At 40.7% G+C, this 132,375-nt stretch overlaps 2 protein-coding genes across 8 annotated transcripts; both read left to right on the forward strand.

Annotated features, from left to right (window-relative positions):
• Nucleotides 1–18,770: 18,770 nt before the first annotated feature.
• On the forward strand, nt 18,771–84,386 carry Cpeb4 (cytoplasmic polyadenylation element binding protein 4). Of its 6 annotated transcripts, none has more exons than XM_046421380.2 (10): nt 18,771–21,338; nt 39,481–39,562; nt 58,810–58,860; nt 68,179–68,202; nt 69,927–70,100; nt 74,294–74,383; nt 74,738–74,856; nt 76,239–76,353; nt 77,445–77,626; nt 79,985–84,386. In XM_046421380.2, exons 1-10 carry the CDS (start codon nt 20,214–20,216, stop codon nt 80,210–80,212), a joined length of 2,190 nt encoding a protein of 729 aa, XP_046277336.1. In that variant the 5' UTR covers nt 18,771–20,213; the 3' UTR covers nt 80,213–84,386. The 6 variants fall into 6 exon arrangements, with proteins under 6 accessions (XP_046277336.1, XP_046277337.1, XP_058427822.1 ...); XM_046421383.2 differs by lacking the exon at nt 18,771–21,338 and adding an exon at nt 21,353–22,407; XM_046421381.2 differs by lacking the exon at nt 68,179–68,202.
• Nucleotides 84,387–98,611: 14,225 nt separating this feature from the next.
• CUNH5orf47 (chromosome unknown C5orf47 homolog) lies at nt 98,612–115,234 on the forward strand. 2 transcript variants are annotated; one of them, XM_058571841.1, is made up of 5 exons: nt 98,612–98,920; nt 103,393–103,478; nt 104,798–104,897; nt 106,291–106,329; nt 111,881–115,234. In XM_058571841.1, the coding sequence occupies exons 1-4, from the start codon at nt 98,629–98,631 to the stop codon at nt 106,308–106,310; spliced, it is 498 nt and encodes a 165-aa protein (XP_058427824.1). In that variant the 5' UTR covers nt 98,612–98,628; the 3' UTR covers nt 106,311–106,329; nt 111,881–115,234. The 2 variants fall into 2 exon arrangements, with proteins under 2 accessions (XP_058427824.1, XP_046277340.1); XM_046421384.2 differs by lacking the exon at nt 111,881–115,234 and adding an exon at nt 108,111–108,464.
• Nucleotides 115,235–132,375: the final 17,141 nt, after the last annotated feature.

Raw genomic sequence — 132,375 nt, forward strand, 5'->3', positions numbered from 1 at the left:
TGACTCGACCCTGCAGGCCCAGGCTGCCACCGTGGTGGGGGCCACCCCTCCAGCTCTGGGGAGCTTGGGGACCACTCTGCATAGGCCTAGCACCGCCTCCAGCCTGCGGGCTCCACTCTGTGGGCAGTCCCCTGGCAACGATGATTGGGCCAGGGGAAGGGTCAGCTGACCCAGATAGGCCAATCAGAATGCCACTGGAAGGGCCTCCCACAAGGGCGGGGCTTTTCCTCTCCCCTTTTGTGCTTCAAGTGCCCAATGTAAAGGGTCTCTGCATTTGGCCGCCTTTTTCTCTAAACGCTGAGTCCGACTCAGCCAGTTGGTCTCCTGGGAGCAGGAACAACCAAGGTCCCTTCCAGGTGGAGCTGGGACAGTCCTGTTCTGCAGACTGGATTGAGGAATGCTTAAGAAGGCGGAGACGGAGGATGAGTAAGGGTAGGACAGAGGCAGACCGAGCAGAACAGGCTTCCAGAACAAACACACCCCGGCTGGCTTTCGGTGTTGAAAACCAAGTCATTCTAATCCGAACAGCAGTCTCCCTGAAATCCTGCCCCTAAGGTGGAGGTCCCCGTGAACTCTTGAGGTGTTTTTAGCTGAGTGCACTTGGAAGCACAAGGGACAGACTACTTTAGTCCTTCCCCAGACACCTCTTCTGATCTTCCTGCTGAGACAGGAAAGAGGAAGGGGCTGCTCCAGGCCTGGAGCTGACAGCCTGGTTCCCAGTTCTGGCTTCAGGTGGCCCTGCAGCCCGGGTCAGGTGACCTCACCTTGCTGAACTTCAGATTCCTCCTTTGCAAAGTGGTTATTAGGATTGCACCCACCTTCAGGGGTCATTTAAAAAAAAATTGAAGCACAAGATACTTTGCACAGGGTTAGAGCTGGATAAATAGTAACAATGTGTCTGATACATTGCACAAGCAGGACTCTTAGAAGCAACTTTATTTTTGTCTACCATTTCCCTTCAAGAATATTGTGTCATCTGACCCTTGCTCCTGAATGAGAGGATGGACAGATCCATAGGTTTTCTAATCTCTGTTGGCTCATAAAAGGTCCTGTGGTCACTTTAAGATAGAGACAACGACGGGATTCATCCCTTGTGTCTCCTCCTGCTGCTCGGGCCTGCTGCCAGCAGGAGCCGGTGGGTCTGGCTTTTCTGCTCTTTCTCTAGCTTGCTAACCTAGTTTCTGGTCCCTCCAAGAATCGTGTCAGGATAAGAAAGGCAGGTAAGGAGGATAGGAAGGCTCTTCATTGGTTGGGCCTCTCCAAGGCTGGCTGTGCCCTTGCCCCCTCTGGCAGGTGCTTCCAGTTCACAGTGCCCCTCCTGGTGCCCTGTAGATTTTCTGGAGACAGCCTTGCTGTGCCACCTGTGATTCCAGGTACCTGTGTAAACAGAATTTTCATTTGGATCTTCTTTCCCCATCACCCCTTTGGCCTCCCCTTCCAGGGCCTTCCTTCTGGACAGGGTCCCTTTCACGATGACCCAAGGCTGACATTCTTACTATTGTTGTAAAGGTGGCCCCTGCCCTCTGTCTGACCTGACATTGAAGGTCATGTGCCCACTTTGTCTCAGTTCTCACTGGCTGTTACAGTATTTGTGAGCATGAGCTAAACCCAGGCCCACCACATTGCCCAGTTGCAGGGCACATGAAGCTCCCTCTGAGCGTCTTACTGAACCAGGACTGAGAGGGACAGCACCAGCACCTTTCCAGAAGAAGTCTCCAGGAACTCTTCCCTGAATGTGAGTGACCTGGTCCTTTCCTACCTCCAGAGGTGAAGGGCTTTGAGGAGCTCATGCCACGTATGCACTTCATCTTTCGGTTCACAGAAAGTGACCATGTGCATTGTCTCACTTATTCCTCACAGCCACTCTGTTTAGGTAGTAGTTCTGCTGTCTCCATCATTCAGATGAGGAAACTGAGACACAAGCTAGTCTAAGATCCCACTCTGGGAACTGAAGAGTCAGATTTGCACACACATCTGACTCCTTTCCACTACCACAGACAGCTAAGCTCCCCAAGGGGACATGTCGGAGCTCTGCGACCTTGATCTCTGTGGCCTGGCACTTGACCATGGATCCAGGGCACTCTGGATCCAGGGGATGTCCCCAAGACCTGCGTGGAGAGGCAGCAGATGCCTCAATACAGAGCCAGCACACAGCAGGGAGGCTTCCTTGATGTGGGTAGAGGCGGCCAGTCCTGTGACTGGCAGCTGGGTACAGAGAACTGGCCAAAAAAAAGCCTCGCTTCCTTTGCACATAAAGCCTCCATTCTCAGCCACATACACTGGCACAGGCACTCAGATCAGAGCTGCAGAGGTCAGACAATGACACAGATGCAGGCGAGAGCCAGTTTGCTTTCTCAGTGCAAAACCCAGACTACGCTTGACACAAACACACACACACACACACACACACACACACACGTTTCATACAAACTGGCATTTTTTATAGGGAAAGCTGAGATTTCTTGTGCCATAATTTGGGGGTCAGATGGCAAGGATAAGTCTCTGTGAAGACAGCTCTATAACCTGTGTCCCAACTGAAAATACAGCCCACTCCCCGCCACAATTTGCATCTGTCTAGTGTCTGTTCCTTCTCCACCTCTCCAATGTTGACACCTTCTAGTGGCCATCCTGGGCCAGCTACTGATGAGAGATAGTCAGCACCCCTCTCCAAGGACTCAGAGTCAGGTAGAGAAGCAAGGAGAGAAAGCCAACAAGAAAATACAGGACCACAGAGGTAAAGTGGAAATGCAGTGCTGGGCCATCTGATGATGCTTCAGTCAACCACAGGTTATGCATATGACAGTGGTCCCAGAAGATGATACTAACACGGAAAAACTCCCAGCTCCCAGAGACACCGATGTTGTAATGTCTCAGTGCAGCGCATCCCCGGTCATTTAAAGGCATAGCATGTGTGATCATATGCAGTGCCTGGCTCTTGACAATGGTGATAAATGACTGTGGTTCTAATTTATGTACTCACTATACTATACTTTTTATCACTATTTGAGAGTGTACACCTTCTGCTTACAAAAAGAAAGTTTACTACAAAGCAGCGTGTCGTGCTCACTGGCCGCAGCTTAGATTCACTGCCTCTCTTGGTTGCGTGGAGAGGCTGCGTGGAGGACTGATGAGACCGTCTAGGTTTACGTGAGTGCATCTGATGTTCCAATAACAAAATCTCCTGGAGCTGCGCTTCTCAAAACCGTGAGGCCACGCATAAGGCCACAAAGCGGGATGAGATGGATGGGACTTGTGGTGACTTTCCAGATATTAATGACACTGGAGGGGGAAAGCAAATTGCTGGAACATGGGCCACACCTCTCATCATAATCCTCATGGGCCATGGAGTCCACGTGGGACCGAATCTGACTCCATGGTGGTGCCCTCAGTGCTCTCTGTTCCTGTGGGCCTCTTGTGGCCAAAGTGTCCAGGTGTAAATGTGATTTCCATCAGGCAAGATTCCTAAATGCAAACCTAATACTTCATTTGTGGCTCAGTCAAAGCAATAGTGATCTAACTAGTCCAACAATGGAAACTGAGCAATCTTACTACACCACGCCCGGTGATAGACAAGGTAAGACTATTGCCAAGGAAATTTGACAATGCAGTCTAAGTCATCTTCAGAATGTAATGACCCCAGACAGGAGCCATTGGGCTGAGCACAGTTTCCCATGTTAGGAAAGATCGTTGGTGTGCAGATTAGAGGCCTTGGCTAAGTAGCCATCTTTGGGCCCTTTGTCCTTGGAGTACCTGGGGTCTCCTGATTCTTAGTGACCAAAGCACCCCGATTCTATCCAAAACCCAATATTGGGTTTCCCAGCTATGAAAACAGTAACAGTGGAGTAGTCCCCACTCTGTTTGTGGATGTACCTGCAGGTTCTCCCCCATGCTGTTTCTTTAATTAACCTTCCTACCCCAGAAATAAATATTCCATATCAGAGCTGGGAAGTTCTCTCCAAGACAAGGAGCATCTGAGCTGAGACCTTTCCCTTGACAATCTGAACATCAAAACTCAATCGAGCATTCATAGTCATTGCTTAGATCCCTATTTCCAAAGTGATCTAGCCCAAAAAGCCACTAAAGTAACATCCAAATATTATCTTGCAAAGCAAGCAAGAAAGAAATATGAAAATCAGACTACTTCATCATTTGTCTCTCATGAACACATTTTATGAATATTTTCTTTAAAAGATTAGTCTGCTGAGGACTTGGGAAAAAAAACGTATTTGTGTGCATTCATTAAGCCTTCAACTTTGAAGCACATTCTGGGACTAATTATTTTTTAACAAACTAATCAGCATGTTTCATTCATAAATTGGGATTTATCAGTATAGCACATGAAAGGAGAGAACATATTATTATTTTAATTTGGTTAATATACAAAAATGCGCTGTGTTCCTAATGACCTGCTTTCGCTAAATAGAGGCAGGCTGCAAATAGTAGCAGCTTTTGTTAATGAGGGTGCTGGCTCCCAGCCCCAGCTGCTGCACTAGACACTGGGTTTGCACCCTGACCTATTAGAACATGTGCTCCTCCCTCAAAAACTAAAGGCCTCCTGTTTGTTTTGCTGATAGAGCCAGTGACGCCTGCTTTGTTAGTGTGAGGAGGAGGCCTCCAGGCTGGGTTGGGGGCGCTGTGGTCAGGGCTATTCACTTTTGCTGGTTATAATCCACTCACACACTCCCTGAAGCTGTGAGAGTAAGGTCTAGGCTGGGCGTGTAGCTCAGTGGTATGGAGTGTGCTTGGCAGGAAGAAGACCCTGGATCTCGTCCCCAACACCAAAAGGAAAAAAAAAAAAAAAAGAGTAAGGCCCAGCTTCACAACTGTGAGATGCCACTCTAACCTAGTGACCCGGTCTTCTCCCGCCCTGGGGTGCCTGCTGTCCAGTGTGCAGCTTGTCTGTCTTGCCCAGAAGTTTCCGGTTCTGAAGTCCTCTGATAAAGGGATTTCTTTATCAGCCCAACCCGATTATCCCATTTGCTCCTGCGTCTCCTCCTTGCTTCTGGGCTGCTCCTATACACTTGGATTTAGAGCCACTGAACCAGGAACCCAGGGTCACACAGTCTATCAAGGAGCCTGGATTATTTCCTCAGCCCCTCCAAACATGGAGCCCAGTTTGGAACTGGAATCTTCCGGCCCCCTCTGCCTACAGAACTGCTCTGGCCTCACCTAAAGTGCAGCTGAGGAGGGGTGGGGGCAGGAGTCACCGCTGGCCTTTCTGTGACATACTGGAGCAGGGTCCAGTTACATTCTTTCTGTCCAGCCCTGGAGCCAGCCTGCCGAGGTCTCCACCCAGGACATCCTGATGTGGCACATTCTACAGCCAGGCGGTGCTGTGTGTGTGTGTGTGTGTGTGTGTGCTTTTGTGTGTGTTTTAAAAGAGAACATTTCCTCTTCTGGTTTCTTTTTTTTTTTTAATTTTCTCTGGAGAAGCTATTTTTAAATTATGAAAGAAATACACATGCTCAATGGAGAAAATTTAGAAAGAGCAGAAAACTGTCCATTAAAAGTTGACCTGCAAGAGACAGCCAGCAGGCAGGACATTTGGAGTGCTGCCCCCCGGCCTCTGCGCCTGTGGTGGAACAGGTGGGCTCAGGCAGGGGGAGCAGCCGGGGCTTCCCCCTAAAGCTCTGGGTGGATCTGAACCAATTCTAAAGAAAGAGGAAAAAATGGTGCTATATTTTAAATGTGTAATACAACAATCAGTCACATGATAAATGGCAAGAGTGCATCTATGATTGTGCATAACTGAATTTAAAATATCTCTCTGCTCTTTGCATTACTGCATTTGGAGATCGTGTCAAAAATGTAAATCAATGGACACAAGGCCAGGTCAAATGGCTTTCCCGAATCCCTTCTCTCCCCAGGGTCTTTCATATACACATCACGTTTTTATCATATATTTGAGATTATATCACCTTTGCATTTTTATACTCCTCCTTAATATTATTTTCCTAGCCTTTTCCAAATCTGTAAAAATTCTTCTACAAGATTCAATGGGACTCCAGCATTTCTCTTGGTAGACTTACCATGTAGTCTTCACCCATTAGTAAACTGTTTATATTGTTCTTGCTTTTTTTTCTTGCCATTATGAATAATACCACATCCAACATATTTCTATGAAAATCATGGTGACTATCTGGGGTTGTTTCCTCTGGATGGATTCCTAAAAGGAAAATTACTAGGTCAAGGGTAGGAACATTTTCATGTTGCTCAATTTATTCCCAAACAGGTGGCACTGATTTACCCTGAAAGTTAGACACTTTCTTTATTTTAATTAATCTTTAATTGCACAAGAGATTCAAGAGTACATTCTTCTTGAGAAGGAAGGAAGGCCCATGTCTCTTTTCTGTCATTTCTTCCAGTCTCTGAATCCCTTGGAGGTAGCTACAGTTTTCAGTCTGATGGAAGACGCTGGCAAGGCTTTACCTAGTTACCTGAGTTCTTACTTGAAATTATGCAGCTATGAACTAATAAAAACCTACATCTCTCTTAATGATAGAAAACCTGTATTTTTCACACAGGTGGTATCATTGCATGTGTACTCTATAACTTTGTTCTTTTAATACGTTTGTCTTAGAGATTGTGCCCTAAATTTCCACAGAATAGACACAGACCACTCTACCTAGCCATTTCTTCGTGCATACAGATTGGGGTTCATGCCAAATCTTTTCATTTTTACAAAGAGTGCTGCCAAGTCTACCCTTTTACATGAACAAATTATTTGGACAAGTTAAAAAAACAAACAAACAAACACTTGTCTCCTTTTCTACTTAAGCTTGTTTTGTTTCACTTCTTCTTCCTTACTTAAAACTAAATAGTTGACTTTCTGGGTCTTGGGCTGTGCACATTAATCTTCATCAATATTGCCAAATTGTGCAGAATGCTTTCCGTTACTTTTGTAGGGATGGTTTAGAGTGCTTTGGATTTAGGCTTAATTATCAAGGATGTAATCTTGAAGGGTTTTGTCATGTCGGATGTCCCCCAAAGGTCTCTGCATACTTTCATCCATTACTCCACCCATCTCCAACACTGTGGGCCCCCGTGTGGCCTCTGACCTGTGGCACACAGCCAGCTGGGTGGATGTGACACTCTTCCCATCCTCTTGAGCCCCGATCAGACACCTGATTCCCTTCGGCACCTGCCAAGCCCCTGCTCGTCTTTCCAGATAGCACTCGAGTGTCCCTCCTTGGAAGCCCTCCCTGGAGACCAGGCAGAGCAAGGCAGCCTCATGCCAATGTCCCCACGGCACCTGTGTTTATTGGCTTTGATACTTGTTGCAGTAGCATGTAGCCATCCCTCTCCTGTTCGAATGGGTGATCTGGGGCTCTCCATAGGGCACAGCATTTGGCCATGTTGTGGACCTTGGCAATGACAAGCACATTCTTATGGCTGTCTGTCAGCCTTCGAGGGAAAGGGACCCAGCTTATGCAGGTCTCTCCATAGACGGCTTAACACAGAAAGGCTGTAAGCAAGCAAAAAACAAGAAACATTAGGTGACTAATTATTGGATCTCCATGGTGAGGAGCTTGATAAAAACTAATGAATAATTGGTAACAGACTCCTATGCACAAAAATAAGAACCATTTTCACGTCTCTGGGAAGTATCTATAACATTCCTCACTTCAATATTTCTTCATGAAGTCTACAGGCTTTTTATGCAACTTATCTTTTTTAATGCATCACAGGAAACGATAAACTGAAAAACCTCCTCAAACAGTTGGAATGTGGTATCTTTATTGTCATAAATCTCTGAGTAGGATCTCAACTATGAAAAGAAATGTATGAAAAAAGACTGGAAATAAGTCTATCAAAACTAGAGAAGTCAGGGCTAGGAGTGAATTTCTCTTCTTCTTTCTACATTTTTAACATTTTCAGACTCTTTTGCCGTGTGTATGAATTTATTTTTAGTCACAGAAACAGAAAAAATGTTTTTCAGTAATTTAATCAGGTTTCTAAGGAGAAAATTGTAAGTGCTCTGTGATGTGCATGCATACGTGACAAGAGAAAATAATTCCAAGAGAACTAACCAAATTTTTCAACCTTCATATTAGATAGTCACTCATTCAGTACCAACCAGGTTCCTAGGATGAGCTGGGGATTATACTGGGGCAGAGTGTATGGTGGTAAATAAGTCAGATACAATCCTTGCCTGCACAAAGCTTCCAGTCTAGAAAGAGCCAAGAGGGGCTAAGGTTGTGGTTCAGCCATAGAGCGCTTGCCTCGTACGTGCGAGACCCTGGGTTCCATCTCAGCACCATATAAAAAAATAAATAAATGAATAAGATAAGATATTGTGTCCAACTACAACTAAAAAGTAAATATTAAAAAAAAAAAAGAAAGAGAGAAAGAAAGAGCCAAGAAATACAATACCAAGGTGGCCAGGCATGAAGGAGAAAGGAGTCCAATCCACTAGCAGGCCAAGCCACCTCACGATTCCCAGAACACCCAAAGGCACAGGGAAAGACTACAAATGGGTGCCCACTCTGGTATGTCCAAACACACAGGAAATGGTTCCAAAAAGGGGTTGGATGCTGAAATCCAAGGATGCTCAGAAGTCCCTTTAGTAAATTAGCATACTAATTGCGTATAACCTATCTCCCTCCTCTCCCTACTTTAAATCAGCTCTAAATGACTTATGATACATAATACAGTGCAGGTACCATGTGAATAGTTGGCATTGTTTACAGATCATGACAAGAAAAAGTCTGTACGTGTTCACTCCAGACACAATTTGTTTTCCAAATATTTTTGATCCATGGTGGGTTAAACCCAGGGATACAGAGGGCCAAGAAATACAATATGTTTCTGTGCTCTATCTATGGTTGTGCGACCTTTGGGGAAGAAAATAATATTAGTCGTCTATTTACGTGTTGTTTGATCACTGGTTTTGAAAATGATATTCTCTAGTTCTTCAATGTCACTTGATCCCATAAATAAATGATGATAGGGCTCCATGGCTGCATGTATGTTTGAGTTTCATGAGTCCTCTGCTTTCCAGCAGAAATCCGGTTTACGTGGCATCTTCTAGGACTGGGCATGTCCCCATGAGCAGGCCTCTCTACCCTGGCCGCCATCTACCTGAGGCAGGTTCTCTCTGCTGTCCCCAGCTCTGGATGAGCTGCCACTTCCAGAATCTTCTCCATGTCCACAGGGCCTACCAGAGTCCATTGTACGCAGACACCTAGTACACTTTGTTTGTTCTGAACTGAGTTCACTGGCGTTTGGCTCTCTCTGCTCACCTATGTCTCCCTAGTCAAAAATTAATAATGGTAGCTGACATTTCTTGGGCTTAGCCTTCGCACTATGGCTGAGAGCTCTCTGGATCTGACCTCACCTAATCCCCCAACAAGCCGCTCAACCACTTTCATTCTCATTTTCCAGGTGGAGAAACTGAGGCTCAGAGAGTAAAAAGTCCTTGTCATAAGTTACCAGGCTGGCAAGTGGCAGAGGTGGGACTGAATCCATCTTGCGCGAATCGAAAGGTCTCTGAGTACTTTCCTGAATGTCCTCGAGCCAAGAATACACAGGGACATCTCTTATTGTGATTACTGGACATCTGTCGGAGCCACTCTGCTTTTATTTCAGAGTGTATTTGGAAAAAAGTAATGATAGCATTAACTTTCTGGCATGTCACATTGATTTTTCTATTTATATCAGAGCAACAAAATATTCCTTTTAACTTATTTACTGAAATTCTAAAACACTGAGTCCATTTATAAATAGCGTTCAGTGGATACCAACCAAGATAATACAATAACACAACACAAATTATTTATTTGAATATATAAAAATGACTAGATTCTGAAAAACACTGACTCAGAATGGCATATGGATTTGAAAGAAATATGTGAGCACACAGGCACACAATGAAACTAACTTTTAAATTCTCGCCATGGGCTTTTTTTTTTTTAAGAGAGAGAGAGAGAGAGAATTTTAATATTTATTTTTTAGTTTTTGGCGGACACAACATCTTTGTTTGTATGTGGTGCTGAGGATCGAATCCAGGCCACATGCATGCCAGGCGAGTGCGCTACCGCTTGAGCCACATCCCCAGCCCCACGCCTTGGGCTTATGAACGTGCAGAATGTTGATTTAAAAATCGCATGCCAGGCTGGGCACAGCAAATCCCAGCTGCTCGGGAGGCTGAGGCAGGAGGATCTCAAATTTGAGGCCAGTCTGGGCAACTGTCTCACAATCAAAAAATAAAAAGGGGGTGGGGATTTAGCTCCGCCTTCATTCCCCAGTACCAAATAAATAAATAAAATAAAATGACATCTCAGACCCCACCTAATGAAGACTCTCAGCAGGCTCTACACTTCTAAATTTGAAGCATGTTTATTTCTTTTTCCCCCTCTCTATTTTTGGAACTTAAATAGCTGAATGGATTTTAAAAAAATTGCCTCTAAATAAAAAATGAGCTAGGGGCCTGGAGCTTCCTCTGCCTCATTTCAACTCGGAGCAAATGGTGAATTACAGCACCCCTGGACATAGTGGTTTCTAACTACCAAGCTGCCAGGCTTTTAAATAACAGCAGCACAGAGAAGGGTGGCCATAATGCTACCTATTTCCCTTGCTAAATTATTTATGCATTTATTATATTTTACATGGGCCATTGAACGTGAAGGTACTTCTGTGGGGACTAGGTCATTTCAAGAAGCCCATTACTGAGAATCAACTCAACTATATTAGAAACCGGCACATCCACTTATACGTGGTAATGCTCATTAATATTAGATAATTACTGCCTCTGCAGTAGTTTTGGGGTGGTGGTAACTTTATGTATATGTATGTGCACGCAGGCACTATCCGATGACTCCAAGGCAATCCATTTCATTAAGGAGCTGTTTAACTTGGAGGGTACATCAATAAGGACGAGCTTAATGCAATCCTCAAAGTACCTAGGACAGCTCGGCCAAATGAAGCTATTACCCTGCATAATGTGTTTTATGCAAGATTGAAATGGTTTACTGTTTATAAAAATCACTCCAGGATTTACAGTGACTAGCCTCCCGTAAGAGTCTCCATGTGTAAAAGTTTTATGTCAACGGGAACTTCACACCTGCTATCGAGAAGTTGCTGTATTCTCCCTCAACACACCGAACAACAATCAAATTGAGAGTCCTATTTGTAAAATGGCCCAAAATGTGCTTGTTTCTAAATTCAACCTGATAGGTATTACTATGGACTTACTTGTGACTTGTCTAGAAGAAAGAAAACAAATAATTCAACTTGAAGTCAGTGAACGCTCAGTGCAGGCCTACTGTGTACGGGCCACAATGCCAGGGACAGGGCACTGAAGGGAGAAAAGAAGAGTCCCTGAGCGGCAGGAGCCTCTTCCGAGGGTGGCATCTAAGAGCCTGAAACGCAGCAGTCCGTCCATCATGAAGCTGGGGGTCAACACCAGCTTCAGGGAAGGCATCGCCTCTGCATGGTGGTCACAGCCCATCTGGGGAAGGACACTTGAAAAGCAAAAAGGCCCACCGTCCTTGAGGGGCCAGTAGGGGAGGCTCTGCTGACCCCTCAAGTGCTCTCCCCTCTCCTTGCTAGAATATGTGATTCTGTCCATGTTTCAGGTAGGGATCTTTAGGAAGGTGGGCCCGGGTCTGGTCTAGATCAAGGCTCATGGCCCAGTCCTGAGCAAGAAGTGTGTGCTGGTGGGCCTTGGGAAAGGACCTGCTCTCCCTGATCAGGACAAAGCTCATGACTAGAAACTCTAGGCTCTTTGTAGTCCTCTGTCCCTCACTTCTGATGGCCACTGTACAGTGACTTGGATTGGGGCAGCCTGTAAGACCAAGAGCCCCAGAGATTCCCATCAGCTGCCTCTTGCCTTCTTTTCAGGGGCTCTTATCAATGAGATAGATCCCCAGCCCTTTTTATTTTTTTTATTTTGAGACTTTCTAAGTTGTTTAGGGCCTTGCTAAGCTGCTGAGACTATCCTTGAACTTGCCATCCTCTGCTGGGGATTACAGGAGTGTGCCCTTTCGAGTGCTTTCAATGTGTAAGAGAAACAACCTCAGACAGCGCCTGGTACTGGGGCTCATGCCCTCTGTTATCTGCAGCTAAAGCACCTAGGACTGGCTGGGGGTAGGGGGTTGTAGAAATAAGTTTTCCAGGGTGCTTGGAGCAACGCTCTGGAGATGGCAGAGATGGTGTTGAAATGTCAGGCAGGTGCCAGGTTGACCAGGGCCCAAGGCCATGGCAGAAGAGTCTGGCAATGATTTCCAAACAACAGGTGCTCTCCCAGTGGGGGACACGACCGAGATAACTTCTGGGGCACAGACCAAGCAGTGCACGAGGCTGAAGCACACGGTGAGAAATGCAGTTCCTCCTCATTCTTAGTCCTTCTCGTCACTTGCAGGAGACTTTTCAGATTGGGGCTAGAACATCTTTAATGCTCCTTTCTAAACTCATTAATCTTTCCTTTCAAAAAAAGAGGAAGAAGGTCCCAGATTCGGGGACTTGGTGTAGGTGGAGGGCCACAGCAGTGTTTTGTTTTCATGTTTATGTCTATGTTTGGTTATGAAAAGTGATACTGGATTTTGATTTGGGGTGGGGAATCAAGTTTCTTTGAATGTATGCCTATTCTGAAATGTCTTAAAGAGCAAGCCGGCTTTCAGAAAAAAATGTCAAGTGGCAGGGTAGAAGCTACACCCATGTGACAACACCTGTAATGCTGAAGTGAAAATCACTGAAGTCTGAAGAGCATAATTGAGTCCATCAGGGAGCTACCGGAAGCACTGTTTTCAATGGAGTCATGTAATTAACCTCCCTGTTAAAAAGACTCAGCAAGCGAGCCAGGCCTCCAACTCAAAGGTGGTGTTTGCAAAAAAAAAAACAAAAAAAAAAAAACAGGTGAGAAACAATTAAACTGAAATCAAGGCAGGAGATGGGGAGGAAAAGGAGAGACTTGGGGACCAACTGTAAGAGGATGGAAAGAGAGAAGGTGGAGTTTGGGAGAACTCCTAAATTTGGCTTGGGTGATCAAGAGGATGAATCATGGCACCTTTAAATGAGCCGCAGCAGACAGGAGGACTATGGCTGGGAGGGAGGGAGGGACAGGGGTGCAGCTGGCCAGGTAGAGCTGATGCACTTTGTTGACCATGGCTCTCGGAGTGCGTTCACCAAATCAGTTGCACCTGGAAACTTGCTCCCAATGCATATTCTTGGTTTGTCCATAGCCTTTTGTTACAGTTTGGATCTTAGTGTCTCCCAAAGGCCCAGGTGCCAAAGGCTTGGTCATCAATTTGTCACACTATTGGGAGTTGTGGGACCTTTAAGAGGTGGAGCCTAGTGGGAGGAGGTTAGGTGACCTGGGGAGTTATTAAGGTCTTGGCCCCCTTCCTTTGCTTTTTACTTCCCAGCTACCATGAGGTGAGCAGCTCCTCTGCCATATTCTCTCACCCCACATACTGTGTCACCATAGGCCCAAAGCAACAGGACTAAGCAACCGTGGACTGAATCTTTTGAAACCATGAGTCAAAATAAACCTTTCCATCTTATAAGTTAATTTTCTCAGGTATCTTGTCACAATGATGGAAAGCTGACAACAGTTTAGTGAATCAGAAATTCTAGTCTAGTTTAACTAGTTCTCCAAGTGACTCAGACACATGCTAAGATTCAAGGGTCACTGGTCAGGACAAAGAGTTCTGAGGCAAGATATCCAGCCAAACCAGCTACATTATTTCACACAAGGTCTTTCTCTGGGCCTCAGTTTCCTCAACTGCAAAATGAGGGTGTTGACTTGGCTCTGAGACTTCCAGTCATTCTGCATGATGCACCTGTAAGTCACTAAATCTTTCTGGGTTTCAGTGCCCCACCCCCAAGCATCCATCTCCTCCTCCTTTGTTAGTATTAGAATCCCAACTTTTTACTTAGCAGTTGTGAGCCCAGAGTAAAGACCAATATCTCATGCCACTGGTGTAATGGACGTGTGGCCTTTCATGCAAGGAACATTTTTGTTCTAACCATTCCTATTTCAGTTTTTCTGTGCTACATTTTCATGAGAAACCCTTTTGAGCCTATGGTTTCATAATTTTATGAAACCATACTATGAGAAAAATGCAAAATATCCTCTATCTTGGGGGACAGGGCCTAGGAATCTGAATTTGATGAGTTTCCCTGGGTATAAGGCTCCCTAAAGATTGAAGTTGAGCAGTTAGAAATCACTTCTTACCATCGTTTCCTAGTAACATACATATTCCAAGAACACGGAGCAAGAGATTTGGACATAAAAGGGAAGAATCATTTTTAGTGGGCTTCTTTTCTTTTTAAAAACATCGAGATGACTTTTTTTTTTTTTTTTTTTTTTGCTTAATGATTCAAGATGGAAACTTTTTTAGCAGAAACTCTGGCCGTAAGGAAGTCATCACACAAACTCTATCAGCGCCTGTGAGTTTCTAGCTTTGTTGGGGCTACAGTTTTGATCTCCAACTCCCAGCTCTCTGGCCTCTGGACCTGACACTTTCCCTCCATTCTTGGGAAAGCTATTCTTTTCCCATCATTGCAGGTGAAAATCCTCCAGCACAGCTTCAGGGTGTGAGACGGCAGCTGCTTGGTGGCATGGCTGTGGCTTTGATAGAGGAAGTGAAGTGCATCCAGTCAAAACAGCAAAAGGGGTAACCCAGGTCAGCAGCCTGCTCACTTAGGGGGCCGGGAGCCAGCCGCGGAATGCTCCAAGTCATTCTGCGTGATGCACGTCACAGTTTGGAAGGTCAACCCCCTGGGCCAGCTCACCTAAATCTTTGCCAGGACACAGCCATTTCAAGTGAAGCATGTCCGTGTCCTGGACCTTTCCAAACCAGTTATTCAGTAACGATGCCTTGGAGGACTGGCTTCGCCACTCCCCAGCGAAAGAGCTTGTTAACTGCGGAGTCTATGCAAATGGTAATACCTCAAGTGGGAGGGCAGGAGGAAAACAGTGGTTAAAAGGCAGAGGGCTTGCACAGGTTGCAAAACAACAAAAGCAGAAAACACAACCTACAATTAGTTGTTTTAAAAGGGGGTGCTTCCTAAACCCACATGCACACTTTCCAATATTGGAATGGGGTGAAGATGGGAGGTGCAATTTCATAAAACCTGCTTTTAGAACTTGGTTTTGTTTCTGTCCAGCTTGCAGTAATTATGGCAGTAATATTCCAGCTACTCTTGGAAAAGAGTATCTTCCAAAAGTAATTCCATCCTTCTCTCTTCCCCTGCCTTCATAGATCTGCCTTTGAATCTGATGTTTTAGAGTCTACCACTACACCAGAATGCTCATTAATGCTGTCAGGCAAAGTAACTGCTGGGTATTAATCTCTTGGAGACTGGACCATTTACCTGTCTGGACCTGTCTTCTCCTTACAGCTCACTAGCTGAAACCAATACCAAGGACACTGTGTCCTTCAATTCAATTACAGAAAGCTCTGGGCCATAATGCTGAAAGGATCCACTGCTTGAAACATTTCTGCATGCAATGCACATGGGCCCACGCTATTGTGGTGTCTCTTTGTGTCAGGATGCAATGTTTCCTTGTGTCCCTGGGTCATGGAAATGAACTGCAGCAGGGTTGATGCATCGCCTAGCTCCCATGGGCCACATTCGCAGACCAGTCCTTGTGCCTTAGGGAGCTTCACAGTGCATGGCATGGGCAGCCCAGGGTGGTGGCTCTGATTGCCATAGTCATCAGCTAGGCCCTCGTAGCTGGGTGTGGGCCCTTGGGAGAAGGCTGATAGTGTGTGTTCAAGGGCAGTGGAGAGGACATTAGAGCAGGGGTGGAGCAGAGTTCATCCTGTGTGATTACAGGGTGAGGTTTATGTCCTCCACCAGACTTTAAAAGGTCTGGTAGAGAAGGCACCGAGGCTCTGCTTCCGGGTAGGCTCCAGGTTTGAGGCATGGTTGACCTCAAATCCCAGAGGGGCTGGGAGGCAGCCTACAGGTACAGGCATTAGCCAGCCTACAACTTCTCTGAAGGTGTATTTGTGCACTGGACAGGGAGGGCTTTGTTTTGTTATCTGGTAGCACCCTTAATGTTTGGGAAGAGCTTGCTTTCCCCGTAACCTGAAAGCTTTCTGTTGAGCATGCTCTATGGGAAGGGCTCTCTTCTCCCTGCAGAGTATTCCAGCCAGCACTCATCTGCAACTGGAGATCCCTTTGGAGATCCTAAATGGAGCACTGAATTGTTGTCATGGTTACCATGGGACAGTTTCTGAGGCCAGATATTTTTTCCAAGGAGGGCAGTCCTGGGCTGTGTATCCTGGGTTTCTGAGTGGGCGACAAATCTAAGAGAATTGAATCCCTCTTCCTTCTCTCCTGCCTCCAGTACCAAACAAGGAAACTGACTAATGTCTACAGTGATCTTCCTAGCTGCAGCCTTGCCCTGCCCGAAACTACTGCCTGCTGGATTTAGTCCTAGAAGATCAGGCTGACCTGGAAGCACCTGACTGTGGCTCAGGGTGTGGTTCCTCCTCCTACAGATCAAGACAGGCTCCCAGATTCTGTAGTGCATGTGACTGCTTCTGTGTGAAAATGCTTGTGAAATAATTCTCTGCACTTAATATGCTGATAGGGAATTGACTTTTTTGAACACCTCCGATCAGCCCAGTACTTCTGTGCCTCTCATATCATTTACAAACCTAGTGAGAGTGGTGGTGGTGGACACGCTTTATGAGGAAGGAAGGTTTGTAAAAGTGATGCCCAGGGCTGCACAATGAGGAAGTAGCAAACCTGAGGTTCAAATTCATGGCTGTTTGGTTCTAAGATAGTCCCTTTTTCTCTTAAGTCATAGCTGCCACTGTAGCTACTGAGAAGAATTGGTACCTTCAAGAGACCCTCTGCCATCTACTGGGAATCCATCCATTCATTCAATAAACATGTCCAGAGTCTCTCTGTGCCTGATCCACTCCTGGTCACTGGGGCATAAGGACAAATCAGACATAACCTATACCCTCAAGAAACTAATCTACTGACAACCATCAGTAATATAATTAAAAAAAAAAAAAGAATGTACAAGATGCTAGAGGGAGGGAAGGAGGGGAAATCATTCTGGAGGAAACACCACCTGGCTGAACCAAGTAGGTCTCAAGGCATGTCCGGTGGTGGGAAATAAAAACCAAACCAAAACAAACAAACAAAAACCAAAAAACACCAGAGTAATATCCAATCTCTGTGCTCTAGTAACTCATAGAATTACAAAGACAAGACTCATACTTATGGTACAATGACAGAGAATCCCTGATTAAGGGCCCACACAGGTGAGCTGCATATAGGTGTTGGAGAAATGAAAGACTGAGGCACATAAATTGGGGCCATTGCAGGAAGGATACAGAAATGACATTGAAGGCACTTTTGCTTACAGGATTCTTTTGAAACCGCTATGTCTTTTCCTCATTAATTTTTCCATAGTCATTTCTACACTGATACCCCTCCCCCCTTTGTTTCTTTTTCATTTCCTGCTAAAGGAAAACAATTCTTCAACATTAAGGCTTGTGCCAAGAGCAGAACTATCTCAGGCCCTGATGGTGACCATAATGCTGGGAATGTGCAAGATGAAAATGACACTCAGGACTGAGCAGCAAGCAAACAACCTACATGATAGAAATTTGAGATGTGAGCCCCAAGTCAAATGGTATAAGGAATGAAATTAATTCAGATTCGAAAATAGAAGCTGTCACTTAGGAAAGACTCCATTGTCACTGTCTGTCCATTCATGTCTTCAGGATTCATTCACTAATGCCTCCTATCTATAATGCCTACTCCTCCAAGATCTCATAGTCCAGCACAAGTCTGGGAGACAGACTATTACCATATAGTGTGATAAGCAAGACTGAGATGTGCATAGGCCCGTGGACACGCACGAGAGAGAATTTAGAAAGCAGAGTTGGTGGCTTTCGAACTGACCTCTAAAACCAGGAGTTTGGCAGAGATAAGAGTAAAGGACACATAGAAAGGCACTTAAGAGTATACTCAGAGGGAGATGAGGCATTAAAGATATGCCGCCCACAAGGTGAAAAGGAACCAGACCTAGTCTGGCCTTTATCCTCGAGTTAATGTGCAGACATAGAAGAGATATGAGCAGAGGACCATGATTAAATTTTCCTTTAGGAAATGCCCCTCTGCAATGCGTTAGGCTAGAGCAGCACCAGCGAGAAGACGGCAGCCACGCTGCTTACCGCAGCTACACCTCTAAGACAGCATGGGACAGTTGGGGGTGGGGGATGGTGGTGAGGGGAGAATCCATCACAAGGTCCACATTCTGGGCAAAGACCTACGCAGAGCCGGGCACCGCACAGCTGCTGGGAAGACTCGCTTCCTTATCCCGATCCCTCTGGGGCGGAGCTCGGGCCAGAGCACGTGACGCTTGGGGCACCACCTTTACTAAGGGCAGTCCTCTCGTTCATCGGCCGTTTCATAGATCTCCACTTCGATCCCCAACACCTTGACTTTATGCCACAGAATGCTAGAAGCCCATTCTCTCCCAAGTGTCCCTGGATAATCCTCCTTAGGAGCCTGTTTCGGGAAGATAAACATCGAAGGGGCCCTTTGCCCACATAAAAGATGGCGGCTTACTGCGCCGTCTCTGGGTTGGGGGACAGGTTCTAGGCGCCCGGCCTCACTGGGCGAGGCGCAGACGGAAGGGGCGTCTCTCCAGGCAACTTCTTGACCTTCCTAGGAGGGGCTCCGCGCCCAGGAGGCGGGGCTGGGTCTGCTCGCTAGCAGCGCATTGGTCTTCCGGAATGTGGGCGGGGCTCAAGCGGCGCCCCACCCCTCCCTCCTCGAACCGGAAGTGTCTCTTGGTCTTTCCAGCTGGTTGTCATTTCACTCGGCTCGGTCCTGAGGAGAAGGACTCAGCCGCGGCTGCTGGACCCGGGCACCGGGAGGCGGCGGCGGCGACAGCAGGGAGGAAGAGGAGGAAGAAGGAAAGAAAAAGAAGAGCCAGGCGGAGTCCGCAACGACGACAGCTGGGACTGCGGGACCGGGGTAGAGCGGCGGCGGCGGCGGCGGTGACGACAACGACGGCCCAGCAACCGTGAGGAGAAACAAAAGCCTTCTAAATTATAGTTTAAAAAAACCCGGGGGAGCCGAGAGAGCGCCGGGGGGGGGGGGAGAGGCCTTTCTCTGTAGTCTACCTGCCGTAGTGGGGTTTTCCTTCCTCCCCGCCCCCCACCCCCACCCCTGCGGAGAATCGAACTGGGAGAACTGAACAAACCGCCCCTGGGTCCCATGAGGGAGAAAAACCCCGGAGCCGCAGAGAGGGGAAGAGGCAGCAACCGCAGGACCTGCCCGCTCGCCCCCGTGGTCCGCGCACCCCCGGCCCGCCCGCTCGCCCTGTCCCGCTAACCCCTCCCGATCGCAACCCGAGAGGGGCAGACGCGGGTTTCCAGCCCCTTTCATGGGGGAGAGGAGGCCGGGGGGAGCCCGAGAACAGCGACCGCAGCAAGATCTGCACCCGGAGCCTCGGGAACAGCCCCGGAGGCCAGAACTGCGCCCAGCGAAGGAGCAGAGACAGGACCAGGAACAGCAGAAACCTCCCTGCAATCGTCTTTCCTTTAGTCAATGCTGATTTCCTCTCCCGCAACCAAGAATTCACCTCCCGCCCCAGATAACCTAATATAATCTATATATATATAAATATATAATATATAATGTTCTTAAATTATTCCTGATTTTTTTAACCAAGCTGCCAAGAAGAGAAGAACGTATTCTCCCCCTTAGCACTATTCTAATTTTTATGTGAGTGAATCTAAACTGCTGAGGAAGACCATATGTGATTGTTAAATTATATATATATATATATATATATATACACATATATATATTTTTACTCCGAGCAATGCTTATTCTTCTACATCCATAGATGCTTGAGAAGCTGTGTTTTTGTCATTCATGTGTATTTTCCTTTGGAAAAAGAAAGCGCCTATTTTACTAACCAAAGACTTGATTTTTACCCTCTTCGTTTTTATTCCCTCCTAGAAATCAGCCCAATTGGATTCATGTCAATATTTTAAGAGATTTTTTTTAGTTGCTTTTTTTCTTCTTTCAGAGAGAGACCAGAATTCCAAATCAGAGCTACTTATGGTGATAAGCTAGGATCTTTGAGCTAGCTATAAATAAGATATTTCAAGAAAACAAACAAGCAACTTAAATTGGAGTAGAGGAACAAAAACGGTGTGAGACATCAGGTTGTGTGTGTGTTTTTTTTTTTTTTTGTGAGATTCTGATCCTAAAAATAATAAATGGGGGATTACGGGTTTGGAGTGCTAGTGCAAAGCAATACTGGGAACAAATCTGCTTTTCCAGTCCGATTCCATCCACATCTGCAACCTCCACACCATCACCAGAATGCCACCCCCAACCCTGCTGCTTTTATAAATAATAACACAGCTGCCAATGGCAGCAGTGCTGGGTCAGCTTGGCTCTTTCCTGCTCCAGCTACCCATAACATTCAGGATGAGATCTTGGGGTCAGAAAAAGCCAAAAGTCAGCAACAGGAACAGCAAGACCCTTTAGAGAAGCAGCAGCTCTCCCCGAGTCCAGGTCAGGAAGCTGGAATACTGCCTGAAACGGAGAAGGCAAAGTCTGAAGAAAACCAAGGGGACAGTTCTTCAGAAAACAGCAATGGGAAGGAGAAAATACGAATTGAATCACCAGTTTTGACAGGGTTTGATTATCAAGAAGCCACAGGGCTAGGTACTTCGACCCAACCCTTGACATCTAGTGCATCCTCTCTTACTGGTTTCAGTAACTGGTCAGCAGCCATAGCGCCTTCTTCATCTACAATAATCAATGAGGATGCAAGTTTCTTTCACCAGGGAGGGGTCCCTGCTGCTTCAGCTAATAACGGTGCTCTGTTGTTTCAAAATTTCCCCCATCATGTCAGCCCTGGCTTTGGAGGCAGCTTCTCCCCTCAGATCGGGCCCCTCTCACAGCACCACCCTCACCACCCTCATTTCCAGCATCATCACAGCCAGCATCAACAGCAGAGGAGGTCTCCTGCCAGCCCCCACCCGCCTCCCTTCACACACAGGAGTGCTGCTTTTAACCAGCTGCCTCATTTGGCGAATAATCTTAACAAACCCCCCTCTCCGTGGAGCAGCTACCAGAGTCCCTCTCCAACCCCTTCATCTTCCTGGAGCCCAGGAGGTGGTGGATACGGAGGCTGGGGAGGCTCCCAGGGCCGAGATCACCGCAGAGGGCTGAATGGTGGAATAACACCCCTGAACTCCATCTCACCTTTGAAGAAAAATTTTGCAAGCAATCACATTCAGCTCCAAAAGTATGCTCGTCCCACCTCTGCCTTTGCTCCAAAATCCTGGATGGAAGATAGCTTGAACAGGGCTGACAATATTTTTCCTTTTCCGGTAAGATTATGTTCCATTAATAGATTAAGATGAATAAGGAAATAGTATGGTGTAATATCTCTGGAACTAAAGAGTTCGAATTGTCCATATTCACCTCAGAGCTCTTCTTAGAAAATGAAGCCATTTCCAGACTTTATCAGAAGAGTGTAATTTGGAACAAAATGTTCAGCTGATTCTTTGGCAATTTTCTAATTATAGCCTTAATTTTTCCATAGATAATTATGCATACCAGGTAGCTAGTGATGTCATGATTATTAACTATAGTATCTTTCTTGCCTGACAAGAGAAATCAGGGTCAGTTTTCCCTGCTTAGTTAGGTGAGAACAAACAATATATAAATGTAAATGTATTTCATTGTAGAAGCCAGTGAATATTTTCTTTCCATATGAAGTAACTGTGTAACTTTAAAAAAAAATTTCTTTTGACACTGTTAAGATAGTGATTCACTGAAAATTGACTATTGAATTCCAGTTTTTTCACTAGGTTGTATTTTAAACCTGGATAGTCTTATTCGTCAATCCCTAATTCCTCTCAGACCTGTGCAAATTCTGGCCCGCCTTGTGTCAGTAAGGACTACTCCTGAGAGAGGTGATCTAAAGTGTAATTTGATCACCGTTTTTGTTTTATTTTTTGTGGTGCTGGGGATTGAACCCGGGCCCTTCTCCTCCAGCAGGCTAATAATTTCTTTTGAATACTATGAAACTGTTAATCTCATGGTGACTTTTTTTTTTTTTTTTGGTGACGCCTTTCACCCATTTGTTTACTTTCCAGTGTTAACACTAGGGGTGTAGATAATTAAACCATTCCTAAAAATAGATGCAGGCAAAGATCACTTGTCTTTCTTGCTACCAGTATATCCTCTCTCTGGCAAGAGTCACATTGTTGGACATTTTGAACTAATGAGCAGCCAGTTTAGTTGATAGAAACAAGATAAAGGGAATTTCATCATTAGCTGAGTATCACATGCCTCATTAAATTTTTATACTTTGGGAGTATGATCATTTATGTATGTTTAGAAAAGTTAGGTGGTAAGATAACATTGAGTCAGTCATCACAACAGCCCTACAAGGTAAGTTCTATTATTATCCCCATTTTACAGATAAGGAAATTATAGCTGCTATGGGTATGAATTCTAGGTTAAAAAACAAGGATTAAAAATATGTGACTGTGTGTGTAATACAGACACGCATATTGCAACTGGAGGGCTATTTAGAGCTCTTTCTGTAAGGGACAAAACAGTACAAAATAGTTGTAGTGTTTCCAAATTCCATGTTAGCATAAGCCTAAATATGTTTTTATTAGTAACTATTTAGTGGGACAGGAAGTTTGCCAAGAGAATCCTGTTATTCTGTGGAATTAAATATCTGTTTCTACCCTAAGAATTCAGGTGCAATGTAGCTTAAAATATTTAGTTAAATTTAGTTTTAGATTTTAAAAAATGCTTGTGTTGCCTGTTGAGCAGCTGTTGACATTTGGTTTTAGACACCATTTTTACTCAAAATAAAGAGGAATTATCATGTTTTAGTGGTCAGATAAATGGCTAAGACATTGACAGTCCTATAAGGACTATTTATAAAAAGTTGCTCTTGATATTCCTTTGAACGTAAATTTAAAGGAAATGTAATGGAAAGGTAACATCTATGAATTATTTATGTATTGCTAATTTTAAAAATCCAAGGTGGCATTCTATAGCTTTTAACTGAATTAAAGTTTGGCTCAGAATTAAACATAATTTTCATTCTTAATTTGCTATTATATGATGACAGAATGAAATTTATGCAAACTCATGATTGTTTTCTCTCATTCTCAGCTTTTTGACTTATGATAAAAATTTGCTTTGGGAAAAATAAAAAGTTCAGAGAATGAATTAAATATGCACATGTGTACATTAATATTTTTCTGTGCGGGGTTAATGGAATGTATTTAATGTGAAATCTTTTTGATCAGTTTCTTTGGAGATTAAGCTGATTTATAAAATAATAGGCTAATACTAAAAGATATTCTTAGAAACTAACCCTTCCCTTGTCTATTTTGTTGAGAATGGAAAAAGGTCAAAGTACATGGCTCAAATATGGTAGGATAGATTTAGAAAGTAAACTGCTCATTTCTGCTCTCTTTCATCACCAGTTTTAGGAGTGTGTGTGTGTGGGGGGGGGCTGGGAGAGAAAACAAACCGTGGGGTGATTCGAAAGTCACAAGAGAAATAAGTAATATGAGAAAAAATCTCTATAACAAACAACTCCTAGTTGAAATTTGAAAAAAGTTCATAAGACGTAAATAAACTTAGGACTGTGGTGCTTGCTTAAATGAATGCAGTTCGTGTGTGTTTGTGTGTGTGTGTTTTAAACAATAATTCTTTTGAACTACTTTTTGGCAAAAAGTGCTCTGGGTTGATATAAATTGCGTGGTTAAATTTGATATGAAAAGACTGGAAGGAACATTTCTTTGACTGGGACCCAGGAGACCTAGGTTGAAGTCGTGGCTCTATCAGAAGCAGCATTGTGAGGCCTCAGTTTCTTCATAAAGTGTGGAGGTGACCCAGGTGATCCCTAAAGTTCCTTATGATCCTAAAGCAGCCTACTGTGAAACCTCAACTGGGTGACTGTAATTCATACTCTTTTTTTCTAAACATTCCTGGCTTATTTAAATTTATAATTTGAGCACTAATAATTTTAGGAAAGAAAGTTTATAGACATTAGTCATTAAATTTCAATTGCTGCTGAAAAGAATTCCTAAGATGTTATGGAGAGATCTTGAAATATATTACAGAAATTATAGGCTAGAGTTTAACATGGTTACATTATAATATTGATATTCAACCAGAGGTTAGCATGGAATTGTTATATTAAAGGGAATTATGTCCCTGAAATGTAACTGTTACTGGGCAATGTTTATTTTAATTTGAAAAGAACCAGAATTATTTCTATCTTTGTTTACTGCAGGCTTGGGTACACAGAATTAAAATTAATGATGACATTTTTAATTAGTTTTTTGTCTAATCTCAACATTTCCTTTTACCCATGGTTATAAAGCATGAGAAGATTCCAAATATATGAATAATGCTCCCTCCAATAACTTGTATGGAAAGGCATTGCATTTTAGAATTTTTTTGTATTAAAATGTATTTATAGGGTATTTTTGCTTAGCCTAAAACTTCATTGTATGAATTCAGATGCCATGCCTCAAATCCTATTTTCCAGCATATTAAAGTAGTATGCATCTAATGAGAGCTAAGATGCCTGCTCGGTTCTAAGTGTTTGACACATATTAACACACTTAATTCATTCAACAGTCCTGAGGTAGAAATTATTATTACTCACACATAAGAATCAACCCTTAACCACTGTGCTATAGCATTGTGTACCCTCAAGTCATTATAACATAGGCAAGTTTGGGGATGAGGAGAGAAGGTCTCCAAGAAGTGTGGAAGATGGAAGAAAAACTTTTACAACCTTTACAAGTGTTGAACAAAGCTGATTGTAGGGCTGTAGGTCCTCTGGAGGCCTGAGGCGGAGGGCCACTTGAGCCTAGAGTTTCAGATCAGCCTGTGCAATATCAACAGACCCTGTCTCTTAAAACAAACAAACAAACAAACATAAAAGCTGATTGCAGGGTTTTGAGAGTGAAAAATAATAGGTTATATTTGTTTATCAACTTTAAATGTTAAACTAAGATAATGTTCAAGTCAGTACTTTTGTTTTTAATTTTGAGCGGTTGCTATATACCAGGTACTGGGCTAGGTGCTTTCATATGTGTTATTTTACTTCATGTGTAGAATGTATCAACACTGTGACTTTTGGTTTTATTGTCCTGATTTCAAAAGGAAAAAAAAAAAAAAAAACAGGGTCCATATTCTTGTGAGTACAGGAATGATTTGATCCTTACATTAAGCGGGGGTGGGGGGGGGAATCCTGTCTTGCCAAACTGATTCTGGAATTCTGGTGACCAAATCAAATAGTGAATTAGGACAACTGCCAACAATGATGTGTGAATATAGCACCACTTTAGTGGGATGCTTAGGTCCCTTGTCTTTGCAGGAAAGTAGAGGAGAGTTGCCTAGTTTGTATGCTAACACTGTTATCTACTGCTTAATTGTGCTCTTGCTTCTATTAGCTAAGAACTGGGAAGTCACACATGTCTCTGTTAAAAAGATTAACCTAAAACTGAATGGTAGGAAATACTTTAGGACTTAGAACCAGCCCCATTTGCCCTTACTTTAGACCCAGGTACCACAGATTTGTCAAGTTGTCTTAACTAGGCAAGTAATTCTCATTACTTTAATTTAAACTCTCCTCATGTTGTCAGTTTATTGATGCTTAAATTCTGTACCACATCTTCTATTTGCAAACAAAGTCACAGCAGTGTTTCAGTTCTGACACTCATGGTGAATTGTTGGAACCATCTCAACATGCCATCTCATTCCATTTTATTTTTTTAAATATAATCCCAAAAGGAATTTTTGCATAGGAAACATTTTCTTTGACTTAGAAAGGGGAGAAACTAACTTTCTGACTTGCAAATATGGGTTGGATGGTTCTAGCTTTAATAGAATTGAGATTTTGAAGAAACTTTGGGAAAAGCCTCCACATAAGATTTCCTCCCTCTTTGTAGATTTATTTGTTTTTCTGATGGAGTGGGAATGATCTTAGGATAGATTTTTTTTGTATTCTATTTTGTCTTTGGAGAAACTGTAGAATATGGTCAACACATTGTTCCAACACCTTTCAGGAAAAACCTGTTTATTGCCATCTTGGTGAAGGTGATGATTGCTAGTTGCAAGTAGAAAGATGCTTCCTAGTCATGAGGTTAAGATTTGGGAGTAATCCTTATTGGTGTTTGTGAAAAGAAATGGGAAAGGTGCCCTTAACTTGTGCCTAGATTTGAATTTTCCTGTCTAAATTCATTTCCTGTGTGATTTTTCTCTTCAGATAGTAGGAAAATAATCTTGCAAGCTCTATTACCACATTATTTTTAGCAATGTGTTATACTTGGGTTTTTTGGTCTCATCACAGATAAGATAATGTGAATAAAAAATGCATGGCAAATGCATTATTTCATTTTAATTGAGTAAAGGTGTCTATCAGAAATTAAAAGTATGTTTTTGCCATGATAAATTTTCAAATATGTATACACACACACACACACACACACACACATATATAGATAAATTCAAATTTAGTGTAGATTCTCATCAAAATTTTTCTGTCACATATTATTGAAACAGAGTGAATTACATTTTTCAAGTTCTCAGGAAATGCTTAAGATTATAAAATGATAAAATGTATGTCTTATTTTATTAAATCAGTTTCTCCATGTGTAACATGAATAATTATTGAGAAGCTGTTTTGTGAGGCCGAATACATGGCATGGGCTGTGGATCCAAGCAAACTGAAGTTTGACCCTGAATTCTAATTTGCATCATGGCCTTGAGTAAATCCCTTAAATTTGGAAGACAGTTCCTCATCAAGATAATAGTACCTAACAATGAAGGGTGAGGTACTTTAAGTATGTAGCCTTATTAGGCAGCTTAAATTTTTTTAAATTTAAAATATGGCTCCCAAATATTGAATAAAATCATAAAATAATTACAAGTTTAGCTTGGGTTCCTTTAAAAGATTTTGAACAATTCTTGCTTTATTTCTCAAAGTACTCCTTTTGAATCAATTATAGATGTGACCCAGGACAGGTAAATTGTTAGAATTATCAGTTTTCTTGAAGGGAAGTATTATAAATAAACAAACAAATAAATAAATACACGCACACGCACACACTTATTTATTGATTTGCAGCCTGTATTTTTTAGTATTTTGAAAGAGTTTGTCTATAGTTGTTTTATTAAGAACTTTAGAACATGTATTGCTTTTATATACACTAAAGAAGACAACATTTTAATGGAAAAATTGTGACTTTTTGGTAAGAAGTAGGAGATGATACTATAGATTTGAATTGGGTATAATTTTATTTTTATCCTGGAATTAGGTTTTGTTTTCTTATATCTTAATTTTTAGCATACATTTATTGAACACCTGCTATGTTATGGACTAGGCATAGGACTCTCAAAATTGATTTTATAATGTAATAATGTATTCTGACCTGTGATAATCTTAAATTATACTGAACATGAATTTTTCGTCTTAAACATGATGAATAAATTATCAGCTAGCCTAATGATGTCATTTTAATCTATGATTAAACTTTTAAGATAAACTAACAGGCTCAACTTTAGGTAGGATAAAAACTATGTATAAATGTAACTATTAATGAAATGTGTGGAAACTTCCGAAAATATCTGGGCATTTGCAAATATATACTTGTGTAAGTTACCTTGAATACTTATAACATGTGCTGATTTACATTCTGTGATAAAATAGTACTGCAAAAGGCAGACTGTAACCTATGAATAACAGAATTCAATCCCATTTACATGTCAAGGAACAACTCTATCAGCTGTTTATAGGTCCTGTCTCATGTTTTCAGACTTGATTATTAAAGTTTAGAGCCATAAGCTCTGCATGTCATTTCCATATTGTAGGATATTTATTAGGTTGGACAGTTTCTTTTTGCCAAATATTTATCAAATATATCCCAGTCATTTTTATAGTCCAAAATTATTATAATTAATCCCTAGGTTTTATACATTTTAAGACCATATTTATACTTAAAACATCATGTAACCTTTTTAATAATAGTTCTTTCAAGTATTCTTGAGGATTGCATCTAGTCTGTAGGTTCATGGTGCTAGTCAGTAAAATAGCTCTTGTCATTTTATTGTCTGTGAGACTTAAAAAGGACAGACACCTCAATATAAGAGCATTACTACTCCGAAAAATATCCTAATTATAGTAACGAGAGTTGAATCTGGATTTCATATATGGCTCTGACACTTCCTAGCTATGTGACCCAGGGCAAGCTACTCCAACCTTCCCGATCCTTCATTTTCTCATTTATTTAGTCTGTTTTTTTTTTTTTTCTTTTTTTGCTTGTGTGATTTTTTGAGATTAAAAAGTATGTCTGATATTTGGCTTTCAGAAGATTCTGTTGTTAAACAAAAACAAGTCTTCCAATAGAAATATTAATTCAATCTTACGACTAGCAGTTTCTTTAGTTTTAAAAATAAAATGACTATACTTAGGTAATGGTGGATTGGGCTAGATAATGTTTGTTTTCTTGAACCCACTGATTCCTACCTCTACCCCCACTTTTTATAAGTTTCTTCCACAGTGTTTTTAACTTTTTTTTTTTTTTTAAGTTTTAGATGGACACAACATCTTTGTTTTATTTATTTATTTTTTGATGTGGTGCTGCAGATTGAATGCAGTGCCTCATGCATGTGAGGCAAATGCTCAACCACTGTGCTACCCCAGCCCCGCTCTTTTAAATATTTTATCATGGAAAAATGTAAACATATTCAATAGTAGGCAGAAGAGTCTAGCGAACTGCCATGTACTTGTCACCTGGCTTCACGAGCTGAGCTGTCTGCTCCTGGAGGACGCTCCTGGCCGGCCTTTCTTCTATAGTGCTAACACCCTCTCTCCTTTTATGTTATCTTAAAGCACTTCCCAGATAGGTATCATTTCATCTGAAAATGGCTCAGGTATCTCTAAAAGATAAAGGAATCTTTAAAAAACAAAACACAACAAAAGTTTTTTTTGTTTTTAAAGAAAAAGAGTGAGAAACTGAGGCAAAGCTGCATTTCTGACACCGCCCAGCCTGTTCCACTGCTCAGCCTCCTCTTAATCACTACAGATGACCCTAATGGCCTCATCTCCTTCTCAGCCACCAAAACAAATAAAGAGAAAAGAAAAGGTCCAGCCAAAATATCAGAACATCAGCTGGTGACCAGAAATTTGGGAGTCTTTTTTCCATCTTAGTCTTTCTCTGGGTCCTGGTTTCTGGACACTAGTGGCTGGACCTCTGGAAGGAAGAATAATGAGACAGAGAACAGGACAGGACTGAGTCTTTTGGGTTATATTTTTGTCTTTTAAGAGGAATGTAGAAGTAGCAGGCGTGGAGGCCCATGCCTATAGCCTCAGCTACTCTGGAGTCTGAGGCAGGATCAAAAGTTCGAGGCCAGCCTTAGCAACTAAATGAGACCCTGTCTCAAGATAAAATATTAAAGGATTGGGGGTGTAGGTCAGGGGTGGAGTGCCTCTGGGTTCCATTCCCAGGAACTAACATCCATGTGCGCTGCCCTTGGAAGGAATGTGGAGGCTTGGGTCTTCTGTAGGCCTTGGCTCCACCAGCCCTTCTCATTCCATCCTCTTTTAGTGCACAAATGTTTGATGCTTCTGATGGGCTGGGAATAATTAACCCAGGCTAAGGGCATCCTTCTTATGAAGAGTACAGTGTGGTGGCCTGTTTCAGGGTGGAGGAGGAGCTTTTGCCCAGGAGACTCTGGAGATCTAAGAATGTGGCAAAAGACTGGTGAGGACCCAAAAGGTAGAGGCTGGGCAGACGCTGCCTGAGGATTGTTCTCCAAGCTCACAAAGAGAAGAGATGTCGGTAGTTCTGGGGCAGAAGCATCAGTTTAGGAGTAAGAATTGCGTGTTTTGGGGCACATTCCCCTGCTGACTCTAGGCTCTGCTCAGGCCTCAGACATGAGGAAGAGGAACCCCGATGGCCACTCAGGGTCTTCGTGGATCTTTGTGACTTCACCTCTCTGGGCTGAGTTTTAGTAGTATTTGCTTTCCTTAAACCAATGGTCCTTTGTTCTGAATGGCTTATTAGGTAACAGAAACCTTCTGGGATACTTGTGGGTTCAGAGATTTAGGTATGTGATTATCTCTATGAAAACAGGCTATAGGAAATAACAGAACAGCTGAATTGTCCTGCTGTAGTCAGTACCTAATTTAACATGTGAGTTTCAGGCTCTTTCCCACTGTCCCACAGAGAGAAGGGGCAGAGGAAGTGTTTATTCTGCTAGGCCGTGGGCACCTGCTGTCGCATATCTCATCTCGTTTACTCTTTACCGTAGTTTCATAAGGGGAGCATTATTATCTTCATTTTGAAGAAGAAATCAGTGTTCAATCTGCTGCTGTATCAGCATTACTTGCCTACTAAGTGATGATTTTTTTTAAAACATTTTTTTAAGTTATACATGGGAACAATATCTTTATTTTGTTTATTTATTTTTATGTGGTGCTGAGGATTGAACCCAGTGTTCACAAGCCCTCTGTCACTAAGCTACAACCCCAGCCCATAAGTGATGATTTGAATGCAGGTCTTATGATAGATTCCAATGATTTCTTCTGCCAGGCAAGGTAAGAATGAGGAAGAAGGGTCTGATGGTCCAAGAACTGACTAATGGAGCCTCGAATGCCAGTTTGATTTTTTTTTAGTACAAATAAGTGGTGATACGAAGTGTTTACCACATTAAAGATTTCTGATGCTTTCAAAATGACTGTAGTTAGTTTAGTGAAGGAGGAATTAAAGAAAATGTTCTCAAAGGCTTTCTGGAGGGATCTTCTGATTCATTGGTTTAGGTGGGAAGCAGATGCAGCTGTTGATCTAGTCAGAGTGAAACACTGAAAACATTTCATCCCTTTATATGTAGTTTGTAATTCTGTTAGGGAACATTTGGTAACATAAGAGCTCTTTGCCTCCTTTTAGAGGTCATGATGAGAAAGTACTGATGGAAAGGGGAACTTGCTAAGAAATATGAGATGCTTCCTCCTAGGTCACACAACTACCTCTTTGACTTCAACCTTCGACACTTGTCTGCATTCAGATCATGTAAATAGAACGAAGGATTTCAAGCCTTGCAGATGTCAGTAGTGAAAATTCTAGTTCATGACAAGATTCATTTAAATGAACTGCCACTCACTGTGTGACTACAAGGGCAATTAGTTAAACTCTCATAGCTTCATTTGCCTAAGATGGGACTAATAACAGTAGTGACTTCATAAGGTGAGAAATTAATGAAGGCAAATGATAAATCACACAAGATGCATAACAGAGGCAGGAGGAACATATCAGCCCCTTCTCTGTTGGTGGGGATGAATTTACAGCATGCTCTACATGTGCTGTATAACATGTGAGTGTGAAAGTGAGAGAAGCTCATGATTCAGCAGGGAAGTAGTCCTGAGCCTCTTGACATCCTGTACAATGCCCAAGTGCAGAGGTGAACTTCTGCCTGCACTGGGATGTGAGTGAGGTTCATTTGGAAGTGGGACTCTAAACGTGGAATGTATCATCAACTCTTGATGATCTGTGGAGTTAAATATCGTTTGATCCAAAAAGAATATTTACATTTTGAAAAATCTTGGATTAAACTCCTATATTACCTCTGATTAATTATGGGCCCTACTGGCATCTCAAACTTCCTATTTATTTTGGCAGCTGACATACTGGCATAGACTTTCTTTTTAAACCAAAATATTTTCTTTCCCTTCTTCACCAGGGAATGTTTAAGCCAAAAAGAGAAGCTTCCATAGCCTGATAGAGATTCATAGCAGGTCTGAAAAGCAATCACAGTAACAGATATTTTACAGAAAGAGAATGAGTAAAGAGGATAGCTGATTTGGCTTTGGCTTTTAATAATTTGGTTATATTCAACTAATTACATTTTGTTTTAGACCTGGTCCAGGAATGCCAAAACATACTAACTCAAGTTTATAAACAATTGAGTGGTGTTGGGGACAGTGGTGGGTAGATGGGGTATATTTAGATGAGAAAATTGAGGCTGAGGACAGCTACTACGTCTGAGCAAAAAACTTAGCTATCAATATCCCAACATCCTGCCCCAAAAATGGAATTTGAAGGGTTACATACCTCTCATTCTCCAACGGAAGTAAACTTTCTTTTACATAAGAGTGAAACCTTTCAGAAAAATTTGCCTTGTGGGTTTCAAACCACGGCGTATTGGCAGACATAATGACTTTTTCCCTTGATAACATCCATAAATATTTAGTAAATGATAGATACTACTGTTTTCTACTTATTAAAATCTGAGATAATACTGTTAAGCCACAGTTCTATCAAGGCAAGCCAAGGGGGACTGGCATATCCTAGGCAATTGTCTGGTGACGTGACTTGATTAAAAAACAAACAAACAAAAACTCAATAAATCAGCAATGAACCTATCCTTTGTTGAGACTCTGTTTTGAATATGGATAGCAGAGAACATTTGACTAATATTTTTGATAGAGAAGAGACACAAAATTAGTAAGCCAGACGGCAGATATTCTGTCATTGGGTGAAAATAGAACCCTATACCTAAGGTACCAGATATATAAATGCCAGAGATAATATTTTAGAGTGAAAATGTAAGTTCCAGATTTGTATTTTGTTTGTTCTTAATGATGAGCCACTTACCTCGCCAGGCTTTTTCTCAAGGAGCAACTCCCTATTTGTTGAAATTGGACTTGATTGTAATCTTTTCCCGAGGTTTGTATCTTAGAGGTGGAGAAGAGAGCTTTGTTTCAGGTTTTGAAAACAAAGGCCTTCTCTTCCTATGAAAACCTTAAAATGATTCTTGTGGAATATTTTAGGCTGGACTATACACAGCTGACCAGTCAGAGTATAAGCTACAAATCTATTGAAGCTAACCTGTCGAATGGAATTGCTTACCGCAGTGGTTCTCAAAGTGTGTTTCCTGGCGTCACTTGAAAACTCAAAGAAATGTGGCTTCTTGGGCTCTACCCAGACCTACTGATGAGAGACTCTGGAGGTTGACTCGGTAATCCTCGTTTTTAACAAGACCTCCAGGTGATTCTGATGTTTTTTCAAGTATAAGACACATTGGCTTAGATCATCATCTGGATGTTAAAAGAAGTTGCCGAGGCTAGGTATGGTGGCACACACCTGGAATCCCAGCCACAGGGAGACTGAGCTGGGAAGTTCTCAGGTTTGAGGCAGCCAGGGCAATTTAGTGAGACCTGGTCTCAAAATAAGTTGTCACAGATGATGATGATTTTGGCTTGTGGTGTGATCACAGTTAAGTTGTTCTTCCTGACAGTGATGGACCGACAGGTTCCTGTGCTTCTTGTGGCTACTTGTGGAATGTTATGAGAAGCCCTGTGGGTAGCTGTGTGCTGACATAGGTCTTCCTATTTTGCCACAGCCAGCAGCATTTTTCAGGGGCATATATGAAAGGTGGGGTCTTGCCCTTTGAAATGCTCACTTTGTTTTTTAAGAAGGTCATTTTTATTAACTTTGATTTTCATAGTGGTATTGTATAGTTTTTTTCTATAGAAATAGTCCTGTGAAATAGAGATGACAGAAACTTAACCAGCCAGTTTCTGACATGCAGCTCAGCATATTAAATATAAGAATTAAGATTACAAAACAAAATGAGGGCTAAATACTGTAATAAAGTGTACTTTGCTGAGCCTTGAAGATAATTGTTGCTCTTTTATTTTTGGGCATGATTATTAAGCTCACGTGTTCTAAGATCAGAAGGCCTGGGTTCAAGTTCTGCCTCCTCTACTTACATGGCGATGATAAACTTGTTTAGTCACTGTAAGCTTCAGTTTCTTCATCTGTGAAATGGGGTAATAACTGAACATCCCCAATTGCCTAGGGTTTGTGAGGAATAAATGAAGCTGTATGTAAGGCGTAATGCTAGCTGCTGCTGACATTAGTACTGCTGTCTCTTCTCCTGTGGTAACTTAGAGATCATTTGTGTGCTGCACCTGTCTGTCATCCCATGGGGAGAAGGAAGGTAAGACTTCTCTTTTCATATGGTTTTCAGAATTCTGATATCATCTTCTGTCATCCTTCTGGGTTTTGGTCATTCTTTCCTTTGTTATGTAATTCGTGGTTGCCTGTTTGCCAGGCACTGGCCATCATGTTCCTGCCCTCAAAGCAGAGGGCCACCTTTATTCAAATGTGTGTCTGAAGTCCCCAGTCATGACTGCCATGACCTTTCCCTTACCTGAGGACATGTCAGCCACTTTGGCAGGAGACCTGGGCTGGAGTCCTGACTGCTGAACTCTGCAGCACAGTCTGGGCAGTAAACTGTATTTTCCCACCCCAGTGTTTATTATTAAATGGAATAAGATGGCCTAACTTAGAAGTCTTGAGGATTAAATAAGACAGTATTAAGAAGGTGCTGAGAAGAGGCACCTAATAGGTGCTGAATAAAGGCGGGTTCTGCTGATTCACCTCTTCCCCCTTTAAGCTGCCAAGAGAAACTGGCAAAAGTGAGTCGAAGCAAATAAAGTTGTTGGTGTTTTTTTGTTTGTAAGAGATTCTTTAATCTTTTATCTGAAATCAGGACGCTTTACTTCCTTTTCTCCCAACAAATTGTTTCAGTAATTTCTGTTTAAAGAAACTTGTTATTTTGCATTGTGTATAGTGTAATGAAAGTGAATTGACTGTTAAGACTCTAAGGGGGTCTGGGAGTATACCTCAGTGGTTAGAACATGTACTGAACACCTGCGAATTCCTGGGTTTGATCCCCAAAACTAAGGAAACAAAACTCTAGAGGTTCATTTTCTTACTGACCTACCTTTGGCCCTTTGCTTTTTCATGGACAAAATGTGGTGAACTTGAATTCATCGTTTTATCCAGATTTCTGGTTCCTGCCATATTTTCATTACAATTTATAAAATGTACATTTTGGAAGAGTCCATTTTGGAAAACTAAAATACAAAGACGGGCAGGGGTGTGGCTCCACGGTGGAGCACTTGTGCAGCCTCCATAGAGCCCTGGGTTCCACCCCAGCACTGCCCAAACTGAAACAAAACCAAAAACCAAAACCAAAAAGACGTTGGAGCTGGGAAGGAGAAATTAGAGAGCTAATCAAACCATTTCCTTTCATGGGCCAGGAGGGAGCTCTGGAGAATGGATATGCCCCCACAGAGCTGAGGTTTCCTGTGTCCGATACTCATTACATGGATTTATGCTGATCTTCATATTTTGGTCATCAGCTCAAGTTCAGTGAAGAAGAGCTGTCACTTAAGGAATTTTTTTTTTTTTGACAGTTTACTTTCTGGGAAATGGATCCTAGAAAATAGGTCAGTAATTATGTTTGGTTCAGTTAGTAATCAGAAGGGGCAAAATTGAGGATGGAGTTAGGAACTGAAAGCACTCTTACTCCCTCGATTGAACCTGGCTGTTGGGCAGGAAAGCTGGTATTGTTTTGTGTGCTTATATGTTGGGTTTCTGTGTGTTTCTCTTCCTCTGCCAGCTTCCTAATGGCACAGACACTTCCAGTTTAAGTTTTTAAAATTATTGTATTTAAAAATTGAAGAAAATCAGCTGAGTAGCATAAGAATGATAAACTTTGGACCCTCTCTGAGAGCAAAATATTTACTTGAAATAGTGTGTGGTTTTTGAACTTTAAATTACCAAAGCATCATATGAAGTAAAATTTCGTTGGGTATGGTGGTACTGGCCTGTAATCTGGGCTACTTGGGAGGCTGAGGCAGGAGGATTTCAAGTTGGATCCCAAGTTGAAGTTGTAGCAACTTAGTGAGACCCTGTCTCAAAATAAACATTTTTTAAAAAGGGGCTTGGGAGGTAGCTCAGTGTCAGTGGTAGAATGCTTGCTTAACATGGGAGGCCTTAGGTTTTATTCCTGGTATTGCCAAAAAAAAAAAAAAAGTAATGTTATTACTATTCAAATGTAGTTTATAATAAGTATAATTCCTAATATGGTTGGGTTGTGGAGAAGAATACATATTAGACTAGGATTGGCAAGAATGTGGTGCTTGTTCCACTGGGCTTTATACTTTGAGTTTAATATAATCACCAGCAATCTGTTGAGGCGCAGTGTCCTTCCAAGTTCACATAGAGTCTGAGAATCCTTGATGCATTGCAATTGATCAGAGTTTGTATAATATTATTTACTTGTCACCCCTCAACTAAATCATAAAATTTAAAGGAAAAGGGGTAAAGGATTTGTTTTTTTCAATCACACAAAATACTACTGAAATTTAAACTTTTCATTAGAATTTTAGCTCTAATGTACTGTACCATTTAGAAATGATCAGTTATTAAGTTTAGCAAAAATTTATGTTCCAGGCAGTGTACTTGGGGCAGAGGATGCTGTAAAATTATTTGCTAAGTTCTAGTACTCCATGTAGAAACTCACAGGGCTTCTTGACTTAATGAGAAGAGCTCTTATGAAAGAAACTAAGCAAAAACCTCTCTGTGTTCTATTCTTTTTCAACTGTTTCTCTTTGGCGTTCTTCATCAGTGATTGTCAGAATGCAAGTTCCGGAAATTCACAAGGTCGCTTACTGCTTTATTTGCCTGAAAAAGAATAATAGGCCGAGTTCTTCCTCCTACTCCATTATTTATTTTGGCAAAAGAAAACATACAGCTCTATAGTGGGAAAGGGGAAATCTACAAACAAACCTTAAGATAAGGAAGTAGGAAAGAAGAAATATTTAAACATTAAAAATGACTTGAAGGAATTCATCCATTCCTTGATGTTGCAACATTTGTGCACTAATAGAATGTGCTTGGGACATGGTGGTACAGAATGTGGGACAGTGCTTCTTCACCTGTTTTGTGCCATGGCACACATAGACAAAAGTTGTTCTCCAGGGAGCTCCTCACCTCAGACCCCTGCCAGTACCAGGGACTGACGGGATGACTGTCTTGGCATATAGGCGCCCATTTGAGGCGGACTCCCTGGGAACATTTCAAGTAGGATGCAGCTGCTGCCTTTGGGAACCTCGCAGTCAGAGGACAGTCAGGTGAACAGTAACCCAGAAGTCTGGCCTTCAGTATGGGCGTGTGGGGAAGATGGGTTGTAGGGAAGGCCCAGTTATGACCTGGTTCTAGACTGCCGAGAGGAGGGCCAGTCCAGCTACAGCCGGACGGCTGGTGGAGCTTCATGACCTTCTTATGCACTTCTCTGCTCAGAGAAAATACAGTGATTAAGTGCTTGACATGCAGTACGAATACTCTTAGGAATACTGACCTTCAGAAGTTCTGATTCTGGCCTCCTGCTGCTCTGTGAATCTTGCTGAGGAGAAGCTGGTGAGAAAAGACTCGGGAGGAGAAGTGGGGAGGAGGTTCTGGGCTGTGGCCACCACTCTCAGAGCAGAGCCTTGTGTTAAGTCCCCGGTCTCTCCCCCACAGAGGAACCTGCATCATTCTCCTCTAATATTGTTTATATCTGAATAGAATTGTGTTCAGATGCCTCAAATCACAGGGATGAACAGTTTGCATTACAGAGCAGTCCATCTGGTAAACACTGCTGAGTGTCTGTCTACACGGTGGGGCAGGGTGAGGAGTGGCCCTGCTTCAGGGAAGCATGATAATCCTACAGGGCGTGGTATTAGAGCAGCACAAGGGAGAAATGTCAGCTTGATCAAAAATGCTCTCTTGTGAAGGATAGTTGCTATCAGTTAGAGGTTCTAGAAGTTAGCTCAGAAAATAGAAAAGGGAGATCCCAACAATTAAGCAAACAAACAATAAAATTATGAGGTGAATTTTGTTTTTTAATATTTTTTTAGTTGTAGATGGACACACAGTATCTTTATTTTTATGAGGTGCTGAGGATCGAACCCAGGGCCTCACCTATGCTAGGAAAGTGCTTTATCACTGAGCTACAGCCACAGCCCTGGAGGTGAATTTTTTAAGAAGCTAAAGTTTTGAGTTATAAAGTAATATTGGGCTGGGAGGCTGTGGCAGGAGGATTGCAAGTTTGAGGCCAGACTTGGTCTCAGAATAAAAAAATTAAAAGGGCTGATGATAGCTCAGTGGTAAAGTGACCTTGAGTTCAATCTCCAGTAACAAAAAAAAAAAAAAAAGAAAGAAAGAAAGAAAAAGAAAAAATAATATTGGGACTGTAGCTCAGTACTAGAGTGTGTGCTTAGAATACCCAAATCCCTGAGTTCACTCCCTAGCGCCAAAAATAAAGAAAGAAAAGAAATAAGCAAGAAAAGTAATGGAAGAGAAAGCAGAAGTGAAGAGAGAGTTTTATGGAACCTGCCTGTCTGTCTGCTTTGGAAGCCCATTAATATTCTGTGTGTAGGGGGTGGATCAGAAGCATGGATCGCTGCTTCCTCTCAGAGTTTAATATGAAAAGGTTTCCTCTCCTGCATTTAACTTAGCAAGCCAGGCTTTAATTTGAGTTATCTGTAGTTGTTTTCATCCTGAGGACTCCCAGAGCAGTAGGATATTTGCTATATATTTAGGAGTCCCCACCCATTCTTAAAATGCGCCAGGTTGAGCCAGGGTTTCAGAGAACAACTTACCCTACACCTTTCTTCCAAGTTGACATGGTAAATAAGATTGGGATGGCCTTTGGTTTTCTCATCCAGATGCTGACTCTTATCTGTGTCTTTTATTCTTTACTTATCAGGGTAAGGGCTGGGTTTTTTGGGGACCTCCTACCTTGTGCCTAGGGGGCAGGGAGAGATGGAACCTGCTTCCACAGCTCCTCATAGTTTCCTCTTTGGAGGAAGCTTTGTGAAAGTAATGAGAGCTGTCCCTGTAACCCATCATTCCAGATTGAGTTTTATGTTGGGGGAGGGGTGATTATATCTTTTTAAAAAATGTATTGTGTGTGTGTGTGTGTGTGTGTGTATTTGGGGATATTGTCTATATTCTGAATGAGTCGTTAGTTTTAAAAAAATCTTTAGAGAATGTAAATCATTAGAATTCAAGGACAGCCTTGGTAATATAGAAAGAGATAAATCAAGTATTTTTCTTTTCTTTCATTGAGGGTATAATGTCTTTTTCATGATTAACCAGTAATATTGTTTTGGAATATCATCTAACAGATATTTGATGACTATTAGCAAACCTTGGCTTATAAGAAAATATATCTATTCTGAGAGCACACAGAGATGCCAGTTTAGAAGTAAGTCTTGAAACAAGTTAGAAAGCTTTGCCGCATTTTAGAGTCTCAAGTGGTAGAAAAGATAGACTTATTTATATTTTATTTAATGTTCTTAACTGATATGGAGATTAGTTTTAATGGTTTATGCTTTATTAATAAAAATGGTGCTTTGTTGGAATACGTTGTTAAAAACAAAAATTACTTTCTACTTAGCTCTATGTACTTTGTGGTTTTTGATGTTTTGAAAGGATAAGTAATAACATGAAGTAATAACTACCTGATATGGAAAGGGAGTACTTTTGCTGTTTTTTGATCTCTGTCCCATGAAGTGCAACTTGTTTTCCTCTTTTACATGTAAATGCTGTTTTAAAAAGTGGTTTTTGGTGTTTGGACTTACAGGACCGCCCTAGGACATTCGATATGCACTCCCTGGAGAGTTCACTCATTGACATAATGAGAGCTGAGAATGATTCCATTAAAGGTAAGTTGAGAAATATACTATTCTATTTTAGCAGATAGTCAGAACGTATATTATCTATTTAATCTGATGAGCATATAGCCAATATTATAAAGTCATACTTTGTATCAAGTAAGTGCTCTCAATTTTGTACATGAACTTTTTGTTAAAAAATCAAACATATTTGATGAGCATCTATAATAGACCCATTATGATACCAAATTAAGTCCTGCAAGAGGACAAATTGGTAGATGTGGGCAGTTAGCTCAAAGCATGAACTGTACTCTTATTTATTTTTAATGTATCAGGCAAAAATCTTCTCAGGACCCTAACTGTATATGTCTACCCACTTATGCTAGTGACTGTAAACCAGTAAGAGTCAAGTCTTGATAGGTTTTTTTTTTTTAAAAAAATTCTGCCTAGTTGTAAATTTTTAAAAGATGGCCAACAGTTTTTACAATTAAAATAAGTTTCATAATTAATTTTTTTTTAACATATTATGTTTAAAAAGTAGTAGTATTCCTGCTTGGCCTCTGGTCTCAATTCTGGTACTGACCAGCCGTAGTATCTTGAAAAAACATTCAGCTTGACCAGACCTATTTCTTCACCTTTATGCTATAGGACCTTATATCACCTGGGAGTTTCAGCAATAAAAAGCAGATGCCAGCCCCACCCCAAATGTGGGATAGGACGTGGTGGGTTCTTTTTATTGTCAGGTGCAGCATGTACCTTTGTTGGGATTTACCAGACTACATGTTCTATAAAGGCCCTTCTTCTGATTCTGTGAAAACTACTCCACAAAATAAAATAAAACATTTTTCACAAAAATCGCAGTTTGCTAAAAAGTGACAACCAAGATTTTTTGTATGTTTTTGGTAGTACTGGGGTTGGAGCTCTGGGGCACTCTACCACCAAACTATCCCTCCAGCCCTTTTATTATTTTGAGACAGGTCTGGCTAGGTTGCCCAGGCTGGCCTTGAACTTGCAATTCCCCTGTCTCAGCCTCCCAGGTCACTAGGATTACAGGCATGTGCCACTGCACCCCCAGCTGCAAGTTATTTTTTTTTCCTCCCAAAGAAATTTGGAGTGTTTAGTATATTGGTAACCCCACTTATTTGTTAGTTAGTTCGTTCATTCATTCTTTCATTCACGTGGCCTTTAAGAGCCTGCTTTGTGCCAAATGTAGAGCTTTGTACTAAGGACAAAGGTGGCAAAGGTGGCAAGTGGTGACAAGCCAGTTAGTTTCCCTTTGAGTTTGGTTTATCATATTACTGCTGCAGTAATATGTTTAAATATTTTTAAAAGACCAGTAGGGGTCCTTTTTTTAAAAAAAAAAATAAGGAATGCTTTGGGGCTTCTGGAGAGATGAAAAATAATGTGTACAAAAATATGCATCCATTTCACGAGATAACTTTGAAATATTAGAACTGTTTCAAGGGTCTTTAATAATATTTTGAAGGTTCTTACTGAATGCCTCGTGGGATTCTGGAAAATGATTCTGATCCAGATGCATGCTCTATCTCTTAAGAAAGATGCCTTCTCAAACTTGGTTTTGTTCGCTGCTTTCCAGCACTCTGACTTAGGCAGTCTTTCCTCCTCTCCACTCTCGTATTCTCATCATGAAAAGTGAAGAGGATCTGAGGACATTTCTAGCACCAGGAAAACTGCACTTAGAAGAGTAACTCTAGGAGGAATTTGGGTGAGGTCTGGGGTTATATGATGTCAGTGTCCTGGTTTTGTACCATGGTGATGTGAGATGTTACCATTTGGGGACACCAGATAAAGGGCACGTGAGAATCTCTCTGTAGTACTTTTTTGTAATTTGGTGAGAATCTATAATTACTTCAGAATTAAAAGTTAAGTACAAAAAAAGTAGCTGAAGGACATTCATTTATTTATTTGGTACTAGGGATTGAACCCAGGGTTCCACTACCCTTGATCTACATCTCTAGTCTTTTTAATCTTTTTTATTTTGAGACAGGGTCTCTCTACGTTGCTAAGGCTGGCCTTGCACTTACCATCCTTCTGCCTCAGCCTCTGAGTTGCTGAGATTACAGGCACACACTGCTGTGCTAGGCTCTTTTATTCCTAATGTATTTAATTTTTTTTGGCCATTTTTTTTTAAAAGCCTCCTACATACTGGATCCTAGGAATGATAGGTAGTCAAATCATTTTTCATGGTAAGTGCCTATGGTTTTTATCAGAGAAAATACAGGCTACAAACAACAGTAGATATAATTTGTTATATGACTTTTCTAAGAAGCAAACCTCTAACTGATACTGAAATAAATACGAAGAATTTGCACACATTATTATAGGATTAACTGTAGAATTTCCTTGGTCTATCAGTTTTAGCCAGGATATCTCAGTTTTATGTCCATCTTCTAGTTTGCTAAATGGATTATTATATAAAGTTCACTTTTATTCTGTATTCTTTTTCTGAACATATTCTCAATCAATTTTCCCTTAATTCTCTTTAGCTGATTCTGTAGGGAGGAAGAATCAAAAGTTAAATGATAGAAAAAATTATGTATGATTTATCTAGTCTGGGAACCTTAAGATTTTGTGAAATTGTGATTTATAAGAAGCAGCATGGCAGGTGGAAAAACCAGGGGTTTTGGCATGAGGTCTGGATTTAAACCACCACTCTGCCACTACATTCTGTGGTGCTCATGAGGTTAAATGATGTGATGTATCTGTAAAATCCAGCACATGCCTAGTTATAGAAGACACTCAAGAAATAATATGGCATGGCGTGTTACTAAATATCTATTAAGTCTTTTTTCATGTACATCAAATGAGAAAACCAGCTTCAGTTTAAGTTTAGGTATTAAGTGTGTTTTTTTCCTTCAAAGAGCAGTAAAGAATTCATAAGTAAGGGCAGTCTTAAAAAGCTAGTTTATAATTTTTAAAACCAAGATCATGAACTTGATATCATTATAGTCTGTTACTACCAAAATGTAGTGTTGTTCAGGGAAATAGTTTATTCTTATCAAACTCTGTTCCAGGTTAGATAGTTTAAGAAATATCATGCTTGATTTTAACGGTGATTCTCTTGTGTGATTTGGTTTAAAGATAATAAGAAAATTTGAATACCTTAACAAAATAACACTGTCTTTTTAGAATAGGTATCTAAAATCTGCCAATCCATTTTGAAAGTAAATAAATAAAATACCTCTCCCAGTGCTCTGCTTCCACTGGAACAGAAATAGAAATTGGCATTCATTCTATGAGACTAGTAGACAGCAATATATCTCTCAGAATAAAAAATGTAGAAATTGAATTAGAAGGATCATTGAGGAATTTTTTAAAACATGAAGGCAGATTTTATATTTGAGTTTATTTTATATTAATAATTTTACAAAGCATATCATGAATAATCCCATTTATTTTTAGCTTTTATGGCAGTGCTCATAGATATGTGGTTTGTGTTTGTATTTAAATAATGAAACCTAAAATGGCTACAAAACTAAAAGTTGAATTTATTGTTTCAGCTTAATTAATTTACATGAACAAAAAGCCAGAAAATTGAATTTATGTTTTCCATTTTGGGGGAAAAAATCTCTCTTGATATGGTGTTTAATTTTTTTATTTTTGTCATCCACAAATAAGATACTTGATATGCCTAGAGAACTTCCGATATTGTTTTTGATTTTGTTTTTGAATGTGTTGTTGATTCCAGCTGGCTTCCTGGAAAACTTTTATCTTTTTTTTCCCCAACATATGTTCAGGAGGACTTTGTCTTCATTTCATAATTTATATCCATTTCTTTTAAAAAATAACTTATTCTTTAACGAATTTTCTAAGAATTTTAAAGCCACTGTCATCTTCTCACAGGGGCTTCGCTCCCTAGGGAGGAACAGGGTCCGCCTTCTCTCTTATCGCTGAGTCCTTTCTCTGGTCAGCTGGCAGGTCTCTGTGTTATTTTTATTCTGGAAATTGTGCCTTGCCTTCTCCATAACCAGCGCCAGCGACAGTCCACAGAAGCTTGTCCCCAGAGACTGATGTCGTTTTCTTTGCTGCACACCCAGTCTCATAAGCCCAGAGCCTGAGCTACAGGCTGATTCTGAATTCTGATCACCTGCACGGCGGCTTTCGCGTTGCCGCAGTATTACTGAGCTTATCAAGAATTTTTTCCCTGGATAGAAAAATATTTTACTATCATAAATGCCCAGATGCTTATTTTGGGCTTATTTTATCTTACTGTATTTGTGGGTTTTTCTCACCTGTGAAATGGTAGTTATTATTTAGAAATAGAGCAGCATGGAATAGATTAAAACCACATGTGAGTACATCTGTTTTTGGCCATCTGAAGCATAGGTTGGGCACGGTGAAATACAGATTCATGAAGCAGTTATATTCAGCTTATCCTGTAAGACAGACCCACCCGCCATGTGAAGGGAATAAAAGGACTTAGGAATAAACCAAGAAGCAGTAGCTATGGAATGGAGGCAGAAGGAGACATACTGGATAAAGAGACAAAAAACAGTACTTGAAAATTATGTTAGCAGAATGTTCAATTCACAATTTCATAGAGTGGCTGAGTGTTTAAAATTTGATATATGAAAACAATTCAACATCCAGTTTGCTTCATTTTAGTAGAATGTCAGAATGAGACAGCAAGAACAAAGGCAATTGTCAAAACATTATAGTTGTATTTCAGATATTAACTGAATTATGAATCAGAATATCATCCCAATTTTCCTTTGAATATGGTAAAAATGGAGTATTTTTTCCTCGTATTGCTTGAGAATGTATCTTGCTTTCAATTTTTGGAAGAGGGGGACTTGGCATACCCACCATATTTCCTGTGAGTTTTAGGCATTTCAGATATTTAGTTTGAATGCAGGCAATAAGGGATCGCATTCAGCAATGCAGGGCGATTAGAGACCTGTCTTGTCCAGATGCCTGTGTGCTCAGAAAACCGATGGCGTATGCAGAGTAGAAGTGGTGCTTATTACATAGCTCAACACGCCACTGCCTCACTTGCTTCATGCATTCATTTAATACACATTTATTTTAAACGTTGTCCATCTACTCCTGATTGCCGAAGATGTTGTGACCTTTCGTTTTAACACAATCTTGATGTTTTTTTCTTTCTTTGCACATTATATTTAGGGACCCTCTCCCACTACTTTTCATTGCTGTAAAATTTGTTTGAAACAAATGCTTAAATGAGTGGGCAAAGATTCCATCTGTGCCTCTTTTCTTTGTTGCTAAGCAAAAGAATTTATAATATTCTTCTTTTGAAGGAAATCATGAAACTCAGTTGCAAGTTTAGTACAAAAGCTTGTTTCATTAATTTCATATAAGATTTTTTTATGTCACTATAAAAGAGTGACTGTTGGGATAATTATTTAAATTTTATATCTTTATTGTGGGGAGAGAATGAATTTAGTGCTGCTGTCTAAGAAGCAATATCTGAGAAACCTTAACTTTTTTTTGATACTCACTTCTCTTAATATTCCTGTATTCCAAATTCCCATCACTCAGTTCTCTGTGTTGGAGAAGAGACATTATATACTGATAAACAGATGTCTTAGAACAGATTTTATATGGATATGCACTTTATGTAGACTGAGAGCTCTAGAAACTTACTGAGAGTTATAATGTATAGGATTAAATTCTTTCATTTATTTAAATTATATGTTATAAACTTGATATAATCTGGGCATAAATAAAAATGTTAAAAATTAGAGGATCTCCTACGGAAATAGGTTCTGTTGCTTTAATATTAGAAGGATTTATTTCAAGAAGGAATGGTGTAGGGGAGCAGTATCATTCTTACAGTGTTTAACCTTTCTCTGTTTAAATGGATTTGCTGTGGCAATTTGAGAACAGATAACTCAGTACCCCAGCCACCCCCAATCTTTTTACAGGGTTAGATGGCCATTTTCCTTTAGAGACATCTAGTGGGGCGTGATGCAAGGTACCATATGGAAGAAATGGACAGTGCAAACCAGCCAATTTTCTTGGGATTCATAATCAGATTTCTCCTTCCAGATAAATTGCTGTTATATGGTATCAAATATCTTCTGGCAAATCCAGGGATCTTTACATGTTAGGAGTGTTCAGGATCCAGGCTTAGCCGTCTAGCTGCCCTGCATGCCTGCCCAGATCCTTCCTGAACTGCTGGCTCTTTCTTGCTCTCTTTGGGTGATACCAAGTAATTCAAAGCAGCAGAGTAGGGGAGTGGCTGAGATCTCCAGAGAGTGGAAAATTACCTTCCTTCTAAAAGCCTCCTGGGTCATGGGGAGAGGTACATACCTAAGCGTACAATTTAAACTGGGCTATAGTTAACATGATGTGTGGCTGTTTAGACATGAAGTAGATTTCCTCTCCTTCTGAACCTCCCTTTCCTGACCAGGGACATGGAACATCCTACACAGTCTCCTTTGCCTTTACTTGTGCAAGTAGGGTGGGACCTGGGCTTTCTCCTGTTGAGGTAACTGTCCTGAGGAAGAAGAGGGCAGGGTTGTGGGGCAAGATGCTTTGTGTCGCTGCTGGTACAGGGCCTTTTCCTAACTTGAACAGCTGCCTGCTTTCTCGTTGACTTTTGATCAGGATTTATTGGATTCCTCTGGGCCCTGTGTGGGCAGAGTTTACGAGGTGTGGACTTTGAACAGTGTGTTGTGCTTTTCCAGATTTGGGGTTGCTATTGTTTCCCTCCCCCCCACCCCCCTTTAAGGGGAGGAGGGAAAGGGAATGCCTGGGAGAGAAAAAAATGTGATGTGTGAACGTTGATTTGCTCATAATAAATCAACGTGCTCATAACCACGAATTGGACTGGGATCTTCCTTGCTGTGCCTCTGAACTGAAACCAACTCAGTTTGTGCTGAGCACATCTTGTACTCTGGCCAAACCCTCATGGGCCCTGGTCCTTGCGTAACATGCCCTGAAAGTCGAAAGTAGTGATCTTCTGCTATCTGCCCTCCTCACATTTGTGATATTTGAACCTTGTTTTTATTTGTTCTGAAAATTATACAGGCAATTGTCATATTCATGATGTGAGTCCACAATTACTTAGGCAGTCCCTTACTTTCATCTTGAATATTGAGCAGAGGAATCCTATTTTGAGTTGGTGACACAACTCTGATTTTTACCTGGGTGAGGAGGTGAGGATGGAGAGGAGCTGTGGGAAACAGTGTGCTATGATTGAATTTAGTTTGATACACATTCAGGGTAGGGACTGGTAAAGTAATAAAGTAGATGTGGTAACTAAACACTTCAAAGATAACAAATCAGAAAGCAAGTAATAATCAGGTAGCAAATTAATAGATACGTTTCTTTAATGACTTACATTGTTGCATACGTATTGTGTATGTATGGGTGGATTTTACCAGATGGACAGACAAAAATAGTAATAGTCTCCATTTAGAAGTGAAATCTGAATAAAATTTAAGGAATAAGGCTTTTAGACTTCCAGCAGTTTATCTAAGAGAAAATGGGTCCACATTTCTAGATATCCATGTTGCTTGTGCTACACACCTGATTAATTTGAGCATAGTGTAACTTTTGATAGTGTCACTTATCTTTTTTTCTTAATGTGTTTCCGTTAAATTTTTATAAAACCACGTAGAGAGGTAATTCTTGCTCTCTCACTTGCTGGTAGCTATTGAAACAGCCCCATATACTAATATCTGCTTAATAAGCCCTTTGTCATCGTGAAGGTCTTGAGGCCTTCCTTGATCCTGTTATGTAATCCTGGACTGTGGCGTTGGGTGACTTTGGGGGAGGGAAAGCTGTCATAAAAGTATCCAAGGTTCTCATCACATGCAGTTTAGCAACAGGAAGAGGGAATAGTTCACACTTGAGCCTCAAAAATTATTGCTTCCTGATGGTATGCATGGAATTTTTACCTGAATGCTGTATGCACTTGATTAATTTATCAGCTATCTGTGCCTGGCTTGTGAATTTCTTTTTTTCCTCATGTTGCCTCTGTCCTCCCTCTAACAGTTTAAAAGGAGAGGAAGTGGGGAGGGGAGCCAAAACCTCAGAAGAAACCCACATTGAACTTGTTGCTGCTCAGCAGTAAAGTTTGTGTAAATCAGACTTTTTAGCTAATTTTAAACTAGTTACTACTCTTTGAAAAAGCTGTTGTAGTGCCCATCCTCTGCTGCCTCTGGCTTCATTGTTTTGTCTAATTGGCTGGTTCTGAATTCATTCCCACACCAGTGCACTCAGATCCAAAAGCAAGGCTTTGTTTTATCCCTGGTTTTACCTGGTAACCAGTCAATTAAGAACATTAGTGGAACTCTGAAGGAAAAGCAGTTCCATAATCTCTTTGGAATCCAGTTGGGCAGATGCCAGTTGCTATACATTGGGAAAGAGAAGGAGGAGTTAGCCAATTAGAGGGCCCTTTTTAGTGCTTGGGAAACCAACAGTATAGCACAAGTCTTAGTTTGAAGATCAGACATGATTAATTGAAGTATAAAGAACTTAAATCTAACTTCTACGGGCTGTAATATTCCAAATAATAAATATCTACCATAGTTGCCTAAATAGAGATATTTAAATCAGCTAGCTTGGTCTCTTTATTGTAATGATCAGAAGTTGTTAACATATAATATACTTCTTGAAGTATTAATAAACAAAAAGAGAAACATTTGGGATTGTGTTCAAATCTGGCTATGCCATCACCAGCTGTGTGGCCTGAGGTTGGTCACTTTTCTTTTCTCACCTGTAATCAGAGGGGTTGATCTCAATGAATTTTAAATTACCGTAGGCAGTCCTATATAGTCTTACATTACAAAATTCAATGTTTTTACAGTTTCATGACAGAGTAGCACATGTTATCATGCGAGTCTGCGTGTGGCAGTATTTGATATTGAGTAGCTTGTGGAAAGCATGTGTATAAACACAAACCAGTCAACTGAATCAGTTGAATGAAGGCTTTGCTTCTAGACTACATCTTTTCTTTTTGAGATAGGCCTAAAAACTGTTTAGGAAACAGTTATTTTCTACTTGGCCTCTTGAAACATTTCTATTCTCCATTTGTGGACCATGAGTCTCTTCAGCTATAGAAATTGTTTGATGGAGCCTGTGAACCCATTAGTGACCGAGCATTCTAGTTAGATAATTGGTATGTCACTTACGTATGTGTGATTATCTTCTAAGAGCACGAGGATGCTGATGTAATGCAGTCAGAATACATTTAAATGCGTTGTGAATTCATATTGTTCCTATGGTTATTTTGTTAACGTTTGAGTTGTTTTGTGTTTATTTGCTGGATTGGGGATGAGGGTAGAGGTCTTCCATTGTTATCCTGGAGGGAGCCTCTATGAAATAATGTTGTTCAAAGTAGTAGGTCTTAATAGTTACAAAGGTTACAAAATACTGTTCTAGAGATCTTCTTCAACCATTCTACTTTATACTCCTGTCATTAGAACCGTCCCCAATATCAAAAAGAACATAGCATAAAAAAGGAATTTAATGGAGGAATGTTGAGGAAGTCACTCACCCTATCCTACATTGTCATCTTCACCAAAGAACATGTTGGAGTATCATTTTTGATATCTGAGCCATCTTTTTGCCCTTTAAGGCAGAGCTATGTGTGTAGGGATATCCTGGAATTATGTAACAAGGCTGTTCCTAGGGGGGAAGACGGGGATCACTAAAACCTTCTTTAAGCCATTTGACTTGAAAATATCTTACCTTATAGCCTCTTCTTATAATCCAGCTCCACAAACATTGGAGCATATTCTGTGTACCAGGTAGGTTGAAGGACACTTTCGCATTTTCGATTTTGAGGTAAACCTCCCATATGGACGGCGGTGTTAACAACCAGTGCAAGTTTCAGGGCACCGTAGGTACCATTTTGCTGACTTTTACTGAGTATCCTTTGAGAATGATCCCTAACCTGAATCTGTACAGTAACTTTTTATTTAAAATTTATCATCTCTATTTTATAGTTGAAAACCATCAAAGCTCAATGAGATGCAACAGGATCTATAAAGTCCTTCCCCTTTCCAGTACCTAGAGGTTGGGACAGGTACACAGGGCCTCTTGTTCCTGATTCAGTGGCTCAGGCATTGATTATTGTAGCCTTTAAGGGGGAAACAAACTTTAGAAAACTTAAACACTTCAGGCTTGTTTACTTTGACAGGGAAGACATTAACACTTCCTAATTTCAATTTAGGAGTCTAAGGACTGAATTTATGTATTTTATCATGATGATCTGTAATAAAAGATTTGGATCTCATATTTGATAGCTTCATATATTGAAGAGAGGAGGTCAGTATAGACTCACTGAGGGGACTTTTCCAAACTGGCTTACTATCTGCCCTGATTCTGATTCACTGGGTCTGTCATGGGACTTAAGCATGTGTCTTCCCTGAGTGATTCAGATACACCGCTCTCCCTCCCAACCCCCACAACCTCATTCCACTTTGGAAATATCTACAAAGTTCAAGGCTGGCCGAGGCCATTCATACAACAAATATACATCAAGCATCTGCTCTGTTCCAGGGAGTATGTTGGGCTGTTGATGTCAAGCAGGCACTAAAAACAGGTTCCCGGCCTCGTGCAGCTTATTCTCCAAATAATTAGCAGAGATATTTGAATAGCTTGTTATTTATTTTGAAGGCTAAGAATGAAGACTCAGACCCTGAGTGTGTATAAGAAAAATAGAGACTGAGCCTTCAGAGAGAGAGCAAAGAGAATTCTTGGATTAGGTATGAAATTCAAGTACAATCTTCATTAAGTTTCAAAAAGCCTTTAGACCTTATAATGAAATACATGATTAGATTGATGACAGGTCTGTGTGCAGAGCCAGCTAATGACTTGGTCAATTATTTTCAGGGATTTGGATTTCATTGACCAGTTTTTTTTTAATATTTGTTTTTTAGTCATAGTTGGACACAATACTTTTATTTTATTTATTTATATCTGGTGCTGAGGATCGAGCCCAGGGCCTCGCACATACTAGGCAAGCACTTTACCGCTGAGCCACAACCCCAGCCCCTCATTGACCAGTTTTATGGGTATCTGCTTGTCAATGCAGGGGTAGTGGTCTATTTTATAAAATAATGATTATAAATAAGAAAAGCACTCTTACTTTTTTTCTTTAGTATCTGTGGTCAGTCAGAACAATGTTAATTAGATTTCTTTTAGTCTGTTCTCTCTCATCTCCAAAGGTTTCAATCACAGCCACCTAGCCAGGGTTCCAAGGGCTATCATAAGTTTGTCGTTTTTAAGTGTTCATGTCAGTAGGGAGAGCCGTTTTTGGAAAATCTTTTTTACCTTGGAGCCAGTTCTACAATTCTTTATTCAGTGGATCTTTTAAAATGTGCTTCTGAAAACACATGTGTTTAGTGTTTTTGCAACCTAACTTAGAAGAACTTTAACTTATTGCATTGACTTTTTTTCCCCTGGATTATTTACAAATTTTGTGCTATCCATTGGTTGGTTTTCTACTTTTCTTTTTCACTATATTATCCTTTTTTTTTTTTTTTTTTTTAAAGCTGGCTTTGGCTGGTTTTGTTTGAACCAAAATTATGCCTAGTTTTGTAGAGCTTTAAAAATTGCCATTAATCACTGGTATCATAACATCCTCTTAAGGCAAGTTATCTTGTAGCTCTGTCCTCTAAATGTGGCAGCCGAGTCAGAAGGCTCTGGCAAGGATAAAAATAGCCTCCTGCCTGCTTCTCCGCTGTTGGCTTTCCTGGCAGTAGGAAATCTTTTGAATTCCTTAATTGGGTCAGTTCCTTGCTGGCTTCTCTAGAGACATTCCCTTCTGCCTGAAATTCTGAGATGCTTTTAGATCTTACAACTTTGCACCTGTCGTGAGTTGTAGTCAATCTTTCCTTTACATGAAACCTTCCTTACTCTATAGAAATTTATTCCATCCACTTTTAATTGTAGATCACTATATATTTTTTGCCACTATTACAGTCTGTTTTTCACTGTCCTATTACAATTTAAAAATTAAATTTGAGTTCTTAGTGCAAAAAGGAGACCCTCCTTGATTTAATTAATAGGAAAAAATTTAAGTTGAATTTTCAAAATTCTCCTTTCCTAAAAATTCTTCTGGCTACTTGCTAGTTTGGCTATGATAAAAGTAAGGAGTTAGGTTTTTCTTCCTTTTTTTTTTTTTTTAATTTCCTGGAGAAGAATTGTATCCCTGTTTGTAACCAAGGACACTAGCAAACTTTTCATTTCTCTGGAACTGAAAGATTCCCCATATTTTCCTTTCCTTCACCAAGGTTCCAGTTTGGGACTGACTAGCCAAGAGGAACCCTCCATCTCCTTTCTCTCACAAATGGAAAGTTATTGATTTTCTCTGGATCATAGTTGGGAGGGGAAAGAAATTAATATTATTTAGGCACCTATTGTATCCTGGAAACTTTTCTTGCTATTCTGCAAAAAATTATCTCAGGATTGTCTCACAACAGCTATGTGAAGTAAATAGAAATATGAACCTCTGTTTTCCTGAGATTCAATAAAGCTAAGTATTTGACACAGGTCACGAGATGAGATAGGTTTGATTCTGCCTTTCCCACTGTGTCTTTCAAGGCAGAGAGAACCACCAGTTGCTGACTTTGTTTCATTCACTCATATATTCATTAATTCATTTGACAATATTTTATTGAGTCTTTTCTCTTTTCTTGCTCAGGATGCAAAACTCAAAATCCATCCTCAAAGATTTTGTTGCCCTAGAGCAAGAGGTAGCTTAAAATGGATAACTTAGGGTACAGTACGAAAGTGTCAGGATTCTGTATGGAGCACTGGGGGTTAATCTGAGCCAGAGCATGGGGTGGCTTGGGGCAGGGAGGACTTCCCATAGGATGTGAACCTAAGGAATTATCTGGACAAGAGGGTGGAGGCTTGAGTTGACACATTGGAGGCAGGTGCCGAAGAGAGAGAGTAACTTACAAGTAGAAGTTATGAACCAGGAGTTCTGAATGGCTGGATGCCTGATGTGAGAGGGGAAATGGCAGTGTGCAGAGACAGGAAAGGGCATGAATTCAAGGATTTTTATAAGCTCTGGCTTTGAAACTGAAAGCCAGATTCATGTCAGAGAGGGCTTTTGTTTGGCCTAAACTCTGTGTGTTTAATGAATTTTAAATGGCTCTTTGGGAAGAAACAAGACTCTCTAGTTGGTGTCAGTCCCAACCAGTTCTGCCTTTGTAATTTTGCATAGAAATGCCTTTATGGGAAGTTGGTTGGAGCACAGGCAGATCAGGGATACAATAAGCTTGCGATTTTGATTTGGGAAATTATTTTTACATTGATAGAGTAAATTACTAAAAATTATCTTCATAGCATGAAGTTACAGAACGTATTGAATAAGTTTTGTTAGTTCCTATTAATATTGGTTCTGCATTTATGTAAAGTTGGTGTTTGCATCCAGTGAACTGCCATGTGTTGTCCAGATCCCCACAGCGCCATCTTGCTGCGAGTGTCAGGCAGTGTGGGTAAAAACAGCAGATGTAGAAGAGGTAGGTGGAGTGTTTTCTTTAAAAAAACACGTGTGTCTGGGTGTGATGGTACACACCTGTAATCCCAGCGACTCAGGAGGTTGAGGCATGAGGATTGCCAAGTTTGAGAGCAGCCTCAGCAAATTGGTGAAACCCTAAGCAACTTAGTGAGACCCTGACCTAAAATTTAAAATAAGGGGCTGGGGTTGTGGCTCAGTGGTAGAGTGCTTGCCCAGCATACGTAAGGCACTGGGTTCGATTATCAGCACCACATAATTATAAGTAAATAAAATAAAGATATCGTGTCCAGCTACAACTAAAAATATTTTTTAAAAATGAGATAAAATGGGCTGGAGATGTGGCTTAGTGGTACAGTGCCTCTGGGTTCAATCCCAGCACCTGCCCCCCGCAAAAACAAACAAACATTTGTGGCAGCATAACTTTGATTTACTTAGATGTGAACTAAATAAAATTAGCAAGAACAGAGGCAGGAGTGAGACCTCTAGTTAAACAATTGCTACAGATGTTTGTGTGTGAATGTATATGTGTGTAGTTAAAAGTTCTTAATGGTGTTCTCTGAAAACTCCTCCCCTCTTTTTTCTTTGAACTAAATTTTTATAGCTTGAGCCAATCCAAAAAAATAACTTAGGATTCCATGCTCCTTGTAGTCTATGAGACTAAGGGTATGTTTGGACAGCCTTGCAGAGTCATTCCTTATTATGGTTCTTTGGTTGGTGCCATGTCACCAACGATGCTGGCATGCCTCTGACTAAGAGAAGATCATAGCATGACACCTGGTAGCACTGAGGAACACTTAGTGTTTTTCAGCTCTTGTTTGAAATGGAAGTATTTATTTTGTCTTTCCCTCATGAATCCTTACTAGCAATAATATGTGTTCCTCTTTAGGAAATAGGTTTTACCTAATTAGAAAGTAATGCATACATACATTGCTCACATAATCAAGTAATTGCTTCCAGTCTGTCCTTCTTTCATCTCTTTGATGAGGTTGTTGGGAGTCTTAAAAGAATATGATAGTACATACTGTTCTTGTGAGCACTCCTCACCCCACCTGTTCTCTGTCAGTCTGTTTGGTAAATATTGGTTCTTTCCAACTCACAGACGCTCATGGACACCTACTGTAGAATTGTCTAGTTGGTGTATGGGTCTTTACTGTAGAATACTGTAGAATTTGGTGGTGTGGTTCCTCAGAGTCACACGATCAGTTGCCTGTATTGGGCTGGGTTGAGTCATGTCACCAAATATAGCCTACGCCTTCTGCATGATGTATGCAAGGCATCTGGCTCCAAATGCCACAGCTGGCCTCCAGAGACTACTACTTTTCTTGTCATAATAGCCCTTAAGAGAAGTAGTGCTGATCAGGCAGTGTTTTTTTATATTTATAACACTATCAATACCAAGAGCCTTTGAAGGTTGAGTTTTACTCATCAAATAGAGTTAAGAGTCACTTGCAAATCCTAGTGCCTTCTTTCTCCCTTCAAAATTAAATTACAAATGTACTCAAACCTGGGTTCTGTTTGTAGATAGTTGAGTTATCACAAACCAACCAAATGAAACCACAGGCACTAGGTTCTGTTCACATTCAGGTATCTCAGTTATTTTTGTTTTCCTTGTGCGTCGGGTTCAGTGGAATGAGCTAGCCTGGGGCTTGTGCAGAAGGCTCAAGTTGCTGAATTTGAAGAGCTCTAGTTCCTAAGGGCTGGGGGAGGGATGGTGATTATGTAAAAGAGATGAGAGGCAGCCAGATGCTGAAATGATTGCCTACAATTTGGCAAGTTAATTTAAAAAGAGGCTTCCTTTTGGGAAGGGTTTTCTAAAGAAGGTAAATCTGAAGCAAAAATCGAAAAAACTCTTCAGAAAACTATCTCAGAACCCGCACCTGGATGTTTATGGCAGCTTATTCATAATTGCTAAAACTTGGAAGCAACTGAGAATCCTTCAGTAGGTGAATGGATAAATAAACTGTGGTCCATACAGACAACCGAACACTTGTTACTCAGTGCTAAAAAGAAATGAGTTATCAAGCCCCCAAAAGACAGAGAGGAAATTTAAATGCTTGCTACTCAGTGAAAGACTTTTATTCTGTGATTTCAACTCCGTGACATTCTGGAAAGGTCAAAACTGGATCCAGCCAAAAGATCTAGGGAAGAAAGATTAGGTGGCTGGCGTCCTGAGAACTTCTAGGTGAAGCTGCTCCTTGGGGTGACGGATGCTGGACACGTGGCACTGTACGGCAATCAGACCTGCGGACTGCACAGTGCCAAGATGGACCTTGAGTCAACTGTGACCTCCGGGATAGCCAAGTGGAGGTTCATGGTGTGACAATGTGCCACTCTGGTGTGCGATGTCTATCATTGGGAGGCTCTGCACGCGGGAGGCAGCGGGTGTAGGAAATCTGTGTACCTTCCTCGTAGTTCTGCTGTGAATCTAAAACTACTCTAAAAAAATCAGGTCTTTAGATAGATGGACTAAAAGAAATATGCCTCAACCAGAGCCACCCCTTGGTGGGAAGGTGGTATGTGGAGCCCTGGGTGCTGTCAGTGCGATGGCACCGGGAGGGCGGATATTAGAGCGGAAGTGAAACAGGCTGTGCGAGGATTCCCTGGGGCACTCACCAAGGACGCCTTGGGGACTCCCAGGAGGGACGGGAGGAGCTCTATTCTTAACTGTGAGTGACTCTGGATAGTTTAGTTGTGGAAAGAATTTACAGAAGAGTAGGGCAGACAGGTTGGGGAAGCATTGTGAAAGTTCCCTAGAAAATCTTCTAAATGTTGTAAGGGTCCCGCGAAACGTCGGAGAAAGAGACCACCAAGTGACCACTCATGCAATTGGCAGAAGGGGATTTATTGAACCAGCATGCTGGGGCTCCGTGCCCACTCAAGAAGGGAAAGCAGCCCAGAGCCCTGAGCAGGGGCTGAGCACTGCTTAAGTACACTTTTTGGGGAGGGTGGAGGGCTTTGTATACATCAGAACAAATCATCATGAGGCGCGGGAAAATTGAACAACAACTCCTAAACATGATTAGTTCATTCATTGGCGGGAACAGGTCAGGCTGGAGTGATAGGTCATTCCTAAGGAGGGGGTTACATTTAAACTGATTGGTCCAGGCCCTGCAATGCCTAAGTGCGACCACACAGAGCCTTTATTAAACAACCAAATAGTCGGGAAATATTTACTGGGCAGTTCCAAGCATTGTCTTAATAGCTACAGAAATTTCAGGTTTTGCAGGTAGCATAGGAACCTAACAATACCTAATCCTTTACATTTTAACTCAGACCTTGCAGCTTAGAAACTTTACAACACCCGGTCTTTTACCCTTTAACTTTTACACTTTAACTTCAATTTCTTTTACCCTTACAATGTCACTGCTTGAATCTTAAAATCGAAGTAGAAAGAATAACTGGTTGTTTAAGTGTACTTGCTGCTTGGAGACCAAAACTGAATCTAGCCTGACAAGAATCATATTACAGGATCAGGTCAAAAAAATCAAAAACAAGTATCTTTTTCTGAGTTCAGCTGAGTTCTGTCAGTGATTTTTTTTTTTTTTTTTTTTTTTTGTGTGTGTGTGTCTAGGTGGGTAGAATTACTATATTCAGAAAGGCTAAGAGCAGAAAAGGTGTCCAAGGTCACCTATCCTTGGAGTGAGGGTCTGTTTCTTCAGGAACTGTGCAGTGAGGCAAACTCTCTACTGAGTTAAGGGCATCTTCTATGTAAAAGATACCCCAAAAGATGAGTTTCTGAAGAGGTAGAACTTCATTGGTTCAACTGGGCCAGCCAGTTTGGTAATTTGTCTTTTGCATTCTCATTGTTATTGTTTTTCTCCTTCTTTAGTATCAAATAAGAGACATTTGGTTCATATAGAACAGCCATGACTTCAATTGTACTGAAAGCATTAAAAAAGTTAGAACATCTCCTTAGAATAATAATCTAAGGATTATATTAATCCTCAATTTCAATTAATATCATTAAATATTTTTATTTCTATATTGAGTAAATCATCTTTTAAGCATGTTTTATAACACACGAAGGTGGTATGTGATAGCTCCTTGTTAGTGTGTTTACTGGAGTATTCTACATCTACCCTGGTCATACATGCATTCCATCCCAGCAGGTTGGCTGCTACTTGGAGTTAGGTGATTCAGAAACTGGGCTTCGCCCCCTGAAGTTTTTTACAGTTCAAGTCATGTTCCTGTGCTTAGCATCTGAAGTATATATTTTAAAAAATATATATTTATGACAAGTAACAAGATCCAGGCTAGTTAAAACGGTTGTAAGAGTTTACTAGATTTGGATACTTGACTGTACGTTACCATTAATGAATGAAGCCAGTTTGTAGAAACAAATTGAAATGTAGAAATTAATTTTTACCTTCTTTGCTCTTATCTCCATACCTGCTGTCACTCCCCAAATAGGAATAAGCTGAAATTTTAAGTGGAACAATTTAACTTTAGAATGCCATTTTATTTGGTTTAAACTGAGTTCTGATTTTTCATGATAGACTCCAGGCTTTGGGTTTGGATTGATTAAAGCTGCTGGCCGTAAAGAGCAGTTTTCTCTTCTCATGGCAGGAGTTCATTATCGTGGAGATCGTTTCAGAGACACGGGATTCTAAAACAGGGAAGGTCTAAAGTTCCTTTCAGAAAAGCTGTTATTATGTGGCTGCACACCTGCTCGGGTCCTGAGTATTCAGCAAGCTAGGAAAAGTCTCACTCCAGTCTCAGGGCTTGGGACAACCTCTTTATCCACTTTTCAGAGTCTTGAGAGTCACAGTTCTGAGAGGTCAGAGTTCAGAGTGCTGTTTTCTAAAGGAGTGTTGGTAGTTCTGAGTCAATTTTAAATTTGCACACTATTCCTGATTCATAGAGTGCTGGACCATGGCAGAGAGTGACCCACCAAGGTTTTCTGTCCATTTCTTAGCTTAGCAAGTCTTGCTGAAGGCTCATCACCCTTCTTCTAAATGGGTGTGGATGGGCATGTGGGCTATGGAAACTTAAAATATACCATAGTGATTTTATTTTATATCTTCTAGTGTACGTAGTATGCACTCTTGAGAAGCTGTGGTCTAGGTTCTTCAACTTACATGTAAAAGCTCTTCCAAAACAGAAATGTCATTCCTTCAGGGTAGAAAAGATCCATTGCCTTTCCCCCATTATTATGGCTATGATTTTTGAAGACAGCTTATCCAACATTTTTAGTATGTCTATAAATTCATTAAGGAGGGGCATCTTGGGTGATCATTTTAGGTTAAACACTTTTGAACTACTTCAAAATTTCAGAGGAATCTCAGGATTTAGTAAGACCCTACTATTCTTGGGTATAATGTTAGGGACTTTCATTATTTCCTACCATGTGTAAGTGTCATTATACAATCTTTAGTATGTATTGACCAAAGTCTGAATTTAAGTTTGTCTGTACATGCAGGCATCAGCTAGCACTTTTGTTATGGGCCACATAGGAAAATATTATTGCTAATTAAATATTTGTAAAAAGTAACAAAAAAATGCACAAATGAAAAAATGTGAAGATTGCTATTATAAGTTGGAGTTAGAACACAATGGTATAAAGAAAATTACTTTGGGTGGGGATTTGGAAATTAGAATGACTTAGTTGTTAAACATGAGGGATACTGTATTTTGTCTCCTCCAAACTTTCTCTTTTTGAATTTTGGGGAACATGTTGATTCATTGTTTTCTGTAGCACCACAAAGTTTGGTCTTATAATACAGATTTTTAAATACTTTGCCTATTAAAAGCAATCAGTTCAGCTCTGTTATTGAATGAGTTTAAACCATCAATGAAAAAAATAAATTTAGTAACGGCCTTCTTTTACCTTCAGGTCGTCTAAACTATTCATACCCAGGATCCGATAGCTCTCTGCTTATTAATGGTAAGTGATAATTGATTTACCACAGTGAAGTTCACAAAGCAGAAGTCAGTACTAGGGGAGAAAATACAATTAATAGAGAAATTGTACTTTGATTAATAGAGAAAATGACATTAATTGTTCTGCAATGATAGTTGAAAGTTGCTACTAATAAGCTATTTTAAAATAATTCTTTTCCCTCAAAATTGGGCAGGATTTTTTTTTTTTTTTTTAAGAAAACTTGGATGCTGATTCCCTGTCTTGAAATTGCTAACAGTAAGTGAGAATCCCACATGATAGATAAAGACCAGCTTTATTGAACATTACCTTCTGAAGAGTGACCTTTGAAATGTCAACATAAAAGCCATTTCTGTGTCAATGGAAAACTGTGCCAGAAAAAAGAGGATAATCAGAGATCTAAAACCAGATAGAGGCAGCCGGAGACCACAGTGCTTGACATTGGGAAAGACAAGGTCATTCACTGCTGCCAAAGGAGATCAGGGAAAATGAAGTTTGTTGGCTTTTACAGTACCTTCTGTAGATTCTCTCATTACCTGTTCTAAATTTTACTTCTGTGCTAATGAGTACGTGTGTAGAAGCAAGTTGAGCTTTACAGAGAAGGGCGTCTCCTCACAGAATTAAAGAATTGCAAAGTGTCTGGTTTTTAGTGTTTAGAATAGCTGAGTAGAATGAACAGGTCTTGCTGATTTCTTTTCTTCTCATTTACTGTTGCTGTGTTGATAATCTCTCCTCCTTGGCCAAAGTTCATTTAAGTCCTACAGTCTCCAAGAAATATTCTCGACCAAATAGCTGTGTTCTCATTATTTCCCAATCAACAACCAGAAAACAAAACAAAACAAATCAAAACAACAACAGCAACAACAAAACCTTGTCTATGGTATGTGGTGAATTGAAAATTAGTTTTGTGAGTGCATCTCCTTTTGGTTAGTGTGTAAAGTCTGTGTGCTGTGGGTTATAGGCTTGTCGAGCCAGAAAATGTTGGAAGGAGATTTGATTGATAAGAGTTTGGTCTCAGACTTTGGTCTCTTCATGCTATAGTGCGAGAAATAATATCATCATAATAATAGTTACAACAGAAAGCAATGCCTTAGGATTCCAGCATAAATAAAGATAATAGTAATATATAATAATAATCCCATGGTATAATATTCTAGCATAAAAGTGTGTAGTTCCAAATCCAAACCCAGGGGTGACAGTATCATCAGGATAAAGAGGATGTACCTGCCCTGAAGCAGGTTTAGCTTTTCCTGGGAACTAGTTCCTGCTCAGGTCCAGGTTCTGGGAAGTTCAGGGACCCACCATGTGGCTTACTGCTGTGTGTTCTCAGGCAACAGGATCAAAGCTTCTGTGTCCCATTCCCCTCAGGAGGTTATTCAGTTGGATCAGTTGCCTTCAGGCTGCATCTTTGTTGAGGTGATAAGAACTCTCTAGTGGGTTTTTCTTTAAAGCAAAATTCATTTAATTAAAAAAATCCTCTATGATTATGAAGTTGCCTTTCCTTTTTTCTCCATTAATAGCCTTTCTTTATGAATAGGTTAGTTTTAATGACCCTTATTTGGCAAAGGAAACCACCCCTCCAACATTTATGTTTTGAAATTTTACTGCTTCATAAACTCTAGAATGGTTGGTTTTTACTGCTGCTTATATGGAAGTTTTGGTTATTATAAAGGTGTGTTGGCTGAGGTTAGCATCGACTCAAACCAAGAGACATGAAATAAAAGAAGAACCAAAAGAGATGTCAACAAGGGGAACCTTCCTGGCTCCTCAAGCCAGGAGCAGCAGTGCAAGGTCTTGCCCTGGCCTCTGGCCTTGATTGTAACAGATGTGATCAAGTGTTAGGTTTTAGTGACCAACCAGCTAGGATCAGATGCCAGTGTATTCATTTATAAGGAAGAAAAACATTTCCAGGTAGGTTGGATGCTGGTGTTGAGTAATAGACCCATTTTCTCTACAGTAGAAAAGTCCAGATTATAGCAGAATATTGCTTAAAAATCATGAAATTGGACAGGTGAGGTGGTGCATGCCTGTAATCCCAGTGGCTCAGGAGGCCGAGACAGGAGAATAGAGAGTTCAAAGCCAGCCTCAGTAATGGTGAGGCACTAAGCAACTCAGTGAGACCCTGTCTCTAAATAAAATACAAAATAGGGCTGGGGATGTGGCTCAGTGGTTAATGCCCTGATTTCAGTCCCCAGTAAAAAAAAAAAAAAAATCATGAAATTGAATCTAGGCTGGGAAGGACGCATTGAGACCAGCCCTTATTCACCTTCATTTAGATGTGGGCATTGTCTGTTCCCTACTCATAGTCATAAAACATCCTCTAGAGCAGATCACTTATAGAAATCATCTATAAATGTAACTTCATTTCATTCCTGTATATTTCTTACTAGCTTTGTTCTTGCTGTATCTCAGGTTTTGGGTAGCTATATTAAAAATCTCATGTCATGAATTGTGCTTAATGAAAACAAACTCAAGAATTAGATACCTGCCACCTCCTGAGGTTGTGGTGACAATTATAAATGCATATAAATCATTTCACATGACACCTGGCACATAGTAATCAAACTAAAATAATTATAGTGATTTTTTTGGTTATAAATTTTAGTGCTAAAGATTTAGAAAAGGAAAAATTACAAAACAATGGGTTAGAGGAGTTTGTAAAAAACTGTCCACTATTAAACATGCTTTCTGTGTCTACTACTGAGATGGATGACCTAAAACTTGGTTCGACGTCCCAGTGCAGTCCCTCCATATCTTATGGCCATGGAACCTTTTATTAGAGCTGAAAATAAATGCTTAATACATGGTGTCAAATTGCAGTTATAGAAGGGAACTCTAGGGACCTGTCTGTCCTTGTCTGCTGTAGCCAGTCTATTCGGGCTGTAAGAGGCCTGTAGAGGTGGTGGCCTGGCCTCTGTACTGTTCAGCTGTGACTTTCAGAGCTCTCTTTCCAAGTTTCTGAGCCTAGAGGCATTTCTTGTTTGGTTTGGATGAAAGTAGTTAGAGCTGCTGTTAGCTTCTTTTTCACGTGAACATTGTAACACAAACATTTGAATTTCCACTATGATTTTATTATCCAACTTGTTTTGAAATTTTCAAGCAATCTCAAAGCTTTTGAGGAAGAAATGGGGTTTAAGTTCTAAATAAATAAAGGGAAAAAAAAGAGCCTTCCACAAGTTTTGGCAATTTATATTGGAATAACCTTGACATTTGCCTGTACACAGATAAAAGGAGCTTACTCATCCATGGATCAAATTACTTATTATTATTTGGCCCTGCTCCTCATCAGCTTTCATGCTACCCAGTGACCTTCATATGTCACTTATGACTTTTAAGAGTCATTGCCAATATAATTCAACAAATAATGATTAAAAAAAAAACTCTGCTAAGAATATTGCAGAGTTCATTTCAGAAAATGATTCAACTTGTTGCTGTGTGAGATTAGTTATAGAGGTTTTTTTTTTTTTGCAGGGAGGTCGGGGGATCTTGGGGGAAAATTCTTGGATTTAGAATGTATTTTAAAAAACTCACTTTGTGTCCACTTTTTGGATACTGTTTTAGTTTGCTAGAGCTGCCACAACAAGTATTGCAGGTGGTGTGCCTTAGACAACAGATTTCCCTCATCCTGGAGGCTGGGTGTGTTCTCAGGGTGATATCTTCTGAACAGCTCTCCCTGGCTTTTAGGCTGTTGTGTGTTCACGTGCTCTTCCCTATGTGCTTGTCTGTGTCCGTCTCTTCTTAGAAGGACCCCAGTGATATTGGATTAGGGCCCACCCCAATGACCTCATTTAACTTCAGCCCTTAAATACCCTATCTCCAAGTGCAGTCACATCCTGAGGCCCTGGAGGCTAGACTTCAACTTTGAATTTTGTGAGTGGGTAGGGGGACAGAATTCAGCCCATTAGCTGATGCCTTTGACAGTACATTTTATGTCATAGGAATGCAGTGAGCATATCCATTTTCTCATGGCACAGCTTGGCTAAGCTCTGCGGTAGATGTTAGGTGAAAGATTAATTTTTTTTTTTTTTAACTTAAGGAGACTATGCAGTTGCCACCACCTCTGTATAAAAGTGCTGTGCATTGCTCTCTTTTTAAAATGCTTATTTTCCCATTTCCTGTTTCACTTCTTCAGCCCTTAGGATTAGCTTCTTTAAAAATGAACGTATGGCCCCCCAAAATTATAGAACAACAGGAAAATGTTAGTTTTTAACAGATTTATCTGTATATTCCTTTCTTCTAAGGCTGTCTGTTCATTTAGAAGCATCAACTAAATATTTGTTTGTTCCAGTGAAGGAGATTAGTAAGACAGTTTTTAAAGGCTAGCATAGAACAACATCTCCTTAGCTATAGTTGTTTGGAATGGAAGGAGGGAAGATGTCTGCTTGGGGTGGGGGCAGAAATCTATTAAAAAGAAGGGTATCATTTACCCAGGAGCACTGTGGATGATAGTCACTGAAATGTATGATATGGTTCTGGGGGCTAGAATATGGGGCCTGGTGAACTATCCTTTCATGAAAAAGGTGATGTGGGAACATTGTAAACTCATGTCCTCTACAGTTGTTGGGTTAGAATAGTAATGAAAAGCCCAGAGGAACTCTTGAAGATTAAACTAAGAATGACACATTTGAGTTGTTTTTGAGAAAGGGGGAGATTACTTACTAAGCATGTGACTGTCCATCACATAAGCATGTGATATCTTCCCCTGGTCTCTCATTTGTTCCTTTTTCTTTCTAATAAACTGAGAATTAGAGGTATGCAGAAACTAGAGTTGCCCTCCTCTTGGGAAACTCTTTACAAATTAATAATGCATATCTTTACCATAGCTTATGAATGTTCTTTGAATGTTGTTGTACCTACAAGCTAATAAAAGCTCAAGTCAGCTTGACATTGGGAATTGTAACTAGTAAGCATAGATGTGGATTAAAAATTAGTGAGCCTGATAAATTTGAGGTTGATTAAAAAGATAATTTGAATGACTATTGGCCTCCTTGTGTCCTTTTGAGCCGTCCTCCTGCCTCCTGCAGCGATGGGGTCAAGCTTTCTGGTTCCACCGTCTTTAATCTTTTGTTCCCAGATTTGCAACTTTTAGTTTGAGCCTGTAATTTTAAGATTTACTGATTTGGCTAATTTTCCCCAGGTTTTTTTTTTTTTTTTTTTTTGAGACAAGTTTTCTCTGTGTTGCTCACTCCTGGGTTCAATTGATTCTCCTACTTCAGTCCTGAGTAGCTGGGACTACAGAAGCTCCTCACCATGTCCGGTTCCCCCACATTTTCCTGCAGAAAAGTCAGTTCTTTCCATCTGAGCCACCACCCTTTTTATTTTCCCCCAGTAGAGTGCCTGCTTCCTTCTCAGCAAGAGGGCAGCCACAGGGGAAACAGTGGGAAGCCTGAGGTAGACCAGGAGCCTGAAGAGGCTCCGTTCTGCACTGCCTGCTGAAACTTACTAATATTTTATCTTTCCTGGCCTAAGTCTTCTTCCTTCCAGAATTATGGCTGTCATGTAGGAAAGGGAGCGTTTCTTTAGTAACATTTGTTTGTCTTTAATGCAGGTACTAACTACCAAGAAGAAAACTAGAAATGGCCCATCAGCCAATAGAGCAATGCCACATACACAGTAGTCATGAATTCAGGTAGTACAGAAGTAGATGGAACAAGAAGCAAAGGCCTTCTTTCTTTTCCTATTCTATTTTTTCTCTTTTTCAGGATCTTGTGGTTGTTTTGGAAAAAAGGCTAATACATATTTTAATATCTCTCTATATTTTTACTTTTAAGTTTACACAAGGATCATATAATACACACTTAGACACTGCATGCAAACTAGATCTTAGAGAGCTTCCGCATCAGCCCATGAGCATGTGCCACATTTTAATATGGTTGCATACTAGATGCTTTCTCTTTATGAATGTATCATATTATGGACACTTATCCATTGTTAAAGCAAATGAGAAAAAGATAATTTTGAAGAGATAAATAATATTTTATTTTTACAATGAAATATGTATATATGTGGAGGGAGAAGGAAAAGTCCTGGACGGTCTTTCTGTACCTTCTTGGCAAATCAAGCACTGTAGATTAATGAAATATTTTAGTAAGGGGAATTTCATGATGAACACAGGGCTAATAAGAAGAAAAACATGTATAAGCATCCTGTAAAGACATTATAGAAATAAAATATTTACTAATACATCTAATAACATGTAACTGGAAATTTAAAAAAATTATCATCATAATGCTTAAAACCCATTTTAACATCTGGACTCCTATTAATTCTGAATGTAAATTATTGAGGACTTTATAAATCAAAGCTAAGTAATAAAAACAAAGGTAGCTACACATATGTATAGCATTCATTTTAACTCAGATGGGGAATGGGAGATTTTTATTCAGTGGTGTTTACATGTGTATTTTTCAAATCTTTAAATAGTTTATTCTTAAATAGTTAAAGGAAAATTCTGAGCAGAGTTTATTTCAGCTAAGTTTAGAACTTTCCTAAAACAGATTTCTTTGAACATAATTAAAGCCATTTTGTTCCTTGCTACTTCCTCAGATGCTTGCAAAACATCAGATAGCAAGCAACACTTTATGGTCATGAGCTTAGACATCTTCCTGACATTTTTCTCAGGAAAGTGATGGGAATCTGTTTCAGTGTATTTCACCAAAAAGTTTGCTTCAAATATAATTTGAAATAAATGAGAAGGGGGTACTTAGTACATCTTTTATACATGGAGTAAAGTGGCACCATTTAGCATTCTGTTCTGGGTACATAGATGTGTTCACTTCATGGAAGAGTCACTGAATTTATGGTTCATTTACTTTTCCTTTATTGTATGTCAAAATAATTTATAAACTATTATAATAACTGGAAATAAAAATTTACACATTCTTATTTTGTGTGTTCCAGAATGTCATTCCCTCCCCCAGCTTTATTAATTCATCCATCTATTTGACTGGGCAATTTTTGTAGTTTGCAAGGATGTACCCCTGTAGTTGATTTTTCCTGTTATATAGGAGAGTGTCTGCATAGTTTTCAGATATTTGGTCTTAGAATCTAACCATGAATTCCTCTATATTAACCAGCTTAATTTTGTATAACATTATCAAATTTTGAAAGTATACATTTGAAGATTTTGAGATGTTTTATTTTTAACTGTTCCTGAAATGACATTAGTAAATAGAAGCTATGAGCATTTTCACGTTAATTTTGTAGCTTTTAAAATCCTACTCTTTTCAAGTATCTCTGTCTCAGAAATCCAAGCAGCATGAATCTTCTTTTTTAAGATAGACAGAACCAACCAAGATCTTCAAATCATTGTTTTCCCAAGTTCCCTTGTCTTCAAAACAGTTGTGTAAATGGAGACTCTTAAGCAGGCATCTGCGTTTATGATACTATTTGTCTTTCCAACTTCTGTCTGGTAAGTTGGAAAATACCTATTCCTCTTAAACTTAAAACCTATGAAGTTTTCCTCAAGGAAGGCTTTATTTTGTTTCAGTCTGCTTAGTCAGGTACTTTGGTGAAATCCTGTTTTATCTAGTAATGGTAGAAGTGTATTTTGATATGAGATGTAATTTCATTTTGGAAAATAACTCCTGTGTTGCTTCTAAGTTATACATACTTAGAACTTATACTTACTTAGAAGATGAAGAATGAAAACCCTGGCCATTGTGTAATGTGACTTCTAAAAGGTGCTATGCCTTCTAACTCAAAAACCTATCCCACCGTCCTGTTAAACCTTGTCCCTAGCCAAGCCGTAGGCTTCTGTTCTGGTTCACTCTCCCTGAACTTTACAGCATCCCGCCTATGGCCCTGCCAGGCCTCAGGTGCTATTCCTCTGATTTTCCCTGAAGGACCATCTCAGATGCCAGCTAATCAGATTTGTCGCTTCTCTTCTGTCCTGTCACTCCTACCATATAACTAGGAGAGTTAACTAAGGACTGTGTTCCAAGACCCCGTAGATGACTGAAGCCAAGGATAGTACTGAACCCTACATATACTAAGGTTAAATACATAAATATACATACTGAGAGATATGTATATATACACACACAAATATATGATAAAATTTAATGTACAGATTGAGCATAGTTAAGAGATTAGCAATACCAATAATAAAAGCAGAGCTGCTATAACATATACCGTAATAAATGTTTTGTGAATGTGATCTCTGTCTCTGAAAATACTTCTCAAAAGTGATAAACAGGCAGGTAGCATGAACAGCTTGAATTCTCTGAATTCTCTTGAATTCTCTCAAATCCCAGGCGGGATGGATGGGAAGGTTCCATATTTCATCATGGTACTCAGATGGTGCAATTTAAAACTTATGAGTTGTTTATTTCTGGAATTTCCTGTTTAGTATTTTTGGACTGAGGTGGACACCTGATAACCAAAGCTTAGGACAGAAACCAGGGATGAGGGGAGAACTGTGTAGCAGCAGTCATGGTACATTATCCTTGTGTTGGCTTATGTGGCCTGTGACACATAAAGTCGCCAGTCCTTTGAGGACAGGCCCTTGTGCTGTTATCCATAGTGCTAGCAACATAGGTCATTTACAAAAAGTTTGTTGTACAGAATTGAGGCCTTTGACTGTCAGGGCTTTAAGTGCCAATTTGTTTGTTTCTCCAAAATTTCCTGACTTAAGGTTTGTGCTCTTGTTTCCTGGGTATTCAATGATTCCCTTTTCCTTTCCCCTTGGCTACAGCCTACCTGGTGATGTAATGCCCAGCCTTTTACTTTTCAGCATTTGGGTTTGGTAGAAGATTTGATTAGGGTCACAAAAAAATTGTTGGTTAAAAAGAAGCTTTAAATTGCCTAAATATTCATTTGTTATGATTTTTTTATTAGGAATGAACTGAGAAATACTGTAAAAATGTTGTTTATCCTGTAGTGGTGAAAAGACATGAATTAAATACCAGTATATCTACTAAATTGCTAGTGAACAGGAAAATCTGAAAAAATATGATTAATATACTAGTTGGTTTAAATCTTGTTACATGCTGTTTCAGTTTTATAATGGTTTGGACTTTGAGTGACAACTACAGCCAAAAGTTTCCCTTAAAACAAGTAAGATTCAGTAAAGATTTACAATGTCTTTGAAGAACTTTTAAAAAATGCATTCAGTTGACTTCTCACCATTCAGTTCCTTGTTTTGGAAACATTAACTAGGACATGAAGAATATAGCCAAATTTTGTTTCAAAAGCTGATAGATGAAATCTCAGTTGATTCTTTTGACAATGTTTGAAAGGTTGTTTTTTTGTTTTTTTGTTTTGTTTTGTTTTGTTTGTTTTTTGTTTTGTTTTGTTTTTTTTTTCTTCTCATTTGACATGCAGCAAGGACATATGGGCGAAGGAGAGGTAACATTATTGTTTCTAACTTTTGAATGTATTGGTTGTGTTTGGAGAGGACCCAAGCTTGCACTTTCTATAGCCTTTGAGGGGAAGGAAGGGGTAAGGGAAGGCAAAGCACAGAAACACAGCTTTGATCCTCCATGGCCTCTGTGTCCTAGTTGGCATTCCAGACATTGTGTTTTGAAGGAGTTAATGAGCTCTAGTCAAATTGCCAGAATGCTGGGATTTTGATTTAAATTCATGTGACTTCCCTATATTACATTAGATATTCAACTTACTTATATCTAAAGATTCCCCCCCCCCTTTTCCTTTTGAGGGAATTTCTTGGGAGAAAAAAAATTTAAAAAAAATTTAAAAGCAATAATGTAGACTAGTCTCAAAATACCTCATTATCTTTGAGGCTCAATTTCACTTAAAGTAATTTGGGTCAGCTGATTTTACTAAGTAAGCATAAAACATTTGGTTTAAAATAAGCTGAGCTAAATAAATGACTTCCTATATATTTCAAATACTGGGGTGGGGTGGAGCTCTAGAAGTGTTAGGGAATCTTAAAGACTCATTTCCTAGAGGTGCCTGAATAAACCTTATTTTTGCTGTCTGTAATAGTTTTGCCATTTTCCAAGCAAGAAGACAGTTAAATAGCTAAGATGTAAAATCTAAGTGATTTTTGAAGATCATTCAGAAAACAATATCTAATTTTATAATTACTTTTTGTCTTCATTTGACATGGAATTTAGGATAAATGTGCAATAAAGATACTGTTATTGTTTGTGTTTAGTAATGAAAATTAAAGACAAGGGTGGCTGCAAAAGGGTATTGGGATGTTCTGATAAGGGAAGAGCACTTGAAATAAGTTTTAGAGGACCCATTAGCAAGTTCCTTTTATAGATCTTAGATGTAAATTGGCAGCTGAACAGTGACAAAAAGCAGTGTTTGAGAGATTTTGCAGTTATTTGTAGCTCTGTGTTTTGTTGATGGTGTACAAGTTCCTATTTTCTGTCAGGTAAACATGGGAAGACTGTCCACACAGAGGCATCTCTGGTCTTTTCTCCTTTTCTGGCAATATCATTTTCAAACAACAAATTTAGTGACTAGTTTTTAGAAATAGACAACATCCTTGGTGAGCTAATAATTACTCAGCTAATAACAAATGTGTCTTTAGCATGCCTGTGGGTCTTATATTCAGACAGTGAACTTGGGTAACAATAGTAGGTGGGTTTTGGTTGTATCCCCTTAGTAAAGGTAAACAAAATGAGCGTTCACTTAAAAATTGACTTGTTCATTTTAAACCCATTCTTAGAGGAAATTGGGCAGGCTGTGCTATTTGATCTGTTGAAGAAATTTAAGGGCTTAGCATCTTATAGTCAGATCCCATACTTAGTGTCCATATCTAGTGTGCCGGTGGCCCTGGGGCCCTGCCAAGGCAGTGCAGTCTGCTGCCAACTGCTTTCAAAGGAGTGCTCTCTCCTGCTGGACTTCCCTTTCACCTCGCTGAGGCTTCTGGGTCCCAGTGGGATACTTGAGCAGCCCTCTATTTAACCATGTACTTTCTCTGACTCAGTTGGGACTTAAAGGTGATGGGGACTAAAGAGCATATCTAAGTGATCCTATTATTCAGTGAGAAAAGTAAAAGCAGTTTTATTGGATCTGCTGCCTTCCTTGTTCTTATGCATAGTAATCAGTAACAAGCAGCATTTCCTGTTAGCTTTCTGTCCTGCTTTCTATTTCAGGTCAGTCTTCATTGTTCCCAATGGAAGATGGGTTCCTGGATGATGGCCGTGGGGATCAGCCTCTTCATAGTGGCCTTGGCTCCCCTCACTGCTTCACTCACCAGAACGGGGAACGGGTCGAGCGGTATTCTCGCAAGGTGTTCGTGGGCGGATTGCCTCCTGACATCGATGAAGGTATATTTAGAAAAAACTGTCTACAGTAGGGTGCCTGTGGTGGCACATAGTAGGGCTCTCGTCTTTATAGCTTCGGTGCCATCTGACTCCGGGAATTCAGGCTCCATGGCATTGTTGTCTCTTGCCTTCCTGTCCTACAGAGCCTAGGTGCAGTGGTGAGGAAGGCAGGCTGCGGGGACCTGCTGAAACAAGGGGCGCATTCAGTGAGAAAGAGCCGGGTTGCTGGGAAACGGGCAGCCATTCTGTTGTCATGAGCACACGTGGTGCTGCTCATCCTGCCTTGGCCAACTCAGTTATGTGTCTCCATCTTTCTTTCCCACCTTTTATAAGTGCTTCATAAATGTGCAGTTCATTGTTTCAGACTTTTAAATCTTAGGTTAATAGTGAACTTTTGATAAATGTAGCCTACAATTGTAGCACAAGAAAAGGAATCTTAAAAGTTATTCATTCAGCAAATATTTACTTGCTTTCTAAATGCTGTGCACCGCCCTCAGGCTTGTTTACAACAGTAAACAAGATGGAATGTCCTTGCTTGCATAGAGTTGATATTCTGGTTAGGGAAGGCCCATTAAAAATATGTACACATGCAAGAAAATACCAGAGTAAGTATTGAAAAGCAAACATGGTGACCTGAGCTAGTGATGCAAGTGGTGAAGGAAAGCCTCTTTGTGGAGGTGAAATGTGAACTGAGACTTTAGTAAGGAGCCAGCCATGCCAAGGGTTAGTGGGACCAGTTATCTAGGAATCCGCAATTCATCTCTGGATCTAAGTAACTAAGTAAAATCCAAAGTAGACATATAGTGATCATATATCTTGGTTGCTTTCTTCCAAACTTCTTTGGTCTTGGTTTCCTGAATGGAAATGGAAGTAAACTAATTCATATTTTAAGAATAGAGCAGGTTTCTCTAAAAATCTGTTGGGTCCAATAATAATATTTAATAACTCACCATTTAGACTGGAATTAAAACTTATCAAGCCACTTCATTTTCTACAGGATGATCAGTCTTTTGGAAGGCTGAGACAGTAATGGTTCTGAAAAGTCAAAGATTGAAATAAACACAGGGTTTGGTTTGTTCCCCCCCCCCACACACATAATGAAATGTCTTGGGGAAATTTCAATTTAGTCTGAAACCATCTCTATCCTTTCCTTAGCGAGCATATCTTAAAGAGTATTGTGTTCTATAGAATTATGTTCTAAAAATTTCAGGATTTATGAGGAATATAGAGGCAGATCATTTAAAACCAAGTGAATCTGTACCTGCGACATGAACAAAAAGAGAATTAACCACTGGACATGTCACAGACATGGATGTGATGATGGCCGTGGGGATCAGCCTCTTCATAGGACCAGCGCTGCAGGGTTGTGAGGACTCAATGCAGCGTGTGTTCTGGGTAGAACTCCGGATCAAAAATTGAAGGAAGAAGCTCAGCATGGCAGGGGCAGCCTCAGGGAGTACTAAATATGTCCCAAACCACTAGGGCAGTGTGAGAAGAGGCAGAGGGAACCGGGCCTCTGGACCTGAGGACATGCAAGTGGTCAGATGTCCTTCAGGGTTGGAGATGCACCTGTGGTGAGAGAGCCCTGGTGGTCCTCGTTCCAGTGTGCTTAGAGCAGAGTGGGGCTTACACGCGCATCTCTGGAGCCCGGGCTTTTGTCTTTTCTGATGGCTGTCATTCTCTTTTCCATGTTCGGCTGACGTCATTCTCCTATTTACCAGTCTCACGTGAGTCCCCTTTAATGTAGAAACAGGCGTAGCAGAACAGACTGTCCGCTTCACAGTCTGGGGGAAATGAAAACAGTTCCTCCAGGATGGAATTTGAATGTAGTCCCCATCTCAATTTTTTGTTCTTCCTGACTTTCATCAGGTCTCCTTTACAATGCTTAACCAATTTTTTGCAGAAGCTTTTTGGAAATATATTTTCCTAGAATTTACCTGCTAGTTATCCAAATATATGATGAGGCGCAAATAATATCATTAAATTAATGGTTAAGTGTGATCAAGTCTTCACTTTTCTCTCTCTCTCTTTTTTTTTTTTTGCTATCTTTCCCTTCTTTCCTTCTCCCTTCCTGCCTGACTTAGGTTTCTTGCTGTCCACGGAGGTGGGCTGATAAGAGGAGCAATGACAAAGTCAAGGGGTGTGTTTTCCTGTATGTGCACAGGGCCCAGGAGCCTTGGCAGCAGCGGGCATGGTGTATACAGGAGTCAGGGCCAACCCAAGCTGGAGCACCAAGCTAGGAGGCAGAGGAGTCTAGCAGGGGCTGGAAGATTGGTTATACTGAACAAGTAATAAGGGTGTTGCAGACCAGAGGAGCTAAGTTTCTCACCATGAGAAGGGAACTTACAAATATGGAAGGAAGGCTAGAAAAAACTGAGAATTTAGAGTGGAACTGGGAATACTAATGTAAGATCATAGGTTTTTATAATACACAGATATAGAAATAGCCATCAACATGCATGTACATGTGCATATTTCATTTGTTTTCTAGCTTTGTCCACTGGGTAGACTTGGAAATAATGAAAACTCACTAGTAATGAACTTGTGGCACACCTAAATTTTAGTTTTTTAAGTATCTTTTGCCACCAAAAGGAACCATGAAAAAAAAATAGTTGATTCTAGAGCTTGAGCAATGGAAGGTCAGGATGAGTCTCAAGTATCTTCTTGTGCCACAAATTATAGAAGTGTTTAAAAAAATGGTAGGGACACGGCAGAGGACAAGGAAGTTCCTATGGGCAAAATCAGGGATAATATTTTTGGACAAAGTGAGCATCAAAATAAATAAGGAGAGAATTGGATTATATGACTTATAAAAAAGTAGGCCTAGGGCTGGGGTGTAGCTCAGTGGCAGAACGCCTGCTTGGCATCCTTGAGGCCCTGGGTTCAATCTCCAACATCTCAGAAAATAAATTTTAAAAAATCTTTGTTGATATAAATAAATGAATAAAAGGGAAAGAAGTATTACTGTTTAATCCTAACTAGTAAATGTAGAAGGAATGATGAAAATTGGTGATCATCATTGAGGTAGTGGATAGAAGCAGGACTCTTCAGGATGCCAAGGCTAATGAGGAAATGGGATATTGGTGACTACACAATATTTCTTTGTAATACACTTATCAGATACAAAGGGGAAGTGACCTCCTTGAGATGGAGAACCCAGACAGATACCAACTTGACCAGTGATCAAGCTTAACATGTCCAGTGTGGTAGGATAGGACAACAGACTGTCATCATGGTGGTATTTGTATTCAAATGTGTAGCATGAATCTGGTCATTAGTAAACAGAGTACAGACTCACATCAAGGGTCCTTGACTTATCACAAATTACCAAAGACTGAATACAGAAATTTCCCACAGTTCTGTAGGCTGAGAAGTTCAAGATCCAGGCCGTAGCAAGCTCAGTGTCTGATAAGGGCTGGTTCCTCATAGCAGCTATCTTTTCATTGTAAGCACACATGGAAGAAGGGATAAAGGCTGTCTCTGAGGCCTCTTTTACAAGGGCATTGATCACATTGTTGAGGACCCTGCCCCCAAGACCCAGTCATCTACTGAAGGCCACATTTCCAAATACCTCACGCTGGAGGTTAGGTTTCAACATGTGAATCTGGGCAGGGGTGGGGAAGGGACACAAATATTCAGAGCATAGCAGCATCCTGTAGAATGAATGTGAAAAATGGAAGAATGGGGAGCTCGTCCCAATTAAAAAGGACCAGCGCTGCAGGGTTGTGAGGGCTCAATGCAGCGTGTGTTCTAGGTAGAACTCCGGATCAATAAGGGAAACAGGGATATTGCTGGGATAGTTTGAAATGTAAATGGAGTCTGTGAATTGGGTGGTAGTGTTGTACCCATGTTGATTTCCTGATTGTGAATACTCTATATGTTGGTATATAAGGAGGTGACCTTGCTCTGAGCAGATACCAACTGTCGTGTTTTGGGGTTACAGAGTATCATGTCAGAAAAAGATGGTGTGTGGGTGGATTGCTAGATTGGTTCATGCATGTGCAGATGGAGGGGGGAGGGGAAGAGAGAAGGAAGAGGGTGAAGGCAAATGTGCCCAACATTGAAAGCTGGTGAATCTGGCTGAAAGGAGTTCTGTGAACTGTTCTCAGAGATGGCAGATTTAAAGCTTTTGTTAATAAAACTACTACTTTAAAAAAGTAACCCTAAAATATTTGAATTTTTTTCTTGTTCATTAGATGAGATCACAGCTAGTTTTCGTCGCTTCGGCCCTTTGATTGTGGACTGGCCTCATAAAGCAGAGAGCAAATCTTATTTTCCTCCTAAAGGTAATTCCCAAGATTCAGTATACAAGTACAGTTTAACCTTATATTGTTCAGCGTTCAGCCTTTTCATAAATGTTTACCTTCATCACAACATTTCCTGTTTTTCAGCTTATATTTTTCTAAGTGGTCTTTAAAATTTCTATATAACTTACTTTTAATTCAAATTCAATTCTACTCTATGTTTTACTACAAAAGTGAATTATGCATTGATATTATCAGATTTTTGGTTAAGTTTTAAATTTTTTTATATTTTTCTATTCCTTTTCCTTTCCTTGGTATTAATTTACACTTTCTATCTCTTGAAGAATCACAAAGAAGATAGGAAAAAGTATAAGCCCTTTCTTCTTTTTTTCTCAGGCTATGCATTCCTGCTATTTCAAGATGAAAGCTCTGTTCAGGCTCTCATTGATGCATGCATTGAAGAAGATGGAAAGCTCTACCTGTGTGTATCAAGTCCCACCATCAAGGATAAGCCAGTAAGTGCAGTCTAGTGTAAAATAGCTGTTAGTTTTTGCCTCGATCCATCTGCTGTATTTGAAAAACATCTTGATGTACTTAATCGACATGTTTGTAAGTAGAATCTAAATAAAAAGGTTTTGTTATTATCAGGTTCCTAACATTGACATTCTGTATATCCGTGCACATTATTTTGACATTGAATGTGTAGTTAGTTGAAATATTTGGTAAGTCTTCACTATTTAAAGTCTTCACTTGAAAAAAAAAAACATTTTACAAAGGTAAAGCAGCTGAATTTCTTCTGAAGAATAAAACTCAAATCACAAATATGTTCCATGTCTTTCTATCTCTATCCTCTCTTGGATCAAGATTTTACCCAAAGAGTCCTTAACTTTTTACCTGTGATGCTTTCCCAAAGTAGAATTGATTATGTGTATTCTCGTAAAGGTATATTGGGTGCTATTTTTTCTTCCTGGAAGTTTTTCTTTATCATAGAATTTCATCATTAGGGAGTGTAGTGATGAACTTGACCAATCAGCAGTTCCTTCTTAGCCAGGTAGCAGTTAGTGAAGAGACACTTCTCTACCATCCAGATAAAGTGGTGCAGGAGCACAGCATGGGGTGCCTGCTCAGGCAATGATTTGTGGAGCTTGTATTGGTGTCTGGGTCAGGAACATACTTTTGAGTTCCTATGGCCTGGATTCTTTCTGCTTGACTTGTTTATGTTCCACGCCAATTCTTATAGGTGTTTGAATTGGGTACCTCTGGCTTCAGGCATTATTGGTGTGCATATTTGGAAATACCTTACCTTTGGTGTGGGCACCTGTAGCAGTTAGTAAATGCAAACAAATTTAAATGAGGTACATGATTCTCGATCGATTGATTGTTTGACATACTGAAGTCTTTATCACAAAATGGTTTATTACAGATATCAGTGATATTTTTACTTTGAAATGTTTTTTGAAATAATGCAACAGATTTATTAAAATCAGAAATAATTTGCATTTTCTATACATATGTTGATTTGGACATTCAATCCTAGTTTATCACTATAAGCTGATCAGTGTCAGATACCATGCTAAATTTTAATTATGCAGATATTGAGGGGTTGGATAGAGTAGAAGACCCAATAAGCTGAAAAAGAGCTAATTAACTTACAAATAAATAAGGACCTGCTAAGTGATTTGGCTTATAGTAGACATTGAAATTGAACTTTCCACCTTGGTTTAGTTTGCTCTAACAGATGAAATGAAGGGTTAGGATATAGATTACTTTTAAGTCTTTGAGCTTTATACCTTTTTTGATTTGTCATGACATAGATTTTGACTTTTAAAGATACAATACTCTTCGATAATTTTAGACCTTTTGATAATGAGACACTTTTGGTTTCTGCACTCCCTAGGTACAGATTCGGCCCTGGAATCTCAGTGACAGTGACTTTGTGATGGATGGTTCACAGCCACTTGACCCAAGAAAAACTATATTTGTTGGGGGTGTTCCTCGACCATTACGAGCTGGTATGATCAAACATCCAAAAACACTCCCTGCCCTTTAAAATAAGAAATATAAAGATCATTAGGATGAACTCTTAATGAGTGTTTGAGCTCATTGTCTAAGAGTGAGAGTTCTAGCAGTCAGTTTTGTGAGGGTTTGAATTTACATGCTGTGCTCTGAGTGGCCTTGGACAAATGACATAATTTCTCTGATTTTCAATTTCCCCATCTGTCAAGACAGTGGAAAGTGCATGTGCTTCGTAGGGTTATTTTGGATCGAATGGGGTAACCGATGTGAAGGGCTCACATTATCTTTCTCATCATTGTCTGAAGAAAAAAGAAGCCCTTGGAAAGTAGCTTATGTACTGAGCCACTCAGCGCTGGTTTCCCATGTCCTCAGTTGCTGCAGCTATTTACTGAGCTCGGCTGTTTGCTGAGAGCTGTTTACTGGCTCTCAGCAGTGCATCATGTTTTTAGAGTAGTAATTACAGAAGAAATTACATCTCCACCATCTAGTAGCTTGGGGTTTAATAGCATGAATGAGGTAAAGAACATAAGATGAACAGAAATGCAGTTTCAGAATTGTAACAGTTCATGGAAAGGATGCTTTAATTATTTCAAATTTTATATGAGAAATAGATGAATAGCTAGACTATAGGAAAAGGTAACAGGTTTTGATGGAGAGAGGCTGCAAAGCCCCTCTTAATTAGTGTTTAATTAGTTATTTATAGTAAGAAATACCTTGCTAACTGGTGACCATGCAGCAATAACATGGATAGGAAGCAAAACTGGTTGCCACGCCCAGGACTGTCACTTAACAATCTGAGACTTTGGACAGATGGATCATCTTTGTGCCTCAATTTCCTTAGGAAATTCTTACCTATTTCCTAGAGTTGTTGTGAAGATTAGAAAAGAACATGTAAAACCACAGAGCCCCTGCCCACAATTAAAAAATTGATGATTAACCCACTGTACTACTGGTCATAGTAATGAGTTTAATTAATAATGACTGTAATAATGTGAGCTCGGAGGAAAATGAACTACTTTGAAGGAAACCGTCGATGAGCCAGATGAATTTTCCTGATTTAAATGCCCCCTTTGCTCCCCTCATTCAGTGGAGCTGGCTATGATAATGGATCGGCTGTATGGAGGTGTGTGCTATGCTGGGATCGACACAGACCCTGAGCTGAAATACCCAAAAGGAGCTGGGCGAGTGGCATTCTCTAATCAACAGAGCTACATAGCTGCTATCAGTGCCCGCTTTGTCCAGCTGCAGCACGGAGAGATAGATAAACGGGTAAGTCCTAGGCTGCTGAATGGGGGATTTTGTATTGCTGTAATTGACAGCTGGCAGTTATGCCTATAGAGTCAGTCACATGTGGGCTCTAAGAATTGCCTCTGAGTTTCTTCTCTGATTTTTGGATAGCTAGACTAGGACACTGGACACCGTAACAAGTTTACTTGAGTTAATTTAATCTTTCCTAGACTGTCACCCCATCCTTTCATTCATTCAATAAAATTTACTGAATCCTCTGTCCTACCTTATATCAGTTATGGAAACATGAATGCATATAATATCTCCTGACTTTTAAAAAAATCTTGGAACATCATGAATACCCCTGTAAGTCTATTTCTCAATGCACGGTGGTAACGTGTTATTGAATTAATTCACTTCTAGATCCACCTTGCTTAGAAATCTTTCATTGTAATAGATGAAATAGAAGGAATCATCTTTTTATTAGTGGTCTGTTTTTCCACCTAAAATTAGGTAGTATTACTTAGCATTATTTTCAACACTTTTTAAATTCCTCTTTGTTGGATTTACCCTCTGAATCACAAGACTGGGAAAGAAACCCTCAAAGATAGTTCTTTCCTCTTTCCAGTATATTATATCAGCGCTCTGTATTCTATTATGTCTTATTTTTTCCCCACAGATTTATTCCTTTTCTTTGTGTTTCATGCATTCCACAGATGTTTTAGTGCCTAGGATAAGAAGTTACCGTCCTCATGAGCCCACATTCTGATAGAACCATATTTTATGCCAGTATTACTGAATGTGTGGCCTGTGAGCCAAAGGCCAGGCCAGAAACTGTTAGTAGGTTGTGGTGAGATAGGAATTTACACCAGAATCTGAATCCACTGCATGACCAGGTGCAGTGCTGGCTTCAGCCGACAGTGGTTTTTGATGAGAAGGACCTTCCTCATGAGGGAGGCAGCGTGCTGAGGTGCATTCTGGTGCAAGCCCTATTTTGCAGCAGACCAGCACTCTCATTAGCACTGATGTTGATACCCAGCACTCGGGGGCCTTGTGTTAAAGTCTTTATTGATTGGTTTTCCCGTGCCATTCTCACTCCGAGGTGTGGAAGCTGGCAAGTCAGTAGTGGTCTACACACACCATTTGTGTTTCACGTCATGTGTTTTCTGCTTCAGTGGCAGTAAACATTTTGAAATAATAGTGGTCATTTACAATACTGTGATTACGTTAAGCAGAAAGGTGTACATTATAAACTCTGGTAAAAGGGGCAGGACTCATTGCAGTGTATGTTAACATGCCTACTTGCTTTTTATTCACACTGAAAAATATCTGCACCTCACTGTAATATAAATTTCTACTGTAAGTTTTGGAGTTGTGTTCATCAGAAATTCAGGCTCAATTTATGTCCTCTACAGTGACATCCTGTGACATGTTCTTGCCACTCTGTAGATGACATGGAGTGGCCTAGAGGCCCGAGCCTCAGGGCCAGCTCTGTCTGCCCTTGGCATCTTCCATGTTACTCCTGTCCCTTCCTTCCTGGCTAACCTTTGTGAGGATTCCTTTCAGAACTGGATGGCCCCAGTGGTACCAATACTGTGATGTGAGGGAGCCTCCACTACGGGTGTCTCCTGCACTAAGAATGACCAGCTGTCTTCTAGCTAGTGAGCTGAGAGCCATGTGACTTTTATTTGTCGAGAGGCTCCAATGACATGTTGGCCTATTGAGTACTGAACAGCCCAGTTTTATAAATTCACCTCTGACTTTTAGACTCAAGTAAACCATTCTTACTGACAAAACTAAATAAGGCTTCAGATTGTGAGTGCCCTGGCCAGGTCCTGTTTCACCAGCATTCCAGGGTTGTGATTATGACCCTTGATGTGGATGCTGTAAATAGAAACTGTGAGCCCGCTCGGTGACAACTCAGATGCTGGTAATGCAGAAGTCAGGCCCCTTCCCACTGGTCACTGTCATGGAGTGCTGTTTTATGGAACCTGGGAACTCTTCATAGGTTTTGTTTAAATTACAATTGCACCTATGACAAAAGTCCAGATCCACTAGTGAAAACAAGGGTTTGAAAATTCCCCATGAGTTTAATCTCATAGTGTGCTGTTCTGAATAGCTGGCTTCACTTTCTGATTTCTAGTGAGATCCTCTTTTCCCTCTGAAGGATATTTATTTAATAAGATGAAACCATAAAAGCAAAAGGTATAAAAGTCTTATAACCAAAGTTCTTAAAAGATGGTCCGTCTTCATTGCAGTAAAGGACTTGTTGGCCCTCCCTTTTGGGCACGTTGGCACAGATTCATCCAGATGGTGGAGGGAACCGTACTGTATTCCTGGTAAGAGGTGCCTGGTCCAGTCACGACAAATGTGAACTCCCTCTTTATTGTTTCGTTGCAGGTGGAAGTTAAGCCATATGTCTTGGATGATCAGCTGTGTGATGAATGTCAGGGGGCCCGTTGCGGGGGCAAATTCGCCCCATTTTTCTGTGCTAATGTTACCTGTCTGCAGTATTACTGTGAATATTGCTGGGCTGCTATTCATTCTCGTGCTGGCAGGGAATTCCACAAGCCCCTGGTGAAGGAAGGCGGCGACCGCCCTCGGCACATTTCATTCCGCTGGAACTAAAGGCTACCTAACTACAGTGCTCGTTTCCAGGCCTCAGAATAAGTGCACTCTTCGTCCTTCTGACCCTTCCTCAGCCTCTTCACGCTGGCATGTCCTTTTGTAGCAGTGTGTAACTTAACAATAGTATAACGAAAAGAGTGACCTATGGTATAGGTGTTTTGTAGATCCTTGTGTCACTGCAAACAACGTGTCTGAACTCCTTTTTGTATTGGCACCTGCTGCGTGGAAGTTCTGTTCTCTTGCTTTGCTGGAGACCAAGAGGGTTCCAACTTCCTGCAGCATTTTCTTAGAGGAGAGAGAGAAATATTAACAGAGAAATGAAACAATAGAGTATTTTGGGTTTTTAATTAAATTATTGTTAATAATAGAACATATAAGAATACTTTTATTAAGATAACCATGCAACAAGAACACTATCGGTCTGTTCTGACACAGTTCCCCCCAGGGAAGTGCTTCTGCCTTTTCCTTCCTTTTCTTCCTTTTTTTTTCTCTCTCTCTTTTTTCCATCCCCTTCTAATGCTTTTAACAGCGATGGAGGAAGTGAACAGTCACTACCAGGAAAGAGCGTGTCACAGCACACAGATGCCTGAGCAAGGGTGAGCAGCGTTGTAATTCATATTAAGGGTCCTGAGGCTGAAGAGAACTCACTCTGCCTCAGCATTATTAGGACATCAGAAAAAATAGTCAAGTAGGCAGAGCTAGGTTTACTTTCTTTCAAATATTTAAAAAATTTTAAAAATTCAGAATGTAAGAATTGGGTAAATTTATTACTGAGGGGAGTGCACTTATTTATTTAACTGACTTATTTGGTCACAGCCCCAGGAAACCTACCAAAGCTAGAATTCATGACAACTGGTGGGAAAACTAGCATTTCCTCTCCTGAAGAACAAATGTGTGCATTTTGTTTTTGATATTATATACAAACTCTATATCCTAATTCACTAACACTCGTCAGGTGTCAGCCTTTGCTCTCCATTTTGACATTAAAAGCAACAGATCTAGAGATACCTCAAGGATTCCATTTTTAATTTTGTTCCAGAACACTCGTAGCCAAAACCCGGAGACAAAAAACAATATACAAATTGGCTGCTGATTGGCTTACTTTTAGATTTAAACTTACTTTGGATATCCTGTAATTTAGTTGTAACATAGAAAATGGAAAAAAGTTTTAAAAAAGTTAAGTAGTTGCAAAGTGTTTTGCACTGTTGAACTAAGTAACTGTGTAAATCTGTGCAAAGGTACGTATGTTTATCTTACTCTTCCTATAAAATAAAATAACCTTACAGTTTCAGAACTTAGCATGGGACATAGTCAGTGTTTGAAGTGCCAACTTCATCAAGTAATGCATGCTTTCTTATAAATAAAATTCTTGCTTCGAAAGGCGTTCTTATGTGTTGAACAGTATGCTTCAGGAGTAAATTTAAAATAGTCTCTTGAAGTCCTAGTCATGGAAGTAACTTTTATTTTAATTGACATTCTTTTATTAAATGCCCTATCAACAATTCAAAGGATTCTTATCAGTGTGCAAAACAGTAAACAACAACAACCTAACAGCAATCTTGCTAGTTGTGCTACCTAACAGTTACCATCTTGGATCCTTCAAAACCAAAGACTTGCCCAGCACTGCTGTGGAACCATCCGGCTGATGCCCCCCACTGATTATCTTTAGGAAAAGCAGTCCTTTATTTTTGATACAGGCTTTAATGAACTATACCTGTTAAGTTCCAAAGGTCAAAATGGAGGCATTGCTGTCTAGGAGTCCAACACAGAGAGGGAGCTGCTTTTCAAGAACTCCCTGTGAACAGTAAAGCAGTCATGCGATGGAGGGTGCTCTCGCGTAGCTAGCTGGTCAGGGACTTTTGTTTTCCTTTTCTCCTGAACCACATGATTCTGATTGGAATGTTCATTTGCCTCTTTTGATTCTTTTCCATGCTTGTAGGTGGCTTGGGGTGTGCTATGTGCTGTTCCTACTCAGTAAACAGGTGTGGTGAGTTAACAAGAAACAACACTGTTTGAAAACTAGCTTTGGATAATAATTTTCCCCTTTGTACATGACCTGCTGAATTTCGGTACAGTGTTTTTGTAGCTAACTTATTTTGTCATGCACATAATGTATATTTGTTATGCACTACTTTTGTATATCTTGTTTTTCCAACAGTGAACATTTTTAGGCACACTTTTCACTGACGGGATATCTCTTTATGCAATACCTCAATTTTTCATATTGCAAAGAGTAGCTTTTTGTACTTTTATTACTGAGAGATCTTCATATACTTCATTTTTTAATATAAATAATTTTAATAAATTTTATTTTCTTATATTCTGCTTTTTATACATTTCAGTGCTCTGCATACATTTTAAATTATGAATGTTGTGCACTGGCAATGCTATTTTAGAGTCTGCAGAGAAGAGAAAGCATGTTGCTTAAACATCCCTCCCCGGCACCAGCTCTTGGTGTGCCTGTAATTTAAGAAATAGTCTATGTAAAGTCACAAATTAATGAAAAAAAAATTCGCATGAAAATGACAGATAACACTGTAGTTCCTAAAAGAAAAAAAAATTAAATGCATAAGCATAGGGTAGAAATTTAAAATAACAAAATTGTCTACAGCTTCTTACTAAGTTTTTAAAATTATTCATAAAACGCAGACATTTTTGGTGAATGTTTAGCCATTTTTAATCTTAATAAATTGATGTTAAGTGTTTGATTCAGAGATGTCTGCTCTTTTAAATTATATATAAGGAAAAAAAAATAGCCTGCCATGGGACAGGTGTGTAATGTTAGTATGCATGACTAATGTAAGAAATTGTTATTCTACTAATATTTACTTGTGATTGTGTGACAAGCGTGTTTACAGATTATTTGGTTACACTTCAATTTACAGGGCATAAACAATGATTATCTATTACTCTGAATTTTATTGATTACATGTCCTTCAGATTACATGGGATTGTAGTTGGGAGTTACCATGTAACTCAAACATAATTAACATGTAATTAGTTTACAGATTTTAGGGTCTCACTTCAATTTACCAAGCATGTAGTTCTAGCGCACTAGCATGGCACCAGCCATGTACTTACAATGTAGTTACAGAGTAATTACATGGTTATTTTTGCAATGTAAAATAAAGTGTTTCTGATTATTTTCTATGTAAAGGAACCCTCGCCCTCCCTTTTCCTGTCCCCACGCTTTGGTATAATATATATACTTCTCCATACACAGACCTCTGCAGAATGCAAAATAAAACTTGCAGTGAATGAATTTAGCATTTTATGAGAGTGCTGTTGGAAAGACTTGATAACTCACCCCTTTTGTTTTGAAGAGTTGAATCTTCTGTTAAAAGGTGATTTAAAACTTGAATGTGATGAATTGTGGCAAGTTAACAAGTTATGTGCAATACTTATTTCAAACTTTTGAAAGATCTTTGCAGTGTAATTCTTTGTTTTTAATTGCAGACATTTAAAAATGTCATTTTCTACTGTTAAGAGTAATCCTCTTTCTTGCTGGTGTTTCTAAAGAAAAGAATCAGAAATCAATCTTTCTACTAATGTAAATTTGAGATTATTTTTAAAAATGGAATAAAAGAGGTTTTGGTCATTTGCTTTATTTTATTATCTTATTTTAAAGCTACTGTGATTGATAGCATTGTAAGAATTGGGACAATATTGTATTCAACTTTTATTTTTTATATTTTTAAAATTTAAAGTATAATTAGTTTTTATAATTTTCATCAGATTTTTGTTATATTTTTTGGAAGTGAAACTTTTAGCAAGTGGGTGTCTAGTTTTTACTAATCCCTAATTTTTTTCCCAGTGTATTGCTCATATTATCAGAAGGAAAAGTTATTTAAGTGTGTCAGTTAATTGTACTACTTGGCTGAATTTCCATATAGTTTTTACTGTGTATGGGGAGGTTGTAGTATTTATTATAGCATTTTAAATAAGGGTAATTCATTTTTTATTAAAGTCATTTTCACGTTAAGTTCCTATTTTTGTATGTTCTACTCTTAAGTTATATAACACAGTTCCTTTTTTAAAAGAGTTCATTTGTTGAAGTGCTAGTGGAAAATTAATGTTATTAAATAGTTTGCAAATGACTATTTATACCAGTATGCATATAATTTTTAAATATTTGTAATGTGAGATGTTGAATGAATAAAACTTTTAACTCAGATTTCTTTTAATATTTCTTTTCAACATAAGTACATTACGCTTCCGTGGTTGGGAATATATCGCTTAAAAAAATATTAGGTGTACCTTTGGGCCAAGGCAGGGCAACCAACAAGGAAAATTGTTCAGCGGGGGTGCCCGTGGCGAGCGCCCCTTGCTAGCTTCAGCCTGGAAATGTGGGCGGCTTGTGGTGTCCCTGAGCGGGCTGTTGGCTCACAGGCCCCAGAGTTCCTTTTATTCGTGTGCGTTGGGGCCTCAGCCTGGATCTGAGTGTTCAGCCACCTGCCTAAGGCCAAATGTCAAAAAAAAAAAAAAAAAAGTAAAAGAACAAATGTTAATGTAATGAAGTCCACATCCGGGAGTTTCACTTTGGGGTGTTTGTCAGGGAAGATTTCTGGCTCCTCTGCCAGAGGACTTAGAAACAATCTCTCTTTTTTTCCTTTTTTTGGTGCTGGGGAATGGAACCATGGGCCTCACTCATGCTCAGCACATGCTCTGCCACCGAGCTACACTCCCAGTTCAAAAAGCAAGTCTCATCTGACTTTGAAGGCCTAGTTTTCTCTAGACCCCAGGTGACAGGATATGGCCTCTGGGATGTCCTCTGGATGGTCTCTGCAGCATGTGAATCAGAAATATCACCTTTGAGTTGGTTCATGGGGGTATAGACTACTGAGTGCTGCAATGTGTTCGTATTTATATTTTTAGACTATACACTTCCAGGTTAAGGGTTGGTTGTGACAAAATGTGTGACCTGAGAATCTCCTGTTTTGTCAGAGGTAATGTCTCCTCTTTCTTCCCACTAGTGCAGCCTTCTCAGGACTGGAGGCAGGTCTGACCCTGAGGCAGGCGGAGTGCCGGATGGTTGGCTTCTAGACTGTCTTTCCCTGCATGCAGCTTTCCGGGTCACTGGGATATTCTTAAATATTTGTAATGTGAGATGTTGAATGAATAAAACTGGGGGTTAGGGTGGGGCCAGGGATTCTGACCTGCTGGCAGGGCTTTGACTTGGTCGCAGTATCCCAGACTTCCCTTCAGATTTCAGGGAAGGCTCCTGAGGAAGCCCAGGGACATCAGAGATGGGGGTGGCATTTGGTTGCCACCTCCACGATCCTCTTAGGCCTTCTGAGATGGTTTCAGCATTTTAAGAGGAAAAAAGAGAGGAAGGGAGACATGAGCATATTTAGTTTCTTTAATTTGGGAAATATTTATTTTAAGCACGTGAAACATCGGCTCTGCACAATGCGCTCGACTGTCTTGGCGCAGGGTGGACATGGAGGAGCAGCGCCCCTGCTGTTGGCAGGCCCAGAGTGGTGAGCCCAGGACTCCCAGCTGCCTGCCGTACTGGCTGTTCACCCAAACCCACTGTGTTCTTAACCATCCAGTTACTTCATAACCTCATTGGGTAGTGGGTTTGTTTTCATGCTGCGTTCACAAAGAAAATAAATGAAATTTTAGATTTTTTCTTTAAGTTTGAGAAACTCTCTAAAAGTCTGATTTAAAATTTCCCAGGAAAAGTGTATTCCTGATTTTAAAAATTAAGGAGCAGTTACAAGTGTTGATGAGATGAGTGAAAACATTTAAGGGTGTATTTTTCCCTGAAGTATGTGTGGGGTAACAGTAATACCCACGAGGAAATACCAATATTTATTTCTCAAGTCGAGGACCAGGAGCACTGCTGTCAGACTCCGAGTCTGACAGCCTTTGGGACAGCTACCTGTTTGGGGCATTTTGATTTTTTTCTTCTTTGTTTATTCTGCATCAATCCAAAATTGAATGCACATTTCCTTGAAAATAATTTTATTAAAAAGAACAAAAAATTTTAAAAGCCACATCATTAACTAAACTCAGGAAATGAGGTCACCTGTTCCTTGAAAAAGTAGAACTGTGCCTTAGCTGCAGGCTTGAAGCTCTCCAGTGAAGAAACCTATTTATTTTGTTGGAAGTGATCCTTCCCCCAATTTCTTAGAATATAAACTCTGTTTGCATGTGGCCCAGGATCCCAAGGAACATATTTTGAAAAACATGATTGTGACATTTTAGTATTATTTACTAGTTTCAGAGAGCCTTAGAAACCTCACTTTCTTTTGTATTGGGGATTGAACCAGGGCCTCACACATGTTAGGCAAGGGCTCCACTGAACATCCTCAGCCCTTTTTATTTTATTTTGAGATGGGATCTTGGCAAGCTGCCCAGGCTGGCCTCTGATGTGGTCCTGCTGCAACCTCCCGGGTGGCTGGGATAATAGGTGTGCACCACTGTGCCCCCATAGAATCCCACTTAGCGACCTGCACAGGTGTTCTGTGAAGTTCTGCACAGGTACTTGGCCCCTAGTTAGTCACATCCAGAGCTGATTCCCATGTCCACATTTGTTTTACTGGGGTCCTATCCACCTATCTAGCTTCCAGCCCCTGTCCCATTTCTAATTCATCTCCTTAATTCCCACCCCATAAATAAATAAAGATAAAAATAGAAAAAGAAGTTACTCTGTGGATAAACCGGCATCTTACAGAGCCCTGTCGGTCACACATTCCCTGACTTGGACTAGCCCTATTTCTCAGAAGTACCACAAGCCCCGCTTCAAACAAGCAACCTGTACTTAACATCTGCCATTCTGTGATATGAGAGCTTTCTGAGAATTCGTGTCATTTCCTCCTTCAAAAGTTTTCTTTGCAAACTTTCCCCAGCATACCTCCTCCAAGCGCTGAGGATCCAAATCCTGGCTTTGAGTAAACTAAGAATTCCCAACTCTCACCTAGCAGGTACTGATTTGGTACCTTATTAGAGAACATTCTGTTCTGTCATGAGTTGAGTTTTCTCAGGATATTTTAAGTTCTAATCTTTCTCTAGTCAAATTGGGTGTCAGTGTTGGTCGCCTGGAAAAAGTGTCTTATTGTGATTCAGCATGGTGACCAGAGTTGGAAAAGTACAGTTTGTCTCAAGGAAGTTAAAAATGAACAGCAGTGTCCAAATCCAGAATGTGAGCAAACTGCCAGTGTTTTGTACTGCATATAATCTGATTAAGTGTCATGAAAAACTGCTCGTGGGCAGATGGGGGCGGAGGGTGGTGGTGAATCAGCGAATACAGACGCCAAGGCAAAGCGTGATCTTCTTCCTTTTCTTTGGAGGTCTATTTCAGGAAGCAGAACTTCAGTACCACAAAAATGTCAATGTGATCAAGCAAATGTCACCATTTTAAAGAGATTATTTTCAACTCTTCTCCCAACCCCTGCAACATCTTAAGAGACAAAAAACAGATCTAGTCATGACTCCCAGCACCCTTTAAAGCCAATAGGGCATTTGAAGCGTGATCTGAAATGAGTTCCTCTCCAGGAGAACCTGGAGGGCCATGGTAATCTAAATTTGTGAACCACCAAAAATGATTTTAGGTAGCATCCAGTGAGGACTGAGAGCCTCCTATCTGCCCTTGTGTCTCTAACTGTGGGATATTTGAGTGCAGTGACCTGCTGGGGCAGGTTGGGCTGCAGTGGGAAAATGGAATGGCCTCCACCATCACAGGCCTCTCAGCGTCCCTGACTGCAGTGGCCGAAAGATTTGGTTCTGGAAGAGGAAACTACTCATTGCCGATCACTTGTTCTATGTCAGGCACTTACACACATCAGCAAGGTTAATGCCCCCTTGAAAAGAACATGGGACTGTCCCACAGAGAAGGTGGGTGCTGCAGCAAGGCCACAGCTCAGGCCCCATGAAGCCCAGATTCCTGTTCTCATCTGTGCAGTCTCCATGGCTTCCCCGGAAGCCTCAGCCACTGGGTTAGCAATGGACAGGATCAGGAATTTTTTTGTTTTTAAAAAAGTTGTACTTTGTTTGTAAAACCAAATTACCATCCCTAAGCCTAACCTGGTTACAAGTGCTATATTCAAAAATATAGAGATAAGCTATGAAACAAACGTTGTAAGAGGGAGTGTGAGTTTTGATGGTGAGTCCTCACGTGAGTTCACCTTCTCCCTAAGAACTGACCTCTAAGTCTACTAAGAGATGCGTTGCGGATCATGGATTGGCCAGTTGGGGGCGGTAAGGAGGCCACACTAATGTCCTTGAGTTCTATCAACCAGGTGGCCCTGCTGTCCCCCTGCAGGTCTGTCTGCCTTACTGGCCTCCTGTGAGCTCAAGCCTGTGGTCCTGTGGCCATTTTCAGGAGTGGGAACAGAAGGTTCACATGTTATTTCTACTCACTATGGGGAAGTAGAGATGGCTGAGTCCATGTCCTTTCTCTTTGATTCAACCACAGTGGAAAGACACACAGCAGTTGAGGTGGGAAGCAAAGGAAAAGGACAGCCCTGTTCCCTAGCAGTGTGTGCTAGATTTCCAGAAGTAAATTTCTGGGAGTAAGAAGGGCATCTCCTGGCCTCGGTGGAGTGCTTCCCAGGTGCCAGGTGTTGTGCCACAGAAGCCCTTTTCCCCACAACCCAGGGAGACGGGTACAGGAGTTCTACTCCATTTAAGGTGACCAAACCAGAAAGGTTGACCAAACCAGAAAGGTTGACCAACCTGCGAATCCGGGATTCGCATCCAGGGTCACAGAAGGCAGGTCCTGCTTCACTTCACATCTCATAAATTTCTAAGCTGAGAAGGAGAAACTTCCTTAAAACTTCATTTCCCCTGCACTGACAGGGAGTCACCAAGAAGTCGCACTCATGGACACATACCATCCTACAAGCCCATCTATAAATCCTTTACCCTTAGCTGGCTTTGAGAAGGATGCCTGAGACCACAATGTGAGAGCTACTGTTTGTCCTAGTTACAGCATCCCCCAGATGGCCAGGGAACTAAGACAAGTGGCCCAAACCACCCAAATCACATGGGTGTCAAGAAAGGATAACTAGCTGGCTCAGTGGATGGCTGCGGTGGTTGGGTAGATAGGTGGAAAAGTGACACACACAGATCCATCTATACACGTTATTATGATGTTTGCAGCACTGGGTATTGAACCTGGGGAGCTCTACCACCAAAATACACCCCCAGCCCTTTTTAAGACAGGGTCTCCTTAAATTGCCCAGGGTGGCCTTGAACTTGCCATCCTCCTGTCTCAGCCTCCTGAGTCACTGGGATCACAGGTGTGAGCTACCACCCGGCTATATTTTTAGCTATCAAGGAAAATCCCAGCAAGGAGGAAGGGTTTTACTTCCTCCTCTAAAACTCTATTAGCAGCACACTCTGCATAGAGAATCAAGCGCCTGTTATGCGTCCTATCCTTCAATTCTCTGCATAGTCTCTGTGCTCTCACAAAAATAGTCCTGAAATCCAAAGGTGTGGAGGAGGGGCTTTGTCACTCGTGTGTCCTTGTGAATTCTTAAACAGCACTTGAACATTTTGCTTCAGCACTGGGATGTTGGAAGCATCAAAATAGGTTTCTGCAGAGAATTTATATTCCAGATTTTGTATGTCTTTACAGAAGAGAGGAAAATGCTTTCCATTTTTAGAGCACCGGCCCTCTGGAGCACACAGCTTTGATGTGCTGCAGCCTAAACAGCTGTTCTCAAACAGATGTGATGCTGCAGAGCCCGAAAGAATCGACTGAGAAGATCTGAATCTTGATTTGCAGCAAAATGTCCTTCTGCAGGCGATGATGTGTTCAGGCCACAGCTGAATGCAGTCATCAGCTACTTCCTTTTCCTTGGCCACCCCCAAAATTCAAATCCAACACAACTGAACATGAAATGCTAAAATTAGGATGCACGTGGGGTGAGATTTAGTCCCATAATGCCCTATTTAGGTCAGGATTGGCAGCCTTGGGGGTATGAGAGGTGGAGTGCAGGAGGGTGGGCTAAAGCGAATCCAGCAAACCCAGGAGGGAGGGTGCCGGGTGGGGCAGGAGGAGAAGGAAAGGGACTTCTCATCGGAAGCCAAGGGCCCCAGCTGTGCACATAGGCACCATGACTAGGGATGTGCGGCTTCCACCTCCTGATCACATTCTCAGCTCTTGGAGGCCCAGGCAATTTTATAGCCACACAGCCACCACTCAAATGGAGCAGACGGAGTCTCTCTTTCTTTTTAAATGTCTACTTTATAATTCAATGCTTTTTCTTTGAATTCCACATGGAGAGTGGAGTGTCGTGGTCTTTGGAGGTTGGGGGCTGGGGTCCAGGTCTTGGAGCCCTGGGGCCACATCCTGCCATGAGGAAGCGCTCAGTGAGTGGGAAGCCTTACTGTGACCACGGCCATCCCAGTGCTGCTGTCTCCACTGTCTGCTCAAAGTGCTGGTGCCAGGCTGGCGGGCGCAGGGGTGGGCGTGGGCGGCCACAGGAGCCCTGAGATGCCCCTCTTCCATGCCAGGTTCCTTGGCTGCCTTCTGGGTTCCCCACTCCCACAGCCTACAGCAGTTGCCATGGTGACGAAGAAAGCTGAGACTCCTTGGCCATGCTGCTGCAGCAGTGCCAGCTATTGGCATCTTTCTCTCCATCTTGCAAACAGGAGACTCCTCCCACAGCAGAGGGTGTTGTGTGTGCCACCAAATGGACAGACTCCAGAGGGCTGTGTCCCCAGGTGTGGTTTTCTGGACTATTTGGGATGAGCCCCAGATCATTCTCTTTGGGAAAAGAAAGGGAGGGGATTGCAAAGCAGGCCTTGACCCCCGGTTGGCAGCTCAGTGGCACTGCTTTAAGGACATGTGGATTTTAGTTTCTCTGATTGGTCCCCTTGCCCTGGAGGCTGCGAATGCAGGCGAAGGTGGCCGCAAGGCATCGCAGGCCAATGTGACGGACTTGGGCTTGCCGGTCCGGCAAAGCTGGGCTCAAACCCCCAAAACAGGGATCCCTGTGTCTCTGCCATGCCTCTGCAGGGACACTGCTGGACTCTGCCCCTGCACCACCTCTGACTGGCCAGGTGCCCTGGGTAACTCTGAGAATCCATTTTCTCCTGGGTCAGGGGGGCAAATAATATCCCATTGTTTGGGGTCAGGATGAAATGAAGTAATAATGAAAAAGCACGTAAACCACACACACTGGTGGCTCCCACGACCATAGGGTTATGGTTCACTTTGGGCCACCAGGGCAGAGAGGTCCCTTCCCCTCCCTGAGATGACCACCTGCACCATCCACCTGATGCGGATGAGTGGAACAGAAGCCCAGCTTTGCCGCAGCCTTTCGAGCTCTGTTCAGCAGTTTCCCGTTGCCCTGGACATCAGATCCACACGTCCCCGGGTCCCGGCCTGCAGGATCTGCCCTCGACCTCTACCCCAGCCTCCTCTTGATCATGGACTCCAATGACACTGAGGGGCCTCCTTCCATTCCTCTGGTGCGAGACCCTGTCCTGGTGCAAGCTCTTCTCATTGGCCACGTCCTCAGTGTAAATGACCTTCCCGCCTCTCCGCCCCTTCCCTCACTCCAACCCAACCAACCCAGAGCTGGATCCTCCCTCCTGCCCCAGAGAACTTGCTGGATGATGACGATGGTTTTGGTGCTGAGGAATGGACCCAGGAGTGCTCCATCACTGACCTGTATCCCCGGCCCTTTTTATTTTATTTTGAGGCAGGGTCTTGCTCCATTGCCATCCTCCTGCCTCAGCCTCCTGAGCAGCGGAGACTGCAGGCCTGCCCCACTGGGGTCAGCTGCCTGGGTCACTTTCTAAAGACCCCATCTTGTCCATTTCTGGTGCTGTCTCAGAACCCTCTGGACTAGGTGGATGATAACAGAAACCTAGAAGTCCACAAGCTGGGCCCCAGTCTCTGTCTAGGTCCTGGAGCTGGCAAGAGGGTCCAACTTCTCCAGATGTGGCGCCCACTGCCAGACACAGTACCGACCCGTGCCTGAGAGCCATGTACCCACAACCCAGTCACCTCCTGCGGGTCCCGCCTCTTAGCACCGTTTCAGGGGTGGCAAAGTTTAAGGAGAATTTGGGAGGGGCCGTCAGGACCACAGCAACCCCTCCCCTTCGTCACCACTCGTCTGTCATCAGAAGTCCCCTCTGATGCACACTTACCACAGTGGGTAGCTGTCATTCACAGCATCCCTTTGCCTTCTTGGGGAGGGGGGACAAGCACTGCTTTTCCCAGTGAGTGTGTCCTGGGGCCTATCATGTGGCTTGCTGCTGGTGAGCGAGGGACTCACAGGGTCAGAAGGTTCATTCTCTTTCCTAGACCTGCTCTTATAGTCACCAGGGACAGGATTTCTGTGTCCCCAGAGGATGCTCACAGCCCCTAGGCGCCAAGGCTCATCCTTTTCACAGGGAAAATGGAGGCTGGAGTGTCTGATGAAGAAAGCAAGGCAGCCCCCGCCTGGGGCCAAGGTGCAGAAAGCACCCCAGGGACAGAGTCACAGTAAGGCTGAGGCCTGGGACCCCACACTGCTGGCCCAGAGGGAGGTGAGCCCCGTGTTACGCCTTCTCAGGAGCGAGCAGGTCCTGAGAGGTATTCTTGACCCTTGGGAGTCACCGCAAGTGAGGTGCTGGGAGCAGTGCCCTCTGTGGGCGGGGTGCCCTGCCTCCTGAGCTGGAAGGCTCCTAGCCGCAGCTTTAGGCAGGGATGGGAGGCACAGAGGAAGAGATGGCCTCTCCCTAGGCCTGAGCAGACCAGCCTGACAACCCCTGAGAGGGGACGGTGCCAGTTCCCCACTCACTCAGTCATTCATCCATCCATTCCTTCAACAAAGATATTGGGCCAGGCCCCAAAGCACCGTGGAGGAGGACAGGCAAAGGCCCTCTTGGCATGGCTTTCTTGGGACAAAGGCCTACGTTCGAGCCCTTGGCGTGCCCGTGCGTGTGCATGTGGGCATGTGTTTCTTTCTGTGACTGATCTGGTGAGTCTTAGAGAACTCTGACTGTCCTCACCAGGACGGGGACCTGGGGAGCATCTAGGCAGATAAAGTCTTGCAAAAGCAAGGTGTGACAGTTGTCCTTTAGCCCCCAAGGACACCAAAATGCTAGGAGGCTCAAGCCCCTTATCTAACAGCAGAGTGTTTGCCTCCCACCTGCGTACACCCTCCTGTATATTTTAAACCACCTTTAGGTGACTTGTGACACCCAGGACAATGCAAACGCTAGGGAAACAGGTGCCATCCTGTTCTGCTTAGGGATGGGATGTCTGCACGTGCTCAGTACAGATGAAGAATTTTTTCTGAGTATTTCTGATCCAAGGTTGGCTGAGTGTGTGGTTGGTTAAATCTGCAATGGTGAAGTGCTGGGACCCCAAGGGCCCACTGTACATAAGCGCTAGTCTGAATGCTGAACTTGACAGCTGCCGGCCAGAGTTGTCCATCTGCAAAGGAGAATTAACCAGGGAGTTTTCTTATTCACTTACTCATTCACCTAACAAGACTTTGCACTGTCCCAGTGTCTGGGGACATTGTGGAGGCAAAAGTAGCAAAGTCCCTATCCTCTTGGCATTTGCATTCTAGAAAGAAAACCCAGGCAATTAACACGTAAACACATCCACAAACAAGAAAGTGTTAGTGTTTAGTGTTGTGAGGGGAATAAATTAGGAAAGAGAGGTGGAGACCAGGAAGGAGAGGGGCTACTTGGCTGCAGAGATGGGATGGCAGGTAAAAATCTAAATAACAAGAAAAAACAAGCAGTGCTGCAATCTGGGGTGAAGTGTTCTGCAGAGGAAGCAACCTGTGCAGACCTCCTGGGGTGACACCAAGCTGGATAAACACGCCTGAAGGGCAGTGTGGCTGGATGCCTGGGCAAGGGGTAGGCAGGAGCTGAGCTGAGAGGCCAAGGGGACACCTCGTAGAGCCTCACCAGTTAGGTTGGAGACTCCGGTTTCTATTTTAGTTCTATTTTCATTTATTTTTAAAGGAAGCTCTGCACTGTTTTCCGTAATGGCGGTGCTAATTCAATTCCACCAACAGGGGCAGGGGTTCCTTTTTCTCCATGTCTTCCCAGCACCGGCTTCTTTTTTCCATAACCGCTGTCCTCACTGAAGTGAGGCATTTTCTAGGTGTGGTTTCGATTTGCATTTCCCTGATGATCAGGGATGGGGAGCATCTTCTAGGTACCTCCTTGAATATCTTCTGGGGAGAAATGTCTATTGGGGCCCTTTGCCCATTTTGAACTGGGTCGTCTGCTTTCTTGCTACTGAGATGCCGAGTTCCTTGAGTCCTCTACACATCAACGGCCTCTCAGATGTATATTATGCGAATATTCCCTCCCATTCTGTGGCTGTCTCTTCCCTCCACGGAGCGTTTCCTTTTCTGTGCAGAAGCTCTCCGTTTGATGTCATCCAACTTGTCTATTCTTTGTTTTTATTGATGGGGCCTTTGAGGTCTTGTTCAAACCATCCTTGCCCAGTCAGAAGCCAGGAAGCATTTCTCCTGTGTTTTCTCCTAGAAGGTTCATAGTTTGGGCTTTTACATTTATTTTTACATTTTAAAAACTGTATTGTCAATTAGATTTAGGGAGAGCCACCGAAGAAGGGTGTCAGGGAGGCATCTGAGCCGATTCCTGCTCATCCTGGCAATTGGGAGACCTGGTGTGGAGGAGCCAGGGTGGCAAAGCCCTTTAGGAGGGGACGGCTGCTGTCCTATGGGTGATGCAGGTCTAGTGGAGTCTCCATGAAATTCTTGTTTGAAAGGGCAGAAGGTTCCCTTTTTAACAAGAAGGCAGGTGACACTGCGATGCATTGAACTGATCCTAATTCCGATTGTTACTCTACCTTATTCTGATACTTGCCTGAGGCGGCTTATGCAAAATGATGTAGGAAACTTAATTAATTTAGACTCCGAGTCCCTGGAAGTAGGAGCCAGGTGTGTGCTAGGTGGCTTAGTGCAGGGGGGGAGGGCAGGCTCGACTTTCCTGCTCCAGGCCTGGAGAACCATCTCTCAGCCCCCAGAGGGGTGGGGGCTGCCATTCACTGGGCCCCAGCTCAGCTCAGCGTTGGGCTGGGTAACCTGGGGCCAGCGGTTCTCTCACTACCCAGGACTGAAAATGGAGGCGTTGACATTTGAGGTGGAACAACAGCCATGGGATCCGCTGACTGCTCTGAGAACAGGCTCGAACCCTCAGGCACCTCTAAACTTGGGTCCCAAGATCCCACCCTGAAACCCAGTCTTAGAAACAAGAAGCCTCGGCATCGTCCAGAAGGCTCTGAGTGCGCTGCCTGGCCTTCTGGAGGGTCGCAGCGCTCCTGTTTCCCTCCCCGTGGACTGGCCTCCCTCCCTCCGCGGCCTCGTGGACTGGCCTCCCTCTCTCCATCCCTGCAGTCCCAGGTTCGCTTTTTGAAAGGCGAAGCTGCCTCAGGGCTTTCAGCCCCCACCTCCCACGTGGAGTCGGGGAACGTTCTCGGGAACACAGTGGAAGCCACCACAAGCCGGTGGCAGTGCCAGCGGAGGGTGACAACGCACTTCAGGCGCAGACGAGGTGGAAGGCCCTTCCCACAGTCCTGTGCGCTGTCCCTTTGGAGGACCATGTGGAGCGCTCTCTGGGAGGAGCTGCTCTTCTGTTTCTCCGGGCTCCTGCAGCTGCCGGAGGAGGAGGAGCAAAGCTTCTTTGACTTGGGCTGAAATTATGTTTCACCCTGGCCCCGGCGGCTGTGCGGTGCACTGCCCAAGGGCATCCCCGGCTCCACCTGCCCTGGCCCACCTGGCAGGGGGGCGGGGATGCGCACGGTGTGCGAGGATGGGGACTCTTTCTCTAAGTGCCATTTCCCAAAGTCCAGTCGGGAGTTGTGTTTTGAATTCAAGCTCACGTCTTGATAACAATAAAAATGGACACATTTCTATTTTTAAAAAGAGAGGGAGGGAGGGAGGGAGGGGGAGGAGGGAGCAGGCGTTCATCTGGGAGCTGTGACTGCCACCTGGTGGTTGACGGTAGCTGAGCAGCGGCAAGGGCGTCTGGCTGTCACAGTTAGACTCATTCATTTCTTCACGCTCCCCTCCATCATTTCTGTCTGGGAGCTGCTCAGTTGAGGAGGAGAGAGACAGGTACTATGCAGTGTGACAGATGTGGCGACAGGGACGTCTGGAGCAGGGGTTAAGGTTTGCCTGCTGGAGCCATGCTGCCTGATTCTGAAACCCTCTGTGATTCTGGGATTTTTTTTTCCCTCTGCAACTTGATCTATGCCTTTTATTCCTTATCTGTAAAATGGGGCTAATGATCCTTATGACAGAATCATAGTAAAGTAATCCCCTCTTTATTCAAAGTTTCAGTTAGCCTTGGTCAACTTTGGTTTGCAAATATTAAATGGGTAATCCATAAGTTTAAATCACATGTCATTCTGCATAGCATGATGAAATCCCTGTCATCCTGCTCCATCCTGCCATGACATAAATCATCCTTTTGTCAGCGTATCCATGCTGTATATGCTACCCACCTGTGAGCTACTTAGTTTGTCTTAGTTATCAGATTGACCGTGGTGGTATCACAGTGCTTGTGTTCAAGTAACACTTATTGTATTTAATAACTGCCTCAAGGCACAAGAATACTGATACTGGCAATTTGGATATGCCAAAGAGAGGCCATAAAGTGCTTTCTTTGAGTGAAAAGGTGCAAGTTTATCATAGGTATGTATGTATAGGAAACAATATAGAGGTGTCAGTATTATTCAAGGTTTTAGGCAACCACTGGGGGGTCTTGGAATGTGTCTCTCAGATAAGTAGGGGTGACTATACTTGTCTCATACGGTGGGTATATGAATTAAATGACACACTCCAGGTACACGCTTGTCACAGGTCTGGCTCAAGAAAGTGTTCAGTGAAAGTTGTATAAGGAAAAGGTGGGACTGTGTGGACCTATTGTGTGTCGGGTGCTCTGCTCCACATTGAAAATACAACGGTGAACCAAGATGCTCCCGATCTCCTCGAGGTGGCTCTGGTGGGGAGAGGGTGTGAATGAGTCAGCGTGTGAATGGAGAATGGACCGGAGCTGAGGCCAGCTGGGTCTAGCTGGGCAGGTAGACCGTTAACAGGTGATCACGATTTGTGATAAGCTTGTTCTGGGTGCTCCTCAGAGCCATAGGGAGCCAGGCACCTGGTGAGAAAGGGCTCCTGAGCTGAGCTTTGAGGTGAGGGGAAGCCAGTGGACGCAGGGGAGGGTCCAGTAGGTGGAGTGAGGCTGGCAGGCTCGGCTGAGGAGGTGGAGCAGCTCGGTGGGGCTGAGGCCAAGGGCACAGGTGGAGGGGGAGGGGCCGAAGGGGAGGGGCCGGACCCTCTGAGGACTGCAAGGACGGGGCCCTGAGGGGAGCAAGGCTCAGAAGGGAGAAGGCCCTTGAGCGTCAGGGGTGGGTGGAGCAGCCCACTCCAGGCTGAAGGCTGGCCCTTGGCTTGGGTGGGATGGGTCAGCAGGGATGAATCCCAAGGTCCCCTAGCACCAAAGGAAGGCGGAGGAAGCTGATAGGGCAGGCTGGTGGCATTTCTCAGAGACAGCTGACGTCAGGGTGTGTGTATTTGGAGTCCACCGAGAAGGATGGACGGGGTGGGAGAGGATTGCTCTTAAAGGCCTGAACCACGCTCACAGAAGAATCGAGAAGCGTCTTCTCCACAGAGTGAGCTGACACCCAGGAAACTCAGGCTCTTTCCTGAGTCTTTCCTAAGGAATTCGGTGTGACGGAGACCCAGCTGGGCCTGCCATGCTCACCTCACCCTCAGTCTTGGGCCTCAGGTCTGACACCTCCCTTTCCAGCAGCAGGGACAGAACACGAAAGGCCACACTGTCTGCCCGTCACCAAAGGCACTGGTCAGGTCCCCGTGGAGGGGTGAAGCTTCCTGAGGGAGGAGGCGAGGTCTGGGCAGTGTGCACAGGGGACAGAGCTTGGAACGGTGGAGGAGCCAGGAAGGGAGGGAGGCAGGGGAGGGCTGGTCCTGCAGATTCCACCTCTCCTTCCCTCTGTGCGGGCTCTGTGATTTCTGACATCTGTCTGCTCATTTACACACAGATTCAGGTGGCACGCCTGCACGTCAGCACTGTGGTCAGCACTGGGCAGGTGCTGTGGGAACAGGACAGTCAAGGACCTTGCCTGCATGCGGCCACAGGGGTGGAGGGAGGGTGACCCTTCGTGAACAAGTAAACTACCACCAAGCAAGTCATTCAGACCACGGCAGAGATGGCGCCTGGGAGGGGATCAGGGTGGCTGCCCTCAGGGGGCCCTGGGGCTAGGATCTGAGCAGGAGAAGGAGCTGGCTGTGTGGATTTTCCCTAAGAGGGGCTGGGCTCCTGTCCAGGGCCCATCCATGCCTACCCGTCTGCTTTCCACCCCCAGTGGCCCCGCCCCATCCCTGCAGTGGCCCCGCCCACTCCCCCACAGAGGAACACCCTCCCCTGCCTACCCCCACCCCTGGGCCGCGCGACAGAGTAAGATGGCGCCAGCGGGCCGCGGGGAGCGGCGGACTCCAGCGCACTTCGTCTACGTGACCCGCTTCGGCTCGCACCAGTGTGGCTGCGTGTTGCAGCTGGGTGGCCCTCGGGTTTCCGGCCGCGGATGGTCAAGGCCCGAGACCCGCGGAGGCCCAAAGGAACCGCGGGAGGCGGCGGCAGGGTTCCTGAGCGGCGGCGAGCTGCCCGCGGGTCCCGAGCGCAGGGTCCCCGCGGGCCGTGCCGGCAGGTCCCGGCTGCGGGCGTCGAGCGCGCCAGGCCGCCCCGGCCCTGCAGGTGGCGTGGTGCGGGATGCGGGCGGGCGGGCTCCTCGGCGCCGCCACGTGCCGCGGCGGTCACTTCCCGTCCCCGCTGCTGCGAGCCATTTTGCCAGGCAGCCGCCCCTCAGCCTCCTGCCAGTCCCCCGTCCTGTCCCCCGTCCTGTCCCCCGTCCTGTCCCCCGTCTTGTCCCCCGTCCTGTCCCCCGTCCTGTGGGTCCTCCGCCTCCCAGGCGGTCCTGCGGGCCGACTGCTCTCTCTGGCCACTCCCTTCCCCGCCGCGGTTCTGTCAGCCAGCGCGCGGTCACCCCCTGTCTGCCCTCCTGGCAGCCAGCCTTCCTGTGGCTTAGCTCTGCCGGTCACTCGCCCGTCAGCCAGCCCTCGCGGCAGCCAGCCCTCGGGTCCCCATCCCCGGGATGACTCAGTGGCTCTGGAACCCGCATGGCCGCCGGCAGGGGTTTGGGCCCGCGGTGCCGCCCTGCGCCACAGGCGCGCCCCTGGCTCCTAGTTTTTGGAGATCTGCTGCCCCCCTCCTCTTGACGAGTTACCTCGTATTCAGTCTGTTTTAAAAAGCTACAATTTTGATTAACTGATAGATATTTTGTTTTTAGTCTCTTCATCATTAGTTTCAGCGCACCTGTATTTCTTTTCCTGTTATTTCCGTAGGGTTTCTTTGTTCTTTTAATGGATTTTTTTTTAAGCAGGAGATTTCAGTGATAGTGAATTTTTAAAATCACTATTTAAATATTTCCCTTAGATTCTAATATATATTGTTTCCATTGTCACTTTTTAAAAGTATCCATTAAATACTTATACCTCACTCTCCGTGGGGAATAAAGATGAATTATTTATCCATCCAGTAGCATTTTTTTAGCATCTATCACACTGTGGTGGGCACTTGGCTAGTGACAAACATGGGTCATATATTCAGCACTTGAAGGACTTATACGTGAATTATGAGGATTTATGCTAGTAGCTGTGAGTGCTGGCAGAGGGACCTCAACCAGGCTTTGATAATCAAGTTCAAAGAAAGAAGAGACATAGAGGCAGAAAATCAAGGCAACCGAATAGAAAAGTTTCTAATGGGATAGTAGAAATCCTCAGGCTTTGAAGTCAAAGACAACCTTGGCTTTGTCTTTTATTAGTAGGGTAATACTGGTTGTGTTTGTAACTACTCTGATCCACAATTTTTGATTCTGTAAAATGGAGTTAATATTTCCTACCTAAGTGAAATAATACATAAAAAATGCCTGGCACACAATAAATGCCCTGACTATGTGGACACATAGAGCAGAGAAAGCTAGAAGGCAACAGGTGACTTAGTCCAGTGTCTAGTATATGGTAGGTACATACCCATATTTATTGCATAAATGAAAAATAAGTTTTGGATCAGATTGTGGAATGTTTGTCATTTTTATCATAATTAAAGATTTTTGCATGATGGAGTAAAATTATCAGGGACAGGTTTATTTCTGGAAGATAAGTTTGTTAACTGTAAGATGTACTGGAGTTCAGAGATCAGGAACAGTGAGATCAGGCAATCTTCTAACATTTCTTTTTTCTTTTCTTTTTGGAACAAGGAACGGAACCCAGGTAACCTCTGAGCTACACCTTAGCCCTTTTATAATTTATTTTTATTTTGAGGCAGGGTCTCTTTAAATTGCTTAGGGCCTCACCAAGTTGCTGTAGCTACCTTTGAACTTGTGATCCTCCTGCGATAACCTCCCAAGTCACTGAGATTACAGGTGTGTGCCACGGCACCTGGCCTAACATTCCAGAGAAGACTAATAAATCAGGCTGGCTTCTTGTCTACACAGAGTTTGGGAGATATATCCATAAATTATAAATAAAAGAGGATTGAATTCTATTGTGGAAGTGCTATACTATTTTGGAAGTGTTGAATAACTTGGGGGTGAGAGAATCAAGGACAGCTTGATGGTGGTGGAAGTTCCTTGTGATATCTATGTGGAGCTGAGATAGGGGCAAAGGACACTTGGGAGGAAATGTGGACAAGTTATTGAATATGGATCAGCAATGGGCAGTAATTAGGTAAAACTTTAAATACAGTTTGGGTGGAGTGTGTAGAAAGAGGAGTAGAGGAAGGTTTGATGGACAAGTTGGGGCAAAAATCCATGGTGTACACTGGAGTTAGCCTCAGTGTGGTACAAAAATTAAGTGGAAGAAATATTTTTGCCTGTTTTGTACATTCTCTCTTTTGCTGTTTTTTGAGACAGGGTCTCAACTAAGTTGTTTCTTGGGGCCTCACTAAACTGCTGAGGCTGGTCTTGAACTTGCAATCCTTGTGGCTCAATCTCCTGAACTGATGGGATCATAGGCACGTACCAAAATGCCAGGCTATATTTCTTACTATACCTTAGATCTGCAAGTAATTACAGACAAACTTGATGGCTCCTATCCTAGCTTCAAGAAGTATAGGTATAGGCTGGATAACACTTAGACAGGAAATTTTGGGAATGATGCAAATATAATGTTCTAAATATTGAAGGCATTTAGAAGAAAGATTAAACATGGGAATGTAAAGAGCAGAGTTTCCCAAACTTAATTTTCTATGTCATAGCTGTATTATCATCTATACTATTACTTAATACGTTTATTTAAATAGGTACATGATCCTTCTTAATTAAATTTGTTTTTAGAACACCTTACATCATTACCACACTGGAAAACCTATACTATTTGCCATAAATAGAAATTTATTAAAAATAAATCTAATAAAGGCCAAAAAAAAAAAGAATTCTAAATAAGTAGGTTGTCTATGTTCATAAAGGGAAATTTGCAAGACTTAGAGAATTCTAAATGGCATGCTTGTGCCAAACTCAGACCTCCTCCTTGATATAATTAAGAGATTGAAAAGGAATTGGGGAAGGGGATATTTCTCACTGTGTGAATTATTGTCCTTTAGTACTGTGTCTGTGCCTCACTTATATCAGTGACATGTACCTCACCAGTTGGAAAGTGTCATTTTAGAGCTTATTCTAGATCATTCAACAAATGGAACAATTAGAAACTGAATCTCTAGGGAAGAATAAATAATCAAGTAAATAATGTGATAAATCCTGTGTAACTGAGCATTAGTGGCTTTGTGAGATCAGAGACTACATCCTGCAAAGCTAACTATGAAATGTGTAGAAAAGATTCAGGTGGAGTGATGGTGGGTCAGGGCTGAAATGGGGAAGGCTAGGGGACGCTGTAGAAAAGGAGAGCAAATGCAAAGGCTTTTAGGGAACACACATTGTCTATGATTTGTCTTTGGACACAAGCCCTTTGGTTTTCTTCTGTTAACTTTGGGAAGGCCACAATGCTGGTTCAGTGAATGGAGTCAGTAAGCTTATTCATTCTGTAAAACCTCCCCCAACTTAGCCAATTTTTCAACTTTATGATACCTTGGTAGTTTATGATAACATGGTAGGACACTTGCAAGTGCTGCTGGACAGTAACAGGGAGCTATGGCTCTCAGTCAATCGTGGTAAACAGGTACCCTACAGTGTATTGTATTGCCAGTGTTTTTGCATCCCATCGTGATAATGAAACATCCATCTCTGTGTGTATGTGAGATATCCAACACTATTACAAAGTGGGCTTTGCTTCAGGAGATTTTGCTCAACTGTGAGCTAATGGAAGTGCAGAGCCTGTTTAAGGTGGGCCAGGCTAAGCTATGATATAGTGTAGATTAGGTATAGTAAATTCATTAGTGACTTGTATATTTTCTAATTATGATGGGTTTAATCTGGATATAAGCCCCTCATAAGTCAAGGAGCCCTCTATAATATTACAGATGAAGAGATGAATAAGCCACACATGGCCACCACCCTCAGAGCCAGATCCTCCCAGAGGTAACAGATTGCAGAAAATTGATATAAAAGTGTGCTAAGCACAGTGCAGGAGGTCTGGGAGCCAGTGCTGTATGTGGGGCTGTGTCTTTGAAGGAAGGCTGTGGAGAGGAGGTGACATGTGAGTTGAGTGTTGAAGGATGGGCAGAATTCACCTGGGGTATGTGTGTATGCACACATGTGTGCCTGGTAGGGAAGCATGTGCAGAAGCACATGAGAGGGTTATGAGTGAGACACACTGGAGGAAGCACAGGGGATTGTGTGGTGGGAAACACAAGCTGTGTCTGGAGGGCCTGGGAGAGGAGGGAGGCTGTGGAACAGCAGCAAGATGTGGTTTCTTGTATTTATTCTGTTGTTGGCCCTTTGGGGACTCACAAATCAGAAAGGGGAGAAGATGGGATAAGTGAATGATTTCCTAGGTTACCTACAGGGTTGTTCACTTTCAGGTTTCTTGGTTTTTTTCAGCATATTGTTAACTAAATGGTAAAGTAGTATTATTTAATGATCAGAAATATACCAACAAGTGTAAAAATTCTCCAAAAGACCTTAAGAGACATTTCTGAGTTCTCTATGTTAAGGTTAGTGAATTCTTTAAAATATGTACTGACTTTGATATGTTTTTACTCTTTTAAAAAATTAGGTGTCATTCAGAAAGATGCAGCTAAAAAGTTTGATTTTCCTATACCAGTGAATGAAGCCTCCAAAATAATGAAAAAAAGGAAAAAGGTATATTATTGTAAAGGGGAGTGAGCAATAGTTTGAACTTTAGATTGAAGTTCAAAGTGTGTGAAGATATTCAAGTCAGTGAAAACAGTTCCAATAAAGTAATTTAATTTTCTGAAATGAGAAAATAGAAGTAATTTGGCAGAAATGGAAGTAAGCTTGGATATATTTATTAACCATGAAGAGCAGTCCTTAGAGTATTTGAAGGTATAAAATGCCTTTTGATCAAAATGTAACCCTGGGAGATCTTTTGAAGCATAATCTGTGTTTCATGGAATATAACAAATTGATCGATAATTTGGTATAAAAATAAAATCATGGATTTCATATAAAAGGAAAATTATCTATATCAGTGTCACATAGCTGTTTTCAAAGACAAGGAGTACATGTTAGGCCTCTAGTGGAAAGCTGACAGGGATGAATCTTTACTGCTGCTCTGTTCTCCACCTAGTTGTCCAAATGTCATGGTGCCTTTAGTGTTCTAACTAAGTCAAGATCAGGTGCCTTTGATTGCCATTTTAGTTTAATTTAAAGAAATTATTAGTTGATCATGATAAAATTGTATTGTTTCTGATCTTTGAATTTGTTTGATATATAATCCATATGTATATATAAAATAGTATGCAGGGTAACTAACCCTTGCACCATATGTACTTTGAGAGAGCATCTAATCTTCCTACTGCACTAAGAAATATTTCTTCCAAGAACAATTTCCTTTGGGGTAAGGAGAAAAGAGCAACAGCCAATATTTGCTTTGACTGTTGTTATGTCAGACATGGAAGTAAGTGCTTTACATATATATTTTTCATCAATCATAATAATTGAGGATGTAAAGATATTTCTGATGAGGTTTCAACACTTACCAATTCCAGATTATGAGTCTAGATCTCATAGTACTCATTCTTATTCTAGTATATTCATGATGTCTAGTAATTTTGTTTTGCTATGTCCTTGAAAAAATATGTAATTCTTAACTAGAATTAAATACATTAAAAATCACATCACTGCCCAATGGTTTAGACATAGAAATAGAAATTTACTATTTTTTTTAATTGAATGTTTTTGGAACCATTTAGGTTCCAACTTGATGGTCATTGCCTTTGAAAGGAAACTTCATACAGAACAGTTTAAATACTACAGGTGGTGGAATTCTAGGAAGTTGGAAAAGGAGAACAGATAATTCAGTGATCACAGGAAACAATCATATTTAAATTTAGGTGCTAATGTTGTTTATAATGTTGATTGACATGTAATAGTGGGATCATTACCCCTTGCATTCCTACATTCTGTTCAGCATTCCTTAATTGTGCTTATTTTTTAAGGTTTCAGTATGGAACAGTGTTTACAAAGTCATTTCTAGAATGCTTGAAGAAAATGAAAAATATAGACTCAGGCTGAAATGCCAGAAGTTATCTAGTGAAAGTAAGTTAACACAATTTTTATTGTATTCAAGAAAACTGACTTCTATAAATGGTTTAGTTCACCTTGGAGCATGTTATACTAGTAGTTTTCCTAGTTGTCACATTTAATGTATAGAACTATAGAAGTGAGCTTACTATGTTATCAGCATTCATTATAATTGAAAGCACATGATGTCTTCCAGGAGTAAGTGTAGAGCAGACTGCAGGCATAGGTATAGGAGTGGGTGGGTTGCAGAAAGTGTGTGTTGGCTGGAATTTATGGAGCAAAGGGAACACACTTGTCTGTTAAATGTGAATTTCAATACCAATCACAAAACTCATCCTTATTGATGAAGAAAAACATTTTAACTCTAGTATAAAATTATGCATTCTATTTATGTAGCTTCTTGTGGTCATTTCCTTTCCATGGATGTTGCAGTACAATTTAAGGCACTTAAAACCTGCCTTGGAGTTATGGCCTTGATGTCAGTATTTCATTCCTGGAAAACAGCTCATGAATTAAACCATGTTCTAAAGCCACATCAATAATGAGTTGATATTGTGGTCAGGGAAAAATGTGATGTAATCTACTATGTTTATTATCATAATTGGAAGTTCTGGATTTTTAAAATGTCAAGTTGAATAAAATTAATATAATCAATGTCATATGAATTGGTAAATCAAAATAGTTAATTTATTTGCTTCACATGCATGCTATCATGATGAATGCTGCTATGGATGCTCAGAATACATAGTCACTTGGTGACAATTTCTGTTTGACAGTCATTAAACTTGTATTTAATTTTGTGAAGAATATTTTAATAAGATAATAAAACAATACCATTTTGTAAGCAATATAAACACTGGAAACTTTTTAATGTTCATATAATATTGCATCAATAATAGCATAAATTGTTTGCAATGGTGGCATATAAACCAATGTTCAGATTCATGATATTCTATTTCATGTATCTAGTAAAGGACAATAAAGAGGAAGAGGGATTAGGAGCAAGGAAAGTGGTCAGAGATTGTTTAAAAGAAAATGATGTTTGAATAGGCAGAATAGTGTGCAGGAACACTGGGCATTGTTGAGAATGATAATCCAGGTGTATGACCTTGAACTTGGCAGGTTCTTTTGTGCCTCAGCAAAAGGCCTTCTATTAAACATAAAGTAAGCTTGTAAAGATTATTTAACAACTTAATTTGTTTTGTTTTTCAGAAATAGTTTCTAATAAACAAAAAGGTATCCTTGTAATTTATTAGTTCACATTACAGTCTTAAACTAGATTACAAAATTTTTATAAAACCAATAATGTTTCAAAAATGTTACAACTTTATTCCTTAGTATGTATTTCTTAAAGAGAAAATCAATGCTAAAGACAAACTTGAATTTTTGTGTTTTATATTGTTTCTAGACTCAGATTACACAAGATGAATCTCATGCTCATCTTTTGGTAAGAATCCATTTAGATAATAACTGCATAGATTTTTCCTTGCCTTTTAATATATACCCACTGCTAGTTCCAGCTTACTTATTTCCTTAATCCAGTATTTGGCACTCCTTAAGTATTTGTTGACATTTAAAACTTCATTTAGGTTCTTCTCATTAAACTATTGAAACCACTCCCCCAATGGTCCATTTTTTTCTTCTGCTTCCTTTTATTCATATTTCCAGTTATTTCTCTTTTTCTTTGAAAGTGCTGTCACATTTAATGCTATCTTTCTATTATAGCTCCTTCAACATTTTCTTTTCTCTTGTGTCCTGAAGACTGTCATGGTTCTCATTCTGCCTCTTTGACTGTATTTTCTGTGTATTTTTAATGTGCCCCTTTTGCTTTTCCAGGAATAACTGTCAGACCGGTGCTCTCCTTACATTCACTTTCAGATAACATACTGATATTTATTTATAGCTCTCCAATTACTTCTTTTAGGTATATGACTTAAATCTCTATTCTATCTCTGACCTCTGATTTTCTTTAAGCTATTCCATAGTTACTTTTGATATCCCAGGTTTTAAACTGACCATCTTGTTCTTTTTTATTTTTAACAATCATGTCCCTGGTTTCTTAATAATTTAGACTCATTAAGCTCCTAAGGAGAGATTACATACAGTTTTATGGGAATTGAAAAATAATAGAGGAGGTAAGACAGGCCTTTGAAAATAAAAATTAGATTTTTATAAGTGGGACTGTGAAGAGGAGCATATACCTTAGATAGGAACATAAGCAAATTGATGGACTCCAACAGAATGTTGAGTGTATTAGGCAGCTTTTTGTTGCTGTGAAAAACACCCAAGAAAAACAACTTGAGAAAAGTTTTATTTTGGCCCATGGTTTCAGAGGTTTCTCTCTGTGGCTGACTGGCTTCTTTGCTTTGGTGAGACAGAATCCAATGGCAGAAAGGCATGGTGTGTGAACGCTGCTCACCTCAGGGCAGCTGGGCACAGAGAGGGAGGGAGGAAAGGGCTGGGGAAGGCACACCCCCAGTAACCTACTTCCTCCACTAGGTTGCCCTTAAAGTTTCCACCTCCCAATGGTGCCACCAGCCTCTAAGCCAGTGCTCCAGGCTACAGCCCTGGCGAGCCAGTTGCTTCTTAAGAGTCTCGCTTCTGAACACTGCTGCATTGGGCACCAAGCCTTCAACATGTAAGCCTTTGGGTGACATTCCAGGTCCAAACCACAGCATTTAGGGAATGTACAGTTTTATTAAAGATTACTTAAGATAGTATGATTAAAGAAAGATGTAAAAAAACCCTAAGATTGTATTTCAAAGAGTCTCACTTAGCTGCTAGGCAAGGATCTGTAGTCTGTTTAGCAGGTAATGAAGAAGCATGGACCACTTATTTTAAATGATTTCAAATGTTCAGGAAAGTTGCAAGAAGAAAGAACTCTATTATTTATCCAGATCCACCAATTTTAGCATCTTTCCACATTTGCTTTCCTATCCTTTCTCTGTGTATGAAACTATTACCCCTAATACTTTAATATGTATGCCCTAAAATAGTGTATCTTTTGTATAACCACACTATAATTATGGAATTCAGGAAATATGACATTAATATAAAACCATTATATAATTTATATTCTGATTGTTTTCCATTGCCTCAAATGAGTCTAATGGTAGTTTTTTCTATGTACCAAGTCCAGTCCAGGATCATGTATTGTATTTAGTTGTCAAATATCTTCTTAAATCTGTAACAATTCTTTAACCTTTCTTTTTACTTCATGATTGTGAGAGGCCAATCTAGCATGTGACCATGTTTGACTCCCCTGCTGAATGGTATGGCATCCGGCCATCACGCTGCTGGATAGTCCCAGTCTTCTAGGGTGCGATCAACTGTGTCTTCGTGCAAGGGGCGTGTCTCTCCACATCCCCAGGGATCCAATCACCTTGCCTGTCCTTGTAACCCTGCTCCCCTTGACCCTCATTGGACTGGGATTTCCTAAAAATTTAGATTTCCCCTAATAAAAGCTCGCTCCAAAATGTGTTTGCTCTCTCGCCAGCCTCTCATGTAGTTCCTTGCTCTCCTGTTTGGAGAGCTTGAAGCCAAGGGCAGAGGAGCTGTCCTGGAGCTTGGTTTAAAGGTAAATTGTGTGTCTGTGTTTTATTTCTAACGCCTTGAGAATTTCCCCCGAGTGACCTTAAGTTAGCCATCTCTGCTGGACAGAGACGGCACATGATATTGACATTTTTTTTTTTTTTTCTTAAGGAGTAGACTAGTTAAGTTTCAGATTATTCCTCTGGACTTGCTGGTACTTTGTTACTATTTGATTTATGTTATGCATTTTGACTGGAACTTTATATTAGTAAAGTTACTTCTCAAAGTATCATATCTGGAGTCATGTGATCTTCATTGATCCTTTATTGACTTGGATCTCTAGGTTAAGTTGCCCATTTATGGTTACAATTTTTCTTTTTGTAATTAATGAATATTCCATGGAAAGATAATAAGAGACTATGCAAATATCTTATTCTTCATCAATATGTAGAACATTTTAAAACAGTGAAGCTATCAGATCTGCATTTTAGAAAGAATCTGTCATTTGTGAAAAGGTTTTCAATGGAGACCAATCAGGAGGTGAAAAAGAAAACTTGTGACTGTCATGGCAATCCAAATAAAAAGTGAAATGTTCTTGAAGGAAGGTGGAAGGACAGGTAGAGCAGAGACATGATTAGATGTCGGGATCAGAAAGAAGGCACTGAGCTTTGAGAACGAGGAAATAAGAAAGAAGGAGTGGGGAGAAAGAACTCTTTAGTCAATGTATTGGCTTTTATTTTTGAATGTTGAATGTTAGGTGAAGTGAGGGGACCCAGATAAAAATTGCATGCAAGCAATTGAAAGTGTTGAATTGGAGCCAGTGTGATCAATCTGTGCTGCATAAAGGTCATTTGTTGCTCTCACAGTAGGGGCAAAGGAAAGCCTCATTGTGAGATGGAGAGAGGAGACTGCACACCAGGTGGGTTGAGGAGGAAGGGGAGTTTTTAGTTTCAAAGTTAGGGATTCTAGGGGCTTACTTGGCAGTAAAGAGAGAGCTCACTGAGGGTCAGTGAGAGAAGCACAATGGAGTCTGCAGGAGGTCAAGGGACTGTGCTCATTGAGAGTGAGGGGCATGAACAGTAGGAGGAAGGGAACATGTCAGCTAGGAACTCTAAGCCTTCCAGCACCCGGAAGCAAAGCACAAATGATGGCAGGTCTGGGCAGTGGGCTTGCGGTGAGTGCCTGCAGTGGCCTGTGACACATGTTTCTGGAACATAGTTCCTGTCCATGGAGCTGATGAAGTCACCAAGGGTATTAGCAGGTGTTGAGCGGAGAAGGAAAGTACGGGCTGTACCTGGAGTCCACCAGAGGCCATGGCTGACCAGAGCAAGCATGTCATTAACACAGTAAGTGCAGGAGTGTCCCGCTGATCTCTACAGTCTAGAATGTCAGAAATGTCAACGAATACTGACTGACATGATGTTTTATTTTATTAATAAGATTAAATTTTGTTACCTTTCATTTAGGATTAACCTATCTTTGGATTTATTTCCCAGTGAAGATAATGAAGAGTTTAAAGATGGAATGTTAAATGGAATCACAATTATTTGTTAACTTTGTTGTGATTTTGGAATTGGCAATTTAATAGTTCAATGGGAAAACTAGCCTCTTTATAAATTAATAGTATTTTTTTTGCAAGCTGATGCAATTTTTAAACATTGTTATCATATACATGCAAGTATTATTTTCAGAATTAATACTTTTAAATTAATCTTATACATAAAATTTAATTAGCATATCAACACAATTATGTTTATAATTGGTAACTTTTACCTTTCATTAGTAAGTCTGCAACTGCTACTTATGCATCTCTTCTTTTAAGTGTAACTTTTAAATTAAACTTGTATTAATTTAAATTATTTTTGGCTTCCTCCCTTTGTTTAAAATTGTGAAGAACAATAATTATTTTGGATGTTAAAACTAAACTAATTATTACTTAAGCCATGCTTTCATCCTAAGGATAATTAGCCTGTGTATATGTTTATGATATGCATATATTACAATTGACTCTATAATGATATGGAGTAATTAGGAACATTTTTGAGCAAAGATCAGAGGAGATGCCCTTCTCCATGGCCAGACTCCTAATTAAAAGATACATTATTTTTAAATCATTGAGAGAGAACTTTAGAACTCTAAAACAATTATTTAGAAGTGTTTCCAGTTTAGTTCCTTTATTTTCTACCTAATATTAAGTAGTAATGTTACATTAAGCAGTGTTCTTGGTTTTTTTGCTGGCTTGGGAATTTGGGAGGGAAAGACAGAAGAGGGTTTTCCGTATCAAACCTTTTGTACACTAGCTGCTTCTTTCCCTTGAGGTGGTAGGTATTTTCCTTTAATAATCCAGATGGGAACATGGATTACATCAATTCCTCGTGGAAGCATTGAGAGGTTGAGCTTCCTTAATTTTCTTACACTGGTGATGCAAAATGGGAATATACAAAATTCTCATTAAACAATAAAAGATGTAAGCACTGTAAAATAATTCACAGTGTTGTTTCTTCCTCTACTTATAACTTAACTTGCTTCATAAAAGTCCAATGGCCTAGGATTTGAAGCAGCATGTCTTCTGGTGATTGTTTATCAATCCACTTGTTTTTAGTTGAAGGACATATTGCCTGGGCACATGGCCCAGGTCCTGCCTGTCACATGAGGTCCACAGTTCCCCTGCACACAGAAACATCTAACTTCTTTAAAGTGTGCTGAATAAATTATTAGTATGATAAATCCTTGAGTGAAGTTTCAAATTTTAGCATGTACAACTTAAATGCATTGCAAAATGAGACATGTTTCTATTGTAATTTATGCTGCATAAAGTTTTGTGGTGAAGTTTTAGGTTGCTTCAGTGTAGTTTTTATTTATGTGACTTGTGCAACTTGACATAGTAATATAGTCTGTTTTATCAGGTGTGCTAGTATTCATTAGATTTACAGTATGAATCTAATGCTGGGTACAAACTTAGTTTGTCTCACTGTTCTAGAACCATGGAATAATGAACACTCTCACTGAAATGAATGCTTTAAATATTTTAATTTTTGTTAAATAATTCCTGGTGAAAATGTATTGAAGTCTTTGTTTTCTTAAATATAATAGGGCTTCTTTGATGACATGTTCATTGTATACTGTTGTTTATTTATGATTCTATAATTCTAGCAGGGTTGATGACTCTGATACATTAAAACCTCAGACTACTATATAGTCTTGGCTTCTCTTCATCTGTTTCCAGACTCTCTTTTCTGTGGCCTCCATGAATAGGAATGTCCACTCATTAAATCCGTACCTAATTCTTTATTTCCTCTTAGACTAAAGGCAGCTTATTTTAGCCCAGTAGTCTGGTCCTGTAGCCCTACATTCTTATAAAGGCATCATTAAACATCAGAGAGTCTGCATACACAAGCTTAGGTAGCTTGAGTCGGTTATCAACTTGTCCTCTTTTTTTTTTTTAAATATTTATTTATTTATTTTAGTTTTCGGCGGACACAACATCTTTGTTTGTATGTGGTGCTGAGGATCGAACCCGGGCCGCACGCATGCCAGGCGAGCACGCTACCGCTTGAGCCACATCCCCAGCCCTCAACTTGTCCTCTTGATGCAACCAGGAGATGCAGTAAACACAAGATGTGTGAGGTTGCTACTGGCATAACAGTAGACTTGTATACTTTAAAACAACAACAAAGCATAGTATAGTAAATATATAAACCATTAAAGTTATTATTATTACTGTGCATAATGTATGTGCTATACTTTACTATATTTTTTCTTTTGCAATGCTGGGGATCAAACCTTGGGCCATATGCATGCCTGCATGCACTCTACCACTGAGCTACATCCCCAGCCCTGTGCTGATTTTTATATGATTGGTAGAACAATAGGTTTGTTTATACCAGCATCATCACAAACACGTGAAGAATGCATTGTGTTAGCATGTCTGTGATGTCACTGTTGTGTATGAAATTTGTTGTTGGCCAAGATATTATTATGTGATGTATGATTTTATTTTCATGTTCTGTTTTGGACTCTGTGGTAGATGTTTTATGCTTAGATGTGCAGGGCAGGAAGAGGAGGAAAATGAAAGATTTTAGTGAATACAGAATGGAGAAGAAATATGTCAATATTTCCAATAATCGTTCAGCCATTTATTTCAGATCACTCAGATGATTTCAAATGAACTTTGGAATTATGAGGAAATATCAGTGGGATCTTCTAACACAGAAGTAACGGAAGGTTTTTTTTTTTTTTTTTTTTTTTTTCATCTAATGCAACATGAAGAAAGGCTAACGTTTTAGAAAAGTCTTGAGTAATCTAGGACCCTTCAGGAAACAGGTTTATAAAACAGTAAAATAATAGTTTAGAACAAGGGAACAGGCTTGAGGGAGCAGGGAGGCTGAAAACTCTGGGAGTGGATGGGGGAGTAGCACTGCACAGCCTTTTACTATGGGGGAACACTTGATGAGGCAGAGGTATGCCACTGGAGTAGTATCTACGTTTCTAAGTGGGGATCATAGCTATGTGCTGGTAGTATACAGAAGGATTCACCTGAATCCTCAGAGTTTGCAAAGGTGGTCTATTCTTAGCTTGTGTTGGAAGGTGGTGCAGGAGCCCCACCTTTAAGGCAAGAGATGTCCTTCTCGGGAACTGCCTCACTTCTCTGTCTAATTAGGATTAAGTCCTAGTGTAACCCAACTGGAAAAGTACTCGGCCAGATAAAGGAAGAAGGAGAGAAAACATAGAAAGCTCTTTAAGAGTTAGTTAGCATGTATTGGCATGAACAAGGGACATATCTGGGATGGATGTTGAGACTGCATGATCAAAGAGGCTAGAATTCAAGCCTATAGATAATCAGTGATCCACGTACTTTGGGACGCTTTTTTAGATGCTTGGGAAAAAAAATACTTAGGAATATTGATCAAAGGTTCTGAGTTGACATTGATACTTAGAACTGCAAAGCATCTTCTAGGCACCCCTATTAGAATGGAATCTTCTAGGAATGAGGTAATAAATGGAATCCTGACTAAAGTCTGGTGCACAATGCACCCACTGGGTTTATAAACCTACCCAGTAGTCACTTCCCCATTTCCCAGGTATGTAACAGGAGTTGAAGTACCTGGTGGTTGAAGTAACCCCCACATTGGATACTTGTCCTGGGCAGTAAGAGTTATATTGGGAAAAGATGAGTGGAAATATCTAAAATTGTCCCACTGCTCCTAGATAAGATATTAAATAAAGAGCAAGATGATGTTTTACAGGTGTGGAAGGATGGCAAAGATTATAGCTACAATGAAAATGTGAAAGACTGTAGACTACTACAGACTTCGTTGAACAGTAGCCCTGATCACAGCCTCTGTGTTAGACAGACATCATTGGTAGAGTAGGAACATGGTATTGATGTGGTAAATGCATTCCTTTCCATCCTAATCAGAGAAGGACAGTTTTTAAAGTGATACATTTATCACCTAAGAACATTGATTATATCAGCCCATATATTAGGTGACATGGAAATTTGTCAACTTAAGTGGAAACCAGTGCAGAAAAGAGCTCTGTAGCAGGTCTGGGCTGTGGTGTAAGTAATCCTGCTGCTTGGGTCATATTATCTGGCAGATCTTATGGTGTTGAAGATGTCAGTACTGGAAAAAGATGTAATGTGTTGCTTATGGAAAATCTTAGACAGGTCCTATAATGGGATTATGGATCAAAATCATGCTGCCCACAGCACAAAATTAAATGCCTTTTGAAAAACAGCTTCCGATATGTTTCTGGACTCTGGTAGAGACAAATTGCCTAGCTAGGACGCACCAAGTATGTATGCACCTGGAACTTTGTGAATAGGATTCTTTTGGAACCCATCAAGTCAAAAGCAACAGCCTTGGGTTGTTGGGGCACATCAGTACGGCCTCAGGAGGGGAGAAGTCTGGGGTCCTGATTCAGCCTTTAATGATGTGGGTATGGTGAGGGCCCCCGTTTCTTCCATGGCACTTGGCTGGAGTGCAGTGGTTATTTCCTTAAATTTTGTCTCGCTAGGCTATCCCTTTCTTGGTTTTCTGGGGGCAGGGGTGGATTGTTAGGGTCCGTAAACAAGTCAAGATGGCACTTGGCATTTTGCCAGAGGGAGTGGTTTGTGAAGTAACGCCAGCGAGCCATTAAGATGATAGAGATTCCTTAATGACTGACTGCTGTGTCTAGATTATGTCAACTAAGTTAAGCTGTGTGTAATCATTAAGATGATGATTCCTTATTGGTTGACTGCTGTACCTAGTTTATGTTAATTAAGATAAGCTGTGTGAAATTAGTTATGTATATATACCCCTACTGTCCTACAATAAACGGCTCCCACTCCTGCTGTATCAACCTTCACAAGTTGCTCGTCACCCCCCCCCCCCCCCCCCCGTTAGTTTGCTGCAGCCAGACTTCGGCAGTGGCTATTGATTGAAAGCAGGTTTCCCTTGGACCATTTTTGTCCATGCCTGGTGGCATTTTCAAGTGTCCAGTTTCTTCAGCTTCAAGTCTGGAATATATGAAGCAAAAAGAAAATCTAGGGAACTCACCGTGATGGTGTTTCATGAGTCATAAGGTCTTGATCCAGTCTTTCTCTTTCCTTTCCTCTCCGCCTTATGTTTGTTTTGCATATAACGTCCAAGATTTTTAGTCTTAACATTTTCTAGAAGGAATAGGAAAACATATGTCTACTCCATTTCCCTGGAAGCATAGTCTCAACTGATATTTTATGAGGTAATGAAACATTTAATTCAATGAAGAAAGGGTTATTTTTTCAATAAATGGTGCTGGAACAATTGGGTATCATGTGCAAAAAAAAAAAAAAAGAATCTACCTAAACCTCATATCTTATATAAATAAATAATTCAAAATGATCATTGATATAAATGTAAAACCATAAAATATTTAGAAGACACAGAAAAAAGTCTTCACGACATAGAATTAGGCAGAGAGTTCTTAGATATGCAACAACAAAAATATCCATAAAAAGCTAGAAAACTGGCTTCATTAAATTTAAATCTTTCATTCTGCAAAAGTCAATAAGAAAATTGGAAGCTACAGAATGGGAGAAAATATTTGAAACACCACAGATTTGATAAAGACTAGAATCTAGTAAAGAGCTAAACTCAATAGTAAGAAAATCAATAATTAAAAAATTAACAAAAACTTGAACTTAGTCTTCACTGGAGAAGATATACAGAGGCAATAAGCCCATCAAGGAATGTTCAGCATTGTTGGTTTTTAGGGAAATGCAAATTAAAACCATGATGAGATAACACTATTAGAGTGGGTAAATAAAAATTTCTGACTCCATCAAAGGCTTGGAAAGGGTACAAAGCATCTTAGATGGTCATATATTGCTGGTGAGAATATAAAATAGTGTAGCCACTTTGAAAAATATTTTAGCAATTTCCTTAAAAAACTACACAAACCCAGCAATTGCACTCCTGGGCATTCATCCCAGAGAGATGAATTTTTGTTCACACAAAAGCAGAAACCTGTATATGAATATTTATAGCTGTTTTATGAGTAATAGCTGAGAGCAGTAAGTGACCCAGATGTCTTTCAATGGAGGATTAAATGAGGTGCCTTCATACCATGGAATACTCATCAATGAAAAGAAAAAAGCCATCGTGCAACAGCAACCTGGACGAGTCTCCAGAGAATCATGCTGAGTGAAAAAGGCCAATCTCAAAAGTGATGTGTTATCTTATCCAATCTGCATTACATTCTTGAAATGATAAGATTATTAAATAGAGAAGAGATTGGAGGTTTCCAGGGTTTAAGGAGGGCATTAAGGCTGGCGCCTGTGGCTATTGAAGGGCATCCTGAAGGAAGCTTGTGGTGATGGACACGTTCTGTATCTCGACTCTGTCAACACCAGTGTTCTGCATGGGATTTTTCACTGTACTTTGTGAGATGTCATAATTGGGGGAGCATGAGACCTCCTAAAATTGTTTGTGACTGTGCAAATTCTCTCAAAAAAGTTAATTTATAACACTGCATAATAATCCTTATGATAAATCATTATTTATAATAATATAAACAAAATTTTCCTTAAAAATATCAGTTGACCATGTTTGTGATTATTTCTGGATGCTCTATTCTCTTCTGTGGATCTGTGTCTCTACTCTTTCTTCAAAAGCACACTGTCTTAAAGCTACAGTAAGTGTGGTTAGTTTTTCCTACAACTAGCTATAGTATTTTTAAAAGTTATGTAGTGAATGCCCAATTATTTTGACTCTTCTAGTCATTTGTCTTTTCATATAAATTTGAGAATCAGCTTGTTGTTGTAGATAAGAAACACTATTGGGATTTTTATTGAGCTGTATATAGGTGTTTGGTGAAAATTCTCATAATGATATTAATATTCTAATTTGGGAATATGGTGTATGTCTTCACTTATTTTGGTCTTTTCCCTTTTTTGGGTTTTGAATGCACGTGGTTTCAGTCTGCAGATCTTCCATGTATTTTGTAAGATGTAGACATAAGTATTTTGTGATTTTTGGTTTTACTCTTAGTAATACTTTTTTTTGTCCATTGTTCATATATATTTTTTGTGTGTGATTTCAAAGACAATTATTTTGTTTTTGAGTAGAGATTTAATTTTCCCTTCCAATCTATATATGCCCTTTTCTTATTATTTGAAAATTTATTGCACAGGCTAAGACTTACAGAATATCAGCTGTCATGTTGGTCTTTCAAGGATCCTAATGTGTCCTCATTGGATTTCATTATGCTGGGACTTGATTGATGCTCAGAGAACATTTCAAACAACTAGAACAGGCCTAGTTTGACTGTGGGTCACCCCATTAGTCTCAGTAGTTAGCATCTGCCATATTAGGACTATTTCTTCTCTGAGCCAGACCATTTCTTTTCTTTTTTTTTTTTTTAAATCACCATGAAAAGGAATCTTCTGGGTATCAAAAGGCACAGATCAAATGAGAACTGAAATTATCCCAACAAAAGAAAATGCCAAGTGGCTGCCAATTATGTACTACCCACTCCTGCCTGAAGGTGGGAGTCTTCAGTTATGTAATGGTCTAGATGGTCTAGGGCAGAGCTTATGGAGGAGCCGTGACCTCTGTACAGGAGTCTCCTACCTTATGTGAGTCCAGTTCAAGTAAGACATGCATACATACATGCATTCATGTTTCATATATGTTGAGTCAATTTCATGTACCAGATTCTCTTCTAAGCTCTGGGGGAACAAATGTGAGCAAAATATATAAAAATCCCCATCTTTGGGGGAAGCAGATGTTGAAATAAATATAAACTATGTTTTTTTTTTTTTTTTTTTAAAGTGCTAAGGAGATGGGCACAGTGGTGCATGCACCCAGCCGCTCAGGGGGCTGAGACAGGTAAATTGTGATTTCAAAGCCAGCCTCAGCAATGGTGAGGCGCTTAGCAACTCACTAAGACCCTGTCTCTAAATAAAATACAAAATTTTATTAGAGATTTAGGGCTGGGGATGTGGCTCAATGGTCAATTGCCCCTGAGTTTAATCCCCAGTACCAAACTAAACAAACAAACAAATAAATAAATATGCTAAGGAGAAAAATAAAGCAATAAATGAGGGAAGCATATGAGAATGTCTCAGGGGTACAATGTTAAATAGGTTGGTGAAGGAAAGGCCTCCCATAGAAAGTGTGACTTAGATAAACCAGAACTGATGGAGCCAGACAGGCACTTCTATGGGAGGAAAGCATAAGAGGCATCCTGGGTGGAGCCCTAGAGTCCCAAGGCTGGAGAAATCGGGGCACCCTCACCCCAAACAAAACAACACAAAATAAGATGAGGTCTGGTGGCGTGAATAAGAGGAGAGGAAAAAACGAGCAAGAGACACCAGATTATATTGGGCTGCTTAGAGGACTGAAGAGCTCCGAGCAGAGGATTGATGTGAGCCGACTAACTTTAACAGAACTGCCTTGGCAGCCATTTTGAGAAAGGACTACAAGGAGGCGAGGGACTTCTTACCTTATAATGTCGGTGAGGGATGATCCTCTACTCCTGTACTTTAATCTATACAAAAAGATCAAGCAAGTAGACCTTCTCTACAAAGACTTTTTGTAAGGAATTTTCAGATACTACATGTTTTCTTTAAAGGAAATGTATAGCGCACCTTCTGGGAGAGAGCACTTACATCCCCACTGCACTTTGTTTAAGAGTAATAGATGTTTACAAACTGCTCAGCTTTTCTGATAAATCAAAAGGTTTCAGGTCTGTAGAAGCAATTTTCCACAAGGTCTTGTGTAATACCCAGTGAACTTACCCTCAATTATTTGATTTTATCACATTGGCTTAATAGTCTTTGATAAATCCACAATTAATTTTTTTTTTACATTTTGTAGGACTGAGTGGGTATTTTTCCTCTGATAGAAAATTTTCATATTTTTCTCATTGGTATAAAATAAGTGATATATTTTTGGAGAGACAATAAGCAAACAAATCAAAACAATAAAACAAAACCTGAAAATAAAAATCACCGACCCGGAGAGGGTGGACTTGAATATCTAGATCCTTGAGGTAGACTTCTCTGAGGGTAATATCTAGATGGCTCTGAAGAATCATAGGAAATTAATTAACCAAGTGGGCAGAGTGCTCCCCACAGAGCAAGCATCAGAGGAAACCTCACGTGGAAGGTCTCTGGGTGAGGAGTGTGTTTGGGAGACAAGGGAAGTGGAATGTGGGCACAGGGAACAGATTGTGAAGAGCCTCCCAGGCTGAGTGTGGGATTGCCTGGGCTGGAAGAGGGATGAGGAAGTGTCCTGGTGTTTTCTGTTGCTATGATCTGAGATTGAGTCGTTTATGAGGATGGAGATTTGTTTTGGCTCATGGTTCTGGAGGCTGGGAAGCCCGAGGTTGCAGAGTCAGCATTTGTCAGTCAACTTTGCATCACAATAATGAAGAATAGAGGGTTTATTCATCTCACTGTGTTGGAGGCGCAGGTCCAAGGTCTGGAGGTCCCCTAGATTTGGGCTCTGATGAGGGAAGCACATCATGTCAGGAGCATACGTTGAAACAAGTGCTCACATCATGATGCTGGAAGCCGAGAGGCAGGATCGGCCAGGGCCCCGCCGTTCTCTGTGAGGGCACTTCAGGTGACCCTCCATTGGGCTCCACCCGCTAAAGGTCATAGCATCTCCTAAGACCACCCTGGGACCAAGCTGTTGTATATAGATCTTGAGGGGACACTTGTCTAAACCACAGCAGGTATTTGCTTGACTTCTGGTGAGGTCCTCGTGTGGCCTCAACTCATGGTAGAAAGTGGAGAGGACAGTGGGTGCTTCTTGGGGAGGAGCAAGAGAAAGACAAGGAAGCTGGATTAGCTGTATTTTCTGTATTTTTTTATCTTTATTTTTTTGGTATCAGGGATTGAACCCAGGTGTGGGTTTTTTTAATACCACGGAGTCACATCCTCAGCCCTTTTTATTTTTTATTTTGAGGCAGGGTCTTTCTAACTTGCTTAGCACCTTACCGAATTTATGAGGCTGGTCTCAAACTTTCAGTCCTCTGTGATTACAGGGGTGTGCCACAACTCCCAGCTTGGATTTTCTTTATACTATAACTTGCTACACTGTGACCAATAACCCACTCTCCTGGAATCCATACTAATGGATCCACCAATCCATCCATTCAAGAGACTGTTGTCTCCATGACCCAGACACCTTTTAAAGGGCCCACCACCTCTCAATCCCATGCCTTTGCAGTTAAACTTCAATTTGAGTTTTGTCTGGTTCCAACCATATTCCTGCCATGGCGGGAGAAAAATATGATTTTAAAGGGATTTGTTAAGCCGGGAAATGGAGCAGATTAAGTAAGAGTCATGGTAATAGAAAGGGGTAGACTTATTTGAAAGACACTTAGGAGGGAGAATTATTAAGAATTGGTAATCAGACATAAAAATGAGGAAGAAGGAGATGTCTACAATTCCTGTCAGGTTTCTGGCTAGGACAATGTGGGCAGGAGGGGGCAATTCACTGAGGCAAGGCCGGCAGAGGAGTAAGTTCAAGGGTAGAGGCTCTCTTGGCCATTTGGGCTGCTATCACAGAGTACCATACACAGGTGGCTGACAAACAGCAGAAATCTATTTCTCACAGTTCTGGAGGTTAGAAGGGCAAGATCAGGTCGCTGGCATGGTTGGGTTCTGGTGAGCTCTCCCAGGTTGCAGATGGCTGGCTTCTTTTAACATAGTGGGAAAAACAGAAGAGTGGTAGTGGCTAAAGAGATTTGCTAGGTCCCTTTAATAAGGGCATTCATTAATACCATCCAGAAGGGTCTACCCTCGTGACCTAGTCACCTCCAAAAGTCACCTAGTCACCTAGTCACCACCCCACGTCAAATAATACCACAATGGGAATTAGATTTCAACGTATGAATTGGGGGGTGAGGCAAACATGAGACCTTGAATTCAATTTCAGACATATTGAGATTTAGATGTCTTCAAACCATCCAAGCAAAGGTATTGAAGTAACTCGTGCATAGGGGTCTGGAGTCCAGCGGAAATCTCCCTTCTAAAGATACAAATTCAAGAATATTAGTTTGAAGACACTTGAAGTCAGGGGGTTTGTCCTAAGGATAACCTAGGCAGAGCCTGCTGGAAGCCGAATTGACCACATAGAACTCCCTTCAGCACTGAGTCTGTTATCCCTCAGCTGTTGGCTGGAGCCCTTGGTTGGGAACCCTTTTGGTAATAGGCCTTAGATGAAAAGCCACCTTGCCCACATTCTGCCCTCTTGGGGAAGCCGCCCACCTGCACCAGAATTGAGACAACTCAGAAGGGTCATCCCAGCTTCAGAGCTGCCTGCAGGACTGGCCAAGGACATTCTTGCGACAGCCCAAGTTCTACCTCTGGCCATTCTGCCTCTTCTCTTCCCTTCTTCATCTGGAGGGTTTCTTACAAATCTCTGGCATTCAAAGCTGCTCAGAGTTGGCTGGTTGGGAAGCCTTTCCATTCACTTGCCATTTATCTTACCCGGCTCACCAGGAAGTCCTTTAGTAGAAGAGACACATGAGTGGATCATTTAACAGGAAAATAGTCCTTGGAATGCCTTTAAAAGACATAAATTTCTAGGCAAATTCAAAAACTTTCTCCAAAAGTCTTTATTCTGGTTGGTGTATGTCTTTCTAAATGGATTTCTCAGCCTTGGTTGGAAGCGTTCTTTGTAAGTCCTCTGCTTGTGTTAAGTTGCCATCAGTTTTAACCCCTAGGCTTGCCTCCTTTTCCAAGAGAATTTCCTTCTTCATCTATTTCTAGCCAGCCAGAGGAAACATTTTGACTGGCCTTCCTGCCGCTTGCCTTTCTGCCTGCATATTGTCCTTTTATCTTTTAAATCAAAAGAAGGCAATGTCCCCTTCTCTTTTCAAGAAGAAAGAGAATCTCTCATTTTTCATAGCTTTCTGACTTCTGTTATTTGAAATTTAAATATAGAGTTCCTAGCACTAGTGTGAGCGTAGCTTCCTTCTGTGCTGGCCTCTGGGAGGGTCTCAAAACAGATTTCTAAAAAGCCCACATTTCTATCAGACAATTAAATTTTGAATAAGATTCTTAAACTGACAACAAGATTTATAATGAGACACTTAAAATGCTTTTATATTCTCTTCCATTGGAGGTAGGCTTATGTATGGAAGCAAAACAATAAGTGCTAAGATGTCATGGAAAATCACCTCAGAAGCATCACAAAGATGCTTTGAAGCTTAAGTATGTAAAATAATTACTTGTAGGTAGAGTATCATTTGAGGCCTTCTGGAAAAATCTCACATTGTATTCACTTTTCCTCCTACTTCCAATTCTGACAAAAGTGTCTTAAGGAATGGAAATGAAATAGTGGGAAGTATGCATCAGTGGAAGCAAAGACTCGGAAGATAAAAATGTCTGAGGTTAAACTGATAAATATGGGAGGAAGGAGGCAGGCAAATGAGACAGAGGCACAGATGTGTGCTGAGCATCTCATTTTGCATGGGAGGAGATCAAAATAATTTGTCCTGTTCTTGAGGCTGGGAGATGAATGTCAATTCAAATGTTTTAACATATTAAAAAATAAATCAAGATATAATTTAAAAAATCATGTGTACTACCAAAATTATGAGATTAAAATTTTTTTAGAAAACAATGAAAAAATAAAAGCATAGCAAGAAACAAGAAAAGTTTGATAAGCATAAGACAGTTCCTATCATTATAAGAGTAAATTTTTAAAAACATTTTTTTAGTTGTTGATAGACCTTTATTTTATTTGTTTATTTATATGTGGTGCTGAGAATCAAACCCAGTGCCTCACACATGCTAGGCAAGCACTCTACCATTGAGCCACAACACCAGCCCTGTAAGAATTAATTTAAGAGGTTCCTTATAACTATTTAGTCAAGAAAGAAAGTGCAAGTATAAAAGGCTGAGAAGAGCAAATACAAACCACAGAAATAAAGCTTTGCATTTGTATTCAGATAAAGAAGAATCGAATTTAAAAATACTAAATAGGACTAATAGGTCACCTTCACATCCATAAAAGTGAAATTTATAAGACAGGACATCATGAAACTATTTACCAAATATCATAGCATTGATGCAAGGAGAAATTTTGCAACAGTAATGGAAAATTGAAATACTCCTCTCTTATCTATTGACAGATCAAGCAAGTAAAAAATAAATGAGGGTATAGAAAATTTCAATAACAAATAACAGATATGATTTATGAATAAAAATCTGCATTTATAGCAGATATGACATTTTTCCATAAGCCCAGAGAATTTAAGCAAAAATAGTTCATATCTTAGGCCACAAAGAAAATATAATATATTCCTCAAAGCAGAAAATATCCATACCATAGTCTTGAACAACTCACAATAAAACTAGAAAGTACTCTCAAATGATATATATTATAGCAACAATGAAAACCAAGTATTTAGAAATTCAAACAAAATTGTTTTACTAACAACTACTGCTTGAAAGAGAGAAAAAATATTCAATTATAAAATCATTGAAAAATGATCATGACACAAAGCAGCAATAATCTTAAGTTCTGGCATTGATTTCTTTCATTGTCAAAGAGGAAGAAAACATATCATTGAGCTAGATATTTGTCCTAGAGCATTTAAAAGAGAAAGAAGGAAATCAGGAAGAAGAAAATAATGTTTTTTAAAAGTATAAATTGATACATTAGAAAACTAAAAGCCAACTTATCATTTAAGAGTTGTTCTTAAGAATGCTTATTTAATAATAGAATGATAAGAGTGAATATTTGTTTTGCAATTATAGATGTTTTTATAAGCAATTATTCATCTATAGTCCTCATGTCCTTAATTTTCCATGAGGAAACTGAGTCACAGAGAGAATAAATAACTTAGCCAAGGTCATAAATCTAGCAAAGTGCAAAGATGAGATTTGACCTCAGATGTTCTGGCTCTATACTACACATACATTTGTTAAGGAAGATGGTTGCAAACTCATAGACACAGCATCAGTTTAAAATTTATAAGTAAAAAGAGCATGTGAATGATTTAAAAATATTTTTTATAAGTCATTGATGGCAAAAGTCACCTAGCAATGCCAGAGAATGTTCAAGAGATAATTATTTGTTTATTTCATTCAATGCCAGTACATTTTCTTAAGGATGCATTCTTAGGCTAAATATAAAGTTGATAAAGTTTAAACAATTTAGCACTGTGGTAGACAGATATCTGTGGTTTGAAGTGCTCAACACATCTTCCCACTTTTTAGAAATGCTTCTTTCCTTCCTTTTAAGAAATGCTTTTGCCTACTTCAGCCATTTGGTTTGAATGTGACTTATTATCATATAAATCTCATTTCCTTTGTTAGAAGAGGGCCCTGGGCTTTACTAGGGCACTGATAGGCCCTTCTTCAACAGTTTATAAACTTAGGACTAGAGGGAAAAATGCTCAAATTCTTCTTTGGTGTGATGGAGAAGTTTGTTTTAGTGATACTTACTCTGAGAACAACTAAATTTTAAAAAACCCTGCTGTTGGGTCAGTTTCATGGTCAGTTGGCCCCATTACTTTGGGCCTGTGGTGAGGCAGTGCATCATGGTGGGAGTGAATGGCAGAACAAAACCACAAACCTCATCAGCCAGAAAGAAAAGACGAGGGGGGAAGTCTCGATTCCCACAGTTCCCTTCTAGGGCACATCTCTAATGACCCAAGGACCTCCCGATAGGCCCCACCTCTGGAAGTTTCCAGTATCTCTCAATAATACCACTCGGTGGGCCAAGCCTTTAACACATGGACCTTTGGGGAGATTCAGCATTCAAACTGTCGGATGATGTGAGTTGCTCAAGACCTGGTATCATGCTAGAGGTGGATTCAAAAATCTATGTCTGACTTCATACTCATATACTTTTCCAACTCTGTATTATTGCCTCCATGACTAGTAGGTAGAGTTTACCTTAAAAGCATGTCCTCCAGCAAAAGAAAGAATAAATTTAGTAGAGAGGTAGATAAGCAAATATGAATAGGAAGGAATCAAACATTAATCAAACAAAAAATATTCATATAGTAAACCATCAAGACTCTAAGATGAATAAGGGAGGAATACATGAATATAGAATATTCAAAACAATCAGAAGGAAAACATCAAAATAACAGGAAGAAGAACATGTCTTTCAATAACTCTGAATGTAAATGATTTTAATTCTCCAATTAGACCCAAACCAGCTGATTTTTATTAAAAAACAAGACCTGACAATATGCTTCCTGAAAGAAAATCATCTCCCTGGTAAAAACACACACAAATTGAAAGTAAACAGATGGAAAATGATATTCCAAGCAAATGGACTCTGAAAGCAAGCAGAGGAAGTTATACTCATATTTAACAAAACAGACTTTAAACCAGAATCAGAAGAGACAAAGAAGTTCACTACATTTTGATAAAGGCAACAAACCATCAAAAGGTAAAATGATTATAAGTTTATATGTATCAAATATCAGAGCACTTGATTTTATAAAACAAATACTAATGGAAATTAAGGGAGAGATGGGTCACAATTCAACAATAGTGGGTGATTTTAATACCCCATTCTCTCCAACAGATAGATTATCCTGACCAAATATCAATAAAGAAATATCAATGTTAAATTATATTATAGATCAAAGGATTTAGTAGTTAACCTATGGATTATTTCATCCAACAGCTACAGAACATATATTCTTTTCATCAGCACATGGAACTTTTTCCAAAACAAATCCCATATTAGGTTATAAAGGAAGTCTTAGCTTTGAAATTGAAATAACTTCTCTCATTTTATCAAATAATAATGGAAGGCACTAGAAATCCACATCAACAGCAACTATAGGAATTATACAAGCACATGGAGATTCAGCAATATACTTTAAACAAACAGTGGCTCTCTGAAGAAATCAAAAGGGAAATTAAAACATTCTTTAGAATCAAATGAAAATGGAAACAGAACTTACTGTAATTGTGGATACAGCGAAAACAATACTCAGAGGGCCATTTATAGATTTGAGTTCTTACATTAAAAAACAGAGAGCTCTAAAATGATCTATGCATCTCAAGGTGTTAGAAGAACAAGAACCATCTGAATCCAAAAATCAGTGGAATGAAAGAAATGATAAAGATCAGGGGAGAAATAAGTGAAATAGAGGCTAAAGAACAATGCAAAGGATGAATGAAATAATTGGTTCTTTCTTTGAAAATGTAAACAAAATTGACAAACCCTTAATTAAACTAACCAAATAAATAAAAGTAGAATAAATAAATAAATAAATGTAGATATGAAAAGGGGATATTACAACAGATATCACTGAAATTCATAGAATCATTAGGGAATATTTTGAAAAACTATACACCAATAAACTGTAAAATATACAAGAAATGGGCACATTTCCAGACACATGAACTGCCAAAATTGAACCAATGAGATAAAGATCAATAGCAAGCAATGATATTGGAGCATTGATTGAAGGTTCCCAACAAAAAAAGCTCAGTACCAGACATATTCACTGCTGAATTCTTCCAGGCTTTTAAAGAACAAATACCAATGCTCCTCAACCTATTCCATAAAATAAAGAAAAGAAACCCTTCCAAACTTATTCTGTGAAGCTAGGATTACTGAGCTACTGAAAACTGATGAGGACATAACATTAACAATAACAACAAAAAGAAAAGAAAACTATAGACCAATATCCATGATAAACATAGTTTTAAAAATGTCTATACAATACTTGAAAATTGAATTCAGCAGCACATTAAGAAGTTCATATACCGTGATCAAATTTCATTCCAGGGATATAAGGATAGTTTCAGCATATGTAAATCAATAAACATAATACAGCAGATAAAAATAATCAAGGAGGTGGGTATGGTGGCTTATACCTATCCAGGGTTTGGGAGGGGAGGCTGAGGCAGGAAGATAGCAAGTTCAAAGCCAGCATCAGCGACTTAGGGAGGCCCTAAGCAACTTAGTAAGACCCTGTCTCAAAGTAAAAAGGGCTGGGGATGTGGCTTAATGGCTAAGCACCCCTGAGTTCAATTTGTGGTACAAACAAAAACAAAAACGAAAAGAATCAAATATATTAAAAAAAAGCATATGATCATCTCAACAGATGTAGGAATTAGGCATAGAAGGATCATATATGACAAATCCATAGACAACATCATACTGAATGGGGAAAAACTGAAAAAATTTCCTTTAAAATTAGGAACTGATCAAGAATGCCCACTTTTACCACTCTTATTCAATATAGTACTTGAAACTTTAGCCAGAGCAATTAGACAAGAGAAATAAATAAAAGGAATACAAATAGTAAAGGAGAAAGTCAAATCATCTTTTGCTGATGATATGGCTCTAGATTTAGAAAACTCTAAGAACTCCACCAAAAAACTCTTAGAATTAATAAACAAATTTAGCAAGGTAGCAGGATACAAAATCAGCATTCAAAAATAAGTAGCTTTTCAGCAGTAAAGCACCTCTGGGTTCAATCCCCAGTATCAAAAAAAAAAAAAAAAAGGAACTTTTCTGTACACAAATAATGAACCCACTAAGAAAGAAATTAGAAGCATAATCCTATTCACAGTAACATCAAAACAAACAACAAAAAAAAAAAAAAAAAAAAAAAACTCTAGGAAGAAAACAAACCAAGGAAGTGAAAGACCTCTACAATAAAAATTTAAAAACATTAAAGAATGAAATTGAAGACACTAAGTTGGAAAGACCTTCCATGCTCATAAATGGGGATAATTAATAGTGTTAAAATGGCCACACTCCCAAGTGATCTGCTGGTGCACTGCAATCCCCATCAAAATACCAATGGTATTCCTCATGGAACTAGGGAAAAAAACCCTGAAATTCATAGGGAAACGCAGAAGAGCTTGAATAGCCAAAGCAATCCTGAGCAAAAAGAATAATGTTGGAGGCATCATAATACTTGATTTTCAAAATATTCCACAGATAGTAACAAAAATAGCATGATATTGGCATAAAAATAGATGTGTAGGCCAATGTAATAGAATAGAGGACTCTGAAATAAACACATATGTACAACCAACTGATTATTGACAGAGGTGCCACAAACATGTTGGAGAAAAGACAGCCTCTTCAACAAATGGTGCTGGGAACACTGGAGAGTCTTGTGCAGATGATTAAAACTGGACCTGTTTTCTCACCTTGTACAAAAGTCAACTCAAATTGATCCAAGATCGTAAGGTAAACCCCCAAACCTTAAGACTACTAGACAAAAATACAGGAGAAATACTTCAAGGTCTTGGCAAGGGAATGCTCTCCTGAGTGGGACCGAAGTAGTCCAGGGAACAAAAGCAAGAATTGACAAATGCAGTTACAAGAAGCTGAACATCTTTTGCACAGCCCAGGAAACAATCCACAGAGTGAAGGAGCAGCTTGCAGAGCAGGAGGGAGTCGTTGCCAGCTGCTCACCCGATAGAGGATTAATACCCAGAATATAAATTAATATCCAGAATTTAAAAATGACCACAGAATAAGTAATCCAATAAACAAAGGGACAAATGCGCTGGTCAGACAGTTCACAAAAGCAAAAATGATCAATAAATACACGAAAAAATACTCAATGCCTTTAGCCATCAGAAAATGGTTGGTATCAAAAAAATCCAGAAACAGTTAGTGCTGGTGAGGATGTGGAGGAAAAGGAGCCCTCCTGCGTGGAAAAACCAGTGATCACATGAGTATCTTCAGGGAAAATGAAAATAGAACTACCACACGATTCAGCCAAGTCACTCCTGATTATTTACCCAGAGGAAACGAAGTCAGCACACAAGAGAGACGGCGTGTGTATTGAGACACGATTCACAACAGCCAAGATGTGAAATCAGCTTAGGTGCCCAAAGACAGATGAATGGATGAGGAAAATATGGTCGATATGGGGAGCAACACTGAGCCAGGATGAAAGTGAAACCATATCATTTGCAGGAAAATGGATGGAACTCTAGGACACCCCGTTAAGAAAAATAAGCCAGGCACAGAAAGACAGGCCCCACACGTTTCTTCATATATGGAAGCTAAAAATATATACAAGGTAACCTGATAGTAGAAGAGGGACCATTAGAGTATTAGGGAAGAGGACGGGGCCCAGGGACCAGGAAAGAGGGGAAGAGAGGGAAGGGACAAGGAGAGTAGAGGGGAGGTGAACATGATCAAAACTTGACAAGTATGTTATGGAAATATCACAGCGAAACCCAGCAATTGGCACAATTAATAGTCATCAATTATAATTTCAAAATGAAATAAAAATCTTTACAAAAAATGGAGGGAGAGGAAATGTGGACACAACCAGTGAAGCAGGTTCCAAGAGGGAAGGCCCGCGAGGAGGCAGCCCACTGGGGCAGCCAGAGGAAACCGAGCCGCCAACACTGGCCACAGCCTCTGGGAGTCCACAGCACGTGGCCTTGGTTGATGTTGGTTAAGCCACCGCATCTCTCAGGTTTTTGTCATGGAAGCTGTAGAAAAGGAATAAAATCACAATTATTATCAGTTAAAAAAATTAAGTGTCTCTTCCTCTCCTTTAACTTCTTTCTTCCACTTAACCCTATGCCCCATTTCTTTCCTTCTGCTTTTGGGTGCAGACTGACAGATGCTTGAACAAAGGCTTGAACGTCGTCAAGGCCCCTGATAGCGGAAGGTTTCAACATCTTTTTTTTGCTCTTATTTCCTGTTTATCCTCTTCGAGGAAGCATCTGTTCAAGTTTTTCACTCACTTTTTTTCTTTAACTGTGGTTGTCTTTTATTTATTTATTCTATTTTGTTATACATGACAGCAGAATGCATTTCAATTCATAGTACACACATAGAGCACAATTTTTCATGTCTGGTTGTACACAAAGTAGAGTCACACCATTCGTGTCTTCATACATGTACTTAGGGTAATGATGTCCATCTCCTTACACTGTCTTTCCTACCCGCTGCTCCCTCCTGTCCCCCTCTCCCCTTTACTATTTAAAGTTTCCGCCCATGTTCCACACCCGCGCCTGCATTATGGATCAGCATCCTCATATCAGAGAAAATATTCAGCATTTGGTTTTATGGAATTGGCTTATTTCACTTAGCATAATTTTCTCCAATGCCATCCATTTACCTGAAAGTGACATGATTTTATTCTCTTTTAATGCTGAGTAATATTCCGTATATACCACAGTTTCTCTATCCATTCATCTACTGAAGGGCATCTAGATTGGTTCCACAATTTAGCTATTGTGAATTGTGCTGCTATAAACATTGATGTGGCTGCATCACTAGAGTATGCTGTTTTTAAGTCCTTTGGGTATAAAACAAAGAGTGGAATAGCTGGGTCAAATGGTGGTTCCATTCCCAGTTTTCCAAGGAATCTCCATACTGCTTTCCATGTTGACTGCACCAATTTGCAGTCCCACCAGCAATGTATGAGTGTGCCTTTTTCCCCACATCCTCACCAACACTTATTGTTGTTTGTCTTCATAATAGCTGCCATTCTGACAGGAATGAGATGAAATCTTAGAGTAGTTTTTATTTGCATTTTTCTGATTGCCAGAGATGTTGAACATTTTTTCATATATTTGTTGATTGATTGTATATCATCGTCTGAGAAGTGTCTGTTCAGTTCCTTGGCCCATTTATTGATTGGGTTATTTGTTTGTTTGGTGTTAAGGTTTTTGAGTGCTTTATATATCCTAGAGATTAGTGCTCTATCTGATGTACCTGTGGTAAAGATTTGCTCCCATTCTGTAGGCTCTCTATTCACCTTACTGATTGTTTCTTTTGCTAAGAAGAAGCTTTTTAGTTTGAATCCATCCCATTTATTGATTCTTGATTTTATTTCTTGTGCTATAGGAGTTTCACTCACTTTTTAATTGTGGTGTTTGTTTTCTTATTGTTGGCTTCTGAGCATACTTTGTATATTCTGGATGTCAGTCATTGTCAGGTCTATGATTTGCAAATATTTTCTTCTCCTCTATTGCTCATATTTTATCTTCTTAACGGTGTCATCGGCAAAGCAAAAGTTTTAAAATTTAATAAACTCCAACTCATCAGTCTTATCTTTTAGATTTTGCTTTTGATATTAAATGTATGAACTATTTGCTTAGCTCTAGGACACAGAGGTTTTCTCTTGTGTTTTCTTCTAAATGTTTTATAGAGCTTTCAAATGTTTATAGATATATGATCTATATTTATGTAAGACATGAAGAGTAGGTCAAGGTTTTTGTTACAACATATTTTTTTTTAAAAAAAGATTATTTTCTCTATTGAATGTACTTGGACTTTTGTCAAAAATCAATTTGTCATATTTGTGAGTCTATTTCTGTTCTGTCTTTTCTCTTTCATTGACCTATTAATATTAATATATACATATCTCATGACAGTACCATGCTATATAAAATACTGTAACTTTATAGTAAGTCTTACAATTGGGTAGGGTGGTTCCTCTATGTTACTCTTCTTTTTAAAAGAAGAATAAATTTTTTTAAAAATTTGTTTTGGTAGTCCTGGTTTCTTGCCCTTTCCATAAGAGAATGATCTTGTTGATCTACAACAATTCTTGCTGAAAATTAGAATTAAAAATTTATCCATAGATCAGTGTTTAGGGAATTGACATTATTCCTATGTTGAGTGTCCAATTCAAGAAATTACTGTGTCTTCAATTATTTAGATTTTTGAGATTTTTTGTAAGCATTTTGTAGTTTTTATCATATAGGTCCTATATGTATTTTGCTAGATTTATACCAGGGTTTCATTTTTCATTTTGGGGAGTTATTGTAAATGATATTTATACATTTTGATTTCTGTTTATTGCTAGTGTATATATATATATATATATATATATATATATATATATATATGATTAATTTTGCACATTCATACTTTTGCTAAACCCATCTATTAGTTGTAACAATTTTAAAAAATAGATTTGTTGGGTTTTCTATGTAAACCATCATGTTTGAAAAACAAGGATAGTTTTGTTTCTTTCTTCCCAACCTGTGAGCTTCTTCTGTTCCTTGCTTCACGGTACTGGCTAGTGCTCCCAGTAGTGCTGGGCAGCAAGTAGCACCAGTGGACACTGTGGATCTGCCCCAGGTCTCGGGAGGAAGGCATTCACTCTCTCACGCTTCCATGGGACATTAATTTTTTAAGGCACCTTTGACCAGGTCACTGAAATTCCCTCCTATTCCAAGTTTTCTAAGCATTTAGATTGTGTTAATGTTACACTTAATTGAAAGATTTTCTCCATCAATTTCACTCCTAAGAGAAAGCTCACTTGTTCAAGGTGTATTATTTTCCTTTTTGCCTATAGCTGGATTTAATTTTCTATTTTGTTGACGTTTTAGCACCTACATTTATGAGGTATGTTGGCTGGTAGTGTTCTTGTCCTGTATTATCTCTGAGTGATTTTGATATCAGGTTACTGCTGACCTCATAGAAAGAGTTAGAACATATTTGCCTCCTTTTCTATTTTCTGAGAAAGATTATGTACAATCAGTGTCATTTTGTTTTAGATT

The sequence above is a fragment of the Marmota monax genome, unplaced genomic scaffold (assembly GCF_021218885.2).
Source record: "Marmota monax isolate L192 unplaced genomic scaffold, Marmota_monax_Labrador192_F-V1.1 WCK01_AAM20220418_F8-fsc00084, whole genome shotgun sequence".
Lineage (NCBI taxonomy): Eukaryota > Metazoa > Chordata > Mammalia > Rodentia > Sciuridae > Marmota > Marmota monax.

Coding starts and splice junctions, on each gene's coding strand:
- CUNH5orf47 (XM_058571841.1), top strand. CDS start 98,629: ATGGCGCCAGCGGGCCGCGGGGAGCGGCGGACTCCAGCGCACTTCGTC. Junction 103,479..104,797: donor TAATGAAAAAAAGGAAAAAG/GTATATTATTGT, acceptor TTATTTTTTAAG/GTTTCAGTATGGAACAGTGT. Junction 104,898..106,290: donor CCAGAAGTTATCTAGTGAAA/GTAAGTTAACAC, acceptor TATTGTTTCTAG/ACTCAGATTACACAAGATGA.
- Cpeb4 (XM_046421380.2), top strand. CDS start 20,214: ATGGGGGATTACGGGTTTGGAGTGCTAGTGCAAAGCAATACTGGGAAC. Junction 58,861..68,178: donor TAGCTCTCTGCTTATTAATG/GTAAGTGATAAT, acceptor TTTGACATGCAG/CAAGGACATATGGGCGAAGG. Junction 70,101..74,293: donor GCCTCCTGACATCGATGAAG/GTATATTTAGAA, acceptor CTTGTTCATTAG/ATGAGATCACAGCTAGTTTT.